At 31.6% G+C, this 114709-nt stretch overlaps 3 protein-coding genes and 1 long non-coding RNA gene across 9 annotated transcripts; 1 reads left to right on the plus strand and 3 right to left on the minus strand.

Annotated features, from left to right (window-relative positions):
- Nucleotides 1-82: 82 nt before the first annotated feature.
- Nucleotides 83-1630, minus strand: LOC139514972 (uncharacterized). The gene is made up of 3 exons (XR_011662776.1): nucleotides 1388-1630; nucleotides 754-883; nucleotides 83-294 (listed from the first exon to the last, which is right to left on the minus strand). It is a non-coding gene; the product is annotated as an uncharacterized lncRNA (long non-coding RNA).
- A 3274-nt stretch (nucleotides 1631-4904) lies between these two features.
- LOC139517695 (uncharacterized) lies at nucleotides 4905-74367 on the plus strand. 5 transcript variants are annotated; one of them, XM_071308994.1, is made up of 28 exons: nucleotides 4914-5055; nucleotides 6318-6581; nucleotides 7116-7211; nucleotides 9033-9219; nucleotides 10088-10209; nucleotides 10581-10722; nucleotides 11819-11958; nucleotides 12605-12730; nucleotides 14791-14901; nucleotides 15522-15605; nucleotides 54365-54490; nucleotides 57192-57302; nucleotides 57911-57994; nucleotides 59446-59571; nucleotides 60703-60813; nucleotides 61425-61508; nucleotides 62314-62547; nucleotides 63615-63749; nucleotides 65266-65404; nucleotides 66214-66335; nucleotides 66537-66672; nucleotides 67384-67517; nucleotides 68679-68853; nucleotides 70035-70156; nucleotides 70555-70693; nucleotides 71039-71178; nucleotides 71859-71927; nucleotides 72555-74367. In XM_071308994.1, exons 1-28 carry the CDS (start codon nucleotides 5019-5021, stop codon nucleotides 72761-72763), a joined length of 3705 nt encoding a protein of 1234 aa, XP_071165095.1. In that variant the 5' UTR covers nucleotides 4914-5018; the 3' UTR covers nucleotides 72764-74367. The 5 variants fall into 5 exon arrangements, with proteins under 5 accessions (XP_071165098.1, XP_071165095.1, XP_071165100.1 ...); XM_071308996.1 differs by lacking the exons at nucleotides 4914-5055; nucleotides 6318-6581; nucleotides 7116-7211; ... (5 more) ...; nucleotides 14791-14901; nucleotides 15522-15605 and adding exons at nucleotides 46692-46867; nucleotides 48128-48391; nucleotides 48916-49011; ... (2 more) ...; nucleotides 52353-52494; nucleotides 53588-53727; XM_071308995.1 differs by lacking the exons at nucleotides 4914-5055; nucleotides 6318-6581; nucleotides 7116-7211; ... (5 more) ...; nucleotides 14791-14901; nucleotides 15522-15605 and adding exons at nucleotides 46723-46867; nucleotides 48128-48391; nucleotides 48916-49011; ... (2 more) ...; nucleotides 52353-52494; nucleotides 53588-53727.
- Nucleotides 74368-76183: 1816 nt separating this feature from the next.
- LOC139517696 (neuronal acetylcholine receptor subunit alpha-10-like) lies at nucleotides 76184-86816 on the minus strand. The gene is made up of 7 exons (XM_071309000.1): nucleotides 86591-86816; nucleotides 84691-84830; nucleotides 83383-83427; nucleotides 81915-82024; nucleotides 78579-79114; nucleotides 77521-77708; nucleotides 76184-76482 (listed from the first exon to the last, which is right to left on the minus strand). Exons 1-7 carry the CDS (start codon nucleotides 86640-86642, stop codon nucleotides 76333-76335), a joined length of 1221 nt encoding a protein of 406 aa, XP_071165101.1. The 5' UTR covers nucleotides 86643-86816; the 3' UTR covers nucleotides 76184-76332.
- A 3995-nt stretch (nucleotides 86817-90811) lies between these two features.
- Nucleotides 90812-105888, minus strand: LOC139517697 (neuronal acetylcholine receptor subunit alpha-10-like). Of its 2 annotated transcripts, none has more exons than XM_071309001.1 (7): nucleotides 100255-100565; nucleotides 99218-99357; nucleotides 99004-99048; nucleotides 95632-95741; nucleotides 93488-94023; nucleotides 92690-92877; nucleotides 90812-91255 (listed from the first exon to the last, which is right to left on the minus strand). In XM_071309001.1, exons 1-7 carry the CDS (start codon nucleotides 100307-100309, stop codon nucleotides 91106-91108), a joined length of 1224 nt encoding a protein of 407 aa, XP_071165102.1. In that variant the 5' UTR covers nucleotides 100310-100565; the 3' UTR covers nucleotides 90812-91105. The 2 variants fall into 2 exon arrangements, with proteins under 2 accessions (XP_071165102.1, XP_071165103.1); XM_071309002.1 differs by lacking the exon at nucleotides 100255-100565 and adding an exon at nucleotides 105768-105888 and having other exon boundaries at nucleotides 90961-91255.
- Between the last annotated feature and the right edge of the window lie 8821 nt (nucleotides 105889-114709).

The raw sequence follows: 114709 nt of genomic DNA on the forward strand, positions 1-114709 counted from the left end.
TCCACCTTTTTATACAACTTGGAGTCTGGTTCTTTTGTTTTTGTTTTTTTCTGATCTAGTCTTAAACATAACATACAATCTATTCAAATTATTTCAATAATTTATTTTTAAGTCTCACTAAATGCAAACAAAAAATAAAATTATAAAATTTGATGATTTTTATCCTCAACAAAACAGAAATTGTCAGTCCATCTCCTATCATACAGGAATTTTTCATTGCGGAACAATCTTCTTTTGAATGATAAAGGCTCTTGGTGTGCAGTTCCTTTTGGTTGTCAAGTGAACTTTTGTATCCTGAAATGAAAAAATGAAACCTTCATGTACATTTGTATGCAACAGTCACTTATTCTTAGATCATGTTTATTAAAATACATTAAACAAGCTTCTTGAAAAAGATTCTTACAAAAGAAAAATGCAAATTGTAGTTAAAAAGGCTATACTTTACACCTTGTACAAATTTAAACATCGAAAGACAAGCAAATCAAAGGGAACAATATATAGAGCAAACAAGCATGCAAGTTTTTTTTTATATTCTCTTATCCTATAAAACAAAATCCTTGATTTCTGAGAACTAAAGCCTGTTTTTCCTATTTTTTTAATTTATTTATTATGAATATATTTTTTTTTAAATTAATTGCCCATTTTTTTACCTATTCAACAGGATAAATATTAGAGGATGATTTAACCTCCATTTTTCAATCATATTATATTTCTATTGGCAACTTAATAATATACTTATATATTTTTACTTACATCTGCTCTTGAAATTAAGTCATCCTTTTCTTTCTTCGTTGCTTTCTTTCTGATCTGTTCTTCAATTTGATCTATAATATGGATTAATTCTAGCTCTTTTCATTCCCACTACATGTACAGTGTCCCAGTCCTATAAATGCATACATACAAATAATTATTATAGGTTTATATGAAAAAGAACAACTTGACAGTTTATTTCTGACATTGGAGTTTGAATGTCAGTTTATTTTCGAGTAATGAGTTTGAATGTCCTTTTGGATGTTTGGTTCTTTGTTTCTCTTTGACAAATGAAGTGAAACTATAATTTCAGTGTTTGTGTAAAGGATGTTGCAATAAGGGCCACTGTGATCTTATTCCTTGCAAAGTTAAAATATTTGAAACTATGATTGTATGACATTATCATATGTACAGTGTCAGTGACAGTTTAGACTATTCAATCTCATTTTAAATTTCTGAATTAGCTCATTCTTATTTTATGCTTGGTCCCTCCGACTGATTATGCGTGTATATTCATACCACAATAGTGAACTTGAAATAGCATAGGTTAACAGTTTAACGAACATATGCCTTTTATTAGTCTGTTAAATTATGGTTTGTGCCCCTCCCCCTTTTTACGAAATCTGGATCTGCTTACCTTCCGCTGCTGTAATAACTGTTAAGATGGCTTTTGATTCCGTCAATATTCTAATATGAAGTTCTGTATCTGTTGCATCGCCAATAGATATATATACTTGATAGATGTGATCCATTGTTTTAAAATGTTGTTTGTCTTTGGCGGGTCCGAAGGCGTCCGTATCAAATTACCACGATAGATAACTCTGTTCGTTAATTAATATAAGATCATATTCGGACAACGACTCCGGAAATTAGAGAAAATATATTCACTCATATCTTCCTTATAAATACTATAAAAGATTATTTCATATGTCCCTGGTATAAACAACTAATTGCTCAACTTATAAAAAAACCCAAAGTAATTCAATAATCTTACAACACAAAAAAGGGAAACTCACTTGGGGAAGATGATATGATTTGTTCTCATAAATAAAGAAGCTCCGCAAACTTGGGACTGAAGTTTGAAAATAATTTTAATTTCAAGACAGCCACGATATCATAGTTTCACAGAATATGCTGGAATATGTAGGAACATCGGGTAAAAAGGTGAAACCAGTACTGAAATATTGTAAAGTGTTTAGGTGTTTAGAAAAGTGTTTCAGAAGTGTTTAGATGCCATTTAATGTTTAGCTTAATGATAACATTCACTGATAATAACCCTGCAACACGTTTAAATTCTAAACACGTTTAGGTTTTTATGTGTTTAGATAAAAATCTGTTTAGATCCTAAACGCTTTCCTAAACACGTTTAGACCTAAACATGTTGTAGATCCGTTTCAAATCTAAACGCTGTTTTTACAGTGTAGTTTAAGAGATTTTTTTTTAATCAGTTTTCCAAACTTATTGTTACATAGAATAATAATAAATAAGCTATTTCTACTGAATGTGCCATAAAGGAAAGCGGAAAATATACCAAATACATATTCAAATTCATGTCGAAAACAGACTGACAATGCCATCGCAAACAAACGAAAAAGGTCAATGGAACACAGCACAGAAACAATAAAGACTTAGCAACACAAAACCCGCCAAAAAAGTAAGAAGAATTATTGCTCCAAATGTGACACTCGTCGCCGTCGTGTTGTTCATGTAAGTAATTGTAAAAATATTCGAATTAGCTCTCGCCGCGATATAGCCTTTTTGTGCTAATGCGGCGTAAAGCAACCAACAATCATCAATCATGTAAGTACACACTCGGTGATCAATTATAACATGTCAATTGTCATCTGTGGAAACATTGATATTCCATAAAGGTTAACCAGCTAGTGATGCCATCCATAAAATATTTAAAGGATGACTGCAACTTCAACTATTGGAACCCTTGGTTTTGTTGCTCCATTGTGAGCACAAACCCGGCCTCTTTGAAGGAAACCATAACAGGAAATACAACCTCTTTAATATAGAGTACCAACTAGTAGATATATACTCAACATTGTTACACTGTAATGGAAAGTTCACAACTAGGGAGCCGAACTGATCTCTTTTGTTGTAAAGTTTGTTCTCAGTCCTCATTGACTATTTCTAGATGTTATTCAAGATATATATATGATTCGGACTGTTTTATACTATATATTTCAAGTTAGTTAGGATAGATATGTGAATTATCTTACTACATGTATATAAATATAAGGAGATGTGGTACGATTGGGCCAATGAGACAACTTTCTACCAAAGTTAAAATGAAGTGGATGTAAGCAGTTATAGATAACCATACAGGCTTCAAACGAGATAAACAAATACTGTATATATAGTCGGCTTTCAAAGGTGTCAACAGGAAAATTCTTAAACAATTCAATTGATACTAACGGATTTAATTATTTTTAACAGAACAATTTACGTGAAAAACCCACCAACATGACAGATACGAACAACGATAACCAGTGAACTGTAAGCTCTTGACTTGAGATAGGCACATACAGAATATGGAGGGCTATAGCTATACTGTTATTAGTGTGTTTTTGCTTGCTGTTCGGTGTGAGCCAAGGCTCCGTGTTGAAGGCCGTACCTTGACCTATAATGGTTTACTTTCATAAATTGTTACTTGTATGGAGAGTTGTCTCATTGGCACTCATACCACATCTTCCTATATCTATTTTAACTGCTTTATGTACAAGTAATCAATAATGATTATTTACTGTACTAGTAACATTTCTGCGTAGTATAACATAGTTATTATTTCAAGTCATTTATATAGAACATCTTTCATGTCATGCTTTGGTTTTATCAGTTGTGATTGGTATGCTTGTTTTCAAATTTGTAATAAACGTGCTTGTTTTAAACGTTTTGTTTGTAAAAGATGATGTAAAAGCTCTAAAGAGTTATTGTTCGTCAATAAAGATTTTGATCGCGGCCTTGAAAAAAAGAAAACCATAGTGCTATATCACTTGCCACCGACTCAGGAAGGACTGTTAACATACTGAATCTGTTTGTTATGTCAAATGTTTATGCCCTTTAATTTGGTCTCCACGAATATCGGATCATAATTTAGAAACCATCTTCTCAGCAAACACTAAAACGACCAGACACTTTGAAAACCCCCAAAAAATAATCTGCATATAATATTCTACGACATAGGATCCGATACGCTTCAGAGTGTACTCTTCATGCAGTTAATACTGGCCATACGTGGCAGGTTGACTGAAATATACGAACTTTCATTCAGAACTGAAGTCGAAACATATATAACAATAAGTACTTATACGATTCTATATAAACGATAAATAGTGTTTTAAACTCAACGCGATTTCGAAATTACAATAGTTGTAAATTTTATAGTCTTATTGCACTACATGATCCGGATATATGAAAACCATACATGTACACTGTGATATCCGTTATATCAATAACGCATAAAATGCAAATATTTGCTTAGGAAGAAAAGCTACGCATCTATTTGACGTAAATACTGGTCATACAAACAAGAAATTAAAAGTACATAGAGAGCAACTTCTCCCGTATTTTCTTCACTCAGACACACTTGTCAACTTCTTAAAAGTTGTAAAATTCTACCGGGATTTGAATATTAAAGTTTAGTTTTAACTCTCAATTTCATTACAAATAGTTAGATGCTTTATACAAGGATAAATTAGAAAGAAAATAGGGGGTAGAGATGCCCTTTTAACCTATTGGCGCTAAAAATAAAAATCAAAACTGACGATTGATGTAATCAAGACATTGCAAAACCAAAAATTTAACTTTCACGACAAATGAAGTCAAGTGATTCGCAACACGTGATACCTGTCTTATAGGGATTGACATCTATCATTTCATATTTACCAAAAACTGTAAGGGGTTAACAATATAACTATTTCAACAGTTATCTACGTCTTTGAGTTGTGACAATGTCACATCAAAGAGGAAAATAATTCAGTTTTTCAAAGAACGGTCATTCCTAAAATGCACAAAATGAATCTTATCATTTCTCTCCCCATAAGAGAAAAAGAGCTTTTCAATTGTTTGCAATCACAAAAAATTTATTTGTTAAATGTTTGTGACATGACTTGTGGTTTACGGGATGTGACTTGTATTATTTTTGTATATCTAAAGTTTTTCGTTTGTAAACAAGATGCAGGAAGGGCCCGGAAGTGTCCAGGAAGGGCCTTGATAGTAATATAAATTGAAATGTTTTTCTAATAAAACTATTTACTAAAATGACAGCCTTACTCTATTATCTTCTGTCGTTTTCAGGTAAGAGATAACATTAAACATTGATTTTAAATTTAACATACATGTATATGTACAAAATTTGCATACAAAAATTAACAATAGACACTGATTATCATTTTTTTTTGTGTATAAATGCTACGAATATAAATAAATTATGAACAGCAGACTCGGAACGTTAAAAAGGTTTGTAGTCTGTGTGTAAAATGGTGTTAAAAGACCAGTGTACAAAAATGAAATTAAAACAGAAGGTATGGAAATTTGTCTCAAATTTCTTTTGATTGTCAAATGTCCATTTAAATTTGACAGTGACAGTAATCCTTGAACGTTTTATCATCCAGCTCTGTACTTACAGGAAAATACAGAATGGCATTTGCATCAGTAGCCCAGTATCTGAGTACTTTGATACTCAGGACTGGAAATAAGGATAATGTTTTTTAAAAAAACTTAGGATTTCATAATAAATTAAGGAATTTATTTCATTTCTTTAAATCCCTGTCCGAATTAATACCTTTTTCCTTTTCGGTTTATCAGCTCATAAAAGCTTGAGTAAGGATTTGGCTTGCCACTTATTTTTACCTCGAGTATGATTCACAGAGACTTTCGAAATGCGCATCTGTTGCAGTAAAATTTGAGGTTTGTTAAATTCTATGGTTACTGTAGATTCAGAAATAAGTTTACCACCTCGAAGGAGAAATACATTTTCAAAATATGCAAATATTTGGTTTCATGTACTGTTGTGTTTCGGCTCTTCATTATTTGTTGCCACTGAGTCTTAGAAATCTAAGATATTTTGGTATCATGCAGCACAATAAAGAAAAAACTTTCATGCGCACAAAAATTGGCACTTCCTATTGTTTTCTTTATAGCTATCTTAATTTGACAATTAGAGACAAATGCATACGAAATTTAACCAATTCTAAAACCTTTGAAAGAAAAAACTACGAAGTATTATATATATAATATTTGTTAAGATGCCCTGTGATAATGAATGTCTCGTGCTTATCCTCTTGTCCAAAAAAATCCTCCAGTAATTGTTTTGTCAACTTCCTTGTTTGTACGAAATGTACCTGTATTTAACGATAAAATCAACTGATGTTTTATAATTTGTTAACACGTACACGTAACAGACATAAAAAAACGAAGAAGATATCCCTGGTTTCGAGCTGCAAACATTGGGAAAATATATCACGGTGTATTATATTCAATTAAGGTGTATTTGTTGATATTGAAACGACAAAATAAATATTATCAGGGTACTATTGAGTAGAACTTTTGTTTTTCAGTGGCAAATGCTGTAATTCATCTGGAACTCAACACACAACATATACATGTGCAAATTGGTGATAAACCAGATTTACAATGTTATACCGAGGAGAGTGCAACTTTACTAGTTATGAATCCCTTGACATGGCAAAAAATAGACAGGGATGGTTCAAAGCTTAGACTATCAACGCTTACAAATGTTGAAAGTCGTTTTGAGCACGAATATGATATTAAACTAGATGCTAATGCAACAGGCCTTATATTTACACTACAATTTCTTCAAGGTATGTAACTTTAATACCCTTTAAAACGTATGAATATATAAAGACAATATAAATCGGAACTGAAGAAAGGCGACATTAGGACGAAAAGACAAAAAAAAAAAAAAAATAGTCTAAAAATACTGAGCCGGAAAGTACATTAAGAAAGAAGGAATTCTATATAAAAAAAACCTACAAAGAATACAAACCAAGCAAAACACAAGAAAAAAAACCGATGGTGAATTTGGATGCTCGGTAAATGGTAAATGGTTGATAATTTATAAAAGTCTAAAAGTAATAAGTATTTTTTTTTAATTAAAAAACAGCCATTTTAGCATAGTATTCAAATCTATGTATAGCCACAAATGGTATAGTACATTTCACTTGACTTCAAATATTATTGATACTGAAAGGTTTCAATTTAACTTTCATTCTGTAAATTTTCAGTTCATAAAATAAATACTTGTACATAACCAATAAAGGGACACATAAAAAAGCAATTCTTGATGAATGAGCAAAACCCATAATGTACATAATAAACACACTCACCTTTTTTAGGGATAAAGGAAGAGCATGATGGATTTTTCAGTTGTGAGATTCACTCTCAAAATGATCAAGTTTTAGCGGAAAAGTCAGTAGAAGTTTCTGTTATTCGTAAGTATCGAATCATTTTGTTTTCTTTGCACAATAAGGATATATTAAAACAATTGTAGAACTTACCCCGTTAACTCTTTCATGCAAAGTTGACCTTAAATGGGGTTAGATGTTACTTTTAGCTCATAAGAACTACGATTAGGTGAAGTAAAATATTTAGTGTATTTTTCTTCCAATGGTTTGGTGTCTAGTGTGTGTGACAAATCTCATTTCAGAAGCATGATAGAGAGGAAGTTTTTGGTTAGGAGCGGGTACCATTTCCATAAAGTTTTGAATAATTTTTCCCAAAAGTAAAACAGTTGTTAGAAAACTGTTATTATATGGCAAAAAGAGATGTGAGGCATATGACAATGGCATAGCAACCCAACGACAACGAAAGTCCAAGACACGATAACCAAAACCCTCTAAGAAAATCAACATTTCGCATTGATCGGGTAACATGTTTGGAGACTGAACAAGATGAAATTCCTATTCTCATCTTTATCTCGAAGACTACACACAATACCTGAAGCAAAGTTATAAGCTATAATTATGGATGGTCTTCGTTAAAACTGATCAAACTAAACCGGTATCATTTTGTTTCGATCGAATGGAAATGAAGACCGTCAGAAGCAATTATCGATCATAACGGCTGATTTTTTTTTAATTTCCTCTCTTCTGAAACAAGCATCAATGACAACACTTTCCTACTGTCGGGTTTTGTTTAGTATACCATCTCTTAGCAGTGGACTCTCATTACATAATATATACCAAATCATATCCTCATTGTACCGATTTTTCGAGACTGGATCTTATTGTCAGAGGTATACTCCAATTGTGTTCTCTTGTATTTTTAGACAATTTTACACGCAATTGAAAGGGAACAAAAATCAGATAGGTACAGGTAATTCATAGAAATGAGCAACATATGTAAAAAAAAAAAAAAAAAAAAAAAGGATCTGACTGTACTGCATCGCAAGGTATCAACTCAAAAATCACTGCTCCAATGATATGAGTAAGAACGACATATATTATGTCGATTATTACTTTATTGGGGTTCTCACACGTTGGGTTGATTGACTCGTCGCATTCGTTTCTCATATCCGATGACTTTGACCTCAACCATTGCTACTTGAAATCACATAGGAAGTTGATAACGGCCGATGTATTCACCACTAAAGATTCTTCCAAGTCGATAAAATACTTACTTTCCGTTTGAATTTTATTGATTCCTATTGTTTTCAACGTACTGTTTAGCTGGCCAGATTCATAAAGTTGTTATATTTGAAAAAGCAAACCAGTATACTAATTAGACAGTGTTACAAAATTCCATCTTTATGTACACAAAGTGATTGTATTGAATTATTGAAGGACTAAAATTTCGGACGGAAACGGACTTTATTTAGATTTGAGTATTGTTATTATGTTATTGCATACTTCTAGACATACAGTGGAAAGTTATTTTTCATTTTGAGAAGCGATTCATATTTTTGAACTTTGAAAACAGTCTGCAAAATAAATAGTACAGGTCTACTATTTAAATCTGACTTTTCTTTACTGCCATGATATATTTTAATGGTTTAAAATTTATACTTTTTATTAAAAATCATATGGCGAGAATTGATGCTGTTTCGTTGGCGCTCATATCCCATCTTCTTATATCTGTATGATGTTACATGTAAAAATGAAATGGGCTTTACGCATTGTTGAAGGCTGTGCGGTGATTTGTGTGTCATGTTGGTCTCTTGTGAAGAGTTGCCTCCATGGCAATCATACCACATATTCTATTTTATTTATATTGTATGTAATCATGAATGTGAACTTATGATCTTTTACTTTCAGCAGCCATCACAAACCCGACAACCATTAATCTTTTTAGTACTACTGAATCGCCAAGTGTCTCTGAGGGCCAAAACATTTGTGATTTCACACGTATTTTTCAATGCTTACCGGATTCAGATTTAAATTTATTGACACTGTTTATAATACCGAGTTTCAATGATTCATCGAAGATAGATCTAATATGCAGGTAAGTAGATATATTCACAGTTTTATTCGCTGTAATAGAAGACAAAATATGCTTTAACCTAATTTTGACTCTTTTTATTTTGGCCACACGTTGTTGTTAATATAATGGATTTATATGCGACGACTGTTTTACTTGTGAGAGATTTACTATAGCTAGTAATAAAATCCGGATGAATTCCTCATTTTCTACACAAAGAAATGCCTGTACCAAGTCAGGAATAGGACAGTTGTTTTCAATTCGCTAGATATGTTTAAGCTTTTGTTTTGGCATCTGATAAATTACTTTCTGTTTTGATTTTTTCATGTAAGGTTCAGTATTTTTGTTAATTAATTTTTTAGTCAAAATATGCAGATTGTCTTACACACAACACGCGTTTTCGGCATAACGCCATCAGATAAAGTGGTGGTTAGCTACGATATCAAATATACATTTCACTTTACATGTGAATGACAATACTTATTATCTTTATACCTTGATAATTATTGAGAAATTATAGACATTGTTTGTATGTATTTGCCATGCTTACTTTCATATAAGCAGAGCAACTGAAAATGTTGCCCCTTGTATAAATGAACAGCAATTCACTTCTACAACCAAAAACAAAAAAACACTTTTTAAACTGTTTTCTTCAGACTTACTTAAATATTGTAAAGGGTTTCGTAAGAACTTTTTGTACTTTTCCTGCAAAACTGGTTTTGTCGATTTAGAAATGTAATGGTGTCAAACATAACAATGAAAATGAAAGTAAGAGGAATGCAGGTTATGCTTTACACATATTTTCAATTATTCCACACATGTTTGATATAAATATTCCCATAAATGCAATATATTCATTTTCAAACATTTTTGTCGAATAAAATTTCCACAGATCTCTTGAAGATATAAATATTTGCACGAGAACTAAGTTAGAATCCTGTTCAAGAGGTGCCCGTCTTTACCGAGATGTCGCGTTTTCTGGAGCCAGATTTATATGTAATACAGACAGAAAAGGTAAATAATTATAAGCGAATCTTTTCACAAATAAATCAATTAAAATTAATCTTTAGATATATATATACACACAAACACACACACACAAACACACACAAACACACACAAACACACACAAACACACACAAAAAACACACACACACATATATATATAGCAAAATGTTCAAGACAAATACTTTTTTCTGTTGAGATAAGATATATAAATTGTGAAAGTATTGCATATCTAGCTGTAAACTTTCGATTAAAACCTTTATAACTATTGTTTTGCTGTTTAGTTTCTCAATTGAATAGTTCCATATTATTCATGTCTGGGTCTGTTGCAAGTAACGATTACATAAATATGTCTTCTGAGTAATAAATTTCTTTTATAGCCTTCCTCGATAATGTAGGATGCATGCAAAAACTGACAACAGCAAACACTTTTTTACAATGTTTGAATGGTATACGTGAAGACATTGGAAACTATTTTACTGGAGTGAAAGACGTCTTCAGTGAAACTGACGAATTCTGCAGGTACAATTGTTGCAATTTTGACGATTCAATATGACTTTGAATGTTATTTGCAATTAGAATAATGTTGTGAATGAATCCACATAATATAGATATAAGAAGATGTGGTGCCAATGAGACAACTCTCTTGATAACTTTCAAACATGTTTCATTAACTACTACGACTTATATGTTATGCATTTAACCTGTTATGTCAGTCATTGCAGGTTTTTAACTGTCCTTATACTCTTAATCCTTTAAAGATATGTATTGTTATGCTTTGTTATTTCAATGATATTTTACGACACATTCAAGAATCTAGATTATTGATTTCAAAACATTTGGTTATAATTAACACGTGTTTCTGAAAGATTCTTCTTTGAGAAATCGAACATTTGTGCATGTGATATATAGAACGTTGCAGCACCAACACACACATGACTGACATACACAAAATGTCAACATCTGTATGGGTCAACTTAAACCGCAAGCATTGCAAAATATAGTAAAATACTCGATACTAAATACATTTTTTTAGTGAATGTTGTCATCAGAAGTGACGAAAGAATTTATCTTAAACATTAGGACAAATCGGAGTCTTTTTTGATTTAAAAAGTTGGTGAATATATAAGTGTTAAGAAATTGCATAAATTATGAAGGATGCGGTACAAAATTTAAATCTAATATATCTGTCTTAAAACGGCAATGATTTCATAGTTAAAGTCATATTCAAAATTATATTTATTCTTTTATGCATAATTGTATTTGAAACAACGACAGTAATATCTAAAACTCAGAGTTGTGCTTTTCAATGCTTAATACATTTTTTTCCATTGCAAAATTAATTCAATTTTTAACCTTCAAAGCTCGTTCACACACTTTGAATGTTATATTGTAGGTTAGCTCGTTCACGCACTTTGAATGTTATATTGTAGGTTAGCTCGTTCACGCACTTTGAATGTTATATTGTAGGTTAGCTCGTTCACACACTTTGAATGTTATATTGTAGGTTAGCTCGTTCACGCACTTTGAATGTTATATTGTAGGTTAGCTCGCTCACGCACTTTGGATGTTATATTGTAGGTTAGCTCGTTCACACACTTTGAATGTTATATTGTAGGTTAGCAACCAACTGGACAACATGTTATTTGGAGACAGTAAAATCTGTATGTGACCACCGAGAGTACACTTACATGTATAATTATGTTATGCAATCATATGCACCCGTGAAATATACTTTACACTGTGATCTCTTGTCAGGTTAGTTTTTCATATTAAAATATAAGTGATGATGATGAATACATTAAACAATAATGGTTATTCCCTAATTTCAAAACTACTGAAGAACTTTACAGTTCAGATACATTGCTCTTAGTACAAAAAAAAAGATTAAAGAAACTGCTTTATTATATATTCTTAATTAATATTTGTTGACCATTTGAACTTTATTGCATATACAGATTCTATGCATAATGTAAATAATATATGCAGTAAAGAATGAAGCAGAAAATGGTTGATTTCACGTTCACATTGTTATACTTTGCTGTTTATTAGTATGTTCCAAATCTCGTCTAAACAATTCCGTTCTTTCTCCCCTCATTATAACAACACCGAAAACGACAGAATAACACGAAGTTTTTACTTGCTATGAGAGCATGACAAGTAGCACAGGTATTCCAACATTTAGAGTGGGGAGGCACAATTCACTGCGGATTGCGTACCATAAAGGTAGCCTTTCCCAATAATCCAAATATTCATGTTTAAAGAGGTTGGTTACATTTTTATGATTCATTTTTAGTAGTAAGTACAAATCTGCATACAGCGAAACCCGACAAGGAGTATTTATAGAGAATTTAGAAAAATTTAGAAAAATATAATTATCCATTTATTGCTTTTTTATTATTAGATACAGTACCTACTGGAAGTCACTGTTTAAGTTACCCTTGCTTAAATGGAGGATCATGCATCCAGAATCCCGAGGGATACGAGTGTTTATGTCCTAATAAAGTGTTTGGAAGCCGATGCGAGCTCGGTAGGATATATACATAATACTATCAATAAAAATTTCACTTGAAATTCTAATCATAAATGTCTGACTTACTATAGTGCAATGATACAACACGGTACATCTCTAAAACACTTCATTACATGAAAAAGAAATACGTAAGACAGGTTATTGACCAGAAACTGTTTTAGTGCATTATTTCGATAATTTTTAGCATCAACGGACAACAAATATTGCTTCGGTTTTGTCCATTTTTTAAAACTAGAAATCTATTGAATTGGTTTATATGATTTTTTCTTAATGTTTATTTTACACATATTAATTTTGATGACCAATGGACTACGGTATGTACCGAGTCAAGAATATGACAGATGTAATCCATTCGTTTGATGTGTTTGAGCTTTTGATTTTGCATTTTGCTTGTTTTCAAATTTCCGTTTAGAATTTTCTTTCGAGTTCAGTATTTTTTGTTATTTCACTTTTTGCATTTAAATTCTACCTTAATGACTTTCAGCATACATTAATAACATGGCACTACATGAATAATTTGAACTTACTCAATGGTACTTTATGAATATGCCATGAGGACAATCCGCTTCATGTTCATAGACATAATTTTGAAAATTTATACCTTAGTGTTGACTAGTTATTCCTGTAGTTTATATTTAGTTTTAAAACTATGATTTTTTTTTATAGTAAACGTTACTCGAAGGCATATAAACATTATATATTTTTCTAGATTATTCTTCAAAATATGCGTTTGAAATTATCACCTTAACGTTTCAAAACCTGTCGTTTCTTTAGTTTAATGTCTTACGTCTTATTATGACAGTTGGTTTCCATTCTTTTGATATTGGCATTTGATAAGGGACTTGTCGATATGAATTTTCCTTGGATCTCGACTGTTTTGTTATTTTTGTTAGCTTACATATTATTTAGGCGTGGGTTATTCGTGTAAAGAAGCTCGTGTCTGCATGTGCTACGCTTATTGGTTGTTCCTTATTTAGAAGAGATACATATGGCAGAACTCATCTTTGTTATTATGTTTGGATAGAAGGAAGCTATTTCATATTGTGAAGCAATTTTAACCGCCGCCTTCCCCACCTCACACGCTTTCAATATATCAATGATCAGGGAATTATTTCAGCTACTGGACATTAATGCAATTTTATTGTCTGGATCTAAAAACCAAATTTCCTTTATTCCCCCAAGAATTCAGTTGTCTCATCACCACCGTCAGTTCAACTCGTTCGGCAGCCATGCTGCGCTGTCTAAAGCAGTAGGGAGTCATGCTGTGCTCCCTCGGAACCATGCTGGGTTCCTTCGAACTGACGGGTGTGTCACTGCCTTTGAAGTTTGCTTCTCATGAATGCTAATAAACCTTTTAGGCAGGGACCAGTCAAAATTTATACATAGCTGAGATGATTCCCAAGGGCCAAAAACATAATTGTATAATCATAAACTTATGTAAATCTATTGAATAAAATTGGTAGTCTGTATTCTCAATTTTATGTTTAGGAGTACTTGATTTTCCACTGGGTGATGTTGACCACAAATCGCCAATGAGACATATTTATTACTTTCACGGTCTTCATCAATGATCTAGATATTTATTTGTTTTACAGTTTAAATCACAAACATATTATGTTCTCTACAGATGTCTTTACTTTTGCGGTCAGTCAAAACTTTGATGTATCACTATTTAATTAGTATTTAAATAAGCACGTGCATAGTATGAAAGAGATTTTACGGACATTAAGCTGTTCTCCATCTAATTATACAGTTTTAAAGGCACATAGAATCTTTGGTCATTTAAGGTCTTTCACCTCTACGATTCCGGGATGATTGACAGGAATAAAACTTTGTTTTGGTACAATAGGAATCTTATTGATAGAGGCGTGCTTTGATCTCAAAACTCATCTTACGAGTCTAAAGTAAAAGTGACTAAAGTTAACATATTTCAACTTCTACACTCATCGTCAAGTTTGAGGAGTATTCCGATATTTCTATTTTATCCTTTTTGGTATCTTAATATGCGTTAGTTTTATTGTTTTTGGACATTATCTTATACATTTATAATCGCTTAGGTGTAGACGGATGTCCGGGGTACCCATGTTATAATGGCGGGTCATGTTTTGCTGATGAAAGTGGACAAAGATGTGAATGTCCGCAAGACTTTCCTGGTCTTCATTGCGAAGGTTAGAAATGTTTTATAGTATTTAAAGGGTTTGACCATTTCTCTGGTACACATACATATAACAGAAGACATGTTTTGGTGTAAATTGACGAATATATATTTTCCAAATGAGGAGTTCAGATTCATATTCAGAGATATTGTAGGGATGGAGTATTACATGCATATTGCTTTTATATCTACCTCTTTATGAACAAGTTCAAATACAATGAGATTGAAATGGTGACTTTTAATAACAAAAGAAAAAGAATACTGAAAAGCAGGCTGGCCCAACTGCCTGAAGTCAAATGTTATGTTTAGGAGATTGTTTCTGAGTTTTAGTAAAGAAATCCTTAAAAAGGAAACAATTGATTAATAACAGAGAAAAAACATTTTCATACTGTCACCTTTTGAATGAAAATATCCGTCTTGGCATTTTCTCTGCATATATCATTCTTGATTAAGGTATATAACAAAAGTCATATACGCAGCAAAATCGTAACATTTTATTCAGATCTTGAAGCCAACTCTTGTACCCTTGCAAATGATAAATTTTACCACAATTAAAGCTAATCCAAACATGCTTTTATAAAATCAACAACAAAAATACAAACAGAATAATACACTGGTTGACTGTATTTCTAGGTAAAATTAAAGACATTACTACAGGATCAACATCTGCAGTTACACCTCCGGACATGACACCTGAGATTACGATATCAACACCAAGTAGGTTAATCATGAGATAAGACAAAAATGCACTGTTCTTTTAATATAACAAGGTTTAAAGAAAGCTGAACAAATTTAAATGTCAGTGTCCTTGTTTTTTGATACGTTTAACATAAGCAAACTTTGTAAAAATAACAAGGCTTTTATAAATTGGCTTTGCAAAATTATACGTAAGTATATCATGAAAAATTAACATACTTAACATGCGCTAAATTGTATCATTCCTGCCATTCTCCTATTTGTGCATTGCTATTACACGTTTAATTTTAAAACTAAAAATCCACCCCACCTTAGTAGCAATATACCAACATCACCTGCACATGGGATATAGGTTTCCCAACTTATTGGTAATTCATGAGATTGCAGCTTCTACTCAGACTTTGTTAAACGTACCCAGTGTCTGAGCAGACAGTTGATGAACCAGGGTTTTTTCAAGGAACGTCTCGTCTTTTTTTCTGAAACTTCATCGGAAAGTACCAATACCTTGTTGATAAATATTCCGTATCAATTGATTTTTAACTTTACTGAGTACATAAGCTACCCTAGACAAGATCATTTATTTATTGCCACCTTCTTAACAGGATCGATTTAATTTCATATATTCTGCTACATACATATCAAGGAGCGGACTTCTAATATATATTAATGGATAAGCTGATGTATCACAGATGAAAAAAAATCTTTAAAACCATTTATACATTTTAGGACGATGTGAAGAGGTACAGGCTGATGTTTGTCGTCAACTTGGTATAACAAAGACGGCATTTCCGAACTTTTTCTCTCAATATTCACAAGAAGCTGCATTAGACACATTCAATAATTACATCATTAAAGAGAATGTCAGTTGTTCTGATAATGCCACCCTATTCTACTGTTCATCATTCTTTCCAAAGTGTGACAATGGAAAAATTAAGTTTCCATGTAAAGAACTCTGTTTAGGTAATGTATTTATATTTCGTTTTATTTGACAATGCTAGATCTGCATTCTTTTGAAAGCAAATTTTTGTCATTTCCTTAGCAGGATTCTTATGTATTCTGGTATGACATAGTAGCAAATCCATGGAGTTTAGTGACCTAGATCATTTGGTATTCAAGGCTATACTGAGTAAGCAACCAAAGATACCGATCTAAACATTGTGTACGTTAAAGGAGAGATTCGTCTGCATAAGTCTCATCAGTGACGCTAAACTCAGAACAGTTTGGAAACCAATCGAATAATAAATAGTAGTTCACAACCTACCGAAAATTCCGAGAATTTGTGCAATTAAGGACGAACGAAATATTTATCTGTGGGTGAAAATAACTAAGTGTTTCTCATAAGTCGCTATAAAGAATTATATATATATGTAAGTAATTCTGAAAAAAACAGCATTATTTGTATCAGCTAACGACATTTGAAACGGAGTCAGCTTACCCCTTTCAGAACATTTTTTTCAAAATTCCTTTTAAAGTTTTAAACTACATAATCACCTATGATTGCAAAACTTAGCAATCGCTAAACATCTGAAAGTTTGATGAGGTTTTGATGATATGAACATGCGCAAACAAAATCAAAACCTACCTATTTGTTAAAATTTGTCTCATTCACAGTACAAGGATTGATATCTTTTAAATGCTGTGATGAGATATTAAAAGACTCTATAAGGTATTTTTGCTTGTAAGATACACACAAAACCTAATGACAAATCGGGAAAGGGTGCAATGTTTTAAATTAAATTTAATATTGCCTTTTTTTAGAATAGCGTTTTTTTTCTAATAATAATTATCAAAATAAAATAAACTACAGCTTTACAACGGTGATTATACAAATGATAAGTAACATGTTTGAACGTGCTTTAACCCAAGTAGAAGACTGGCATTTCTTTTATTTTTGTGGAGTCTAACATCTCGACCTGATCAGTTTATTTATCAATTTAAACAAATGCGTGAAAAATACTACTATCGAATTAAGTGCATCTTTAAAACTCAAAGTGATTGCTGATTCATTTTTAAATTTATATATATTTGCAGCTGTTTACAATGAATGCGGACCAATAGCAGGCCTTGGTGATGACTGCAGCTTCTATCCCAACGATGATTGTATTTCTCCGTTACCACCAAGGATACAGTCATCAGCAACACCATCTAGCACAATAACATATTCAAGTAATTACATTATAACACATGAACACAATTTTACATTCGATCTTTTTTTTTTATTCTGTAACAATCTAGACGATAGTTTCTCCAATGATACATTTGGAAGTAACTAAATATTTGTTCGATTTATTCTTTCTTAAAACCAGGTTTAACCCACTATTTTCCACATAAGAAGTATGTACCAAGTTAGGAATATGACAGTTGTTGTCCATTCGTTTGATGTGTTTGAGCTTTTTATTTTGCCATTTGATAAGGGACTGTCCTTTTTTGTAATATTCTTCGGAGTTCAGTAGTTTTGTGATTTTCATTTCTTCTTATATTGCTATTATGTATTATGCATTTCCCTTCTTTCAAATTCTGAAAAGCTTTCGGTTAATTCAATTATACGAAATTTCTACGTGACAACGTAAAAATCCAAAGCAAGTTTGTTTTGTGAAACAGAGGTTATAAATCTTTCATTTTCTTATATGAATTTTTCATTATTTTGATCGAAATAATGAACATGAATGTACGTATTAGTTTTTACCTTTATGTGAAAAACCAAGCAAACTCAAACCAAACTATGTGATTGTTTATGTTTACTATCGCTTTTAACGTTATTGGAATTGACTCGTATCATATTCTTAATGAAACTACCTCGATATAGCATCAAAAGAGTAACTTCTATTTTAAAGCGCATTAGTAATCAAAAAGTAACCAAAGTTTGCACAAATTGTTTTGTTACTTCTGTGTTTATGTCCGAACGTCCATTATATGAATCTTTATAAAATGCTTCTATTAAAATCGAATTTCAGACATGTGTTGGTGGAAGATCAAGGATGTTGTGTTGTAAAGACTCATATCCTTATCACTTTTTCAACTTATCAGTATTGTAAAACTCACCAAAGATTTTAGATTTATAACTTGTTATGCCAGACATTTATACATTTCGATCGTCTACGTAAAAACTATCGTTTACACTTATTAGTAAATCAATTCAGTTTAAAATAAAGGCAACAGTAGTATACCGCTGTTAAAAATTTATAAATCGATTGAGAAAAAAATAAATCAGGGTAACAAACTAAAACTGAGGGAAACATATCAAATATAACAGGAGAACTACGACACAAAAGAAACACAACATTAAAATGTAACACACATAAACGAACTATAATATAACAATGACCATTTGCCTGACATGGTACAGGACATTTTGATAAAACAAAAATGGTGGATTGAACCTGATTTTGTGGGATGCCAAACCTCCCGCTTATATGGCAATGTTAAATATAAAATTAAAATGAAAACATTACATGACAGGACAACAATACATAAAATTCAACTCAAATACGAAGAAGAAGAAGAACATTGAAAACAAAAATTTCCAAACAATAGTGCCAAATTTACTACTTATGCAAGAGAAGGAGTAAACAATTACAGCCTTTGTTAGTCCTGTATTATTTTAATTTTAGTTTCTTGTGTACAATTTGGAAATTAGTATGGCGTTCATTATCACTGGACTAGTATATATTTGTTTAGGGGCCAGCTGAAGGACGCCTCCGGGTGCGGGAATTTCTCGCTACATTGAAGACCTGTTGGTGACCCTCTGCTGTTGTTTTTTATTTGGTCGGGTTGTTGTCTCTTTGACACATTCCTCATTTCCATTCTCAACTTTACTAATTACAGTCCATTTATATAAATTTATTGACACAAATGTAAATATATGTTTTATTCATACTAAATATTTAACATAAAGATTTGGTAATGTCGGTTTTACACGAGTAGAGTTATATATCTTTTATTTTCATCAAACAGACCAACAAACACAACAACCAGCTGTTTGTAACACCAAAATAGACGAGTGTATCACAAGTGTGGGCGAATCGTGGGTTCAAGATTTAATGAAAGGAAGACTGTCGGTTATTGCGTCTTTAGATATTGATCATGCATGCAGGTATGAATGTGTTAGACAAAAAATATAACTCTTTTGTTATACTTACTATGTCAGTCAATTAATTGAAAACAAACAAACAAAAACAAAAAAAAAACAAAACAAACCAGAAGAAAACACTATTATATTTATTTTTTTATTATGCATTATTCAAATTACTCTTTTTGATTTATTTATGGGTAAGCTGTATCACTCTTGTTATCGAGTTTTAAGTTAATTCACATTTCAATTCCATGACAAATAAATAGTTCATAAGACGACCAATTTATACATATCCTAAATGGAAGCCATATAAACAGTACTTTTGAAATACAATATAAGGTACAAAAAATCTTTTGTTGCTTTACTAAATACGAATGGAAATACCGCAGATTTCTTTAGAGAAAAAGTATTAATTATAACAGAGAACTCCAACACGTGATTAGCTTGATCCTATTACTTTTAAGTTTTATTACTTGCAATTATATGCATAATGGATTTCTTACGGATAATATAGTGTAATTTTAAGTAGTTTTATTAAAATCAGCTGATATAAAATTTTGTAAATTATTTAAAATTAATGCATAGCTCTGATTTCTTGTCTTGATTTGGATTAACTTTGGGTCCTTATCGGTTTTATAAGCTCTTAAACGTTGGTATTATGTTTTGGATTAAAAAATAGTTTGGCTTCGATCATCACCGAAGAGATATTCATTGTCGAAATACTGGTGCAGTAGAATTGATACAGTTAATCTTATCAAAATAAAAAGTTTCACCTCAACAAAACAGTCGAAAAAATCATGTACTTATGTTGGTTTTTTTTTATAAAAGGGTAATGGATCAGATATATTTTTGTACTTATTCCAAACTTGAAGACTGCAGCGATGGTTTTAAACTTGTTTTGTCGACTGTCGTCAATTCTGGAAGATACATCTGTAATGCAGGCAAGCAAGGTATCGATTTTGATATTTAATTTAGTAATAAACCAAAAAATATAATAAATACTAGAAAAAACTGATATGACTGATCTAACCTACTAATTAAAATGTTGAAAATATAAAATGCCATATTTATAATTATAATTTCAAGATTCTGTCATAAAATTTAACCTTATCATGTATCCAAATAAAACACAATTTGTTTTGATATAATTTATAGGATTCACACATAACAGGCACTGTTTTACGTATCCAACAATTCTATCTGATTTGCAACAGTGCACACTGAATCTAATCCAGGATTTCCCGAATGTACAGAGTGTTTCGGGTGAAAGTAGGGAAGAAATATGTGGGTACGTGTTGTTATCTATATACAGAAAATATCTAGATAGAAACAAGCAATACAATTTATTTAATCGGAAATTTACGGATATTTTTGTATTTTGATTACAAAAACTGCTTTCATTTTTATAAAATAACTTTTGATATGTATTTGATATATTTCAAATGCCATCCCTTAATTTACTAGTAAAAAAGGCGATCCAAAATACGTTTCTGTAGGATGTTTTATTTTTTAATATATAAGTTTAAAAGAGAAATAAAAGAAAGTTTAATCGATAGCCACTATAGGAATACATCGAAAGGGCAATGTATGGTCTGATATTTTATAGTCAATGACTAGTAAGTCATTTAAGTCACAAATCGTTGTTAACATGAGCAAAGAAAAGCAAAATCTACACAGAACACCTCTGTAAAATCAATGTTCCTCATCTTGGTAATAGATTGCAAGCTTCAAACTGCTTTAATACTAATGGGTATTATTTAGACAAAATGTGGAGTAATTAGTGTAATGAGTAAAAAAAACCGGTAACGAGTTTTTATATCATAAGTTGATATGAACACCACATGCATACTAAGTATATCCTTTTCCTACAGACTTATTTTAAAGTGTCATAGCGACCAAAATTCGTTAAAGAATAACTGAATGAACGTAGCAAAAATAGAAAATTATTGTTGAAATAGAAATAATAAATGTCAGATTGCATTTCATTATGTAGGTTATTTATGACATGGAGAACCTGTATGATTGAGCCTATAAGAAATGAATGCAACCATGATGCTTTACTATACATGCAGTCGTTTATTAATGCATCTTTGGTATCAGTAACAGACAATCTTCACTGTAATGCAGGTAATTTGTCAATACAAGCATTATGTTATATTAAGGGTAAAGAACTAATCTATATGTATAAAATGCATGACTACAACTACATATAGTTTATTTTAAAGTATATAATATATAATTAACTTCCGTCCATTCGTTAATTGACCAAACACAAAAAATATCCTCAGTGACATGTTTCACAAAGCATATCAAGATCAAATTTATAGCACTGTAAGACTTGTAGAGTTTTTAAAAAAGATATAGGAAGATGAGTGTCAATGAGACAACTCTCCACCAGAGACAAGACTGACACAGAAATTAACAAAAATAGGTAACCGTACGACCTTCAACAATGAGCAAAACCCATACCAGCTATAAAAGGCCCCGAAATGACAATGTAAAACAATTCAAACAAAAAACTAACGGAGAGTTTATTAAATCCACGTTTTTCTGAATCTTACTTTTGATATATCCCACAATTTCTCATATTTACCGTTTAGTGTTTGTCCCATTTAGATATGTTATATTTCAAAGAAGTTGGCGAAAAAGGAAATACATGTATTCGAAAATAAATTCAACCGCGCTTTGTAGTTAAGTTTTGGAACACAACTTTTATGTGTATGTGTCATGTTGTTATTTCATTTCTTTGACATTGTAATCTAGATTGAAAAATAGTTTTGCAGACGAAACGTTTTTAATTGCATTTACAATGTATTTCCAAATGTGTTTGCCCAAATTCTGCACACATTTTCAATATAAGTATACTCCCGAGAGTTTATGGAACTGAACGTTTGTACAATTATGCAGTTCTATAGTTATCAAAGATACCAGGATTATAATTTAGTACGCCAGACGCGTGATTCGTCTACATAAGACTCATCAATGTCGCTCATATCAAAATATTCATAAAGCCAAACAAGTACAAAGTTGAAGAGCATTGAGGATCCATATAAGGATCTATAAGGTTTCATTAAAGATCTAAATTGTAGCAAATGTTTTTTGCACTCACTTTTTATAAAGACACATTTCTTTGAAAAGCGCCAATAACTCGAATTCATATAAAGGTGAAAATTGGAACTAGAACAAGTAAAAGGCAATAAATTCATCCGTCAAAATACTTATAACGGTCTGTGAATGTTTCGACGAATAAATGCTCCAAATATATTTTTTCAGGATTTACTTCACAACCTACAATCAGTTCTCCTGTGATACAATCTACAACGCAGGTACCAGGACAATGTGATTTTAAGGGTGCTCTCCAATGTGCTAGAACAGTAGAAACTGATACACTTCAGAGATTCGCTACTGCGAGTTTTACAAATATAACCGAGGTTGAAAGCTTTTGTTGGCGAGTATATTTACATATAACTAAAAACCTTTCGTTTTTATTTTCGAACGATCCATCCAAAAACATGGGGTTGATATTGTGGATTAATTAAAGTTTGTCCTTAAAAATCCTGTGGAGGGGGATGGAGGCACACTTGTCATCCTATATGCAGGTTAATTTGTTATATTGCTGCTAAGGTGGGATAAACGTATAATTTCAAAAATCAAAATCGTCTCCTTTGTCATAGATCATGATACTAAGATGACCGCTCTTGTCAAATTCGAGGTATAAGTCTAGAATTAGTCAGAGAAGGCCATACCTGTTGTTTCTTGAATTTCTAGTTCTGGAGGCTATATTGATGGAGCCGAATCATACAAGTTTGGATAGTTAATGAACAACAACATATCTGAATGCAAAATTAAATGATCCAGCTTCTTTAGTCTCCTTGTTTTTGACAAGAGCCTGAAGTTAATTCTATTTCATAATGAACAGGACGAGGTTTGATATGAAAATAAACATTCAATCCTTGCCTAACCAGGAACAATGGCATAACAGTAAAACTGTAAACATCAGTTAGAAATGGCTCTAATAATTATATCGGCAAGGACAAATAAAACTTACGTGAAGATAAAAGATACAACACTATACCGACGCTTACTAGTAGTAAATGAAAGCTAAATTATTGATCAGTTCACATCCAACAGATTTACTGTAAAGAAGTCATTAACAGGCGGGAAAAGATTTTTTTTACTTGTTATAAATGTAAACGTTTTTTAGACTCTGTTTAGTCAGCCAGTGTTTATATAATTTGACCTGATAATACATGTGTTGTATGCTCGATTGTATGGTGACCACTGCTTCGCAAATCAATCAAATATGGCAACTTCACCGGACAATTTTGCTGTGTTTTAATGTGCTATTGGTTAAGTTGCATTTTCTCATTAAAGTTATGTTCTCGTATTTATACTTTATGTATGATATTCTAGAAATAAGTATTGTGATCACTTGAATTTTGGAAGTAAGTTTATAAACAAATCAAGAATAATTTTATTTCCCTTTTTATTTTATTAACGGTTTAATATATTTCCTTGGAACATTTTTTACAAGTTGGAATACAGTTTTTGGTGTATACGTTTTACAGGTTGTAACCTGTAGAATATAACACAATTTTATATGAACGAAATACTTTTATATCTTCAACAGGAGTCTTGAACGTGTTTATTTGTGCATAGGAACAAAGTTGGATTATTGTTCTAAAGATATCCGTCTACTGCGAGATGTTATTTTGAGCGGTTCAAGATACCTCTGTAACACAGATAGAACTGGTATTGACATCAAATGTTTATTAAAACATCATAAACATCATTTATTTGTTTATTTGTTTATACTGTATTATTGTTTTACATCTAACTGTAAAAGTCACTCCTGAATTAAATTGCTGGGTAATGATCAAGAATCACAACAAATATAGGTTTATCATTTTCCATTCATGAGTAAGATGGAGATTAAGCTTAATATTTTCAAAAGTTTCATGTTAAAATAGAAAATTTTAAATCTCAAAAACTCGTTTTTAATTGAAATCAATTCATGAAATTGGTACACATCTATCACTTACAATTTATAATAAAGACTGGTTGTAAAAGACACTATATCTATATCCTTTATACTGTTTTGTTCTTAATGTGTTGTGAACTTTACTGCATTAAAAATATTTTTCTTTAAGCATTACTGAACGGCAACGGATGTATACAGAGGTTGGCAGTGGTTAATACTACTGCACACTGTATGAACAACATAGAAGAGATGACACCATTTATCATGGGAGAGAAAAGCGTCTTTAACCACACCGTCGAATTTTGCAGGTACCAAAATAATGTTTTATAATGTAGTTTTTCATTGAAATTTTAGCTTGTGTTTTAATGTTTATTTTTATTATTGCTTAAATTGTTTTAACGACCTAATCGGACGCTCCAAACAAACTTATATCTTTGATTCTCAGATTCTTAAAGAATCATCTTATGAATAAAAACAAAGGAAGCAAAACTCGAACATAATTTACAGATAGGGGTAAATGAAAATACAAACCAATTATAGAATTTCATGAATCTGGTATTGAATAAGTTGTTAAAAGTTTAAATTCACAAATTCACAAATAACTTATAATACAGTAAATATCTTTATTTGATAGGATAGGAACAAGCTGGACGACTTGCTTTTTGGGCACTGCAAAGTATGTTTGTGACCAGCAAGGGTACTCATATATGTATAATTATACAAGACACGCATTTATGCCCATCAACAATGCACTTCATTGTGATCTATTGTCCGGTAAGTTGTTTTAAACTGACAAAAATGAAATTTGAATTATTTTGTTGTATTTGCCTTTTTAAAAGTCATTAGTATTTGAAAAGTCCGAATATGATGGATCAAGTTATGACAAAAAATCGCTACATGACACGGAAAAACTAACAATATCAAAAAGAAGGATCCCTAGCATCCTTTGAGTAGAATCAATTGCTAGATGTCGATCATATCATAGTTGTAACTACTAAATGGTTTTCTATATGCATTTAAAGTTGGCAAACAAATTATTTACGGCCCTATGTAACAATTAATTTTTCAGTTTACATTTTTTAATGCAATTAATCGGCAACTTTAACTTTGATTGACATGCCTATTTATACAAGGTATACTTTGCAAAATAAAAGTGATGTTCATTTGAAAGCTGTGATAATTTTCCTGTCAATTCTTGAAACGTAAAGCGTTGTTTTTTTTTAATCATTTATGCCTTTATTAAACATATCGAAATGTATGCGCTAAAAGTGATGTTTTTTTTCATTACAATATCGAGATATCTTCTATATCGTATGTACCATTGACTCAAAGTATGTTATCTGTTGACGAATTTGAAAGATATCTGATAAAAAAAAACATTTCAACTTTTGTTTATCGAATAAGTGGACATAAATGCATTCTTGAAATTGTATGTATATTTCTTAGGAATTATTAAACCAACTGCAGCAGGACCTAAACCGACGCAAGACACGGCTACAGCCGGAACAAAACAATGTACGTATAAGTTGTACAGGACATACCCAAATCATTCCAGTATCATTGTTTTGAACTTTTTGTCGTAAAAAAACCCACAAGATACAAGAAACTCAGCTTTCCGTTAAAACAGATTGTTCTATTCCCCAATATTAACAAAACAGGACATAAAAGAGAGGTTTCTCTCTGAATAGTTCAATAATTTTTTTTAAAAAAGACTACAATATAAAGTTGCAACAAGTAATTTTTAATCAGATATTATAAGACGCTTTCAAAGTATATCATACAGAATTGGATGCTGCTTTTGAAAATTTATTCGAATTGAATAGAAGCAAACACGTTTATTGAGAGAAAAATACAATTGTTTCTTGCTTTCATTTTGCATAAAAAAACAGGGGCTTGAATTATTATATTTACAGATCTGCAGAATGAATATATACATATATGTTATTAACATTTTAAATCCAGAAGTGAACTTCAAAATCAGATATTCGGCATTATCATTCTACTGGTAATCATTTATGCTGCTAAAATTTGCATTATTATTATATTTAGAATATTCAATTGCAAATCTCATATAACAGAGAAGTTCAGTGTTAAATTCCCGTAAAATGATCGAGAAATATAAAACAAGTATTCAATGTTTCAGATCAAAGAACAACACCCAGTTTCACCACTAGAAATATAACACCATTACCAACAACTACTGCTTCATATTCGTCAACATATACATTGACATGCCAGGCAATAGGAATATACGAAAACCAAAAAGGACTTCATGAATGGTGTACTAACAACTGCAATCTAGGTTATTGTCCAGAAGCGGTCTGCAAATGCACAAGACAAAATTATGCTTGATTGACATTTTTATCAATATGAGCTAATATATCTATTTATACTTTCATATTTATTTCAAAGTTGATAGGGATGATTTTTAAAGACCACTGATATTTACATCTTTTGTTTTCACCTAAATCTTTTCTATCTCGACAAGTACATTTAACTTTCATTGTGTACTATTGTTTACTTTTAGATTTGTTATTTTTTTTTATATAAAACAATGTAAAAAAGTTTTAGCACTGCTTGTTGATCTTTGTTCGTGTAATCCCTCAAGCTGTTTGTTATCTATCCAGAAGAATTATTGATCCGCCATGGGTCTTACACTAACACTCAGTCCGACTATTTATATTATGATCTCCATCAAGTTAAATCAGCCATCCAAATATGCAAATCTATATTACAACACCAAACAAAAGAACAGCTGACATAGACTCGTCTGGCGAATTAAATTATAATCCTGGTATCTTTGATAACTATTTACACGACTGGGTCGATGCCGCTGCTGATGGATGTTTCATCCCCTAGGGTATCACCAGCCCAGTAGTCAGCACTTCAGTGTTGACATAAATATCAAATAAGTTACAAAACTTTGAATTTTACGAAAATTAAGGATTTTCTTATCCCAGGAATAGACCACCTTAGCCGTTTTTGGCACAAAGTGTTGAAATATTTTGGTCCTCAATGCTCTACAACTTTGTACTTGTTTGGCGTAATAACTATTTTGATCTGACCGTCACGGATGAGGATTACTCTTATTCAATAAAAAAATTCTCTGAATCTGACATTATTTTTGATTTTTTTATTGACAACATATTTGTTACGTTCGGAGGGCGTTTTTTTCGACAGACTGTCGACATTCCAATTGAAATCAATTGTGCCCCTCTTCTTGTCGACTTGTTCCTTTATTATTATTAGTCTGACTTCATACAGGAACTTCTTAGGACGAGAGATAAGAAATTGGCCATTTCCTTTAACTTTACTTGCCGCTTTATAGACGATAGACGATGTTCTCTCACTTAATAATTCAAAATTTGGTGACTATGTTGAACGCATCTATCCAATCGAACTACAGATAAAGGATACAACAGATACAGTTTAGTCGGTCTCATATCTTGACTTACATCTAATAATTGAGAATGGGGGTCGGTTGAAAACAAAACTTTACGACAAAAGAGATGATTTCAGCTTTCAAATTGTGAACTTTCCATTTCTAAGTAGCAACATTCCAGCAGCATCTGCATCTCCGAATTGATTCGATATTCCCGTGCTTGCATGTCCTATCATGATTTTCTTGATAAGAGGGTTGCTGCTCACAAGGAAGCTATTAAACCAAGAGTTCCAAATGGTGAAATTGAAATCATCCCTTCGTAAATTTACGGACGCCATCACGAGTTGGTTGACCGTTATGGAATAACCGTTTCACAAATGATATCGGATATGTTTCTTACGTCGTAACTACAACCCCCTTCCCTTTCATGAATGTGACCTACCGAAGTAGACTATTTATCGGATTTGTTATAACATGAGCAACACGACGGGTGCCACATGTGGAGCAGGAGCTTACCCTTCCGGAGCACCTGATATCACCCCCAGTTTTTGGTGGTGTTCGTCGTTGCCTATTCTTTAGTTTTATTTGTTGTGTCATGTGTACTTTTGTTTGTCTGTTTGTCTTTTTCATTTTTTGCCATGGCGTTGTTTATTTATTTCATTTTATGTAGACGAAACGAGCGTATGGCGCATTAAATTATAATCCTGGAACCTTTGATATGGGGACGAAGTCCCCAATTACGGTAGAAAAATCAATAAGAAAAGCCCTTTTTTTCAAGATCTACTTCCGTTTCCGGTCTTGTTTGCATGAGACTTTGAATAAAATGTATATTTATCAACATATCAACAAATATAGGAAGGAATTCAACACCCAATCATTTTTAATAATTGTTTGATATGAAAAAAAACGTTACCTGGATAACAGCGTTTCTTTTTTTACATTGAGTATGACGTCATAACTTAAATAACGTCAGAACTAAATCCCTAACAACAGAACCAATATCGGAAACGTTACAGTATTTCCGTTTCTTTTATCAACATGTTTGAATTAAAAAAAAAATAATACAGACTTCGTCCCCATTCACAGGTAACGCTGCCTCATATAAACTAATTAGTAAAATTGAGAAAGGAAATGGGGAATGTGTCAAAGCGACAACAACCCGACAATAGAGCAGACAACAACCGAAGGCCACCAATGGATCTTCAGTGTAGCGAGAAACTCCCGCACCCGTAGGCGTCCTTCAGCTGGCCCCTTAAATATATATATACTAGTACAGATTGTTGTCTTTGACCTATAATTGTTTACTCTTTACTCATTGCGACTTGGAATGAGAGTTGTCTCATTGGCACTCATACCATAGCTTCTTATTTCTATTGAATAAAAAGTAAAATCACAAAAATACTGAACTCCGAGGAAAATTTAATCGGAAAGTCCCTAATCAACTGGCAAAATCAAATGACAAACCACATCAAGCGAATGGACAACAACTGTCATATTCCTGACTTGGTACAGGCAAAATGTAGAGTGAAAGAAATGAAAGACTGATAAAATTTTCTCTCATGGTTATTGTACATTTCTGCATAAATACAAATGTAAGCAATCCATGTCATTAAGTTTATCATTAAAAAGTTCAAAACAGCTCAAAACGTCAAGATTCACCATAACCTATCAATTGAAAACATTAGTGTAATGATCTTTCTTTGATAAGTCCATAATATAATCAATGACACTATGCGTCACTGCTTTGTTTACACTTTTTTGTTTAAGGACTAGCTGAAATACACCATCGCGTGGGGATGTTTTTCCGCTGTACTTAAGACCCGTTGGTCGTCTTCGGCTGTTTTCTTCTCTTTATTATGGTTGTTGTCTCTTTTGCAAATTCCCCTTTTCCGTCCCAATCTTTTTCGGGATAGTGATCAGGCGGCGGCGGCGGTGGCGTTAGCTAACTTCTTCAAAGATTTATATTTTGAAGGTGGAAGACCTGGATGTCATACTTTGTATATAGATGCCTTATGCTACGAAGTTTCCATCAGTCACATGTCCTTTGTCCTTGACCTCATTTTCATGGTTCAGTGGCTACTTGAAAAAAAGTTAAGATGCTTTGTAATGTTAAATTCTCTCTTGTTGTAAGCAATATAATAACTATATTTGGTATGTGCGTACCTTGCAAGGTCCTCATGCCTGTCAGACAGTATTCACTTGACCTCGACCTCATTTCATGGATCAGTGAACACGGTTTCGTGGTCCATATCTCATATGCTATAAGCAATAGGTCTAGTATATTCGGCATATGGAAGCACTGTAAGGTGTATGTGTCCAACTGGTAGGGGTCATCTGACCTTGACCTCATTTTCATGGTTCTGTGGTTATAGCATCTTCGCTAGCCAAGGATTACGATCCACTCCCGTTCTCTTCATCCTTGGCAGATTGAGCTAACATTTGTGATATCAATGTTGCGCCATCTATCGGAAGATTTAAGTCATGCCTATTCCGAATACATTATTCTTGACCAATGGTAGCACTTGAACTCTTCAATTAGGAGGTAAAAACACGGTAGCGTCTAGATTCTACACACTTGGTAAAGCCGGAAACGAAAATATACGTCAACATACATGCATTTGTGCATGAAACATACACAGGAACTTCTATTAGTTGATTAAAAACATTCAAGTTGTCACTAAATATAGTCGTATGTTTAGTGATGTAAAGACTTGTTGCACAATAAACACGTGGCAATTGTTTACAAACACTTTCTACATCTACACGTGATCATGTTATAGGCGCTTTTCGATTGGATGCAGCGAGTTTCTACTGCAACCAATAAAAATCCTTACCTTGTGTCTCCGAAATTTTATCTCAATCCGCCAAGGGTGAAGCGAACGGGAGTGGATCGTAACCCTTGGCTAGCGAAGATGTGGTTATAGTTAAGTTTTGAGTTTTGGTCTTTTGTTCTAATACTATATGCAATAGGTCAACTATATTTGTTAAATTGAAGAATTGTTAGCTGTATATGCCTGCTTGTCATGGTTCATCTGACCGTGACCTGATTTTCATGGTTCATTGGTCAATGTTTAGTTTTCTTGGTTAATTTTAAGTTGATGTGACAGTTGTAATAAAGCTTTATATCAACATAATATCAACGATTAGTAAAGAAGGCGATATAATTCAGTGTGTGCACTCTTGTTCTTATATTAAACAGTTGACACATTTTGCACCATCAATACTTTTTAAGCAAATTAACATCAGAAGTATTATGAGCTTCATTATGATAACTACACATGATGTAAGAACGTTAAAACATACCTTTATTATTGAAGACTTTTTATTATTAACAAATGTTCTATCTATTTCTAAAGACCGAGAAATGAAATGAGACTCAGAGTGAGAGAAGGTTTTTCACTTCGTATCTTACATGTGTCACCTATTTTCCTACGTTAATTCTAGGAGGAACCCCATTCCTAACTCTATAACATTTTAGTTTCCTTTGGGTTAGTGATCATGACTTCTTTCCGTACACATTCCTCGGTTTAAATTGCGATCGTTTATAATATAAACGTTTATCGACAGAACAAGTTTATTTTTCTCAACGTGTTGTTTTGATTCAGAGTTCACGGAAGTTACTTCCGGAAAGGAGACAACTCGAAACGATAATATGGAAGACTCCATTTCGCTTGAAGGGGTGGTTACTTTTACGATGTGGACTACATTTATTTTAATTAAAATGATGCATATGATTTAAAATTATGCAACAACAATAACCCTGAATAGCAGACATACATAGAAAGGATCCCATGAGTTATAAATTAATCAATTGAGTGGGGAATCCTGAGCAACCATTCAATCTAATACCCCTTGACGTCAAGAAAACTATACGCATGCGCATAATTACCTAAACAAACCCTGGAGCAAGAAGGTACATTAATTAAACGACCTAGATGGTTCTCTATTTCTTTATGGAAGTACATTATCAAATATCAGTTTTATAACAGTGACATATAAGAAAAACTCCACTTCAGTTCTTATATGACAGAAATAGATTTATCGGAATTGAGAGAACTCTCGCATTTTTATCACAACTGGGGAATTCCCTCTGACGTGATTCTAAATCTATAAAAACACTTAATATAAATACTGCTTAATTCTGATTTTCCGTGTTGTTAAAAACACGCATATAAGTCAAGGGAAATATCAAACATGAAGATTATGAAAAGAACATTATAGGAAAGTTGCTTAAGTTCAATCCATTTGTTTGTTTTTACCTTTTAAACCAAAGACAATCATAAGAATCTGAGATCTTCCTTAATGTTTAGAATAAAACGGTTTACGTGAGGGCATGACACCCTAAGCCAATCGTATAAGTCTACAGATTGCTTGAAAGCAATCGTATCCTTAAAACCAGTATCTACTCTTTCACAAAATTTATCAAAGATAAGCAATATAAAAACTATCTCCATTTCTGGAAGGAAAATAGAAATAAAGTTTTACAATCAGATCAAGGTAAACTTACTACCTATTTTTCCTTTAAAACTCTATTTTATTTTGAAAAATATTTGGACATAAAAGATTTTTGATTAAGACAATCAATCTGTAAAATTAGAATAAGCACTCATCCATTAAGGATTGAGACTGATAGATATGCCAAACGTTATGTGAATAGGTTACTGAGAAAATGTTTATACTGTACTTTAAATAAAGATGAAGATGAGATACACTTTGTAACTGAATGTCCACTATATATTGATAACAGAAATGAGTTTTTTACTGAAATTTCTCTAAATTGTAATATTTTCAATCTTTGGACAATTTTTCAAAGATTTTATGGCTATTTACACAAGAAAATTTAAATGTGTATAAATGTTAAGGAAAGTATTTATCTAAAAATCTAGAGAAGTTCAAATATAATAAATTCAAATTAGCCACAAATATACATATTTTGAGTTGTATATGACTTTAAATGGTATATTTTAAAGATGTAAATTGTATTATCTGGTTCTGTTCTGGCCTTTTATAGCATTTTTTATAGTATTAAACAATGTTGTTTTCTTATATGTCTCTAATTTATGTCTTATCTTATGTACTTGTATGTAATGTCATGAAAGCTCTTCATAGAGCCCTTTAATTGGAAATAAAACATTCTTATTCTTATTCTTATATTGAAGATTACGAACTGTTGCATGCAGAGAGTATTTTATTAAAAATATTCAAATTATAGTTAAACACAATTTGTTTTATTCATACAATGTACATGTAACCTATACTGGTTGATTTCAATCCTTCATAGTCAATAGACAGATTTGCCCCTTTTTTCTGGGTTAAAAATGTGTTTTAAGCCTGTTTGGTTGTGCGGTTGCGTTGGATAAAGTTGATTCCACCACTTCATAAAAATTTCATTTCATTCCCTTTGATGGCATTTTTGTTGTTAAATTGTTTATGTTGTCTCAATTATTTCTTGATACCAACGACAATTATGGTGACATTGATTAGGCTATATAATGTATTTACAGTTTTGACAAGACTTGTTTTCTATAGACATTATACCCCTAAGCAGGTTTCAGATTACCAGATTACTGTTTGAATTCTTGATTGTAATTTTTTGGCTGTTATGTCGCAAAAAGACAACATTTTCCCAGACTTTGTTTATCTGTTTATGACTATGGCTTATGCTTGAGTATGTGAAATTATATCAGAATAAGATGTGCAAGACAAGATAACGCTTGCATTATATGACTAGTCCTTAAAGGTGGACAATACCAAGTGTGCTTTATAAATGAGGTATATGACATTAACTAGTCACCTTAATTGAACCAGGGGTAATTTTGTCATTTTTCAAACCCCAAGGTAAAGGAGTAGGTTCAGTAAGACCCCTTTTTTGCCCCAAAATATAGCAGTTTTACAAAATTGTAAAAATGTAAATTTTTAGTTATTCATTGGATAGTAGAATGCTTCTTCTACATAAATATGGGCTGTTTTTGACAATACAATGCACATATATCCGGTACTAGCACCATTAAGTCATGCTAAATTACTGAAATCTTCATAATTCTAGCATTTTAGTAAAATTTTAGACGGATTTCGTGTAAAACGAAAGTGGCCGCATTCGTGTTCATCCTTAATATTAAAATGTAAGTTGTATTTGATGATAATACATTACAGATATAAAGGTTGAGGATGAACACGGATGCGGCCACTTTCATTTTTACCAAAAACCAACTGAAAAATGACATTTTTCGGCATATTTGGTAGATTTTTCATATTTGAGCTTGAATCGGATGGTTTTTAATAACTAAATCTGTTAAAATCTTTCACATAAACTAATTAATTCAAGTAGAATAGACACTTAAGTGTTTAAAAAGTGGTCAAAGTCTTTCGTCAGATGAACCTGAAATTTGAGGCCAAAATCGGTCCTTACCGGACCTACTCCTTTTTGTCCGCAAATTTGGTTCCTCACATTGATGATAAAATTCGGTGCAATCTCGGAGTATTTTCCGGACATACCACCGACACGGGTTTCATCCTCTCTTGAAAATATCAATTAATTTTATTATAATTTTATGAGATATATTGATTATGAGTGTTTGCTCAATACTTCGTTTACATTGGAAAGAACACCAACTGCTTGATGACTACTTTCTGGCACATGCTTGGTTTAAGAAATTTATTGTTTTTTTAAAATTAAAAGTCTATTTTTCTAATTTCATAATAATTTTGCAATTTGTCAGTTATTACAATAACTCAAAAATGCTTCAATCAACTTTAATGAAACTTTGATGAATTGTTTATATCTATATTTCAGATTTTACTTTTTCTACTTATGACTTTTTGCACTTAAAAAAGGGGGATTTTCCCATTTTTTGCAACGGGCTTATCATGCGCTTATATCGCAGCTCTTTATATTTACTTTTGGTATAACAAGATACAGAATATGCATGTAAGTATTTGTTAGAGTCAATGAGAATTTTCTGGTGAGTGTCTCGCGATCTCGAAGCACTGAAGTACTGGTGCTGCGCAGCCTGAGACTATTGCGGTTCAAGTTATGTATTCCAGATTCTTTTAAATTATTAGTTTGGCAGAAAAATGAAAATTTGTAACTGGTCTTTGCAGCATCGAATTTGTCGTAATGTTTGTTCATGTTTGCTTTGCTTAAATTAATAAGTAGTATAACAGTAAAATATATGGTATGACAATTTTGTTGTTGGTGATTCCATTGAACATATTTAATCGTTTTTTAAGTCTTCTTTCTTGTAATGTTGGCCAGTAAATATAAAAAAGAAGATAAATAAATAAATAAATTATATATAAATATACTAAATAAATGAATGATTTGGAAAATACGTTGAAGGTATAAAAAGTCAAGAGAATTCTGAATGCAATTAGGTTCTATCCGGGCACTCTGGTTCTAAACCTTGGTTCCATCTGGGTTTTTTGGTTCGAAACCATGGAAACTGGTTCAACATCCGGGTTGTTTGGTTATAGCAACCCAACTTCTTGGTTCCATCTGGGTTCTATTCTAGATCATTCTAATATTCCCGTTGAACTTGGAGAAGATAACCGCAAGTATCCGAATAAAAAGATAAAGTAGGTCAAAGACGCTAAAAATGTTTTATAACATTAAATATTTCAGCATCGGCGGTAAAGGGAGCTGTAAGGTATTTATCTTGAAGTTCTCTTTTAATTATTTGCATTAGGAAACTAGATAAAAATAATTAAAGCATCGTATAGATTTTAAAAATAAACCGAAATATACAGTATATCGAACATCCTTTTATTTAATTCAGTCGTTCTGTTTTCATTTATTTTTCTTTACTCATCCTTTATTTCCGTTAATATTTCTAGAAGTTTTAAAACGACATATGTCGTTCAATTGGCCGACGATATGTGCATCTAGCCACTTGACCTATTAACGACTTGCATATATATTTGAATGATTGCATATTTGTTTTCAAGTTCGCCACATAATTTTCAAAACTATAGGCATCATTTGCGCCAATGAAATAATCATCTAATTGCGCCAATTTTATTTATTTTTATTTATATATAACAACTAAATGATTGACTTCCATCCTCCTATTTTTGGGCTTGGGTCCGGCAGTTTACCGACTGGCGGAGTTAAAGTCATTTTAATAACGAAATGTATGCTGAATTAAAACGTTCACCCGTATATATACAGTTAAAACCATTTAAAATGTCTCTGTTCATCATTGAATTAAAGGCTGGTATTTGTAGTTGAGAATAGACACATATTCCTTTCTGCTTACCTCTCTACTCATTAGTTCTTTACAAATGCCTGACGGAATTTGTGTTCTTCAACAATGATGACCGGTTTTCCTCTATCAGACTCTAGTTTTTGAATGGTATATCAGACATCTTGACTCGTGAAAAAATATTCTTTTACTAAACAATTTATTTTTGGTGAGTTTTCTTAAATTTGATAAGTGTTCAGTTAAATCTTAAGTGGAAAGGTTAATTATAATAGATATAGGAAGATGTGGTGTGAGTGCCAATGAGACAACTCTCCATACAAATAACAATTTAAAAAGTAAACAATTATAGGTTAAAGTACGGCCTTCAACACGGAGCCTTGGCTCACACCGAACAACAAGCTATAAAGGGCCCCAAAATTACTAGTGTAAAACCATTCAAACGGGAAAACCAACGGTCTAATCTATATAAACAAAACGAGAAACGAGAAACACGTATATATTACATAAACAAACGACAACTACTGTACATCAGATTCCTGACTTAGGACAGGTGCAAACATTTGCAGCGGAATTAAACGTTTTAATGGATCCAAACCTTCTCCCTTTTTCTGAAACAATAGCATAACATCACAACAAAGAAAAACATACTATAAAATATCAATTGGCAGACTTAACTCAATCAAAAAACGTATGATTAAACAATGAACGAATAAATTTGATCTGCGATATCTGAATACAAATGCACAGTTAATTAAATATTAGAGACAAACATTCATGACCAAAAAGCTAACAAACAAATTCAAACACAGGACATGACTGAGACATATTTAACCAATCAATGTTCACTTTAGAAAATAACCGGTTTTTTTATAATCTTGAAGTTTATACAAATGTTGTAAGAATAAGTGAAAAATTGAAGATATTACAAATAATCAAAGCTGGTGTACAGACAAGATCCATATAAATAAAAAATAACAAAAAAGCATTATAAACAGTATCAACAGATCGAATTAACAAGAAAATACGATTTGAGAGTACTCGCAGTTACTGACAGCTAGTTAAAAGCCAAAACCTATTAATAATAAAAAATCATGCATCAGAGACTAAAATCGACTAAAACACATCACAGGGATTTAGTATTTTAACGTCATTAATAGTCAAAGAAGACATGACTTGTGCAATGCCAAAAATAAATGTATCGACAGGTAGTAGTATAGTGAAGAGCGACTTCTATAGAAATAAAAGTTAACGTGTCTGTGTCTCTATACATCTCGCCTCAAAAGATAATGAAATTTAGTTATGTTTTAATTTTCTAATGACAATATCAATATTAGTGCCAATGTGAACTATATTCAGAGATCTTATTACAATATTGGTACGATAACCCTTACTTATAAGTTTGTTTAAAGGTTCGATGAGTTTACAAGGATCACATAGTGATTTCCTCGCTTTAAGTACAATATTACCATAAAATTTAGGATGTGAAATGCCATTTTTAATAAGCTTTCTACAGGTATAGCCAAATTTACTAATCAAATCTTTGTATCTATGAAAGAATTTAGTAAAAGTTTTAAGTAATTTATGGTATCGAAATCCCTGACACAACAATTTTCCAGTGATGCATTGATTACGTTCGTTAAAATCTATGACATCAGAACACACACGGGCAAACCGAACGAGTTGCGATATATAAACACCGTATGATGGAGCCAAAGGCACATCGCCGTCTAAAAAAGGAAAATTAACAATAGGAAATGAAAAATCGTCTCTTTTGTCGTAAATTTTAGTGTGAAGTTTAATACATGTATGATATTGGTAAAACATGTACATGTATGATATAGGTAAAAAATATTTACAGGTAAATCTGGCGCAATTTCATTTCATTTATTGGCGCAATTAATACCATCAAAATAAAAGACAGTGGCGCAATTAATACCTTTTCAAAACTGCAATTGGCGCAAATTGATTCTGCCCAATTTTATTTAATTGGATTTGTAATAATGCCAGATTTGATAGAAAACATGTGAAGTATATGTAACAAATCGTTTTGTTCAAAACAAAAGGTTAAAAGACATATAAAAAGAAAGATATGATCAATTTAAGTTTGTAAGCTTTAATTAGTTGAAAAATAAGCTAAATAATATTACAAAAATGTGTACAATTTGAGACTCCTTTTGAAGGGGATGCATATAATCATTCGGCCAAAAAAAAAATGAATCAAAATTAAGATTAAATATTTTCATAATAAAATTGTGTGTGTGTGTGTGTGTTAATGACAGTGCCAGAGTTTTACCAGCACAATAGTCAGAACTTCTGTGTTGGCGCCATAGTGGAGAGGCATACGGTGTTACCCTAGTCCGTCCTTCCCGAACATCCCAAACAATGAGTCCCGTTCTCCTAACTTTAGTTTACCTCAACCAATATTGGGAAATACTACAAAACTTATACACAATATAAAAAAGAAAATGTGGCATGAGTGTCAAATGTAAAACAATTCAAACAAGAGACCTAACGGCCTAATTTATGTACAAAAAAAAATAAAGTTTGACACATAAACAAATGACAATCACTGAATAACAGGCTCCTGACTTGGGACAGGCACATACATACAGAATAAGGCGGGGTTAAAGTTAACGGGATCTCCACCCTTTACCTAATATGGCTTGAGTGCCAATGATAAATCTCCACAAGAGATCAGATGACACAGGAATTAACAACTATAGGTCACAATACGGTCTTCAACAATGAGCAAAGGTCATACCTCATAGTCACCCATAAAAGGCACCGAAATGACAATGTAAAACAATTTAAACGAGAATAGAAACGGACAAATTTATGAACAAAAAATGAACAAAAAACAAATATGTAACACATAAACAAACGACAAACACTGAATTACAGGTTCCTGACATGCAACAGGTACATACATACCGAATAAGGCGGGATCCCCACCATCCCCTTAACCTGGGACAATGTTTATCACCACACAACACAAAATAAAATTTTAAATTTGGTAGCGTCACTTTTACCGTTTATGAGAATTCGTGTCCCTATAAAATAAGAAAATGCTGAATTTTTCGTTTCCGTTCTCTTAAATAAGTTTTACTCAATCAAACGTTATAAACCTTATACGCAATGCTTATTAACCAAAAACACAGATCTATGAAGTTCGATATTGGGTGGCGTCACTTTTACTGTTCATGAGTCATTAGATGTATGAAGATGTGGTACGAGTACCAATGATACAAATGTCAACTCGGAGCCGTAAGATAGGAAAAATGTTAAATCTGTTGTTACTGCTCTTCAACTTCAGTTTGCCTTAACCAAATATTTTGAAACTTATACATAATGCTTATGGTCACAACACGGTCAAAATAACGTAAATCCTGCATCTATATGTGGAAGTTTATTGATGTGTTTTTTTTTCACAAGCAGGGGCATCTTTGGCCCATTGACATATTTTACATTTATTTAAGTAAACAGCTTATTTACTTCCATTAAGCTACTTCTACTTCTAGAATTAACTTGCATATTTTTCAGGATCTCGGTGCAGTTTGGTAACAGACAACGATATTTCAAGTTGCATGTGACAAGCATAACAAAGTGTTTCACTAGATTGAGCTCTCTGTCTAAGTGTGTTAAAGGTTCTTTGCATTGAGTTCAGTTTATTGATATGCGTATACCTTCTGTGTGAATTTTTAAGATGTAAAAACAGACTATCCATATCTACATGTCCATGAAATGAAATGAAATCTAAGGTAAAATGATTGAAACATTTTGCATTATCTATCACAACTGGCAGCACATGGTGCTACTAGAGCAGTAAATGTTCTCTCTAATGGGGGTCTCGTTGGGGGTTCTGATCCCGGATCCCGCTTACTGTTTTGTCAGATTCCCGTATCCCGCTTACACTATGTACGTAAGCAATTCTCATTTTTTTGTAAATTCCCGTTTCCTGCTAGACTTCAATTCCCGTTTTGACGGCACAATATTTTGACTTTCACGTGTAACACTTACAAAAAGTCAGCAATCCCGCGTCACGCTTAGACCTCAATGAGAACCCACTCAAATTTTTCACGGAAATTAAAGGATTAAGTTTTCATTTGAACCTAACATTCTTAAAAATTGAGAATGAAAATGTGGAATGTGTAAAAGAGACAGTAACATGACAAAAGAGCAGAAAGCAGTCGAAGGCCACCAATGGGTCTTAAACAAAGCGTAAAAATCCCTCGACCGGAGTCGGGCTTCAGATGGCCCCTAACAAAGTGTGTACTAGTATCAGAATTGGGTTTCTGACTGTTATCGGGTTTGTCGGATGCTGGGTCGTGTGGACTGACGTTTGCCTGTTATGGTTGGACTTAACCAACAGCACACCTTACGGACTTAAGAGTATGGGTAAGGGCCTGAAAACAGTAAAAAACAAACACAGTGAATTTGGTTTTAGATGTTATATCTTCTAAAGCGCATTCGATAATCAAATATATTTAACACAATATAATAGTATATAATACAAATAATAGAAACATGTAATTCATATAAATGATCAAATAATATATATAGTATACAAATTTTATGTAAATGCATGAGCATATGCATTTAAACTGACGAACACGTATGCTTATAATATTTCTTATAAATAAAAGCTTATTTAGCATTCAAATATATGAGCAAGATGCGGACTTAATCTTAAATACTAAGTATATGAGCATAATGCGAGACCGACTATTTCAACCTAACAGAGCATAAAGCACGTGCTGAACAGCATAACATATTGAATATATATATTTTGACAAGGGGCATGTAAGAACATGTTGCGATCTGGTATCTTTTGAAATATAAACATGGTAGAGCCTAAATGGCGCTTGTAAAAACTAAAACTATAAACCTATCAACCCAAAAATAATCAATTCCGACAATGAGCATTGGTTGAGAAATATTCGAAATCGAGACAAACTTAGCATTACAAAACTAAATGTGAATATTCAAATAATATAAATATGAAACAATATAATATGAATTGGGGAAACTAGCTATTAAAATATAAATGCTTGCTTTGTATCAAAATTCATGACTCATAATAAAATAGGACTAAACGACAAGAATAGTTTACGATAAATAATTCAAGTTCTTATTAAATTAACCTACACATGTGAAAGTTACGCATAACGCGTTTATTAAAATAATCAATATCTTATCCTTGCGGTACTGACCTTAAATCGTATTAAGTATGAACAAGCGATAAGTTAAAATTATCATTTCCAACATGCGAGCGTAATACTTTATTCTATAACGCGTTTAAAAATACCCTTGAGTACAGAAAGTTTGTGAAGAATAAACCAACCTTTTTTTGAACATATATACATCTATTTACACTGATCGAGAAACAACGATTTGATCTTAATTTCTTTCCTTGCAGAACTTATTGATAATTGATTTCAATTTTACTAAATAAAATGGAAATGAAACTTAACGAAGTTTCATGATGCAATTAAATAAAATAATAAATAAAAATACTTGACTCACCTGAAAACAGTAAAAACAAACACAGTGAATTTGGTTTTAGATGTTATATCTTCTAAAGCGCATTCGATAATGCCGCTTTTGGGACCGAAATTCACTTGTTCGATTTTGCGTTACTAGTTTCAGGTTCGTCCAATCAAATTCGTCAAACAATCAAGCTATCTTAGTTACCCTGATATTTAGGGGTAAAAAGGGGCGTGGAAAGGTCTTTGCTGGACAGGACAAAGAACCCTAATTGACCAGGTTACTAGTACCTAGACCTAGGTTGTTTACACAACAACTTGTTTGTGTTTACCGGACAATAGAATTAGTAAAAACATGTCTAATTGTGTCCACTAAGCTTGTCGCTAAACATCTCAAATTGATAAAAATAATGCCTAACAAAGAGAAAATCTGAAGTGACAAATGCCAAAATAAATATCTATTAGATTTGAAATTCTTATCTTAAATATTTCGAGAATATAAAAATGATTTCCTTTAACAATAATGAACGAATATAAAACAAAAATACCTTTAATAAATAGTGCAGCTTCGAAATGAACTTTAAATAAATAAAATATCTTAAACTTATGCCTTTTTGCTGAAAACTTAATTTTCACCAAAATATAAAATAAGGTCTAAAATGACTCCATGACACTAGTTCAAACTCCAAAACTGAACTTACAATTAAAAACATACAAGATCAACAAAAAACTGAGACTTGTCGTCAAGGTAATCACACCAAGAGACACACCCAATATGCAGAGGTCAAAAGTCAAAAATTCATAGTCTGTTCAAGAGTTCCTTATCAAAAAAACACAAAGCAGATTTTGAGAAAAGGGTAATCGTGCTACACAAAACTAACAAGTATATCTTTATGTATCTAAAATAGATATAAGATGTGGTATGAGTGCCAATCAGACAATTCCTCATTTAATTCAAACAAAATATATAAGTTGTACATTGGGGCCAAAGGTCAAGCTCACATGAAGTTTCTATTGCCACTAGACTCACCAACCTATGACAATACATCTACATGCCACATATTCAGAAGCAAGGTCAATTGAAAAATATATTTCGAGGTCAAGGTGATATACACACTGTATCCCGATGACACACCCAACGTGCATAGGTCAAGTCAGAAAGTCATATTCTGGTCAAAATTATAGTTCCATGTCAAAAATATTCACAGCAGTCATGCACCAAAGTTCATCATGGTACACGTAACAATGTCTTATGTCGTGATGCCAAATACAGAAAACCTAGGTCAGAGACAGAAACACAAGACATATAACTAAACTTAAATTGAACGGTACTTGTATTGCAGGTCACTACACTTGCCTTCAAAATAGAACATGCACCCTCGCAACACTGCAAAATTAAAACCGTCTTTCACAAAAGTTTAACAGGATTCTTTGCAACGATTATCTTACCACTATCAAATGAGAATCGAGTCGTGCAGTTATGTCAATAAATTAAAACGGTAGGCACTAAAAACTAGGGTTTACCATTAATTTCAAACCTACCATGTGATAGTTCTATGGTAAACTGATGGAAACACATGATACAGTCATGAAATTTAATATTTGCAATAGTACGACCAGAACAATGCAAAACAGAGTTGGAAACAAATGAAAGTAATGATACATACGAATTTTTAATCACAATGCACAAATAAGGAACCGTAGTTTTCATTCAATTTATTTATCTAAAATGTACGCTTGCCTTAAACAATTGAAATTAACACTGTATATTTATATAAAAGATCAATCTTGTAAATAAATAAATAAATAATCTTTATTTCAAGATGTGAAAGATTTATAAAAAAAGATGTGGTATGATTGCTAATGAGACAACTCTCCACAAGAGACCAAATGACACAGAAATTAACAAATAAGTTTGTTTATAGCATATTTGTTACACTTTAAGTATATTGATATTTAGAGCAAACCTATAGCTTGTTGCACTGCCACGAAATGAGCGAGACCACTTAGCATTATTGTTGTGAATAAAAATCCGCAGTTATATGGAGAAATACTACAGTAAACACTGAGTTTTGTTTATGAAGGTTTATATGCAAGCTTATATATGAAAAACGGTCGTGTATGTTAAAACTTTCATATCTTTAAGTCGGATGATTATGACTAAATTTAACTGTAGAAAATATGTACCAAATGAGTCTATCATAATTTGATTAACGTTAAAAAATCACAAATACTCCTTTAGATAACGAAATACACATGAACAACACAGTTAATAACAAGAGACATGGCATCGATTCTTTTCGCTCCACAGCTGCTAACATTTAGACGAATGACCACATAGTTAAAAAAAAAACCACCCATTTTAATCAAACTTATTGTTACATGGAATAAGAGTTCATGCGTACTTGGTGATAATAACAGCATTAAATACATAGGCTTTTTTCTGTTGAATGTGCCATAAAGGAGAGTGGAAGATCATACCAAAGACATATTCAAATTTATGTCGAAAACAAATTGACAATGCCATAGTGCGCAAACAAACGAAAAAGGTCAATGTATGGAACACAGCACAGAACAATAAAGACTTAGCAACACAAACCCCGCCAAAAAAAGTAACTTCGAAGAATTCCTGATCCAAATTTGACACTCGTTGCCGTCGTGCTGTTCATGTAAGTACACACTCGGTATCAATTATAACATGTCAATTGTCATCTGTGGAAAAAATTATATTCCATAAAGGTTAACCAGCTAGTGATGCCGTCCATGAAATATTTAAAGGATAAGTGCAACTTCAACTATTGGAACCCTTGGTTGGGTAGCTCCATTGTGAGCACAAACCTTGCCTCTTTGAAGGAAACTATAAGATAGGAAATACAACCTCTTCAATAAAGAGTTCCAACTGGTAGATATATACTCAACATTGCTACATTGTAATTGAAAAATCACAACTAGGAAGCCGAACTGATCTCTTTTGTCGTCAAGTTTTGTTCTCAACCCTCATTGTCTATTTCTAGATGTAATTCAAGATATATATATGAGTCAAACATAACGGTTCTATACTATATTTCAAGTTATATTAAATAGATGTGTGAATTTTTTTTCTACATGTATATAAATATAAGGAGATGTGGTACGATTGGGTCAATGAGACAACTTTCTACCAAAGTTAAAATGAAGTGGATGTAAGCAGTTATAGATAACCATACAGGCTCCAAACGAGATAAACAAATACTGTATATAGTCGGCTTTAGTGTCAACATGAAAAATCTTAAACAATTCAATTGATTCTAACGGATTTGATTATTTTTAACAGAATAATTTACGTGAAAAAAATCCCACCAACATGACAGACACAAACAACGATGCTCTTGACTTGTTACAGGCACATACAGAATATGGCGGGTTAAACTGTTATTAGTGTGTTTTTGCTTGCTGTTCGATGTGAGCCAAGGCTCCGTGTTGAAGGCCGTACCTTGACCTATAATGGTTATCTTTCATAAATTGTTCTTGGATGTAAAGTTGTCTCATTGGCACTCATACCATATCTTTCTATATCTGTTTTAACTGCTTTATGTACAAGTAATCAAAAATGATTATTTACTGTACTAGTAACATTTCTGCGTAGTATAACATAGTTATTATTTCAAGTCATTTATATAGTACATCTTTCATGTCATGCTTTGGTTTTATCAGTTGTGATTGGTATGCTTGTTTTCAAATTTGTAATAAACGCGCTTGTTTTAAACGTTTTGTTTGTAAAAGATGATGTAAAAGCTCAAAAGAGTTATTGTTCGTCAATAGATAAAGATTTTGATCGCGGCCTTGAAAAAAAAGAAAACCATAGTGCTATATCACTTGCCACCGACTCAGGAAGGACTGTTAACATAATGAATCTGTTTGTAATGTAAATGTTTATGCCCTTTAATTTGGTCTCCACGAATATCGGATCATAATTTAGAAACCATCTTCTCAGCAAACACTAAAACGACCATACACTTTGAAAACCCCCCAAAAATAATCTGCATATAATATTCTATGACATAGGATCCGATACGCTTCAGAGTGTACTCTTCATTCCAGTTAATACTGGCCATACGTGGCAGGTTGACTGAAATATACGAACTTTCATGCAGAACTGAAGACGAAACATATATAACAATAAGTACTTATACGATTCTATATAAACGATAAATAGTGTTTTAAACTCAACGCGATTTCGAAATTACAATAGTTGTAAATTTTAAAGTCTTATTGCACTACATGATCCGGATATATGAAAACCATACATGTACGCTGTGATATCCGTTATATCAATAATGCATAAAATGCAAATATTTGCCTAGAAAGAAAAGCTACGCATCTGTTTGACGTAAATACTGGTCATACAAACAAGAAATTAAGTACATAGAGAGCAACTTCTCCCGTATTTGCTTCACTCAGACACACTTGTCAACTTCTTAAAAGTTGTAAAATTCTACCGGGATTTGAATATTAAAGTTTAGTTTTAACTCTCAACCTCATTACAAATAGTTAGATGCTTTATACAAGGATAAATTAGAAAGAAAATAGGGGATAGAGATGCCTTTTTAACCTATTGGCGCTAAAAATAAAAATCAAAACTGACGATTGATGTAATCAATTATGACATTGCAAAACCAAAAATTTAACTTTCACGACAAATGAAGTCAAGTGATTCGCCACACGTGATACCTGTCTTATAGGGATTGACATCTATCATTTCATATTTACCAAAAACTGTAAGGGTTTAACAATATAACTATTTCAACAGTTATCTACGTCTTTGAGTTGTGACAATGTCACATCAAAGAGGAAAATAATTCAGTTTTTCAAAGAACGGTCACTCATTCCTAAAATGCACAAAATGAATCTTATCATTTCTCTCCCCATAAGAGAAAAAGAGCTTTTCAATTGTTTGCAATTACACAAAATTTATTTGTTAAATGTTTGTGACATGATTTGTGGTTTACGGGATGTGACTTGTATTATTTTTGTATATGTAAAGTTTTTCGTTTGTAAACAAGATGCAGGAAGGGCCCGGAAGTGTCCAGGAAGGGCCTTGATAGTAATATAAATTGAAATGTTTTTCTAATAAAACTATTTACTAAAATGACAGCCTTACTCTTTTATCTTCTGTCGTTTTCAGGTAAGAGATAACATTAAACATTGATTTTAAATTTAACATACATGTATATGTACAAAATTTGCATACAAAAATTAACAATATACACTGATTATCATTATTTTTGTGTATAAATGCTTCGAATATAAATAAATTATGAACAGCAGAATCGTAACGTTACAAATATTTGTAGTCTGTGTGTAAAATGGTGTTTAAAAGACCAGTGTACAAAAATGAAATTAAAACAGAAGGTATGGAAATTTGTCTCAAATTGCTTTTGATTGTCAAATGTCCATTTAAATTTAACAGTGACAGTAATCCTTGAACGTTTTATCATCCAGCTCTGTACTTACAGGAAAATACAGAATGGCATTTGCATCAGTAGCCCAGTATCTGAGTACTTTGATACTCAGGACTGGAAATAAGGATAATGGTTAACTGAAAAAAACAACTTAGGACTTCATAATAAATTAAGGAATTTATTTCATTTCTTTAAATCCCTGTCCGAATTAATACCTTTTTCCTTTTCGGTTTATCAGCTCATAAAAGCTTGAGTAAGATTTTGGGTTGCCACTTATTTTTACCTCGAGTATGATTCACAGAGACTTTGAAATGCGCATCTGTTGCAGTAAAATTTGAGGTTTGTTTAATTCTATGGTTACTGTAGATTCAGAAATAATTTTACCACCTCGAAGGAGAACTACATTTTCAAAATATGCAAATATTTGGTTTCATGTACTGTTGTGTTTCGGCTCTTCATTATTTGTTGCCACTGAGTCTTAGAAATCTAAGATATTTTGGTATCATGCAGCACAGTAAAGAAAAAACTTTCATGCGCACAAAAATTGGCACTTCCTATTGTTTTCTGTATAGCTATCTTAATTTGACAATTAGAGACAAATGCATACGGAATTTAACCAATTCTAAAACCTTTGAAAGAAAAAAACTACGAAGTATGATACATATAATATTTGTTAAGGTGCCCTGTGATAATGAATGTCTCGAGCTTATCCTCTTGTCCAAAAAAATCCTCCAGTAATTTTTTTGTCAGCTTCCTTGTTTGTACGAAATATACCTGTATTTAACGATAAAATCTACTGATGTTTTATAATTTGTTACCACGTAACAGACATAAAAAACGAAGAAGATATCCCTGGTTTCGAGCTGCAAACATTGGGAAAATATATCACGGTGTATTATATTCAATTAAGGTGTATTTGTTGATATTGAAACGACAAAATAAATATTATCAGGGTACTATTGAGTAGAACTTTTGTTTTTCAGTGGCAAATGCTGTAATTCATCTAGAACTCAACACACAACATATTCATGTGCAAATTGGTGATAAACCAGATTTACTATGTTATACCGAGGAGAGCGCAACTTTCCTAGTTATGAATCCCTTGACATGGCAAAAAATAGACAGGAATGGTTCAAAGCTTAGACTATCAACGTTTACAAATGTTGAAAGTCGTTTTGAGCACGAATATGATATTAAACTAGATGCTAATGCAACAGGCCTTATATTTACACTACAATTTCTTCAAGGTATGTAACTTTAATACCCTTTAAAACGTATGAATATATAAAGACAATATAAATCGGAACTGAAGAAAGGCGACATTAGGACGAAAAGACAAAAAAAACTAGTCTAAAAATACTGAGCCGGAAAGAACATTAAGAAAGAAGGAATTCTATATAAAAAAACCTACAAAGAATACAAACCAAACAAAACACAAGAAAAAAAAACCGATGGTGAATTTGGATGCTCGGTAAAGGTAAATGGTTGCTAATTTATAAAAGTCTAAAAGTAATAAGCATTTTTTTTTAATTAAAAATCAACCATTTTAGCATAGTATTCAAATCTATGTATAGCCACAAATGGTATAGTACATTTCACTTGACTTCAAATAATGATAGTGAAAGATTTCAATTTAACTTTCATTCTGTAAATTTTCAATTCATAAAATAAATACTTGTACATAACCAATAAAGGGACACATAAAAAGCAATTCTTGATGAATGAGCAAAACCCATAATGTACATAATAAACACACTCACATTTTTTTTAGGGATAAAGGAAGAGCATGATGGATTTTTCAGTTGTGAGATTCACTCTCAAAATGACCAGGTTTTAGCGGAAAAGTCAGTAGAAGTTTCTGTTATTCGTAAGTGTCGAATCATTTTGTTTTCTTTGCACAATAAGGATATATTAAAACAATTGTAGAACTTACCCCGTTAACTCTTTCATGCAAAGTTGACCTTAAATGGGGTTAGATGTTACTTTTAGCTCATAAGAACTACGTTTAGGTAAAGTAAAAAATTGATTGTATTTTGCTTCCAATGGTTTGGTGTCTAGTGTATGTGACAAATTTCATTTCAGAAGCATGATAGAGAGGAAGTTTTTGGTTAGGAACGGGTACCATTTCCATAAAGTTTTGAATAATTTTCCCCAAAAGTAAAACAGTTGTTAGAAAACTGTTATTATATGGCAAAAAGAGATGTGAGGCATATGACAATGGCATAGCAACCCAACGACAACGAAAGTCCAAGACATGATAACCAAAACCCTCTTAGAAAATCAACATTTCGCATTGATCGGGTAACATGTTTGGAGACTGAACAAGATGAAATTCCTATTCTCATCTTTATCTCGAAGACTACACACAATTTCTGAAGCAAAGTTATAAGTTATAATTATGGATGCATGTCTTCGTTAAAACTGATCAAACTAAACCGGTATCATTTTGTTTCGATCGAATGGAAATTAAGACCGTCAGAAGCAATTATCGATCATAACGGCTGATTTTTTTTTTAATTTCCCCTCTTCTGAAACAAGCATCAATGACAACACTTTCCTACTGTCGGGTTTTGTTAAGTATACCATCTCTTAGCAGTGGACTCTCATTACATAAGATATACCAAATCATGTCCTCATTGTGCCGATTTTTCGAGACTGGATCTTATTGTCAGAGGTATACTCCAATTGTGTTCTCTTGTATTTTTAGACAATTTTACACGCAATTGAAAGGGAACAAAAATCAGATAGGTACAGGTAATTCATAGAAATGAGCAACATATGTAAAAAAAAAAAAAAAAAAAAAAAAAAGGATCTGTACTGCATCGCAAGGTATCAACTCAAAAATCACTGCTCCAATGATATGAGTAAGAACGACATATATTATGTCGATTATTACTTTATTGGGGTTCTCACACGTTGGGTTGATTGACTCGTCGCATTCGTTTCTCATATCCGATGACTTTGACCTCAACCATTGCTACTTGAAATCACATAGGAAGTTGATAACGGCCGATGTATTCACCACTAAAGATTCTTCCAAGTCGATAAAATACTTACTTTCCGTTTGAATTTTATTGATTCCTATTGCTTTCAACGTACTGTTTAGCTGGCCAGATTCATAAAGTTGTTATATTTGAAAAAGCAAACCAGTATACTAATTAGACAGTATTACAAAATTCCATCTTTATGTACACAAAGTGATTGTATTGAATTATTGAAGGACTCAAATTTCTGACGGAAACGGACTTTATTTAGATTTGAGTATTATTATTATGTTATTGCATACTTCTAGACATACAGTGGAAAGTTATTTTTCATTTTGAGAAGCGATTCATATTTTTGAACTTTGAAAACTGTCTGCAAAATAAATAGTACAGTTCTACTATTTAAATCTGACTTTTCTTTACTGCCATGATATATTTTAATGGTTTAAAATTTATACTTTGTATTAAAAATCATATGGCGAGAATTGATGCTGTTTCGTTGGCGCTCATATCCCATCTTCTTATATCTGTATGATGTTACATGTAAAAATGGAAATGGGCTTTACGCATTGTTGAAGGCTATACGGTGATTTCTGTGTCATGTTGGTCTCTTGTGAAGAGTTGCCTCCATGGCAATCATACCACATATTCTATTTTATTTATATTGTATGTAATCATGAATGTGATCTTTTACTTTCAGCAGCCATCACAAACCAGACAACCATTAATCTTTTTAGTACTACTGAATCGCCAAGTGTCTCTGAGGGCCAAAACATTTGTGATTTCACACGTATTTTTCAATGCTTACCGGATATAGATTTAAATTTATTGACACTGTTTATAATACCGAGTTTCAATGATTCATCGAAGATAGATCTAATATGCAGGTAAGTAGATATATTCACAGTTTTATTCGCTGTAATAGAAGACAAAACATGCTTTAACCTAATTTTGACTCTTTTTATTTTGGCCACACGTTGTTGTTAATATAATGGATTTATATGCGACGACTGTTTTACTAGTGAGAGATTTACTATAGCTAGTAATAAAATCCGGATGAATTCCTCATTTTCTACACAAAGAAATGCCTGTACCAAGTCAGGAATAGGACAGTTGTTTTCAATTCGCTAGATATGTTTAAGCTTTTGTTTTGGCATCTGATAAATTACTTTCTGTTTTGATTTTTTCATGTAAGGTTCAGTATTTTTGTTAATTAATTTTTTAGTCAAAATATGCAGATTGTCTTACACACAACACGCGTTTTCGGCATAACGTCATCAGATAAAGTGGTGGTTAGCTACGATATCAAATATACATTTTCACTTTACATGTGAATGACAATACTTATTATCTTTATACCTTGATAATTATTGAGAAATTATAGACATTGTTTGTATGTATTTGCCATGCTTACTTTCATATAAGCAGAGCAACTGAAAATGTTGCCCCTTGTATAAATGAACAGCAATTCACTTCTACAACCAAAAACAAAAAAACACTTTTTAAACTGTTTTCTTCAGACTTACTTCAATATTGTAAAGGGTTTCGTAAGAACTTTTTGTACTCTTCCTGCAAAACTGGTTTTGTCGATTTAGAAATGTAATGGTGTCAAACATAACAATGAAAATGAAAGTAAGAGGAATGCAGGTTATGCTTTACACATATTTTCAATTATTCCACACATGTTTGATATAGATATTCACATAAATGCAATATATTCATTTTCAAACATTTTTGTCGAATAAAATTTCCACAGATCTCTTGAAGATATAAATATTTGCACGAGAACTAAGTTAGAATCCTGTTCAAGAGGTGCCCGTCTTTACCGAGATGTCGCGTTTTCTGGAGCCAGATTTATATGTAATACAGACAGAAAAGGTAAATAATTATAAGCGAATCTTTTCACAAATAAGTCAATTAAAATTAATCGTTAGATATATATATACACACAAACACACACACACAAACACACACAAACACACACACAAACACACATATATATATATAGCAAAATGTTCAAGACAAATCCTTTTTTCTGTTGAGATAAGACATATAAATTGTGAAAGTATTGCATATCTAGCTGTAAACTTTCGATTAAAACCTTTATAACTATTGTTTTGCTGTTTAGTTTCTCAATTGAATAGTTCCATATTATTCATGTCTGGGTCTGTTGCAAGTAACGATTACATAAATATGTCTTCTGAGTAATAAATTTCTTTTATAGCCTTCCTCGATAATGTAGGATGCATGCAAAAACTGACAACAGCAAACACTTTTTTACAATGTTTGAATGGTATACGTGAAGACCTTGGAAACTATTTTACTGGAGTGAAAGACGTCTTCAGTGAAACTGACGAATTCTGCAGGTACAATTGTTGCAATTTTGACGATTCAATATGACTTTGAAAGTTATTTGCAATTAGAATAATGTTGTGAATGAATCCACATAATATAGATATAAGAAAATGTGGTTCGAGTGCCAATGAGACAACTCTCTTGATAACTTTCAAACATGTTTCATTAACTACTACGACATATATGTTATGCATTTAACCTGTTATGTCAGTCATTGCAGGTTTTTAACTGTCCTTATACTCTTAATCCTTTAAAGATATGTATTGTTATGCTTTGTTATTTAAATGATATTTTACGACACATTCAAGAATCTAAATTATTGATTTCAAAACATTTGATTATAATTAACACGTGTTTCTGAAAGATTCTTCTTTGAAAAATCGAACATTTGTGCATGTGATACATAGAACGTTGCAGCACCAATGACTGACATACACAAAATGTCAACATCTGTATGGGTCAACTTAAACCGCAAGCATTACAAAATATAGTAAAATATTCGATACTTAATACATTTTTTTAGTGAATGTTGTCATCAGAAGTGACGAAAGAATTTATCTTAAACATTAGGACAAATCGGAGTCTTTTTTAATTTAAAAAGTTGGTGAATATATAAGTGTTAAGAAATTGCATAAATTATTAAGGATGCGGTATAAAATTTAAATCTAATATATCTGTCTTAAAACGGCAATGATTTCATAGTTAAAGTCATATTCAAAATTATATTTATTTTTTTATGCATAATTGTATTTGAAACAACGACAGTAATATCTAAAACTCAGAGTTGTGCTTTTCAATGCTTAATACATTTTTTCCATTGCAAAACTAATTCAATCTTTATCCTTCAAAGCTCGTTCACACACTTTGAATGTTATATTGTAGGTTAGCTCGTTCACACACTTTGAATGATATATTGTAGGTTAGCTTGTTCACGCACTTTGAATGTTATATTGTAGGTTAGCTCGTTCACACACTTTGAATGTTATATTGTAGGTTAGCTCGTTCACGCACTTTGAATGTTATATTGTAGGTTAGCTCGCTCACGCACTTTGGATGTTATATTGTAGGTTAGCTCGTTCACACACTTTGAATGTTATATTGTAGGTTAGCAACCAACTGGACAACATGTTATTTGGAGACAGTAAAATCTGTATGTGACCACCGAGAGTACACTTACATGTATAATTATGTTCTGCAATCATATGCACCCGTGAAATATACTTTACACTGTGATCTCTTGTCAGGTTAGTTTTTCATATTAAAATATAAGTGATGATGATGAATACATTAAACAATAATGGTTATTCCCTAATTTCAAAACTACTGAAGAACTTTACAGTTCAGATACATTGCTCTTAGTACAAAAAAAAAAGATTAAAGAAACTGCTTTATTATACATTCTTAATTAATATTTGTTGACCATTTGAACTTTATTGCATATACAGATTCTATGCATAATGTAAATAAATTATGCAGTAAAGAATGAAGCAGAAAATGGTTGATTTCACGTTCACATTGTTATACTTTGCTGTTTATTAGTATGTTCCAAATCTCGTCTACACAAGTCCGTTCTTTCTCCCCTCATTATAACAACACCGAAAACGACAGAATATCACAAAGTTTTTACTTGCTATGAGAACATGACAAGTAGCACAGGTATTCCAACATTTAGAGTGGGGAGGCACAATTCACTGCGGATTGCGTACCATAAAGGTAGCCTTTCCCAATAATCCAAATATTCATGCTTAAAGAGGTTGGTTACATTTTTATGATTCATTTTTAGTAGTTAGTACAAATCTGCATACAGCGAAACCCGACAAGGAGTATTTATAGAGAATTTAGAAAAATATAATTATCCATTTATTTCTTTTTTATTATTAGATACAGTACCTACTGGAAGTCACTGTTTAAGTTTCCCTTGCTTAAATGGAGGATCATGCATCCAGAATCCCGAGGGATACGAGTGTTTATGTCCTAATAAAGTGTTTGGAAGCCGATGCGAGCTCGGTAAGATATATACATAATACTATCAATAAAAAATTCACTTGAAATTCTAATCATAAATGTCTGACTTTTTGATATTACTATAGTGCAATGATACAACACAGTACATCTCTAAAACACTTCATTACATGCAAAAGAAATACGTAAGACAGGTTATTGACTAGAAACTGTTTTAGTGCATTATTTCGATAATTTTTAGCATCAACGGACAACAAATATTGCTTCGGTTTTGTCCATTTTTTAAAACTTGAATTCTATTGAATTAGTTTATATGATTTTTTCTTAAGGGCATACGATACAGTTTTGAACCTGTATTTACAAGTTGATGAAAATTTGCATATGAGCGATTTTTTACCTGATTAAATCAAATATGTAATAAAAAATATACCTTCATATGCTACTTTTTGAGTAAAATAAGGTCGAAATTTTGTATATTTGCTCAAAATTCAGATTTGTGTCCGTATTTCCTTTTTCGAAAGAAAGACATAACTTTTTTGTTTTAAAAGATAAACACAAAATGGTTTTTGTTAAATAATCGGTAATTTCTGCATTGTATAAGTATCATTAAAAATTATGCAATTTTTATTCCAAAATAACTCTATATTTATCAAATGTTCATGAATAGAGGAAAAAACGTCATTTTTTGCTGCATGTTTATCAAAATTAAAAAAATTGAGCTATTTACAGTTTTATAAAATTTGGGTCACATAATCTCCTTGCAAAATGAAACAAATTGCTGTTTTAAGAAATAGGGGTCCATGCACTCGTTTTCAAATTAAATTAGTTTGAATGATAAAAGTCAGTCGAAAAAATGCATCTTTTCCCGATATGTCAGAGTTTGACGTCGCGAAAATAACATTTTACGTTAGCAACGTCATTACCTTCACTGTAACTGTATCGTATGCCCTTAATGTTTATTTTACACATATTAATTTTGATGATCAATGAACTACGGTATGTACCGAGTCAAGAATATGACAGATGTAATCCATTCGTTTGATGTGTTTGAGCTTTTGATTTTGCACTTTGCTTGTTTTCAAATTTCCGTTTATAATTTTCTTTCGAGTTCAGTATTTTTTGTTATTTCACTTTTTGCATTTAAATTCTACCTTTATGACTTTCAGCATACATAAATAACATGGCACTATATGAATAATTTGAACTTACTCAATGGTACTTTATGAATATGCCATGAGGACAATCAGCTTCATGTTCATAGACATAATTTTGAAAATTTATACCTTAGTGTTGACTAGTTATTCCTGTAGTATATATTTAGTTTTAAAACTATGATTTTTTTTTATAGTAAACGTTACTCAAAGGCATATAAACATTATATATTTTTCCAGATTATTCTTCAAAATATGCGTTTGAAATTATCACCGTAACGTTTCAAAACCTGACGTTTCTTTAGTTTAATGTCTTACGTCTTATTATGACAGTTGGTTTCCATTCTTTTGATATTGGCATTTGATAAGGGACTTGTCGATATGAATTTTCCTTGGATCTCGACTGTTTTGTTATTTTTGTTAGCTTACATATTATTTAGGCGTGGTTTATTCGTGTAAAGAAGCTCGTGTCTGCATGTGCTACTCTTATTGGTTGTTTCTTATTTAGAAGAGATACACATGGCAGAACTCATCTTTGTTATTCTGTTTGGATAGAAGGAAGCTATTTCATATTGTGAAGCAATTTTTGTCTTTAACCGCCGCCTTCCCCACCTCACACGCTTTCAATATATCAATGATCAGGGAATTATTTCAGCTACTGGACATTAATGAAATTTTATTGTCTGGATCTATAAACCAAATTTCCTTTATTCCCCCAAGAATTCAGTTGTCTCATCACCACCGTCAGTTCAACTCGTTTGGCAGCCATGCTGCGCTGTCTAAAGCAGTAGGGAGCCATGCTGTGCTCCCTCGGAACCATGCTGGGTTCCTTCGAACTGACGGGTGTGTCACTGCCTTTGAAGTTTGCTTCTCATGAATGCTAATAAACCTTTTAGGCAGGGACCGGTCAAAATTTATACATAGCTGAGATGATTCCCAAGGGCCAAAAACATAATTGTATAATCATAAACTTATGTAAATCTATTGAATAAAATTGGTAGTCTGTATTCTCAATTTTATGTTTAGGAGTACTTGATTTTCCACTGGGTGATGTTGACCACAAATCGCCAATGAGACATATTTATTACTTTCACGGTCTTCATCAATGATCTAGATATTTATTTGTTTTACAGTTTAAATCACAAACATATTATGTTCTCTACAGATGTCTTTACTTTTGCGGTCAGTCAAAACTTTGATGTATCACTATTTAATTAGTATTTAAATAAGCACGTGCATAGTATGAAAGAGATTTTACGGACATTAAGCTGTTCTCCATCTAATTATACAGTTTTAAAGGCACATAGAATCTTTGGTCATTTAAGGTCTTTCACCTCTACGATTCCGGGATGATTGACAGGAATAAAACTTTGTTTTGGTACAATAGGAATCTTATTGATAGAGGCGTGCTTTGATCTCAAAACTCATCTTACGAGTCTAAAGTAAAAGTGACTAAAGTTAACATATTTCAACTTCTACACTCATCGTCAAGTTTGAGGAGTATTCCGATATTTCTATTTTATCCTTTTTGGTATCTTAATATGCGTTAGTTTTATTGTTTTTGGACATTATCTTATACATTTATAATCGCTTAGGTGTAGACGGATGTCCGGGGTACCCATGTTATAATGGCGGGTCATGTTTTGCTGATGAAAGTGGACAAAGATGTGAATGTCCGCAAGACTTTCCTGGTCTTCATTGCGAAGGTTAGAAATGTTTTATAGTATTTAAAGGGTTTGACCATTTCTCTGGTACACATACATATAACAGAAGACATGTTTTGGTGTAAATTGACGAATATATATTTTCCAAATGAGGAGTTCAGATTCATATTCAGAGATATTGTAGGGATGGAGTATTACATGCATATTGCTTTTATATCTACCTCTTTATGAACAAGTTCAAATACAATGAGATTGAAATGGTTAAAAATTTATAACAAAAGAAGAAGAATACTGAAATGCAGGCTGGCCCAACTGCCTGAAGTCAAATGTTATGTTTAGGAGATTGTATCTTAGTTTTAGTAAATAAATCCTTAAAAAGGAAACAATTGAATAATAACAGAGAAAAAGCATTTTCATACTGTCACCTTTTGAATGAAAATATCCGTCTTGGCATTTTCTCTGCATATATCATTCTTGATTAAGGTATATAACAAAAGTCATATACGCAGCAAAATCGTAACATTTTATTCAGATCTTGAACCCTTGCAAATGATAAATTTTACCACAATTAAAGCTAATCCAAACATGCTTTTATAAAATCAACAACAAAAATACAAACAGAATAATAAACTGGTTGACTGTATTTCTAGGTAAAATTAAAGACATTGCTACAGGATCAACATCTGCAGTTACACCTCCGGACATGACACCTGAGATTACGATATCAATACCAAGTAGGTTAATCATGAGTGAAGACAAAAATGCACTGTTCTTTTAATATAACAAGGTTTTAAGAAAGCTTAACAAATTTAAATGTCAGTGTCCTTGTTTTTTGATACGTTTAACATAAGCAAACTTTGTAAAAATAACAAGGCTTTTATAAATTGGCTTTACAAAATTATACGTAAGTATATCATGAAAAATTAACATACTTAACATGCGCTAAATTGTATCATTCCTGCCATTCTCCTATTTGTGCATTGTTATGCATTGCTATTACACGTTTAATTTTAAAACTAAAAATCCACCCCACCTTAGTAGCAATGTACCAACATCACCTGCATATGGGATATACGTTTCCCAACTTATTCGTAATTCATGAGATTGCAGCTTCTACTCAGACTTTGTTAAACGTAACCAGTGTCTGAGCAGACAGTTGATGAACCAGGGTTTTTACAAGGAACGTCTCGTCTTTTTTTCTGAAACTTCATCGGAAAGTACCAATACCTTGTTGATAAATATTCCGTATCAATTGATTTTTAACTTTACTGAGTACATAAGCTACCCTAGACAAGATCATTTATTTATTGCCACCTTCTTAACAGGATCGATTTAATTTCATATATTCTGCTACATACATATCAAGGAGCAGACGTCACATATATATTAATGGATAAGCTGATGTATAACAGATGATAAAAAATCTTTAAAACCATTTATACATTTTAGGACGATGTGAAGAGGTACAGGCTGATGTTTGTCGTCAATTTGGTATAACAAAGACGGCATTTCCGAACTTTTTCTCTCAGTATTCACAAGAAGCTGCATTAGACACATTCAATAATTACATATAAATGATGATGATGAATACAATAAACAATAATGGTTATTCCCTAATTTCAAAACTACTGAAGAACTTTACAGTTCAGATACATTGCTCTTAGTACAAAAAAAAAGATTAAAGAAACTGCTTTAGTATACATTCTTAATTAATATTTGTTGACCATTTGAACTTTATTGCATATACAGATTCTATGCATAATGTAAATAAATTATGCAGTAAAGAATGAAGCAGAAAATGGTTGATTTCACGTTCACATTGTTATACTTTGCTGTTTATTAGTATGTTCCAAATTTCGTCTACACAATTCCGATCTTTCTCCACTCATTATAACAACACCGAAAACGACAGAATATCACAAAGTTTTTACTTGCTATGAGAACATGACAAGTAGCACAGGTATTCCAACATTTAGAGTGGGGAGGCACAATTCACTGCGGATTGCGTACCATAAAGGTAGCCTTTCCCAAGAATCCAAATATTCATGTTTAAAGAGGTTGGTTACATTTTTATGATTCATTTTTATTAGAAAGTACAAATCTGCATACAGCGAAACCCGACAAGGAGTATTAATAGAGAATTTAGAAAAATATAATTATCCATTTATTGCTTTTTTATTATTAGATACAGTACCTACTAGAAGTCACTGTTTAAGTTACCCTTGCTTAAATGGAGGATCATGTATCCAGAATCCCGAGGGATACGAGTGTTTATGTCCTAATAAAGTGTTTGGAAGCCGATGCGAGCTCGGTAGGATATATACATAATACTATCAATAAAAATTTCACTTGAAATTCTAATCATAAATGTCTGACTTGTTGATATCCCTATAGTGCAATGACACAACACAGAACATCTCTAAAACACTTCATTACATGAAAAAGAAATACGTAAGACAGGTTATTGACTAGAAACTGTTTTAGTGCATTATTTCTATAATTTTTAGCATCAACGGACAACAAATATTGCTTCGGTTTTGTCCATTTTTTAAAACTTGAAATCTATTGAATTGGTTTATATGATTTTTTCTTAATGTTTATTTTACACATATCAATTTTGAAGATCAATGAACTACGGTATGTACCGAGTCAAGAATATGACAGATGTAATCCATTCGTTTGATGTGTTTGAGCTTTTGATTTTGCACTTTGCTTGTTTTCAAATTTCCGTTTAGAATTTTCTTTCGAGTTCAGTATTTTTTGTTATTTCAATTTTTGCATTTAAATTCTACCTTTATGACTTTCAGCATACATTAATAACATGGCACTACATGATTAATTTGAACTTACTCAATGGTACTTTATGAATATGTCATGAGGACAATCCGCTTTATGTTCATAGACATAATTTTGAAAATTTATACCTTAGTGTTGACTAGTTATTCCTGTAGTATATATTTAGTTTTAAAACTATGATTTTTTTTGTTATAGTAAACGTTACTCAAAGGCATATAAACATTATATATTTTTCCAGATTATTCTTCAAAATATACGTTTGAAATTATCACCGTAACGTTTCAAAACCTGACGTTTCTTTAGTTTAATGTCTTACGTCTTATTATGACAGTTGGTTTCCATTCTTTTGATTTTGGCATTTGATAAGGGACTTGTCGATATGAATTTTCCTTGGATCTCGACTGTTTTGTTATTTTACTTTGTTTTGGTACAATAGGAATCTTATTGATAGAGGCGTGCTTTGATCTCAAAACTTATCTTACAAGTCTAAAGTAAAAGTGACTAAAGTTAACATATTTCAACTTCTACACTCATCGTCACAAGTTTGAAGAGTATTCCGATATTTCTATTTTATCCTTTTTGGTATCTTAATATGCGTTAGTTTTATTGTTTTTGGACATTATCTTATACATTTATAATCGCTTAGGTGTAGACGGATGTCCGGGGTACCCATGTTATAATGGCGGGTCATGTTTTGCTGATGAAAGTGGACAAAGATGTGAATGTCCGCAAGACTTTCCTGGTCTTCATTGCGAAGGTGAGAAATGTTTTATAGTATTTAAAGGGTTTGACCATTTCTCTGGTACACATACATATAACAGAAGACATGTTTTGGTGTAAATTGACGAATTTATATTTTCCAAATGAGGAGTTCAGATTCATATTCAGAGATATTGTAGGGATGGAATATTACATGCATATTGCTTTTATATCTACCTCTTTATGAACAAGTTCAAATACAATGAGATTGAAATGGTTAAAAAGTCATAACAAAAGAAAAAAGCAGGCTGGCCCAACTGCCTGAAGTCAAATGTTATGTTTAGGAGATTGCATCTTAGTTTTAGTAAATAAATTCTTAAAAAAGGAAACAATTAAATAATAACAGAGAAAAAGCATTTTCATACTGTCACTTTTTGAATGAACATATCCGTCTTGGCATTTTCTCTGCATATATCATTCTTGATTAAGGTATATAACAAAAGTCATATACGCAACAAAATCGTAACATTTTATTCAGATCTTGAAGTCAACTCTTGTACTTTTGCAAATGATAAATTTTACCACAATTAAAGCTAGTCCAAACATGCTTTTATAAAATCAACAACAAAAATACAAACAGAATAATACACTGGTTGACTGTATTTCTAGGTAAAATTAAAGACATTACTACAGGATCAACATCTGCAGTTACACCTCCGGACATGACACCTGAGATTACGATATCAACACCAAGTAGGTTAATCATGAGTGAAGACAAACATGCACTGTTCTTTTAATATACCAAGGTTTAAAGAAAGCTGAACAAATTGTTGTATCGTGTGTGCTTTTGTTTGTTTGCCCTTTTCATTTTTAGCCATGGCGTTGTCAGTTTGTTTTAAATTTATGAGTTTGACTGTCCCTTTGGTATCTTTCGTCCCTCTTTTAAATGTCAGTGTCCTTGTTTTTTGATACGTTTAACATAAGCAAACTTTGTAAAAATAACAAGGCTTTTATAAATTATATCATGAAAAATTAACATGCTTAACATGCGCTAAATTGTATCATTCCTGCCATTCTCCTATTTGTGCATTGCTATGCATTGCTATTACACGTTTAATTTTAAAACTAAAAATTCACCCTACCTTAGTAGGAATATACCAACATCACCTGCATATGGGATATACGTTTTCCAACTTATTCGTAATTCATGAGATTGCAACTTCTACTCAGACTTTGTTAAACGTCACCAGTGTCTGAGCAGAAAATTGATGAACCAGGATTTTGTCAAGGAACGTCTCGTCTTTTTTTCTGAAACTTCATCGGAAAGTACCAATACCTTGTTGATAAATATTCTGTATCAATTGATTTTTAACTTTACTGAGTACATAAGCTACCCTAGACAAGATCATTTATTTATTGCCACCTTCTTAACAGGATCGATTTAATTTCATATATTCTGCTACATACATATCAAGGAGCGGACGTCTAATATATATAAATGGATAAGCTGATGTATCACAGATGAAAAAAAATCTTTAAAACCATTTATAAATTTTAGGACGATGTGAAGAGGTACAGGCTGATGTTTGTCGTCAATTTGGTATAACAAAGACGGCATTTCCGAACTTTTTCTCTCAGTATTCACAAGAAGCTGCATTAGGCACATTCAATAATTACATCATTAAAGAGAATGTCAGTTGTTCTGATAATGCCACCCTATTCTACTGTTCATCATTCTTTCCAAAGTGTGACAATGGAAAAATTAAGTTTCCATGTAAAGAACTCTGTTTAGGTAATGTATTTATATTTCGTTTTATTTGACAATGCTAGATCTGCATTCGTTTGAAAGCCAATTTTTGTAATTTCCTTAGCAGGATTTTTTATGTATTCTTGTATGACATAGTAGCAAATCCATGGAGTTTAGTGACCTAGATCATTTGGTATTCAAGGCTATACTGAGTAAGCAACCAAAGATACCGATCTAAACATTGTGTACGTTAAAGGAGAGATTCGTCTGCATAAGTCTCATCAGTGACGCTAAACTCAGAACAGTTTGGAAACCAATCGAATAATAAATAGCAGTTCACAACCTACCGAAAATTCCGAGAATTTGTGCAATTAAGGACGAACGAAATATTTATCTGTGGGTGAAAATAACTAAGTGTTTCTCATAAGTCGCTATAAAGAATTATATATATCTAAGTAATTCTGCAAAAACAGCATTATTTGTATCAGCTAACGTCATTTGAAACGGAGTCAGCTTACCCCTTTCAGAACATTTTTTTCAAAATTCCTTTTAAAGTTTTAAGCTACATAATCACCTATGATTGCAAAACTTAGCAATCGGTAAACATCTGAAAGTTTGATGAGGTTTTGATGATATGAACATGCGCAAACAAAATCAAAACCTACCTATTTGTTAAAATTTGTCTCATTCACAGTACAAGGAATGATAACTTTTAAATGCTGTGATGAGATATTAAAAGACTCTATAAGGTATTTTGGCTTGTAAGATACACACAAAACCTAATGACAAATCGGGAAAGGGTGCAATGTTTTAAACTAAATTTAATATTGCCTTTTTTAGAATAGCGTTTTTTTCTAATAATAATTATCAAAATAAAATAAACTACAGCTTTACAACGGTGATTATACAAATGATAAGTAACATGTTTGAACGTGCTTTAACCAAAGTAGAAGACTGGCATATCTTTTATTTTTGTGGGGTCTAACATCTCGACCTGATCAGTTTGTTTATCAATTTAAACAAATGCGTGCAAAATACTACTATCGAATTAAGTGTATCTTTAAAATTCAAAGTGATTGCTGATTCATTTTTAAATTTATATATATTTGCAGCTGTTTACAATGAATGCGGACCAATAGCAGGCCTTGGTGATGACTGCAGCTACTATCCAAATGATGCATGTATTTCCCCGCTACCACCAAGGATACAGTCATCAGCAACACCATCTAGCACAATAACATATTCAAGTAATTACATTATAACACATGAACACAATTTTACCTTCGATCTTTTTTTTTATTCTGTATCAATCTAGACGATAGTTTCTCCAATGATACATTTGGAAGTAACTAAATATTTGTTCGATTTATTCTTTCTTAAAACCAGGTTTAACCCACCATTTTCCACATAAGAAGTATGTACCAAGTCAGGAATATGACAGTTGTTGTCCATTCGTTTGATGTGTTTGAGCTTTTTATTTTGCCATTTGATTAGGGACTGTCCTTTTTTTTAATTTTCCTGGGAGTTCAGTAGTTTTGTGATTTTCATTTCTTCTTATATGGCTATTACGTATTATCCATTTCCCTTTTTTTTCAAATTCTGAAAAGCTTTCCGGTTAATGCAATTATACGAAATTTCTACGTGACAACGTAAAAATCTAAAGCAAGTTTGTTTTGTGAAACAGAGGTTATAAATCTTTCATTATTTTGATCGAAATAATGAACATGAATGTACGTATTAGTTTTAACCTTTATGTGAAAAACCAAGCAAACTCAAACCAAACTATGTGCTTGTTTATGTTAACTATTGCTTTTAACGTTATTGGAATTGACTCGTATCATATTCTAAATGAAACTACCTCGATATAGCATCAAAAGAGTAACTTCTATTTTAGAGCGCATTAGTAATCGAAAAGTAACCAAAGTTTGCACAACTTGTTTTGTTACTTCTGTGTTCATGTCCGGACGTCCATTATTTGAATCTTTATAAAATGCTTCTGTTATAATCGAATTTCAGACTTGTGTTAGTGGAGGATCAAGGATGTTGTGTTGTAAAGACTCATATCCTTATCACTTTTTCAACTTATCAGTATTGTAAAACTCACCAAAGATTTTAGATTTATAACTTGTTATGCCAGACATTTATACATTTCGATCGTCTGCGTAAAAACTATCGTTTACACTTATTAGTAAATCAATTCAGTTTAAAATAAAGGCAACAGTAGTATACCGCTGTTAGAAATTTATAAATCGATTGAGATAAAAATAAATCCGGGTAACAAACTAAAACTGAGGGAAACATATCAAATATAACAGGAGAACTACGACACAAAAGAAACACAACATTAAAATGTAACACACACATAAACGAACTATAATATAACAAGGACCATTTGCCTGACATGGTACAGGACATTTTGATAAAACAAAAATGGTGGGTTGAACCTGATTTTGTGGGATGCCAAACCTCCCGCTTATATGGCAATGTTAAATATAAAATTAAAATGAAAACATTACATGACAGGAAAACAATACATAAAATTCAACTGAAATACGAAGAAGAAGAAGAACATTGAAAACAAAAATTTCCAAACAATAGTGCCAAATTTACTACTTATGGAGTAAACAATTACAGTCCATTTATATAAATTTATTGACACAAATGTAAATATATGTTTTATTCATACTAAATATTTAACATAAAGATTTGGCAATGTTGGTTTTACACCAGTATGGTTATATATCTTTTATTTTCATCAAACAGACCAACAAACACAGCAACCAGCTGTTTGTAACACCAAAATAGACGAGTGTATCACAAGTGTGGGAGAATCGTGGGTTCAAGATTTAATGAAAGGAAGACTGTCGGTTGTTGCGTCTTTAGATATTGATCATGCATGCAGGTATGAATGTGTTAGACGAAAAATATAACTCTTTTGTTATACTTACTATGTCAGTCAATTAATTGAAAACAAACAAACAAACAAAACAAAACAAAAAAACCAAAAAAAAACCAGAAGAAAACACTATTATATTTATTTTTTTATTATGCATTATTCAAATTACTCATTTTGATTTATTTATGGGTAAGCTGTATCACTCTTGTTATCGAGTTTTAAGTTATTTCACATTTCAATTCCATGACAAATAAATAGTTCATAAGACGACCAATTTATACATATCCTAAATGGAAGCCATATAAACAGTACTTTTGAAATAAAATATAAAGTACAAAAAATCCTTTGTTGCTTTACTGAATGGAAATACCGCGGATTTCTTTAGAGAAAAAGTATTAATTATAACAGAGAACCCCAACACGTGATTAGCTTGATCCTATTACCTTTAAGTTTTATTACTTGCAATTATATGCATAATGGAACTCTTACGGATAATATAGTGTAATGTTAAGTAATTTATTTAAATCAGCTGATATAAAATTTTGTAAATTATTTAAAATTAATGCATAGCTCTGATTTCTTGTCTTGATTTGGATTAACTTTTGGTCCTTATCGGTTTTACAAGCTCTTAAACGTTGGTATTATGTTTTGGATTAAAAAATAGTTTGGCTTCGATCATCACCGAAGAGATATTCATTGTCGAAATGCTGGTGCAGTAGAATTGATACAGTTAATCTTATCAAAATAAAAAGTTTCACCTCAACAAAACAGTCGAAAAAATCATGTACTTATGTTGGGTTTTTTTTTTATAAAAGGGTAATGGATCAGATATATTTTTGTACTTATTCCAAACTTCAAGACTGCAGCGATGGTTTTAAACTTGTTTTGTCGACTGTCGTCAATTCTGGAAGATACATCTGTAATGCAGGCAAGCAAGGTATCGATTTTGATATTTAATTAGTAATAAACCAAAAAATATAATAAATACTAGAAAAAACTGATATGACTGATCTAACCTGCTAATTAAAATGTTGAAAATATAAAATGCCATATTTATAATTATAATTTCAAGATTCTGTCATAAAATTTAACCTTATGTATCCCAATAAAACACAATTTGTTTTGATATAATTTATAGGATTCACACATAACAGGCACTGTTTTACGTATCCAACAATTCTATCTGATTTGCAACAGTGCACACTGAATCTAATCCAGGATTTCCCGAATGTACAGAGTGTTTCTTTGGGTGAAAGTAGGGAAGAAATATGTGGGTACGTGTTGTTATCTATATACAGAAAAGATCTAGATAGAAACAAGCAATACAATTTATTTAATCGGAAATTTACGGATATATTTTGTATTTTGATTACAAAAACTGTTTTCATATTTATAAAATAACTTTTGATATGTATTTGATATATTTCAAATTCCATCCCTTCATTTACTAGTAAAAAAGGCGATCCAAAATGAAACAGTTTGTTTTTAAAATATATTAGTTTAAAAGAGAAATGAAAGAAAGTTCAATCGATAGCCACTATAGGAATACATCGAAAAGGCAATGTATGGTCTGATATTTTACAGTCAATGACTAGTAAGTCAATTAAGCCACAAATCGTTGTTAACATGAGCAAAGAAAATCAAAATCTACACAGAACACCTCTGTAAAATCAATGTTCCTTATGTTGGTAATAGATTGCAAGCTTCAAACTGTTTTGACGTAAGCGATCAATACTAATGGGTATTATTTAGATAAAATGTGGAGTAATTAGTGTACTGAGTAAAAAAAAACCGGTAACAAGTTTTTATTTCATAAGTTAATATGAACACCACATGCATACTAAGTATATTCTTTTCCTACAGACTTATTTTAAAGTGTCATAGCGACCAATGTTCGTTAAAGAATAACTGAATGAACGTAGCAAAAATAGAAAACTATTGTTGAAATAGAAATAGTAAATGTCTGATTTCTTTTCATTATGAAGGTTATTTATGACATGGAAAACCTGTATGATTGAACCTATAAAGAATGAATGCAACCATGATGCTTTACTATACATGCAATCGTTTATTAATGCATCTTTGGCATCAGTAACAGACACTCTTCACTGTAATACAGGTAATTTGTCAATACAGGCAATTATGTTATATTAAGGGTAAAGAACTCATCTATATGAATAAAATGCATGACTACAATTACATATAGTTTATTTTAAAGTATATGATATATGATTAACTTCCGTTCATTCGTTAATTGACCAAAAGGTACAAACACAAAAAATATCCTCAGTGACATGTTTTACAAAGCATATCAAGATCAAATAGCACTGTAAAAACTTGTAGAGTTTTAAAAATAGATATAGGAAGATGTGGTATGAGTGTCAATGAGACAACTCTCCACCAAAGACCAGACTGACACAGAAATTAACAAATATAGGTAACTGTACGGCCTTCAACAATGAGCAAAACCTTTACCAGCTATAAAAGGCCCCGAAATGACATGTAAAACAATTTAAACGAAAACTAACGGAGAGTTTATTAAATCCACGTTTTTGTGAATCTTACTTTTGATATATCCCACTATTTCTCATATTTACCGTTTAGTGTTTGTCCCATTTAGATATGTTATATTTCAAAGAAGTTAGGGAAAAAGGAAATACATGTATTCGAAAATTAATTCAATCGCACTTTGTAGTTAAGTTTTGGAACACAACTTTTATGTTTATGTGTCATGTTGTTATTTCGTTTCTTTGACATTGTAATTTAGATTAAAAAATAGTTTTGCAGACGAAACGTTTTTAATTGCATTTACAATGTATTTCCAAATGTGTTTGCCCAAACTCTGCACACATATTTTCAATATAAGTATACTCCCGAGAATTTATGGAACTGAACGTTTGTACAATTATGCAGTTCTATAGTTATCAAAGGTACCAGGATTATAATTCAGTACGCCAGACGCGCGTTTCGTCTACATAAGACTCATCAGTGACGCTCATATCAAAATATTTATAAAGCCAAACAAGTGCAAAGTTGAAGAGCATTGAGGATCCATATAAGGATCTATAATGTTTCATTAAAGATCTAAATTGTAGCAAATGTTTTTTGCACTAACTTTTTATAAAGACACATTTCTTTGAAAAGCGCTAATAATTTGACATGATTCATATATATAGGTGAAATTGGAAAACAAGTAAAAGGCAATAGATTCATCAGTCAAAATACTTATAACGGTCTGTGAATGCTTCGACGAATAAATGCTTCAAATATATTTTTTCAGGACTTACTTCACAACCTACAATCAGTTCTCCTGTGATACAATCTACAACGCAGGTACCAGGACAATGTGATTTTGAGGGTGCTCTCCAATGTACTAGAACAGTAGGAACTGATACACTGCAGAGATTCGCTACTGCGAGTTTTACAAATATAACCGAGGTTGAAAGCTTTTGTTGGCGAGTATATTTACATATTACTAAAAACCTTTCGTTTTTATTTTCGAACAATTCATCCAAAAACATGGGGGTTGATATTGTTGATCAATTAAAGTTTGTCCTTAATAATTCTGTGGAGGGGGATGGAGGCACACTTGTTATCTTATATGCAAGTTACTTTGTTATATTGCTGCTAAGGTGGGGTTAACGTATAATTTCTAAAATTAAAATCGTCTCCTTTGTCATAGATGATCATGATATTAAGATGGCCACTCTTGTCAAATTCGAGGTATAAGTCTAAAATTAGTCCGAGAAAGCCATGCCTGTTGTTTCTTTAATTTCTAGTTCTGGAGACTATGTTGATGGAGCCGAATCATACAAGTTTGGATAGTTAATGAAAAAAAATATATCTGAATGCAAAATTAAATGATCCTGCTTCTTTAGTCTCCTTGTTTTTGACAAGAGCCTGAAGTTACTTCTATTTCATTAAAGAACAGGACGAGGTTTAATATGAAAATAAACATTCAATCCTTGCCAACCATGAACAATGGCATACCAGTAAAACTGTAAACATCAGTTAGAAATGGCTCTAATCATTATATCGGCAAGGACAAATAAAACTTACGTGAAGATAAAAGATACAACACTATACCGACGCTTACTCGAAGTAAATGAAAGCTAAATTATTGATCAGTTCACATCCAACAGATTTACTGTAAAGAAGTCATTAACAGTCGGGAAAAGATTTATTTTTATTTGTTGTAAATGTAAACGTTTTTAGACTCTGTTTAGTCAGCCAGTGTTTCTATAATTTGACCTGAAAATATTTGAGTTGTATGCTCGATTGTATGGTGACCACTGCTTCGCAAATCAATCAAATATAGCAACTTCACCGGACAATTTTGCTATGTTTTAATGTGCTATTGGTTAAGTTGCATTTTCTCGTTAAAGTTATGTTCTCGTATTTATACTTTATTTATGCTATTCCAGAAATACGTATTGTGAGCACTTGATTTTGAAGTAAGTTTATAAACAAATCAAGAATAATTTTATTTCCCTTTTTATTTTATTAACGGTTCAATATATTTCCTTTGAACATTTTTTACAAGTTGGAATACAGCTTTTGGTGTATACGTTTTACAGGTTGTAACCTGTAGAATATAACACAATTTATGAACGAAATACTTTTATATCTTCAACAGGAGTCTTGAACGTGTTTATTTGTGCATAGGAACAAAGTTGGATTATTGTTCTAAAGATATCCGTCTACTGCGAGATGTTGTTTTGAGCGGTTCAAGATACCTCTGTAACACAGATAGAACTGGTATTGACATCAAATGTTTATTAAAACATCATAAACATAATTTATTTGTTTATTTGTTTATTCTGTATTATTGTTTTACATCTAACTGTAAAAGTCACTCCTGAATTAAATTGCTGGGTAATGATCAAGAATCACAACAAATATAGGTTTATCATTTTCCATTCATGAGTAAGATGGAGATTAAGCTTAATATTTTAAAAGTTTCATGTTAAAATTGAAAATTTTAAATCGCAAAAATTCGTTTATAATTGAAATCAATTCATGAAATTGGTACACATCAATCAATTACAATTTATCATAAAGACTGGTTGTAAAAGACACTATATCTATATCCTTTATACTGTTATTTTCTTAATTTGTTGTGAACTTTACTGCATTAAAAAATATTTTTCTTTAAGCATTACTGAACGGCAACGGATGTATACAGAGGTTGTCAGTGGTTAATACTACTGCACACTGTATGAACAACATAGAAGAGATGACACCATTTATCATGGGAGAGAAAAGCGTCTTTAACCACACCGTCGAATTTTGCAGGTACCAAAATAATGTTTTATAATGTAGTTTTTCATTGAAATTTTAGCTTGTGTTTTAATGTTTATTTTTATTATTGCTTAAATTGTTTTAACGACCTAATCGGACGCTCCAAACAAACTTATATCTTTGATTCTCAGATTCTTAAAGAATCATCTTATGAATAAAAACAAAGGAAGCAAAACTCGAACATAATTTACAGATAGGAATAAATGAAAATACAAACCAGTTATAGAATTTCATGAATCTGGTATTTATTAAGTTGTTAAAAGTCTAAAACTTAATTCACAAATTCACAGATAACTTATAATACATAACAGTCTTACAGTAAACATCTTTATTTGATAGGATAGGAACAAGCTGGACGACGTGCTTTTTGGGTACTGCAAAGTATGTTTGTGACCAGCAAGGGTACTCATATATGTATAATTATACAAGACACTCATTTATGCCCATCAATAATGCACTTCATTGTGATCTATTGTCCGGTAAGTTGTTTAAACTGACAAAAATGACATTTGAATTATTTTGTTGTATTTGCCTTTTTAAAATCGAAGAGAAAAAAGTCATTAGTATTTGAAAAGTCCGAATATTATGGATCAAGTTATGACACAAAATGGCTACATTACACGAAAAAGCTAACAATATCAAAAAGAAGGATCCCTAACATCCTTTGAGTAGAATCAATTGCTAGATGTCGATCATATCATAGTTGTTATTTACCTACTAAATGGTTTTCTATATGCATTTGAAATTGGCAAGCAAATTATTTACGGCCCTATGTGACAATTAATTTTTCAGTTTACATTTTTTAATGCAATTAATCGGCAACATTATCTTTGATTGACATGCCTATTTATACAAGGTATACTTTGCAAAATAAAAGTGATGTTCAGTTGAAAGCTGTGATAATTTTCCTGTCAATTTTTTTTTTTTTTATTATGTATGCCTTTATTAAACATATCGAAAAGTATGCGATAAAAGTGTTTTTTTTTATCATTACAATATCGAGATATCTTTTATATCGTCTGTACCATTGACTCAAAGTATATTACCTGTTGACGAATTTAAAAGATATCTGACCAAAAAAAACCAAAAACATTTCAAGTTTTGTTTATCGAATAAGTGGGCATAAATGCATTCTTGAAATTGTATGTATATTTCTTAGGAATTATTAAACCAACTGCAGCAGGACCTAAACCGACGCAAGACACGGCTACAGCCGGAACAAAACAATGTACGTATAAGTTGTACAGGACATACCCAAATAATTCCAGTATCATTGTTTTGAACTTTTTGTTGTAAAAAAAACACAAGATAAAAGAAACTCAGCTTTCCGTTAAAACAGATTGTTCTACTTTCCAATATTAACAAAACAGGTCACAAAAGAGATGTTTCTCTCTGAATAGTTCAATAAAAAAATAAAAAAGGCTACAATATAAAGTTGCAACAAGTAATTTTAAATCAGATATTATAAGACGCTTTTAAAGTATATCATACAGAATTGGATGCTGCTTTTGAAAACTTATTCGAAGTGAAGGAAGCAAACACGTTTATTGAGAGAAAAATACAATTGTTTCTTGCTTTCATTTTGCATTAAAAAAAAACAGGGGCTTGAATTATTATATTTACAGATCTGCAGAATGAATATATACATATATGTTATTAACATTTTAAATCCAGAAGTGAACTTCAAAATCAGATATTCGGCATTATCATTCTACTGGTAATCATTTATGCTGCTAAAATTTGCATTATTATTATATTTAGAATAATCAATTGCAAATCTCATATAACAGAGAAGTTTAGTGTTAAATTCCCGTAAAATGATCGAGAAATATAAAACAAGTATTCGTTGTTTCAGATCAAAGAACAACACCCAGTTTCACCACTAGAAATATAACGCCATTAACAACAACTACTGCTTCATATTCGTCAACATATACATTGACATGTCAGGCAATCGGAATATACGAAAACCGAGAAGGATTTCATGAATGGTGTACTAACAACTGCAATCAAGGTTATTGTCCAGAAGCGGTCTGCAAATGCACAAGACAGAATTATGCTTGATTGACATTTTTATCAATATGAGCTAATATATCTATTTATACTTTCATATTTATTTCAAAGCTAATAGGGATGATTTTTTAAAGACCACTGATATTTACATCTTTTGTTTTCACCTAAATCTTTTCTATCTCGACAAGTACATTTAACTTTCATTGTGTACTATTGTTTACTTTTAGATTTGTTCGTGTAATCCCTCAAGCTGTTTGCTATCCATCCAGAAGAATAATTGATCCGCCATGGATCTTACACTAACACTCAGTCCGACTATTTATATTATGATCTCCATCAAGTTAAATCAGCCATTCAAATATGCAAATCTATAGAACAATACCAAACAAAAGAACAGCTGACATAGACTCGCCTGGCGAATTAAATTATAATCCTGGTACATTTGATAACTATTTACACCACTGGGTCGATGCCGCTGCTGGTGGATGTTAAGGCCCCGAGGGTATCACCAGCCCAGTAGTCAGCACTTTGGTGTTGACATGAATATTAATTATATGGTAATTTTTTTAAATTTCCGTTACAAAACTTTGAATTTTTTGAAAAATTAAGGATTTTAACTTTACTTTCCGCTATGTAGGTATGTTCTCTCACTAAATAAATCAAATTTTGGTGACTATGTTGAACGAATCTATCCAATCGAACTAGAGATAAAGGATACAACAGATACAGTTAAGCCGGCCTTATATCTTGACTTACATCTAGAAATTGTCAATGAGAGTCAGTTGAAAACAAAACTCTACGACAAAAGAGATGATTTTAGCTTTCCAATTGTGAACTTTCCATTTCTAAGTAGCAACATTCCAGCAGTACCTGCAGAATAGATACGATATTCACGTGCTTGCATTACCAATCATGATTTTCTTGATAGAGAGTAGCTGCTCACAAGGAAGCTATTAAACCAAGAGTTCCAAATTGTGAAGTTGAAATCATCCCTTCGTAAATTTACGGACGGTTGGTTGACCATTATGTAATTACCGTTTCACAGATGACATCGGATATATTCCTTACGTCGTAACTACAATCCACTTCCCTTTCACGAATGTGACCTACCGAATTAGACTATTTACCGGATTTGTTCTAACATAAGCAACATGCACATGAGATCACCCCCAGTTTTTGATGGGGTTTGTGTTACTTATTCTTTAGTTTTATGTGTTAAATTGTGTCGTGTGTACTATTGTTTGTCTGTTTGTCTTTTTCATATTTTGCCATGGTGTTGTCAGTTTATTTTCGATTTATGAGTTTGACTGTCCCTCTGGTATCTTTTTTCCCTCTTTTATGTAGATGAAACGAGTGTATTAAATTATAATCCTGGTACCTTTAATAACCAATTCGACATAGTTCAGATTGTTGTCTAGTACTTTGACCTATAATTGTTTACTCTTTACTCATTGCGACTTGGTATGAGAGTTGTGTCATTGGCACTCATACCATAACTTCTTATTTCTATTGAATAAAAAGTAAAATCACAAAAATACTGAACTCCGAGGAAAATTTAATCGGAAAGTCCCTAATCAAATTGCAAAATCAAATGTCAAAACACATCAAACGAATGGACAACAACTGTCATATTCCTGACTTGGTACAGGCATTTTCAAATGTAGAGTGAAAGAAATGAAAGATTGAAGCATAACCTACAAAGTGAAAAAAGTAGTGTAATGATCTCCATAATATCATCAATGACACTAGGCTTTACTACTTTGTTTACACTTTTTTGCTAAGGGACCAACTGAAGCAAGCCATCGTGTGGGGGATTTTTATGCCCCACCTACGATAGTAGATGGGCATTATGTTTTCTGGTCTGTGCCTCCGTTCGTCCGTCTGTGCGTCCGTTTGCTTCAGGTTAAAGTTTTTGGTCAAGGTAGTTTTAGAAGAAGTTGGAGTCTAATCAACTTGAAACTTAGTACACATGTTCCCTATGATATGATCTTTCTAATTTTAATTCCAAATAAAAGTTTTGACCCCAATTTCACGGTCTGCTGAACATAGAAAATGATAGTGCGAGTGGGGCATCCGTGTACATGGGACACATTCTTGTTTCCGCTTTGCTTAAGTCCCGTTGGTGGCCTTTGGCTATTTTCTGCTCTTTATTATGGTTGTTGTCTCTTTTAAAAATTCCCCTTTTCCATTCTTAATTTTATTCAAAGAAATAAGTTTCTATTCTAAATTTTATTCGTGTGAAGAAGCCATGAATAAAGTTTTTCTTACATTAAACAGTTTGACATATTTTTCATAATCAATACTTTTTAGGCAAATTAACATCAGAAGTTTTACGGGCTTACTTATGATTAAGACACACGAGGTAAGAGCATTAAAACATACCTTTATTATTGAAGACTTTTTATTATTGACGAATGTTGAAACATTCTTTCATACTCAATCAGATTTTTAGTCCTTTGTATTTCTAAAAACAAACAGTACTTGTATTTTCTGAATGACTACTGCGTTGTAATCAAAAGAGATTTACTTTTATGAATCGATCATTATCATCTTCTTTATAATATGAATTATGTTAACGTTATATGACCAATGTTTAAATAACATTAATTGATAAAGCAAAAAGACCAGGGGTGGTGTTCTCGAAAGTATCCTAATATTCGTCCTAAGTCATAGATAAGACCAATTTTAGGATGAAATCGTCAAATTTGTTTTTTGATAAAACATTTATTAATGACTAAACCAATAGACCACTTTCGAGTTCATCCGTCACCGGCAAAAACTCGTCAATTATGCACGCCTTTATGACGTCACTTACCAGATAGAGGGGCTCGCCTGTATCCCTGCACTATTTACGTTCATCAAGCGTCTTAGTGATCGTCTTTGTGCAGGATAACCTAGAAATAACGGTTGCTCTGTAGGTACTTACTGACAATTCCCTAATGACAGCAGTGTTGATTGTCAATTTTGAGAATTCAATTTGCCGAATAATTCGTACAATATAGAATTATAGTTTTCCAACCACTCGCTCAACATTGGAAGGAAGTGACGACGCCCCTAAACGCAAAAATGACGGTGATAAAGGCGCGTATAATTGACGAGTTTTTTCCGGTGACGGATGAACTCGAAAGTGGTCTATTGATAAAATTGTTTACGAATTTTAAAATTACAATTAAAGAATTAAATCCATAATTCCAAATGTAATACTAAAATTAAATAAAAAAGGATTGTAATTTAAACTGGAAAACAACTTGTTTTGAAATGAGAATTGAATTGGTAGTGTAATCGTAAAAACGAAGTTCAAAGTTTAAAATCATGCCTTATTTCTTTATATACGAGTCAAAACCGATGGTGCGTTTCATTTCATGTTAATCTTCAGGTAAAAAAATGAACAAAAAGCGAAATCCAAACTTTGATATGTTAGGACGAAGATAGGATGATCCTAAGATACCTAATTAGGTATCCTAAAGTTAGGACGAAAACTGTGATATATCGTAAATTAAGAGAGCTTCGAAAACACGACTTAGGATAAATACCTGTCATAAGATGGACTTAGGACACGTCCTAGTCCTAAGATAGCTTCGAGAACACCACCCCAGATGCCTCGACAGGTATAACACCAATTATTTGACAGAATATACAATAAAGCATCCAGAAATTAAAGTGATAGAAAATATCAATATTCCAAGTCTGTCAATAACTACAGATAAACACTTCCAGAGTTCCGTATTTGTACTTTCTTTGACGTCCTTGACTAAATCCCAAACGTTCTCCTGAAAGTTGAAAAATATTCCAAAATTCGATGAAATCAATACTTATATATTGTGCAGATAAAGTTATATATGTAAAATGTTAAAAACAGTGTAGTAATAAATTCATTTTATAAATTCTATATTCGATAAAAATGTTATGCTCTTTTCTTTTCTTTGTCCACAAATACTGTCCAAACATTCATATTCGGCCACCATTTCAGGTTTATCAATTGACATAAATTGATAGAACGTCAATGTGATACTTTCATATAGGTTACGACAACAATAGTGAATTGAAGCATTTCATCTCGGCAATGTGACGAGTAAAGCACAAACCGATGAAATATAAGGGTAAAGTGCAGTTTTTATGTTTTGTTCGTACATTTTCCTTATTATTTTCAAAGTTTTTTTTGCCCATCTATTTCATCTCAATTTTTCGACGGTGCTTTCCACCTTTATGATTACGATCAAACTAGTTCATACATCTATTAACTTTTATTAGTATTTCTTTATTCAAATTAAGATAGAAAAAAGGAAGTCGGTCTTTAATCAGTATACACTCAAACATTTTATACACTTCATAACATATAAAGAATCAAGTGAACATTTTGTCACAGGTTGTTATTAATATGCAGAAATATTTGCCAACTGGTGTTAAAGAGAACTATAAACAACCATAGAAAGTTGCGCAAGCATGAAATTAGCTTCACATCTTTCAAATTTCAATAGTGCAAATGCATGGATGGTAGTGCACTTTATACTAAACATCGATGATTTATCACTGATGTTTTTTTCTAACAGGAACCTCGTCCAGAAATATAATATTTTGTGCAGTTGCAAGAAAAGTGAAGTTTATACCTTCCAAAGTGACAATCATTTGCTCTTTACATGTTACTGTTTTGCATCTCCTGTCTGATTTTTTCTTTCTGAGAAAACTGTTTCGAAAATTTAATATACAATGCAATAAAGTGGTTATGAATACAGGTGTTATTAGAATAACATTTCAATTTAAATTCAACTAATAGGCCTAACTGCTGTAAAGAGTTCAACAAAAAATACCTCATTACAACAAGTTGATGACGGATTTCCAGGAAGTTCAACAAACATCATTAGGCACAGTGGTACTATGATTCCCTTTTTAATCCATTCTGGTACCTGTTTTTCTCCGCGGTAATATATATTGATGACAGCTACCTGTATGGTAGTCGTTATAGCTGACATGCCAAGAATAAAGTTGAAAAAGAACACTGAAATATCATGTAAAGTTATTGGAAATGGATTTTTATACAGTTGACGTTACTATTAAGGTGCAAGATAAGATCTTGACAAAGACCAATAATATGAATAAATTCAAAAATATAACAATCCTAAATGTGTGACAGACAATGTTGAATGCTATGTTTTATGTCATTTAATTAAAGTATATAAAGTTTTAGCGAAATTAGAAATCCATGGTTTTGTAACGGAAGTGCACAAAATAATTCCATTTGAGATTTTCTTCCAGATGAATAAGGATTACTTATAAATAAAAAGATGTCTTTATGTAGTTATGATTTAATCTGATATGATTAAAAACAAAACTAAGCAGGCATGAATGCGTTTGGTTATAACCCCTCACTAAAGTAGATGTGAACCAGTATTTTGGACATCCGAATACCTTTTATTGTCTACGAATATAGTCCCCAGAAAGGACATTGCATTACTTGTACCCTATACACTTTCACAATTAATCTCCCCATACTAAATGAACAAAACTGGACAAATGTTAAGGGTGTAGGCACATTTTAAAAACTTTGTTTTGGTTTTTATATAAACGTTAAAAAATATAACACTTTACACAACTTCGTACGTAGATAATTTTCTTCTTTATATGGAACGAAAAAGTAAAATCACAAAAATACTGAACTCCGAGGAAAATGAAATCGGAAATTCCCTAATCACATGGCAAAATCAAATGACAAAACACATCAAAAACGAATGGACAATCACTGTCGTATTCCTGAATTGGTACAGGCATTTTCAAATGTAGAAAATGGCGGATTGAAATTGGTTTTGTAGCGCTAAACCTCTGCGAATGTGCTTACTAACATGACTAGATTCAAAGTTAAGATACTCACTTATCCAAGGTGTTGCTTCTGCTGATGGAGGAAGCTTATCTGCAACAAGTAACTGAAATACTGACATGGCTAGTGTGATCATGATCACTAACGAGGCCTTTTCTCCGGAGTCCACAGGTAGTAAAAAACACAGAACTCCAATAGATGTTATCATGATGGATGGTATTATAATATTCGTTACATAATATGCTGGTTTACGTTCAATATGGATATCAAATGTAACATCTGGATAAGGTTCTGGACAGCATCCATACGTAACCACATTCTTTTCAACTTCAATGTTTGGGATGTGCCATTCCACATTCGATTTCATAGATGACAAGTCCATCGGATTCTGACTTGGTTGTATATCTAGTTGATGTCCATGATACACCCATGAACCAAATTTTAAAGAACAAATTTGAGTGTCAAATGGAAAGCTCGTTACGTCAATCGGACAGATCACTTCAATAATAGTAGGGAAGTTGTAATGAATAGAACCATCTGAGTAAACTAGTGCTCTATATTTATCCATCCCATACATCCCCGTGGTCAGACTATAAATAGAAATTGATTCATTACCCTATTTTCATATTTATTACAAGTGTTCTACGACGTATGCAGGCAAAGTCTGACATATTGAAACGCCTGTCGTGTACAATTAGAGAGGGGGCTGCTTCACTTAGCTGGAATCTTCCAAAATGCTAAATTGTTGTTAAAATTGGAATATCATCCTTCATAAGCCAATATCAGTCATCCGTGGTACACTTTTATCCGAAATCTCTTTCGCAATATAAACTTTTATTATTGGGATTTATTGTTCATTAAAACGATTCTAAAGTTTATTGTGTTACCTGCAACTTTGCAGACGCTTGTTGTTTGAATTAACTATTTTTGTGAAGAATCAAACGATCCAAAGAGATAAGCGTTTGTTTGAACCCAACAGTAAAACAAAATTATCCCAATAGAACACATCAAAGTGAAGCTATTTCATTGTATTGAAACATTCGTTTTCTTTGTTCTGATATGAATATATGTTTTGGCTTTCTTACTTCTGTTTGTAAATGGAAGTAAAAAAAAGGTTCAAACATTCTGTTGAAACTTTGAAACTTTTCAAAAAAAAATTTTTAATCCTTGAAATATATTATCTTAGCTGTTTTTTGCAAAACCTTTCGGAGTTTTGAGTCCACAATGCTTTTTAACTTCGTCAATTATTTGGTCTTTTTAACCTGTGTGATATGAGAGTCATTGACGAGTCTTTTGTAGACAAATAAAGGCAACAGTAGTAAACCGCTGTTCAAAATTTATAAATCGATAGAGAAAAAAAATCCGGGTTACAAACTAAAACCGAGGAAAACGTTTCAAATATAAGAGAACTACGACACAACACCGAAACAAAACATGCATCTGGCGTACATTTTGTTATTAATATAGATAGTCAGTAGCATAGTGATTTAACTTGCAGTATGAACTTTATAAAAGTCCATGATTCATTTTCTTTTGACATTTGAAAATTTTACTCATTATCTAAAAGGAAAAGAAGGTTTTGAGATTACAAATTAAAAGAAGAGGACAATAACCTAATAGAAACTGTAATATTCAACATAGAAACCGTTCTGTTTTAGAGCAGTATTTACAAAAACATATTTCAAAATCTTGAAAAAAAAATCTTTCCATAAAATATTAATTTAAAACATTCAGAACTTTTATGACATGTTAACCTTTTCCAAAATGATGCAAATAATTGCAACTTTAATAAACACATTAGTTTATGAGTAAAAGAGAGGTTAATCAAAGCCAGTTATGTCATAAAGCATAAACGCTTCGTACAGAAACATTCAAAACAAATCTGAATTGAACTAAACGTTGACAGAAATCTTAGTATATAAAAATGATCTTAGGTTTTACTTATTTCAAGTAACCATAACTGTGTATGAAATTCCAAAAACAATAAAGCACAGCTCAACAAATAAAAAGGACGAAATCAATGAAAACAAATACTTCATAGAAATAAAAGATCAGCAAAACGAACCAAAACCAAACCGGAGTGAACTCAGGTGTCACGGATTGTGAAACAGGGCTTACATTGAGTGTGTTATTGATAAATTAAACATTATTAAAATGTATTTTATTACGTTATAAAACATGTATGGTAAGACATCATGTCGTTCAATGAACATTGTCAATCTTTAAATTTTTGATGTGTACTGGAATACTGGTTGATAAATTAATCCCTGTAAACAATTGCTTTTTTATAATTGGACTTTGAACTAACATTCAGTTACTGCAAGAACTCCTCATACTCTTTAGCTTATGGCGATACTATTTTGGGGGTTATTCCCTGTTTAGTTATTTTCCAGTCATATTTTGTTTACAGAAGTTGAGAGTAATAACGTACTTGACACGCTACTATTTATTTTGATTTATCACAAAACTCAATACATTATATCTAAAAATTCGAAAACATTAATTGTTGTAAATAATTTATAAAAAATAACATATATCTAATCTAGGCTTCAATATCCAACACAGAAACAGCTGTACATCGTAAAAAGTAAAATAACAAACAAAACAACAAACTTCAAGGAAAGATAAAATCGAAAAATATGTTATCAAATTTATTCGATTCGATTTGAGCAAAACAGAATAACATCCTTTTTCCAATTGATTAATCCATACAACTTACATTAATTTATATAAATAACACATAGCTGAGAGGGTGGTAGAGCAGATTGGTATCCCGAGAAAAAATTGATAACCACGGCGAAGCCAAGGTTGACAATGCTTTTTCTAGGGTACCAATCTGCTCTATCACACACTCAGCTATGTTTTATTTAATTTATTTTACTGGATGTCTTTTCATATTGTCTTTTACAGATTAATTTTATTCTAAAAGTATTTTCTACGACGCCACGTAAATAACAACGTTACGGTTATTAGAAAAAACAACAAAAGTAACCTGTAAATTCCACAAAACTTAAACTATAGCGCCAACTTAAGTGACAGGTCGACATTTTTACAAAACCGTAACATAGCCAAGTTAAAAAAATCATAACGTTTACTTGAATCAGTTTATAAACAATTTATGTTTTAAACAAAAAAATTGCATCAAAGAAAAACTCTTGTGTAAAATCTAAGCAAGAAGACTATGTATTGCACTCAAAAAGAAATTTGGACCAATTTCTATTTGATACCACAGAGGTGCATTTCTAACCCTCTAAACTTAGCCCTGTTTATAACGTATACAGGCAGGAATGGTAATAATAAAAGTGAAATGTAAAATGGCTAAAAAATAACAAAAATATATTGATTAAATACTTATCAAAGATATCAGCTTACAATAAGCATGTGTCATACCTGTCATAAAGGGTCAAATCCGGTGTCCAAATCCTTGATATTGGCACCACAATATATTCGGTATCATTAAAATCACTTGGACTCCATTGCAACGAACAATCGTTCCATTTCTAAAACGAGATATGAATATTATACATATTCATATCAATATCAAATGTTGATTAAACGCGCGTCTGGCGTATCAAATTATAAGCCTGGTACCTTTGATAACTATTTACACGTTGTGGTTTGATATTTCATTTCAAAATAGCTCAAATCTGATGTATTTCCGATGAAAAAATGGGGGGATGTGTAGGGACCACATTTTTGATTATGTCAAGTATTGAATGTCCAATGTCCGTTATTCAATGTACAATATGCCTTCTGAGACAGAAGGTCCGAGTACACAGTTATGTCGTAGTGCATTTCTTTTAGACAATAAATGAAAATAAAAAAAATCCCACCTGCGCTTTCTCAATAATATTTTTACAGTGTGTTGTACTACTTTTGGGACAAATTATATCAAAGTTATAGAAAACTTCATCAGCTCTAACTCAAAATACGGACAATTTTATGTTAAGGGGGTCTTGAAATCTTTTGATAGCTTCCGAAGTGCTAATTTTGACCTTTTTCAGCTGGACCTAATCACTACTTTACATTAATATTTATGACCCAAATTTTTTTACAGTGTCATTTCACCCCCCAACGTGCTATATGAGGCATAAAACATGGAGAAATAAATTTGGAAGGAGTATAACACAAATTGGCAAGTAACACACTGTCCACACTAAAGACTATATTCGTGGACAACGAAAATCAAAGGACGATAACTGTGTACTCGGACCAGAACGTTAATTAAATTGGACAACTATTAGATTTCAGAATAGTGGTATGACAACAGTACGGTCGTGGATAACTCTTTATGCTCCTTCTGTGTATTTTGGTTTATTCAAAACACTTTTTAGACGGAGAAAGTCTGATTAAATATCACCAATATAATATTGGTGAGTATAGCTTTATTATCAATCTTTAATTACTCTTATCTTTATTGCTTGCAAATTAGAAACATGGTTTGTATAGTCTAATATTTAATTTCTTAAACATTTAATGATTATCCAGTTTCAATGTATCTCGTTATATCAAAACAAGTTTTGAGTGTAGATCCGAATTTTTAATCCACGAAAAACACATGATATCAGTTATAAGACAAAACTAAAAAAAAACAAGAAAGGCAAAGACAAAGACACAGAACGACAAACTTTAGTGTTTAACTATCGCCAGCTATGCAAAGTATACATTAAAGATAATGATTTTTATTATGCTGTGGGAAAAGTAATTGTTTTAGAACTTTAGTAAAATTTAACACAGATCGTTATAATGCAACCGCTAATCATTATTTGTCAACATTTTCTTATTTTCCTAAATTACTGCTGCAATATTTATTATTTATTTATTATGTAATCTTAAACATATTTTAAGTTAAACATACCAAGCGGATCCACAAGTTTATCTTCATTCTCTGATTTGGTTCGTCCTGAAATAAAAACATTAACATGCTATAGAACTAGTTAGAAGGTAAAATTGATATTCATTTAAGAAATGATTTTTTCATGTCATGCTCTATGCTCATTTCAACATGGGAAGGCATTATATTTATCAATATCTTAAAACTGAACGTTAGCGAGGTATTGAATGTTTACAAATATAATGCCTACCCATGTTAAAATGAGCATAGAGCATGGCATGACAGAATTATTTCGATTCTAATAGGAATATTTTGAACTTTTGTATTTCGAAGCGAACCAATAGTACACGCTCTAAATGTCGCCATTTTGGTTTGATGAACAAAAAGTTATAGAAAATCAACAGTTTATCAATAAAAAAAACTTACTTTACGTTGTTCAAAATTCATTTGACGTTGCAATTTCAATTGTGACGTCAATCACGTGCAGCCCATGTTCTATCTGAATAAGAACATGGCTGTGTATCGAAAGCTAAAGAAGAACGTCATATTATAATTGGAAATATTTCTAAAATCAAATTATAGTTTCTGCATATAATCCTAAGACAAATCATTAAGCACAACAGTGGCATAACCAGATAATTTCAAGAGTACATTTAAACCTCGGCAATGTCCCTCACCTTGGAGGCTCACGTGTTAAAGCGAGAGACATTCTATTTGTGTCATTTAAAATCATCAAAAGCAACCATTTGTGCAGACTAATTTGTTTGTCTTTTTTTTTAATTTCTTCATTGGGTTTACAAAAAATTGTCTAAACTAGTTACTATAAAATACGTTTAAATGGAGATATGGTGTAAATGACCCTTATTCTCAACTTTATATAAAGTAAGTCTTCGTTTAAATGGTGTTTTATTAATTGATGGTGTATAATAAAGTGTTACTTTTAATTCTTTGTTGTTCAAATACAAATACAATGAACCTGATCTCCTCCAGTTGATAGCAGAAATTTAACAATATCTTTGAAGTACCAATTCATTTTTAGTACAGCAGAGACATTGTTTTAGGTTTTGCATCAACTTGAGTAGACAGAAAATGAACAAATTTATGATACTTTACCGTTTGATGAAAAAGATAATTTCTTCACGTGTTTCTTCATGTCATTGGAGAAAGAATATCAAGGTTCAATGTGATTTTAACCAATTGTTTATTTGAATTATTTTCTTTCTACAAAATTCATGTTTAAGCCCTGGCGATTTGACGTAAACATAGCTACGTGACTGAAGATTGCAACGATATAACTTCATATTATCTTATATATGATAACATATGACCTACCAGATCTATCATTTGTCGAACTGCTACTCCTATTTTTAGATTTACTTGTGGTGCTCCGTCACATACTGGTCTAAGTCCACTGTCATAACCGGCAAATATTGAATCAAATATCTGTTTTTTTAAGCTGTCACAATGAACATCTACAATTTTTTTTAAGTTGTCAAAAATGATAAACTCTTTAAAATGAAACATTTCGAGAGTAATTTATTATTAATAATACCAAAGTGAAAATAACAGCACTAGCTGTATGCATCCAAAGTGAAAACATTTTATGCATTACAATGTAAGAATGTGTTAATTCGATTTGGGCAAAACATAATAACACCCGTTTCCAATTGATTAATCAATACAATTTACATTAATCTATATAAATAACACATAGCTGAGAGGGTGATAGAGCAGATTGGTATCCCGAGAAAAAAATGATAACCGCGGCGAAGCCAAGGTTGACAATGCTTTTTCTATGGTACCAATCTGCTCTATCACACTCTCAGCTATGTTTTATTTCATTTATTATACTGAATGTCTTTTCATATTGTCTTTTACAGATTAATTTTATTCTAAAAGTATTTTCTATAACGCCACAACGTTACGGTTATTAGAAAAAACAACAAAAGGTTTTTTTATTTTTTTATTTTGACAGTCAAAAAATAAAATCTGAGCTTAAACGTAGAACTTTAGCTTTGTTTTTATTACTTGAAGTAACGTCAATTCATTGTCCTTTAAATTATCGATTTTTGATTGGTCTGGACGAGAGGGTAACATTCATATAAATTGTCACCCGCTCAGCCATGTGATAGAGTAAAGTAACACCCTCGTATTAGCCAATCAAAATATGGCATTTTCACGTGAAGTATAATAATGATTAATATTTCACAGTGGTATCTTACTTTAACTTTGTTTAAACCTGTTTATTTACTTTTGACCTAATTTACTTATCCCTTATACATTCTATTAACTATGAATTTGCATTCAGGTATCGTAGATCTTAATTTGCCCTTCCAATTGATATTTTATAGTGTGTTTTTCTATGTTGTGATGTTATACTATTGTTTCAGAAAAGGGAGAAGGTCTGGTACCATTAAAACGTTTAATCCCGCTGCATATGTTTGCACCTGTACTAAGTCAGGAATCTCAGTAGTTGTCGTTTGTTGATGTAGTTCATAGGTGTTTCTCTTTTCTCGTTTTTATATAGATTAGACCGTTGTTTTTCCCGTTAGAATGGTTTGAAATTACTAATTTTTTGGGCCCTTTATAGCTTGTTGTTCGGTGTGAGCCAAGACTCCGTGTTGAAGACCGTACCTTGACCTATACTGGTTTACTTTTATCAATTGTTATTTGGTAGGATAATTGTCTCATTGGCACTCATACCACATCTTCCTTTATTAATTTACATTACTTTACAGATATATTTTTGACAACCTTTTTATATTCTAAAATGAAACGAAAATACCAAGGGAAATAACAGAATAATGAAATCGAAGAAACCACCATGACTTAAATGAAACAAAATGAAGAGACTATAACAATCAAAACAATGCAATATCTTTAAAATTTAGGAGTGAACATTCCGTGCTTAAGAAAACAAAAGTTTCTACTTCATTAGCTAACTATTAAGTTTATTATAACAAGTAAGAAATAAAATAATATAGTCGTTGGAAAGTACGCCATTTATTTCTATAAGTATCTCCTTTTACCTGTCCCTTTTTAATTGTGTTATGTGTTGGCATGAAGGCCTTTGTCATTAAAAGACCAATATTTACATTATTTAGCATCAAAGTGTGCCACTTTTGTAGGTAAGTAAATGTGTTATCAGCATCAAATGAAACACTCGGTTGTTTGGTTGTATAATTCTCAAAAATATCTAGTAAAACAATTCCACTAAATCTATTAATCTTACCCCCTGCAAAGGCTTGCCACACTGTTATAGAAATAAAGATTCTTAAATCCATGCAATTGTTTGTCAATATAATTATCTTAACACAATATTTATCGATATTTGTTTTTTACTTTTTTTAAGCAATAAACAAACTTGAAACCCGAATAAATATATTAATATGGACTGTTTATAAGTATCCCTATGTAGAACCTCAGACATACACAATGACAACACCATTTGACATGTCTCTGATGTAATCTTTTTTTGTTATTCAATTCTAATCAAAATCAGTTTGTTAAACTTCAAAGATAATTTAATACATTTTAACACTACTTTACAATTAAGACTTAAATAATAAGATCAGTAATCATAGTACACAAATGCTTTTAAATACATTTGTAGATTTGATTTTGATTTACTAAACAATTTTATATTTCTATACATTGGTTATATTACTTAGGGCTTTTTGTCTTTATTTAAGCATACGAATGTTCTTTGCAGATTTATAGAACTAAATACATTTTCAGCGGAAATTTTCGTTTTTGTGTGTATGTTTCTTCATGACAAATATCCTTAGCGATTTTTTGGTGCTAAAAAGTAAAATCACAAACATTCCTAATTCCGAGGACAATTTAAAACAGAAAGTCCCTATTCAAATGACAAAAACAAAAGCTAAAACACATTTAACGAATGGATAACATCCATCATATTCCTGACTAGGTACAGGCATTTTCTTATATAGAAAAAAGTGGATAAAACCTGTTTTTTTTAGCTAGCAAAACATCTCAGTTTTATGACAGTTGCATAACATTGTGTAATATTATTATCACTATAACAAAACAAACACATATGTAAAAAAGAATCACAAAAAGGCATATAGACAAATCACATTAGCAAAAAAGAAAGACAAGAATACAAAAATTATCAAAGAATAATGACACATTGACGGGATGTATAAGTTCGCAGTAACTCCAAATGGGTGTCACCAATTAAGCATTAAACAATAGTCAAGGCAAATCTTAATTTTCCCTTACTAAATACTATTTAAACTAGATCTTCATCAATTATTTTTTTATTTAACTTTAAATTTCTTATGAATTTAAACGTTACTTTATTTACAGGTGATGTAAAAATCTAAGAAAAAGCCACGGGAATATGACTATAAATGTTATATACATATCTCAATATATTTCTTGAACGAAGAATGATTTGTTAAATTTGAGTAGGGACTTTCCTTTTTGAATTATCCTCGGAATATTGGAATTTTACTTTTCACCATATTTTCTAATGCAATAGATCTATCTGACAGATGTCTGTAGACAAAACTCAACACCAAGACGCAAGGTTCTCATTCAAGGTTGTACTTAAATTTTCAATGACAAATTTCCCCAACTTCATCTTCAATCTTTCAATAAGCAAAAATTCAAAATTGATATTTACCATATGATAAATTCATATAGCTCTTTAACAGTTTTGGGTATAATACTCGGATGTGTGTATCCTGATAAAAGTAAAAACATTTTGGACGCATGCAATATATAACGTTTTGTTTTGTGTTTTAACGAATTTAAAATAATACTCGTTCTCCACGAAATGCATACTAGAGAATGATTTATCTTTCTTTTAATTTGTTCTGGGTGAACATTTGTATAGCTTACATAATGGTATGGGTTACCGGACATAACGCAAGAAGAGTTCCCATTATAGGTTCTAACTGCAATGCACAGGAAACTATTTTGCTACCCTTAATTAAAAGATAAAACATTGTTGGTTTAGATTTGAACCGAAGTCTAGAAAATGTGTGACGTTTGCCCTGTATAATCACCCTTTGTTATATGAATGAGCATGTCGGCAAACCAGTTATCACATATTTAGACGTAACGACAACGAGTGATAACACAACAGCGTTTGAAACATAAATGGTAGATTTATCTGGAAGATTTACAACGATAATTAAGAAAATTGTTTCGATTTTGGTGTTGATTTGGTAGCCAGGTCAAACACTTTACTGTAACTTAGATACGTTAACTGCAAATTATATTACAATTAAATATGGAAATTAAATAGTGAAGTAAATAATAAGATTTACGGAAACAATTAAGAATCGCGAAAAAAACCCAAACATGTTCATCCTTCTTTGGATATTTCGAATTAAAAAAAAAATCAAATGAAGATCCCAAATGAAAACTGAAATTCAACGGAATCTAATCAGATAAAAACTGAAATTCAACGGAATCTAATCAGATAAAAACTGAAATTCAATGGAATCTAATCAGATAAAAACTGAAATTCAACGGAATCTAATCAGATAAAAAACTGAAATTAAACGGAATCTAATCAGAAAATGGTTGATATGAGATAAACATAAGGTATGTGATAGGGGTGTAATTGAAAAACAACTTGCATCATCGAAGATTCAACTGGAAACAGAATCTTACAGACGAGGAAGTAAGATTTCTGAAAAGATATGAACAAATTAAAAAATGTTTATGAAAGGAACATTTACAAGAAATGCATTGTGTTCACCGGTGACTATACTCTTAGACAATGTGAGCTATCGAATTAGACTTATTACCAGGTTTTTACATACATTATCATAACGACGGGTGCCACATATGGATCATGATCTGCTTATCCTTTCGGAGCACCTGAGATCATCCCCGAATTTTGGTAGGGTTCGTAGTGCTTTTTAGTTTTCTATGTTGTGTTTTGTGTACTTTTTAGCTCACCTGGCCCGAAGGGTCAAGTGAGCTTTTCTCATCACTTGGCGTCCGTCGTCCGTCGTCGTCGTCGTCGTCGTCGTCGTCGGCATTAACTTTTTACATTTTGAACTTCTCCTAGAGAACCACTGAATGAAATGTAACCAAACATGACATAAATGTTCCTTAAAGGTGCTGACCAAGTGTTGTTACTTTGTAGCTAATCCATCATCCAAGATGGCCGCCAAAGGGGGACTTAGTTTAACATACGACCCTATGGGAAATGCATACAAATGACTTCTTTTAGAGAGCCACTGAATGGAATGAAACCAAACATGGCATATATGTTCCTTATGAGGTGTTGATCAAGTGTTGTTACTTTGTAGTCGATCCATCATCCAACATGGTCACCAGCGAGGGACTTAGTTTAACATAGGACCTTATGGGAAATACATGCAAATGTCTTCTTTTGAGAACCACTGAATGGAATAAAGTCAAACATAGCATGAATGATCCTTATGAGATGCTGACCAAGTGTTGCAACTTTGTCGCCGATCCAACATCCAAAATGGCCACCAGTGGGGGACTTGGTTTAACATAGAACCCTATGGGAAATACATACAAGTGTCCTCTTTTAGAGGACCACTGAATGGAATGAAACCAAACATAGCATGAATGTTCCTAATGAGATGCTGACCAAGTGTTGATACTTTGTCGCCAATCCAACGTCCAAGATAGCCGCCAGTTGGGGGACTTAGTTTAACATAGGACCCTATGTGAAATACATACAAATTTCTTCTTTTAGAGAACCACTGAATGGAATGAAACCAAACATAGCATGAATGTTCCTGATGAGATGTTGATCAAGTGCTGTTACTTTGTAGCTGATCTATCATCCAAGATGGCCGCCAGCAGGGGGTTAGTTTAACATAGGACCCTATGGGAAATAATAGAAATTTCACCTTTTAGAGAACCACTGAATGGAATGAAACCAAACATAGCATAAATGTTCCTTTCCTAATGAGGTGCTGGCCAAATGTTGTTACTCTGTAGCCAAATGTTTTTTTATATGATTTCAAAAACCCAGGTAGAGTCATGTGAGCGATAAAGGCTCTTGACAGCCTCTAGTTTTGTATTTTTGTTGTATTCCTTTTTGACATTTCACTTTCATATTACTTTTGGCTTGAAAGATTGAATATCATTTTGGGATTTTTCGCCTTTCTTTTAGACAACGTTATTCAAAAGGGATGCCAATACCTGACATGATTATACCATTGGTGCAAAATAAAACCCACCATAATGTCAGTTATTAATGTGTGTTTAATGATAATTCTAAGGAACACACACAATACTTGACCATCTGTTAACCTTCATCAAGGTCACTTAAAATTAGCATTTTGATGACCAAATATAATGAATACACAAAACAACAATCCAAAGGAAATTTCAGTACGAAAGATTAAGGGTCACATATTTACAAAATGTTTTGGTAACAAGATAAAGAAATCGAAAAGGTTCGAGTGGCAAAGGAATAAATAAGTGCTGAATATAGCTATTTTTTATTTTGATAATTTTTAACAACAATCATTAACAACTTTTACATTACAATAACATTAGAAAGTGTTTTTCAAAATAGTGTCATGGTGTTAATAGCTAATGAGACATGTTGAATAACGTCCGTTTTTTCACTTGTTTACGAAGGAGATGTAGTTTTTAAAATTAATGAACATTTTTCCTTATGAACCTGAATAAAAAACCGACCGATGTAACCATCAAAATAAAAAATATAGAATTAAGGAGTCGCAACAAATATTTCATTGTCCTTATAAAGTACCAGTTATTTAGCCGACCAAACATAAGAACTTCCGCCTATTAAGGTTAACGTAAATAATACTAGTCCAAGTCGGTCAATGGCTACAGATAAAAACTGCCAGAGCTCTGTATTTGTGCTCTGCTCGATGTCCTTGATTAAATCGCCAACTTTTTTCTAAAAAAAAAAATCATGATAAAATTAACTTCATCTGCTTTATTTTGGGGTTTTAACGTTCGAATGCATTTAATTCAAAGATTATCAAATAGCATAACAAATATATCATACATATTTTAACAACAACAAAGCTCATTAAGTAGTCCAGATTATGACATTGTTGTTTTATTACATTTTATAAACCAATATGTATGTTCTAAAAATGTAAATTTCATGACTATGACTGATATTTGTAATTGGAAAAATGGCCTTCTTTTTGTATTTCCAGAAATGAAGTTATAATTAGTACCCTATTTGATACTTTAAAAAAATAATCGTTTTACAGAGATGCCTGATTTTTAGGAATTGTGAGTCTTGCTCAAAACAAATAAGTTAGTTCAATTTCAGATTAATTTCCAGGCAGAATATACATCTTTATCAGAATGATATGTACAGGCAATTTGTTAATAAAACAACCTGTTGATCAGTCGCCATTGCTTATATTTGTGTTAACCTGGCGACTGGTCGGTCTATTGACCAACTAACCTTTTAATAAGAAATTGAAGCTAATAAACTATATTCTAAATTTCACATAAGAAATAAATCATTCTTTCCAGGTGCAATCTTTTCATATTATCTGAATTCTGACCTTTCTAATTAACATTGTTTCTTAATCTTGTAAACCTAATAATTGGAACCGAGCCACTCAAACTCCATGTGGTGATCTTTCAAACAAACTGCATTTATCCGGTCTTAACTTAATCCGTATCAATTCACCATTGTATTTAAAAGATCTTTGAATATTGTAAGTAGGGGTCATAGTATAGATAGGATTATATTTAATACACAACTAATCATGCATTGCTATCTGTGTACATAACTGTATAGACCTACATTCCGTCGATACCTATATGTTGTCGTTGAATAAGGTCGACTGTTTTCTGGCTGCTTTAAATGTCTTTATATTATACAGGTTGACGCGGTAATTTAGATATAAATTTGTGATTTTAATGTTTATTTATTTTTTTAAATAGTAAATTGACGTAGCATTCATGCAGTACTTGTGTGCTACCTAGAATAGTATTTTTTCTTTTGTTATTTACAATAATTTTGATATGAGCGTCACTGATGAGTCTTATGTAGACAAAACGCGCGTCTGGCGTACTAAATTACAATCCTAGTACCTTTGATAACTATTACCAGATTTGCAGATCTTTAAATTAAACTTTGACATATAGTTGAACAATGTAGTTCAATCAAATAAAGATTTTTTTTAATTATTGCAAGTAATTTTTACTGCTAATTTTATTGATTTTATTCTAAATACGGTTGAAACTTATTTTTTTGTTTTATCTTGTAGGGTTTGGTTTGAAATAACCAAACCGATATCTCATTTAGAAAAAAACCCTGCATAAAGCAACTGTCGACAATTATAATAAAACAAAAAAGTTTTACCTCTTTACCACAGATTGAAGAACGACGACCAGGAATGGTAACAAACGTCATGAAGCATAATGGTACGAGGATGCACCTCTTAACCCATTGGGGCATCTCTTTTTCCCCGCGGTAGTAGATATTAATAACAAATACCTGGACCGTAGTTGAAACAGCAGACAGTCCCAGTATAAAGTTAAAAAAGAACACTGAAATATAAAGTAAAAGATACATTGATAATTTTCGAAACCGAAACGAAACAAAAATGTAAGCTAGAAATTAAACGTATACAGTAGATTTAAAATTTAAGGTTGGAACTTCCTGTTTGTAACCCGGATTTATTTTTGCTTTACCAATTTATGACTATGGAATAGAGGTATAATAATATTGCCTTTATTATTAATACCCGATAGTTAATCAACCAAAGAACCTTTGAAAAAATAGTGATAATATTTTTTAATAAAATCTCTATATTAAAAACTGTAACAAAAACAATGAAAGTACTTTAATTTCATATTAAAATCATTATGTTCACATGCTTTTTTCAGCTTGAATTTCCAATACCAAGTCAGGAATATGACAGTTGTTATCCGTCGTTTGATGTGATTGAGCTTTTGATTATGCTATTTGATACCGGACAATCCGCTTAGAATTTTCCTCGGAGATCAATATTTATTTTTTACATTTGTTTTAGATTTACTCAAAACTAATCGTAATTAGTTAACATATGTTTTTAACTTCCTTAAAAAAGGTAAGACGTCACTGTAGATGTGTATTACTAACAACCTACATGTAATACTCAAAAGTAAAATCACTTACTTATCCAAGGTGTAGAATCGGCTGATGGTGGAAGCTTATCTGCAACAAGTAACTGAAATACTGACATTGCCAGCATCACAGTGATTATTAACGAGGCTTTTTCTCCGGAGTCTACAGGGAGGAAATAGCAGAGAATACCCAATGATGTTATCATGATAGACGGAATTATTATATTCGTTACATAATATGCAGGTTTACGTTCTACGTGAATAAAAAATGTAACATCTGGATACGGATCCGGACAGCATCCGTATACTACCTCGTGCCTTTCAACTACAATTTTTTGAATGACCCATTCTACGTTTGTTTTCATAGATGATAAATCACCTGGGTTGTCACGTGCTAGCATATCCAGTTGATTTCCATGGTACACCCATGAGCCGAATAATAATGCACAAACTTGGGTGTCAAACGGAAAGCTAGTTACGTCAATTGGACAAATCACTTCAATAAGAGTCGGAAAATTATAATACACGGAGCCGTCTGAGTAGACTATAGCTCTGTTCTTATCCATGCCATTCATTTCCGAATCGAGACTAGAAATAGAAAGGAAACAAAATTAGCCATGAGTGCAGTATAGATTATTTTCCGATATGATTGTTTTTTAAAAGTTTGATTATGATTAAAAATTGCAATATAACGTTAATATGTGTGATATTGAAAACAGTGCAATCGATAAATAATATTATGAAAGAAAAGTGAAATCTAAATAACCTCGTCGGGATGATTATTAAATTAAAGCAGTACGCCTGTCATAAGGGGTACTGGTTAAACTACTTTCATCTGTCGAAACATTTTATCATGTTGCGGTTTTTTTTTAACTTGCAAGTTTGGAACAAGTGGGCTTGAAAGGGTATACAAATTATAAGTTTGGAGATCATTGAAAAGTACAAAACCTATAAAAATTGTGTGTCAAAAGTAAATCTGCAATAAAGAGGTATACCATTTACGATTAACTACGTTTTCACTAAACATTCATTTGTTTTTCTGGCCAGACCTAAGCAGTATAAAGATATTACGCATTATCTTTTGGAGAAAAGGAATATTGAATTGCAACAATAATTCTTAAAAAGCATGCTTAATAATAATAGGACACTATCAATACGATTTATTTTAATCTTTGCAAATGTTGTTCTCTTGTTACCAGCTTACATGACATGATTCGAAAGAGTGTTTTGAATATTTTAAATACTAATAAATTAATTTTCGAATAAGACGAAAACAGTAAAAACATTATTGAAGCGTTCCACTTTAAGACAAATATTTGCTGTTTCTGCAATTGAACACAATGTTTTACTGTTTTCTACCCTTAGGTCGGATGGACATATTCCCAATTTCCATTAAAAATCTAACACTATAAATACTTAAATAAAGCTAAAAAAGGGAGTTAGTGACATGCTTTTACGATTTTTCTATTACTGGCGGTCAAGGTTTTTGTAGTGCACTATCATTAAAACTTTCCTCTTCGATTTCTGCTAATGTTCCGAATTTGAAATTGAGCTGGTCCTCAGTGGTATCGGCGGTATTTTCAGATAAATCTTTGTGTAAATTATTTACCTACTTTAATACTGGAGGTGTTTAATTTCATTAATTTTAATTTAGGATTCCATCTATTAAAAAAAATGGAAAAAAAGTTAGTTTAAATGTTTCCGTGGTTACTGCCTTTTAAAAGCGAGTAAATTTGATCGGTTAAAATAAATATTGGCGTTGTGTATCAGCTGATATGTATCCAATGCATTCGTATGTTAGCACGGTATGACCCAAAGTGTTTGAAAGGCGTCACAATACAATTGTATCGAGAATAGAAAAATAAAAAAAATCTGTGACATTTATTACTTACTTTTTATTTACAATTATTTATTCGGAATCGTAATTTTTTTATTCTATTTTATTTAATTGAATTCAGGACAACGGGTTTTTTTAAAATATCCACTCTAGAAAAATTTTGTTTCATGTAAAGTAAAAAATAATTTCCCAAAACAACATAATCATCACTTTTAGTAATTTTTGGGGTGAATGTCATTTGCTTCAAACGTCAGGATAAAATGTACGTGTAAAGGTATCATGACTGAAAACGCGCACCACTTTATAAAATATGACAACAATTCCATTGTTTACCCCCAGTGTTTACAGTATTGGTATACCTGTCATAAAGGGTTAAATCCGGGGTCCAAACCTTTGCTATTGGTACAACTATATAGTTTTTATTATCATATCCACTTGGATCCCATTTCAACAAACAGTCTGTCCATTTCTAAAACAAGGTAAACAATTTATATCTTTATAATAAACATAAGATGTATTTACATTGCAGCATACATAACAAAAACAGTAACATTTTCCACTGACATAATTAACTGAAAAATTGTTAATCCGAAACAAACTGCAAACTTTATCTGAAAATTGCAACTTCCTACTTTCATATTACTAAATCCAAATGGTAGAATATATATAACAACAGTACTATACGAATTCGGGATGATGAATGATTTAAGGTTGGATAATTTTTACATTTTTTCCCAAAACAAGGTGTGTCGATGGCCAAAATTATGACAACCGTAAATTTAGAGTGGACTGTCCAAAATTTAAAAGTTGATATTTTATCTTCGCTGTTTAGTTTTCATAGTTTTAAATATAAGTAATGAAAATATAAGAAGACGAAAAAACGGAATGGTACGGGTTGTCTTAGTTAGTTTTACGAATTGATTTTTTTATCATTAAAGAGCTTGAATTAAGAATTTTGCGCAAGTCACTGCATGTCATTACCTCAGTAATATTATGGTAATTACTAATCTATGTTACAAATTACAACATTCAAGTTCATTCAAGCACTAAATGTTAGTGGATATTCAACCCAAAACTATATAAAACCCTCTGTTTCACCAGTGTGGACATAAAACAGGTATGTGAGTTGTGTTTAGTATTTTTTTTTAATATCTTTTAAAGGTATTTTTATCTTTTTTTATAGCAAGTCTTTTGTATCATTATTCCCAATTTGACTTCTCTCGAAGTGAGTTCTGTATGTGTGTGTTCAATTCTTGTATTTATGGTTCGCGAAGAACTCGCACGAGGGCACTGTCTTGTACGCATATAGACTCATCTTTGGTGCTCTAATCAAAACAAACAAAATAAATAATCATTTTCTAATGTTATAAGTTAAAAATTGAGTTTTTTTTATGAAACTACATGAAATTGAAAATGGAAAAGGGGAATGTGTCAAAGAGACAACAACGAGACCAAGGAGCATAACATTTATAAATGTTATAAAATGTATAACATTTTTTTTAAACATGATCCTTATATCTTCTTTCATTTTCTAAGATTATAGTTATCATAACTAGTGTATTTGTTGTGCAAATACTTTATGTAGGCATTCCAAATAATTTTAAAAAGTTATGGGTTACAAGGAACAAACATATTTGGACCAATCAAGGTTATGCATCGTTTGTCTTTTTTATTTTCAGCCATGGCGTTGTAAGTTTATTTTCAATCTATGAGTTTGACTGTCCCTCTGGAATTTTTTGTCCCTCTTTTGTTCGACGCACATTGATTTACAACTAACAGAGACAAACAATGGAAAATATCAATGACTTGTTTATACATGAAAGATTCATAAATAATGCTTCTCGTAGTATTTAACTTAGAAAGAAAAATCACAAAAATACTGGACATGGAGGAAAATCTAATCGAAAAGTCCATAATCACATGGCAAATCAAATAACAAAACAAATAAAAAACGAATGGACAAGAACTGTCATATTCCTGACTTGGTACAGGCATTTTCAAATGTAGAAAATGGTGGATTAAACCTGGTTTTATAGCGCTAACCCTCTCACTTTGATGGCTGTCTCATCAAATTCCGTTATATTTACAATGATGCGTAAACTAAACAGACATAATAAATAAAATAGTCAAAATATGGGTACAGCAGTCATCATCGTGTAACAATTTTAAAAGGAACAATTTAACAGAACACAAAAACATCTATCTACAAACACATTCATTGATTTGCGTGTCTGACGTCAGAAAATTTTTACGTCACATTTGTCGTTCAATGTATATTCAAACAATTTAAAAATTTCACATAGGCAATGTTAGCATACATGGTTAAAAAACCAAAAGTATGTAAGAATAAATATCAGAAATAGACCGAGATTTAAAATAGTTAAAAAGTTATATAGAATTTATAAGAATCCACAAATAGTTCAATCCACTACGCGATTGAATAATTTTGACCTTTGTGGTTTAACCGTTTTTGTAATTAATAATAGAAATATATCATAATGACATAAAATAGAACAATATCATACTGACGGGATTTTTTAAAATACAAAGTCACGTTATAAGAACCAAAGAAATACAAAAAGTCGCATATACAAAACACACCAGCAAAAAATGAAAGACAAAACAAACGCATTGACGGGATGTTTAAGTACCGAGCCACGTTAAATGGATATCACATAAAACAATACAACAGTAAAAGTAATACTAATAATAGAACAAAGACAAATGAAAGAACAATAAAACACGTTGTTAAGGTGATAAACAAAATCAGTACGCAGAATCTATACATCGAAACCACCATGTACTATTTGTGAAGTTGATACGGAATATTTATCAACAAGGTCTTGGTGCCTTTCGATGAACTTTTATTTAAAAAGGACGAGACATTCTTTGACATACCCCTGGTTCATCAACTTTCTACTCAGACACTGATGACGTTTTACAAAGTCTGAGTAGGAGCTGCAAGCTCTTGTATATCGAATAAGTTGGGAAGTTTATATCCTATATGCAGGTGAAGTTGGTATATTGCTACTAAGGTTGGGGAAATTTATAATTTCAAAATTAATATCGTCTCGTTTGTCATAGATTCTGGTACTGAGATGACTGTGTAAGTCAAATTCGAGATATAAGTCTAAAAATGAGGCGGAGGGAGCCGTGTCTGTTGTTTCTTTAATTTCTAGTTCTGGGGGATGTATTAATGGAACCCAATCAGAAAAGTTCGAATTGTTTATCGAAAGAACATCATCAATATATCTGAAAGTGAAATTAAATAATCTGGCTTCTTTGATTCTCTTGTTTTTGACAAGTGTCTGAAGGAACTCAGATTCATTTGAAAATAAGAAGAGGGCGGCAGGAAAAGGCGCATAGTTTGTTCCTATAGAAATGCCGACAATTTGTTGGAAAAGGCTACCTCCAAACTCAACAAATATGTTGTCATAAGAACTTAGGCAACTTCTAAAAATCAACTCTCAACGAATGTGCATTGGTAAATTTTCAACAAACTATAAGATTTTATTTTTTTAATAAATATCAATCTAGCTATATACTTGTAGGTAAGACATGGTCCTTTTTTAATCGTAAGAAAGAAATGAATTTGCTACATTATATACTGACACGTTTATGTGTTTCGTGATAGATTTATTTAATAAAAGATACAAACTTACTGCATCGATCACAAATAAAATGTCAAATAGCCCATAAATATTCCAGTAAAATATGTAAAAAAAACTTACTAATCGTATCCACAAGTTTATCTTCATCACCTGATTTGGTTCATCCTGCAAGTCAGACATAAATATGTTATACAACAAATTCAAAGGGAAAGCGAACAAATTATTTATTTAACGTACATTTTCGTGAATATTGTTTATATCTAAAATCGATATATGTAATGGGTCTTCAGAAAAAGTAATAACATATTTAGCATTGACGACAACCGTAACGTACCAGATCTATAAGTTGTCGAACTGCTATACCAATTGTTAGATTTACAAGTGTTACTCCGTCACATACTGGTCTGAGTCCACTGTCATATCCAGTAAATATTGCGTCATATATCTGCTTTGTGGTGCTATTACATTCAACATCTGCAAATTTAGAATGATAAAAATAGAAAGAAATAAAAATAATCGAAATTATGCATGATGTTCTGATGCGATTTTAACAAATGTAGACAGGATGTTGCTAACCGATCCAGGTATCAGTTTGAAAATACATATATAAACTCATCATAGATACTAAGATTGATTTTTTTCACACCAGACGCACGTTTTGTCTAAATAGACCTTTGTGGAAACGAACTGTTTAAAACTATGTAAGTGATATCGGACATTAAAACCCTAACTCTCTAATCTTTCAACTGGAAAATATACATTATACTTCAATTACAATATATCAATAACTGGATCAGTAGGTGCTGAATGTACTTATTGTCATTAAAGTTGAGTAAATTTGAGAAAAGCAGACTACGTACATGTTATCACGGGTAGAACCACACACTTCTTTTTTTAATAATATTACCAAGTTATGTAATTCCTGTTGAAAAACTAATTAATATTTAAAATTGAGAATGGAAATTGGGAATATGTCAAAGAGACGACAACCCGACCAAAGAGCAGACAACAGCCGAAGACCACTAATGGGTCTTTAACGCAGCGAGAAAATCCTGCACCCGGAGGTTGTCCTCCGCTAGCCCCTAAATAAAATGATGTACTAGTTCAGTGAAAATGGTCGTCACACTAATTTCAAAAACAGATAAATGAACTTAAATTTGATAAAAGAATGTCTTTTAATGTTTTTTCGTAACTTTTCTGTTATTAATTGGTTAAAATTGCAGAATGTTTGATTTTTACTTTGGATGAATAATACGCAGAATTTTACAAAAGAAAATGTATCACGTGAATACTATGGAAAGTTTGCTTTTTCTGATACTCTCAGAAAATTTCTTTTTAAATGTATTTACTTGTTACAATTAAAATGCTTACCTCCTAAAAATGCACGCCACACAATAATTAAAAGAAAATTGATTTTTAAATCCATACTTCTTTCAACACAATCTTTGAATTCAGTCTTACTCGATCGAAAACTCTTTGAAAATTACTTATTAGAACTACTCTGCGAACTCGAAATATGTTACTCATACATTAATTTGCTGTGTAATATTCAGTTTTTAAAATATGCATGCAAGACCTCAGCAATCAGCCTATTTGACATTTTCATGATGAAATCTTTTTTCGGTTATTTAGTTCTTTTGTGAATCGTTAGGATATACTTCAGAGATCACATATCAAAGCTTAACACTAATTTTACCGTAAAGATTTATATAATATCTGCAATATTTGTCACATACAAATGTGTTTAATAAATTTGTAGATATTATCTAGTCTTTATAACTTGTCTGGTTCAATGCATAGGTTATAATCCCTTTATCTTTGATTTTGAATAGTATCACACATGTGATTTATTGGGGCAGATTTGCACTTTACACTTTAGAAGATGTAATACTGGTTACTTTGGTTTTTTTTACAACCATCCATGCTATGTTTGCTTTTGTGCTTTGTTTTCATAGTTATTACAGTTCAATTGAAACTAAATGCAAATCCTTAATATTCACGGAAAAGAAATCTGGTGGTATATTATAATAAAATATCACATCACTTCTGATATCATTTAAATTCATTCTAGAAATGTAGTTTGCTTCCTTCCTACCTTCAATCAGCAGATACTTTTTAGTTTTAATTCAAAATTTCTATAAAATTACATTTCCTATAATGACTTTATTTTTAATTATTCAAATATTCTATTTATAATGATAATGTGGGGTTTTAAATAGCATACGCGCAAAAAACAAAAAAATTAAAGGCGGAAGATACTCAGGGGCCATTTAAAACTCAAAAGTCGAAAAGAATCTGACAAAATCGTGGCAAACAGCAATATGAAGAAAACAAAAATGGCAAAAACTTAAAATTGAGCAACACAAACCCAAACATAAACAAAAGATTAATTCAGATAAATCTGAAGAATAAGCAGATCTTACTTTTTATTCAAAATTCAAATCAGTATACAAATTGGTTAAGTATACAATCGCTTGATAAAAATTAGAACTGAATGCACTGATGGAGTTTATAATCAATTATTAACACATGGTATAACAGAATGACAAAATGATTTGCAAATGGATATTTATATGAAAATCAATGATAATGTATATCTTTACATATAAATTTATCAGACAAAAAATGAACAGTAAGTACAGCATAAAAACAAAATGAGTTAAAAAAAGAGGGTAGGACGGACGAAAACTGACCAAAATTTAGGTCAGATTTTAATCAAAATAATTTAATTATACATTGTCAAATACCAATTAAGTGCGTTTATAAATAACAATTAATATATTTTATGTGTTAATTCGTTTGTCAACTGAACATAAAGTATTTAAACCCTGGACCACGACACAAAGGCTAGTACATAACACAAAACCCTATATCGTTATGGGATCAGCTCCCCAAGTGTATCTTTATTGATTTTATCACGAAAAAAGAATAAAATATCGGTCACATATGACAACAGCTATTGCTAATGTCACGTTGTTTACATAATCTACTAATACAAAACAGAAACAGAAATGAATAGTGGAAAGGACTATATAGTCTCCATATAATTAGGTAGAGTTAAGGGACAGTTAGTTGCACTGTAAACTGAGGTTTGAATGATTTCAACGTATTGTTTAACAAACAAAGACATCTTTTCGAATTAGAGAGATTAGTCGCAACTTTAAACTTTTTAGGGCCCAAATCGATCCAATGGTTACTGTTTGTTGAAAGACCTAAACAAATACAGATGATTGTTAATGTGCATAAATTGGTCATATACACGTGTACTAGATAACAGGTATTCGTACATTGTAATAAAAAGCAGTACAATCGTAAAGTACTATCTCTTAGGGACCGCAGTATTTGCTATTATATTTTAGATAATGTACCTTCTTAACAAGGGATGAAATAGTTCTTATAGAAGTAGAGTTTGATTTTAACGCAGGTCATATTGGTATTTCATTGTGGCAATACAACACAAACACCTTTAAGCTTTTGACAATTTAATGTCATTCACCTCAATACCTTATTTTAAATTGATTTAAACAGAAATTTTATTTTATTTAGCATTATATATATACATTGAATGACTATTTTATTATGTAAAACCTGGAAAAAAATCGAAAATAAGGATTAAAGACTTAAGAAAATACTAATTTCTCACGAGATTAGACACGGAGACCAATTCAAGCAAGTCTGCATCATTTGCTGTTTGAAGACGGTTATCTGTGAATTTTTTTTTAAGAAGTGATCAAGATATAAAGCAAACAATATAGTTCAGTTATTTCATGATGTCAAGTTCACTCGTTGAAGCATGAGTTCTTGTCTGATAAGATACAATCAATATATGCACTACACAATGTTGCAAGATGCATTTTTGATTTTATCTGGAAGTATCTTTTGTATGAAGTTTGAATCGTATAAATACCGCCTTTGGAGCTTTTGTTCTTGGAATCATTTAGATTATCATTTTGCAATAGTCAAAATGTTCTAAGGAAGAAGTGCTGGTGTGCTGAAGTAAACAAAAATGTGAAAAGCAGGTCACTTATTTAAATCTTATGTGATAATTTTAAATATGCAAATACAATATATAATACCATATGCTAAAGAGTTGAAAGATATTGATTTTTTGTTCATAAAAAAATAGTACATATAACTGTAATCTATTACAAAGCCAAATGTTATTTCAAAACATGATGCTGATGGTTTAAATCAGTCGAATTTTTCCCCCGATATATCAGTGTGACGTCTCGAAAACAATATATTTTGGGTGAGCAACGTCATTATCTCCCCTGTAATTGTATCGTATGAGAAAAAACAACAACTAAAATTAAAGATGAAACAAGTAACAAAACAAAAACTATTACAGACAGTAACCAACGACAACCACTTAGTTACAGGCAGCTATTGTATATCTTGTTGGAAGCAATATTCAATGCAGTAAAAACTTTATTCATGAATTGTTTAAAACATTTTCTTAATTTTGACATTAGTGTCAATACTTATAAAATAAATAGAATATAAATGCATTTACTTTTAAAATCGCAAAATATAGAAATAATCATGGAACAAATGATAAACATGTAACAATCAGATACCAGGCTCCTACCTACGGAAAATATTGTGCCAAATCTAAAAACTGTATTTGTCTGTGTTTGTGCTTTAAAACTTTTATTTGCGTGTGTTCATACTTGATTTGATTTTTTAAAGTAAAATATAACACATTTGAACATTAATCTAAATTCATCCGTAACAATTTTTTGGCCAAAAAATTCCCCATTTCCAAGTTGATTGATTTTCTTATCGGGAAATCGGTGAACATTTTTTTGAAAGATAATGCCCGTTTTAAAATGGCAGTTGTTATGTTATAGTTCTTTTCTGTGGGTGTAGCATTGTCGTTTAGTTTTTCTGTTGTTTCGTTGTTTTCCTCTTATAGTTGATGTGTTTCCTTCGGTTTTCGTTTGTAACCCATATTTGTTTTCTCTCAATCGATTTATTTTATCTCTTTATTTAGAGATCCTGCTATAGATATTATGTATATATATTTTGATTTTTTTTTCAACTTCGTAGCCATTGTCCCTTTAAGTAATTAATAATAAATATTTTGTTTGTTAGTCTAATCTCGTTCAATTGAAACTGAAAGAAAATAAATACATTGCCCATATAATGTTATACCTGTTGTAGTTGTTTCTTTATGTTTGTCGTATCTTTTTTTTTTATTAATCTAATTTGTTCATGTTTCATTTTAAACCTGATAAAATGATGCAAAATGTTAAATTCGTAAATTTATAACCTTCCTAACATATGTGTTGATAATATATCGGTTTATCTGAGCAATTCCTTTATATATATATATATATATATATATACTATAAAACAAATTCCCATACGTTTCGGCCATTACGGCCTTCTTCATTGGAATAAATTACAACATTCAGTTGTAATTTATTCCAATGAAGAAGGCCGTAATGGCCGAAACGTATGGGAATTTGTTTTATAGTTTTTATTATACAATCATTCAGAGACTTTATGTATATATATATATATATATATACGTGTATCTTATATATATATATACAAAAAAAGTTTCTTTTCAAGCGGTGTACAGAATTATATATTAAAAATTAAATACACAAAAAGAGTTTTAAAAGCAGCATTGTCTAGCGCTTTCATCCATCTTGGGACTTTTCAAGACTATGAACGTCGTTATGAACGTCGTTATGGGGAACACATTAGTATTATGACGTAACGTCATTGTTCGTAAAATATTAGTAGTATGACGCAACGTTATTGTTCATGTAACTACTAAGCATTAAGCTTGGCGTCAAACACTTTTATAAATTTTCTTTCTAGTTCTTTACGGTATTCTTCTGTTGGTTCTGTACATTTGAAGAACGGGAAAAATTTGAATTTTCCTCCCGCACAAATATCTAAATGTTCGCTCAACGGAATTTGTCTGTACTCGGGTTGCCGTATTTGCTGTTTATGGATCCTGACCCGTTCACACACACTATTTCCTGTTTGACCGATGTAGTTTTCTTTACAGTTGACACATGTTATACAATAGATTACATTTTCTGATTTGCAAGTCATATTTGCGTTTACTGTAAATTTCTTACCGTTTTTGAAATATTTCGTACTGCCTATTTCTAAGTAAATATAATTGTCTCTGGAACATACTCCACAGCGTGAATCGCCACAAATTTGTACGGATGATATCTTCTTAACTATATCAAATCGCGCTTTTGTAAGTTGGCGTTTCAAATTTTTCGGTTGTCTTCTACTATAAATGATCGATTCTTCTGTTACCAAATTTTTCATTGTTTCACTTTGATGTAAAATCGGAAAATTCGATTTTATAAACTTGTTACGTCATAATACTAATGTGTTCCCCATAACGACGTTCATAACGACGTTCATAGTCTTGAAAAGTCCCAAGATGGATGAAAGCGCTAGACAATGCTGCTTTTAAAACTCTTTTTGTGTATTTAATTTTTAATATATATATATATATATATATAAGTCTGAAAATTACACCAAACAGTGTTAGAGTTAGATTTTATACTTACAAATTTTTGTCTGTCCCTCAGCGTGATTTGAACTCACACCTTTGATACACTACAGCACCAATCGCTTAGCCTCATGTCCAGCGCTCTAGACCACTCGACCACATCCGCTATATAAAAATATAACTTCAATAGTCGTAGTGTTACCTTGTCACGGAAGGTGAATCTAGAGATAGACATGAGACACGTGTTTTTTAAGCGTGTGTAGATGGTATATTATTATTTTCATACACAATGTATTTTTATTATTTGTCAGCAATCTAACTCAACAATTTTTATATATATATATATATGTATATGTACTTTTTTTATTTATCTTATTGCAAGTGAAAGCCTTACCTACTAAAATACCATGCCACACAATTATTAGAAGAAAATTAATTTTTAAATCCATACGTCCGTGATATCAGTCTTAAAATACAAACTTTAACAATTCAAAACTTTGCAATTACTATAAAAGTGTATGGAATGAACGGCAAACTCTTAATTTGATACTTATACATTCCTGACCTGTGTTATATTCAATTTTAAAAAAAATGCATGCAAGCCCTCTGCAATCAATTAACCAGATTATTTGACATGTGTCTCACGTAATCTTTTTCGGTAATTCATTTCTTTTGATAATCGTTAAGATACACGTTTAGGGTCAAAGATTAGCACTTCTTTTACAGAAAAGATTTATTGATCTGCATCATTTGTGACACACAAATGTATTTAATGAATTTGTAGATATGATCTAGTCTTTATGTAATAGTTATTTGTTTTAATGCAAAAAATATATACCTTTATCTTTAAATCACACATGTTGATTTTAAAAGAATTAAATCCTAACATTGAGGAAGCAGAAGTACTGGTCACTGTGTTTTGTACTTAAACGTTGTGTTGAATAAACATTCATGATATGGTTGATTTTATGGTTAATCTTGATTAAGATAACTATCTTCTCCATTTATCAGAGAACCTTATCAAAATGTATAAAAACAATCCGACCATAATATCAATGACTTCTACTGCAGAAAAAAAAGTGATTAAGTTTACTCGAATTATATCCAGCAAAAACCAGAAAAAAGATTGGACGGACAATGGTGAGCCATAAAACATCTCGTAAACGGTCAAAGACCCAAACTCTTGAAAAAATTGTTAAATCAAACTGAGAGTATCGTTAGGTATGGTGAATAGATTGACACATAATCCTACCGTGTTTTAAAACTTTGACAGACGGACTAACGAAGGTTATAGCCATATACATGGGCTTGATCGACGCACAATAATTTATTCTTTTTTTTTAATTTCTTTTAGCCATCACTTCCCAATAAAAATCTGAAATGAAATTCTTATTTTATTTCTTATTCAATTACATTTTATAAAATATAGCATCATGTTTCGATTAATTTATAGAGAGTTTTCTTTATTCGATAATCAAATTACATTAGCTTAAAAAAGGAGAATACAGTTATTTCAAATACATTAAAGGTACTTTGATTTTGTTAACAAATATCCACATCTGACAAAAAATATTAACAAAGACTTTTTCTATATCACGAAGTCCATCGTATATTGCAATTAATCCTTAACAGATTCGGAAGAGAATATAACATGAACAAAACTTATAACCTGATGGTATGTTGTGCGGTTTATTATTGGAGACTCTTAACATTTTCCAGCTTATTACTTTAATCTTGTCCATGAATGCAACTTTCACCTTCCGATCTTTATTCAGCAGATGTTTGTTTGTTTAAATTCGAAATTTCTATTATATTACATTTCCTTTAGTCATGTTCAAATTTAAAATATTCTATTAACATTAATAATGAGGGGTATTGGATTGCTTACAAACCTTAAACAACCTCCTTTTAAAAAAGAGGCGAAAGTTACCTAGGTGACAAAACTGACATATTGCAAACAACGAACTAAAACTAAAATAGTCCAAAATCTTTACTTCGAAAACTTAAAACTAAACAACACGAACTCCATCACCAAATAAGGTTGCTATCATGTATACCGGTAGGGAAAGTAAATCATGCTACATTAGTGGCACTCGTTGTGTTACACATGGTACCAAAAGAAATGTATGAACATACCCTCATATCAATAGTCAATCTTTTAGTATGAATAAAATGAACAAAATTATTATTTGAAACACGAATCAGTAAACGTAAATGTTAATTAAAACAATCGTCTTGTAAAATTTTCAACTGACTGCACTTTTGTAGTGGGGTGTTTAATCAAAATGACATTATATATGAACATGACAAAAGGTTTTGCAATTAACATTAATTGGAATAATTAAATGGTAATGTATATCTTTAGATAATCAAGTAAAAACGAACAAGTTGATCATTAGAATCAATAGAGTTCAAATGAAGAAAGAAAGAATTGAAGGAAAGACGGACACTAGACTAAATTTGTGTCAGATTATGATCAAAATACATTAACTGTACATTATCAGATAACATTTCAGTGCGTGTATAAATAACTATTAATATATTTCATGTATTGATTTTTTTGGCATCTAAACAAAACATCTTTTAATCTTGATGTACAACACTAAAAGAGGAGAGAAAGATACCAGAGGGACACTCAAACTCATTTGCCGAAAATAAACTGACAAAGAGACGAAAAACAAGTACACAAGACACAACATAGAAAACTATAGACTAAGCAACACGAACCCCACAAAAATTTGGGGTGATCTCAAGTGCTCCGGAAGTGCTTGCAGATTCTGTTCCACATGTGGCACCCTTGGTGTTGCTCATGTTCTTACAAACCCAGTAAATAGTATAATTCGGTAGGTCAAATTCGTGAAAAAAAGGGGATTTTAGTAACAACATGTGATGGCGTCCGTAAAATTTACGAAGGTATGATTTCAAATTCACCATTTGGAACTCTTGGTTTACAAACTTTCTTGTTAGCTGCAACCCTATATCAAGGAAATAATGATAGGATACATAGGATACATAGAAAAAACATCCAATATTCAAAAAATGAAAGTACTATCGATCAATCAGTCTCATGTCTACAGTACCAAAGGTACTTAACAGCATAATATGTACAAAATTAGGAGTACTTAGACAATAAAGAAGGACATATTTAAATGTGAGGAAGCTAGATTCGTGTGTAGATCATATTTATACACTATGTACAGTTTTAACGAAAAAGAGAGCCAAAAACGTGCCTACTCTTTTAACTTTGCGACCATAACTTTCTTTTTATTGGTGTCACAGGTAAAATCCTATGTACAAATGTCTTAAGAACTGTGTGAAAATAGATGATCAAGCTTCAGACTTGTTCCTTGTCGAACGTTGATGTCAGGCAAGACGACAACTAGCGCCTCTGCCATTTTGTTGTGTATTCATCAATGATCTTGCGCACGATATCAAAAGCTTATGATAATGAACTGACAACACCATGGCTAAAAAGAATAAAAAAGACAAAACAATAGTACACAAAACACAACAAAGAAACTTAAGGACTTAATAAAAGCAACAGTAGTTTACCGCAGTTAAAAATTCATAAATCTTCTGAGATTTCGGGTTTCAAATTAAAACCTAGGGAAAACAGCTGAGCAAAAGAAACATTGATTCAGAAGTGCAACAACATCAAACGCCAACATACATAGAAATGAACCATTTGATAACAATTGGTATCGTCCTCAATTTAGTACAGGACAGTTTAAGTAAATATAGTGGGTAGACGAACCCCACTGCACCTAAAACTGTGGGTGATCTCAGGTGTTCAGATAAATGTATTCTCACAAATTCACAAAGATCTCTTTACTTTAGTAAATATAGAAGGTACGATATTCAGCTATTGCGTTTCAAATCTAATTAGAATTGCATGTCTTTTACGAAAAATATACAAATGCCAGCATTATTTAGTCTACCAGAACGAATATCTTCGTCTACATTATATCAATGTTATATAGAATTTACATCATTTTCTTATCAATATTCAATCAGCAAACTATCGATATGTGGTATGATTGCAAGTGAGCCAAGAACAATTCATTAGAGACCATATGACGTACATCCTTGAACAATGAGAAAAACTCATACTGCATAGTAAGCAGTTACCGGTCCCTACATGACACATGTAATACATTCAAACGAAAAAAACTAACGTTCTAACATGTATTTCATACAGCACCCAGCGACAACATCTGAATTATGAGCACACCTTGTATCTCCTGTTGATAACAATATGCAATGCCGATAAATAATTAAGTGAATTGTGGTAAACTATTTTTATGAGTTGTTGAAAACAATTTCTCATTTTCAGCATTAGTGTTCATACTAAAGAAAAACAAATGAATATAAGTACATTCATTTTGAAATGAGGTAAATTGCCATAGACATGACATATGTAAAACAATTCAATTCATTTCAAACAAATTATTTTGCAATACAATCTTACATCTCCACGATGACTACTTTATTGTTTAAACACTATATGTAAGTAACAACAACAGTGATACTTGGAACTTCCCTTTCAAATACTCATAAGTTTTTAGAGATTGGGAGGATCATCTAGACAACATGAACGCTTATACGGATAGTGCCACATAATATTGATGACGAACAAACTTATTTTACAATTAACACAGAGAGAATAAACAAGAAAGCACTTAACAATGCTCACAAATCTGCAAAATCTAACAAATCAACAAGAATAGATGACATTCAAAATGAATCTTTGAAATGTGAGAGGATAAAGGGATTGCTTTTGAACTTTTTCAAAAATATTTTGACAATGGCACTCTCACAAGTATGTGGGATCTAAGCTTTACACATCCAATACTGAAGGAAAAAAAAACTGCCGAGTTTCATTAAGCTATTGATCTACAAGTCTCATGTCTACAGTACCAAACAGCATACTATGTACACGAATAACAGAGTACTTAGACTTATATGCGAAGGACAGAATGGGTAATGGACACTACATTCGTGTGTATATTTATACCCTACATACAGTTTTACAAAAACTTACCTTCATTTTTATGCTTTGTTGACTTGGTGTTATAAGGAAAATCTACAAAGTTGTAAAATTAATGGACAAAGGTCTTTAAAACTGTGAAAAGAGATGATCAAGCTACAGACTAGTTCTATATCGAACGTGGTGTGAGACAAGTCGACTGCCTAACGACTCTGTCATTAGCTGGTTTCATCAATGACATTGCGCATATATCAAAATGACCTAAAGAAAATGTTGGACGAACTAATTATTTGTCTCTGGGTGTGATATGAATTTTTGACATAACCAAATAAATTAAATGTTGAAACAAGGTAGAAGTAAACAAGTTAGTAGTAAATGCAACTTAAAAAATATTAAAACTTGGGGAGCAAAACTTCAGTCTGTTTAGCTCCTATCTATATCTAGGCTTTGTGTCTGTTAAACTCCTATCTATATCTAGGCTTTGATGTGCGAGATTCTTGAAACTTTTAAGAGGGCATTAAAGTATTCCATAAAGCAGGAAGTATAGCACTGGGTGCAATTATTCCAAACATTTTAGTATCAAAGGTTCTAGCTTTCAAGTATTTGACAAATTGTATTTCAATACTGCAGCATATATTGACTATTCAACAAGCAGATTAAAAACAAAATGCCTTTACACACACAGTACACTATAAAATAATTAAAACATTTTTGGGAGTCTGAAAACGACACCCTTATCCAATCTTACAGAAGAAACGTGCAACTGAGACGTCAAATTAACATCGTACGATTATGTTTGAGAATTGTAAGAATTTCAGAAACGCTTTGCTGAAAAAGCGATTTTAAGGGGACAAAAAATAGTCAATCACATTCGAAGTGAAGGCAATATTGGACAGGTATGATCTATAACCATTATATCAAGAAAGAAGTACACTTGAACTGTGAGTGAAAGTTTTTCTTGACATCGTTAATGAAAGGCTAGGGTCAGAGAAATGGAAACGAATGTGCACAGGATGCAAAAAACTTAGGTCACATATATCAAAATTAAAGAAAGTTACTGTCAGGATTAAATCAAAAACAGAACTATGTTTTCATAGGAAATATATAGCTTTCAACTGTTTCTGTTGGAATGAATCCTCGGCTTTCATCGTTCATGATGAACGGCAACCCAGACAATTTTCGAACGGATCTTGATGATTTTTTTGTTATGGTTTCATAAAAGAAACGCGAGTGGCGTTATTTACAAATTTAATCCTGGTATCTATGATGAGTTTATCTATGTAATAAATATAAATGATCCCGTTTGGTTAATCTAAAAAGATGTTATATGCAAATTATATGTATAATTGAAGAGATCTGCCGTCAATGATTTTCCATCCTAACACATATATGCCTATCCAGTTCAAATACAGGAAAAGTTACAAAAGAAAAGCGAAAGATACCACACAGACATTCAAACTCAAACCCATACCACATATCTTATTATTTTGAACAGAATGGGAAAAAATTACTACGCCATGACTGAAAAAGTAAAAAGACAAACCAATAAACAACAGAATAAAAAAAATAAAACATGGAAAACTGAGTAACACCAACCCCATTAAACAATTGGAGCGATCTCAGGTGCTCCCGTGATACAACATTGGGAACAAATGTAAAAATAGAGGAATTTGCACAGGAATTACATAGGTAGGTGTATAGAGTCAAATCTGTGACAGTTGGTTGTTACGACACTATCAAATGAAAGAGAAGGTTATTTATAAGAGAATAAAGACTCCATTCAAATGCGCTCAAAGTTTGGAAATTCGTTTGAAATCAAAGGAGAAAAATCAAAGAAAAATGCTGCCAAAAAATTAGAATTTGATACCCAGAAGACTTTATCACAAATAATGGTGACTACGCTAGATTTAGACAAGGGTATACAGTTGGGAAAGAAAGTAATCTTAACACAGGAGATGGTAATGATTAAGATAATGAGTACCTAGATTAAACTGTATTTACTAGACAGGCACATATGTAGAATGATTGTGAAAATATACAAGCGGTATTACAGTTTGGTGTATATATATATTTCTATTTGAATAGGAAAGTGAACTGCGTCAGAAAACATGTAGCCTTTTTGACTTTTATATATATTAGCCCTGTATAGCTTGCTGTTCGGAGTGAGCCAAAGCTCCGTGTTGAAGATCGTACCTTATCCTATAATGGTCTACTTTTATAAACTGTGACTAAGATGGAGAGTTTTCTCATTTGCACTCATACCACATTTTCCTATAATATATATCTTAATTTAGGAGTAATACTACCACTTTTTTTCTCAATTAGACGTTGATAAAATTGTGCAGAATTGATATTTGTTTGAAATAAAAAAAAAATACTAGGCATGAGTAAAATGTTACCTTGTCATATATTAAAGTACTAAAGACAAAATTTTACATAACAGTTCATTGCAAATAAGATAAAAACCATAAATGGAAGTTAAACAATCATGTTTTTCATGTTTGAAAGTTTCAGTTACAATGTAACCTCAAGTTTTGAAATATTTAATAGAAACACCAATTATTTACGGAAATGAAATATAGGGTTAAACTTTAACTGTGAAATTCGATGGAATATTTTTTAGACCTTTTTTTGCTTTTCCCGGATGTGACGAGCCATTTTTTTTGTAAAATCACACCAAAAAACATGGCTAAGAAAATATGAAACATTGTATGTAATGTTACCACTAACTTTGAAGAAAGTTTAATACGCATGATATTCCATGTTGATTGAGGCCAAATATTCAACCACTCCTATCATGGTTCCTAACACAATAATTTAATTTGGGATAAAACGCATCTTCTGATTGGCTGACAGTGTTTTGTCAAACAACTCATAGACATAATTTTGTCATATGACAGTGACGTCATCAACGTTTTTTCATGATTTATTCCGGTTTAAAATGTAATTTAGAATTAAATTATAAGGAATGACAAATTTTGTTTCTGTCTATTCGAATTAATATTAAAAAAATTATGGTGCACACTACGCGGGTTATTAAAGTGTGCACCACATTTTTTATGCTATTTCTTCATAGACAGTAAAAATATTACAGTCATTCTTTAAAGATAAAATGATGCAGCATATCGATTAGGCAGTGGTCTAAATAAACTCATCATAGATATCAGGACAAAATTTTGTATATACGCCAGACGCGTGTTTCGTCTACATACGACTCATCAGTGACGCTCGAATCCAAAAAAAAATTAAAAAGGCCAAATAATGTCCGAAGTTGAAGAGCATTGACGATCAAAATTCCTAAAAGTTTTGCCAAATACAGCTAAAGTAATCTATGCCTGAGGTAGAAACGCCTTAGAATTTCAAAATTTCAAATTTTGTAAACAGTTAATTTTTAAATATAACCATATCAATGATAATTCATGTCAGCACAAAAATGCTGACTACTGGGCTGGTGATACCCTCGGGGAAATAAATCACCACCAGCATTGGCATCGACCCAGTGGTTGTAAATAAACTCATCATAGATATCAGGACAAAATTTTGTTTATACGCCAGACGCGTGTTTCGTCTACATAAGACTCAGTGACGCTCTAATCCAAAAAAAAATTAAAAAGGCTTATCAACCATCTACATGGCAGGAAATAAGTTAAACAACACCAGGCTAGCATTCAAATTATCATTTCAGTAGAAAGACAGAAATGTTGAGAAAATATCAGCTTAGCAAAATCAGTACCAGAAAATCAGAGCAGTAGATGTAAAAACGAAAAAAATGAATTGAAAGGGGAAAGGGGGGAAGAGGGGGGGTGGGTGAAACATGAAATGATGCATGAACAAATCCTGAATATATGTCTTATATTTACACTGCATTCATTTAGAGGAAATAAATCTACAAAACTTGTCATAAGAGACACACAGTTAACCAAACAGGAGTATATACAACTAAAAAAGAAAATGTCAAAGTTAATTGAAAAAAGGAGTTTATTCATGAAGATGCATTTTTGAAGCTAGCTCAGATTGTAAAGTGATTAGTGAAAACTAAAACCAGGGATTAATTTGAATAAAGACTGTCCTAAGTAACTAATGCATCAACTTATTGAAGACTATATTTTCAGTAAAGAACTTTTGCCAACAGAAACTTCACTTTCACAGTCGATTGTATAGTGAATAAGATTATAGCACGGGGTTAACTGCTGTAACTCTGTTTTCTACCTTTTTTTTTTTTTTTTATCTATAATGTATGTTTGTTTTGTTGACACATTGGTGTCAATACAATTTCATGCCACTGTCATACAAGTAATAGCTTTAGCTAGCTATAAAACAAGAATGATCTACCATTTTCTGCATAAGGA

The sequence above is a fragment of the Mytilus edulis genome, chromosome 3 (assembly GCF_963676685.1).
Source record: "Mytilus edulis chromosome 3, xbMytEdul2.2, whole genome shotgun sequence".
NCBI lineage: Eukaryota > Metazoa > Mollusca > Bivalvia > Mytilida > Mytilidae > Mytilus > Mytilus edulis.

Excerpts from the sequence above, each read along its gene's own strand:
- LOC139517695 (XM_071308994.1), top strand. The coding sequence starts at position 5,019 with ATGACAGCCTTACTCTATTATCTTCTGTCGTTTTCAG. Across the intron at positions 57,995-59,445 it reads GATTACGATATCAATACCAA|ATACAGTACCTACTAGAAGT; the intron begins GTAGGTTAATCA and ends TTTTATTATTAG. Across the intron at positions 59,572-60,702 it reads TGGAAGCCGATGCGAGCTCG|GTGTAGACGGATGTCCGGGG; the intron begins GTAGGATATATA and ends ATAATCGCTTAG.
- LOC139517696 (XM_071309000.1), bottom strand. The coding sequence starts at position 86,642 with ATGGATTTAAGAATCTTTATTTCTATAACAGTGTGGCAAGCCTTTGCA. Across the intron at positions 83,428-84,690 it reads TTCGACAAATGATAGATCTG|GACGAACCAAATCAGAGAAT; the intron begins GTAGGTCATATG and ends TTTTTATTTCAG. Across the intron at positions 76,483-77,520 it reads CATCAACTTGTTGTAATGAG|GAGAACGTTTGGGATTTAGT; the intron begins GTATTTTTTGTT and ends TTCAACTTTCAG.
- LOC139517697 (XM_071309001.1), bottom strand. The coding sequence starts at position 100,309 with ATGGATTTAAAAATCAATTTTCTTTTAATTATTGTGTGGCGTGCATTT. Across the intron at positions 99,049-99,217 it reads TTCGACAACTTATAGATCTG|GATGAACCAAATCAGGTGAT; the intron begins GTACGTTACGGT and ends TCTGACTTGCAG. Across the intron at positions 92,878-93,487 it reads CGATTCTACACCTTGGATAA|TGTTCTTTTTTAACTTTATA; the intron begins GTAAGTGATTTT and ends TTTATATTTCAG.